The sequence below is a fragment of the Natator depressus genome, chromosome 27 (genome assembly GCF_965152275.1).
Source record: "Natator depressus isolate rNatDep1 chromosome 27, rNatDep2.hap1, whole genome shotgun sequence".
NCBI classification, from domain to species: Eukaryota; Metazoa; Chordata; order Testudines; family Cheloniidae; genus Natator; species Natator depressus.
Genome location: NC_134260.1, coordinates 6,043,148 through 6,185,242, shown reverse-complemented (window position 1 = coordinate 6,185,242; position 142,095 = coordinate 6,043,148). Strand labels below are relative to the sequence as shown.

The 142,095-nt window shown below is 53.1% G+C and overlaps 2 protein-coding genes and 1 long non-coding RNA gene across 4 annotated transcripts; 1 reads left to right on the top strand and 2 right to left on the bottom strand.

Annotated features, from left to right (window-relative positions):
• Positions 1 to 20,176: 20,176 nt before the first annotated feature.
• Positions 20,177 to 23,381, bottom strand: LOC141978576 (uncharacterized). Its single transcript, XR_012636396.1, has 3 exons — positions 23,271 to 23,381; positions 22,217 to 22,288; positions 20,177 to 20,220 (listed from the first exon to the last, which is right to left on the bottom strand). It is a non-coding gene; the product is annotated as an uncharacterized LOC141978576 (long non-coding RNA).
• A 48,460-nt stretch (positions 23,382 to 71,841) lies between these two features.
• On the bottom strand, positions 71,842 to 115,239 carry ITGB3 (integrin subunit beta 3). Of its 2 annotated transcripts, none has more exons than XM_074940463.1 (15): positions 114,955 to 115,239; positions 101,954 to 102,036; positions 94,799 to 94,991; positions 91,293 to 91,545; positions 88,378 to 88,540; positions 87,703 to 87,864; positions 87,028 to 87,123; positions 86,296 to 86,385; positions 85,453 to 85,587; positions 84,536 to 84,965; positions 81,657 to 81,879; positions 80,788 to 80,888; positions 79,680 to 79,796; positions 76,127 to 76,293; positions 71,842 to 73,971 (listed from the first exon to the last, which is right to left on the bottom strand). In XM_074940463.1, the coding sequence occupies exons 1-15, from the start codon at positions 115,016 to 115,018 to the stop codon at positions 73,903 to 73,905; spliced, it is 2,346 nt and encodes a 781-aa protein (XP_074796564.1). In that variant the 5' UTR covers positions 115,019 to 115,239; the 3' UTR covers positions 71,842 to 73,902. The 2 variants fall into 2 exon arrangements, with proteins under 2 accessions (XP_074796564.1, XP_074796565.1); XM_074940464.1 differs by lacking the exon at positions 114,955 to 115,239 and adding an exon at positions 107,696 to 107,714.
• A 15,938-nt stretch (positions 115,240 to 131,177) lies between these two features.
• Positions 131,178 to 131,513, top strand: RPRML (reprimo like). Its single transcript, XM_074940391.1, has one exon. The coding sequence runs from the start codon at positions 131,178 to 131,180 to the stop codon at positions 131,511 to 131,513; it is 336 nt and encodes a 111-aa protein (XP_074796492.1).
• The last annotated feature ends 10,582 nt before the right edge of the window (positions 131,514 to 142,095 follow it).

Genomic DNA, 142,095 nt, shown 5'->3' with positions numbered 1-142,095 from the left:
TTGTCAAAATCAAATCTAGAATATATAACAGGATGCATACAATTTGTATATATAAATATCACCATCTAGTGGCACGTAAGAAAAATAGAACCTGTTAAGTTTACAGGCTCAATAAAACTGTTAGTATGCACATCAAATAGCTGCCGGCAAGGAACTCGAACCGATCAGGACCTTGGATTTATGTCTTCTTTCAAAGGTGGCACTTCTGGCAGCACGGCAGCACCTGGCCCCTCCCCATCCGGCGCCACGGTAGGATATTGACTCAGAGGGTAGAGTGCCACCTAGGGTTGTCACCCATCCGGTTTTCACCTGGACAGTCTGGGTGTTGGCTTGCAGTGTCATTTGACAAGCCCTTATTGTGACATCCTGGCACTCTGTTATTCACCACCGTCATGTAATTAGGATATGTTTTGCATAAAGTATGTCTTGTGAGGTATCATTCTAAAAGTCTTGATCTGCTAGATATGAATATCTCATTGGATTGTATGTGCTATCGTCATACGTGAAGTTAGGAAGTTTCGCTATGTAGGTGTTACTGAAGCATGTTGTGAGGTTGAAAAGACACATAAGTAGCCTTTCAGGTACAACAGTAAAAAGGCCAAACAATGTTAACGGCTCATTGAGGAAATGCACACAAGCACCAGGATTACCCCAGGAACTGTGTGCAACAGAAACCTCTCAGAGATAGCGCCACACAGTGGGAACTGTTTGACCCAGGTCACAGCAAAAGCGCTTTCCAGCGAGTGGGAAGAAGATATAAAAGGGGGAAAATGACATCGTGATGGTACCTCACTTTCCCTACAACAACACACTGTAAACACCTGAGGAACAAAGACTGAACTGGGGGAAGTGATGGTGCCAGGCTAAAGGGAGTTTTAGCCTGTGTATGAAAACCTGGGAAACCGAACCTGCAAAGCAAAGGCAGCTTGTGCCTTAAAAATCTGCCAGTTTGTTTATCACTCAGGGTGAGAATTTGCTAATTCATATCCTACCTATCTAGTGTGTAAAGCTCAGTTTGCGTTTTTTGTTTATTTGCTAGTTAATCTGCTTTGATCCATTTGCTATCACTTATAGTCACTTAAAATTGACCTTTTGTAGTTAATAAACTTATTTTATGTTTTAATCCAAACCAGTGAGCTTTGACTGGAGTGCTTGGGGAAAATCTCTGCTTGGTTACCACAAGTGTGCATTGTTCTCTTCACACTGAGGGAGAGACGGACTGGGTGTTAAACCCATATACTGGCCAGATTTGACCAGGGCAGAATGGTACTGTTTTGGGGTCCAAGGCTGGAAAGCTGGCGGTTAGAGAGCCTGCGTGTAACTGCAGCTGAGTGTTTCCCTTCCTGTGTGAATGCTGGTGGAAGTGCAAGCTTGGAGGGCTTTGCAGCTTGTCAGAGCAGCACAGAGTGAGGGGGAGCCCAGGCTGGTGGGTCAGAGGGCTCAGTGGTACCCCAGTTCCAGGTGGCACCCCCGGGGCTGCCCGTCACACTGATATCTGGGTTTTTTGATCTGTGGAAAAGGTGTCAACCATAAATGGAAGGAAGGAGCCGCTGCTGCCTCTGGGGCCAGACTGCTTGTGTGGCTCACGGTGGCATGTGGCGTACAGGATTGGGGCCTTGGAGGAAGAGGCGGAGCAGGGGACAGGCCTTGGGGGAAGAGGTGGGGCAGGGGCCTTTGGGGTCCAGTTATCAGCTATTAGAAAGGTGGCAAGCCTAGTGCCACCTCTATTGAATCTTTGTGCCATCATGCAACTGATCCTCAGTCCGTGGGCCTGATCCTGTGAGATGTTGAATGCCATCAGCTGCCACTGAAGTCAAGCGAAGTTAAGGGTGCCCCACACCTTGCAGCACTGGCCAGGACTGTGAGAATTCACAATAAATATATCTGCAGCATGCTGTGTTTATCATGGTCCAGCCCTCTTTGACAGGAACTCCTCACTGCTCACCTTCACTGTGGGAGAATCTCCGGAGGGCTCTCACGCCCTGCAGAAATTTGCTCAGATACACCTTCCCGTCCACTGTGCAAGAAAGAGAGTTCAGGGTTAAAAGAGAGGAGATACAGGCCCTGTGGCTGGCATTTTAAAATAAGTGCTTCTAAACGGCACATGGAGAACCATTCAATTGTGCATGCAAATAAGGCATCTGCACCTGCATTTTGCCCTTGTTGCCAACAGATGGTGCTTAAGAGAGGCAGACCCATTGCATGTGCCAATCAGAGCTCAAAGGAGAAGTGGGCAAGGCTGGGGGTGTGCCCATTGACATAATGCCTCTCATTGCATTTTGAGTACTGCTGGTCTCAGAAGGGGGGTTACAGTGAAATATAACCCGCCCTCCACAAAACTTGAACAAAGTCAGATTAAGTCACAGACATTGTAGACCCATGACTGCAGCCCCAGCTCCTGGAGTCATGTGATTACATTAGACTCTCAGCTTCATTAAAAAAGTATGTTCCTAGCAAAAAAGTTAAGCAGAAAACCTCAAAAACGTGACCCAAGTGTAACCGATGCAGTGAAGTCTGCCTGAGTGTGTAGAGAGCCTGAAACAATGGCTCAGAGAGGTTTGAACTGCCCTAGTCATCTCTTTGGTGGGGCTGTGGGGTGCAGGCCTGTATCGTGGTGTGCCCAGAGGCCCAGATGGCCCTAAACCGGCTCTAAACCCGAGTCATGAGGCTGTGGGGGCTAGACTCTTAATCCCAAGACTCAGCTTGTCAAGCAAAACTTTGTTTATTCTGGGACTCCAAACTTTTTCTCGAGAAGCTTCTTGCAGGCTGAGAACTCCCCAGGGCACAGCTATGGGCCGGCAGCAGCACCCGCCCCCCCGCACATTCGAGCCCTGCAGCAGAAGCTCACTCCCAGTGTGCTCCCCGACTCTTAAAGGGGCAGCTCCCATTTTTCTCACATCACTTGTGTAGCTATTGACAAAAACAGCAAAAACAACAGATATTCAAAATTATTACTAACTATAAACAGGGTGGTGCTATTTCTCAACCCCCCATTCCTGTTCCAATCAGGTGTAATTCGCCTGCCTCTTGAGCTGCAGACTAGAATGGCCTGTGAGCACTTATCCCACTGCTCCAACTGACTTACCTAAATTTCCAGAGGACAGGTGCTGAGGACTGGAGAGGTGATTCCACCAGTTACATTTTAGGGGGTTGTTTTAAATGGATCACATATTTTCTTTCAACAATCTTGTGTATTCACCCACCCACCCACACACTCACACCCTACAGGAGCCCAGGGGCATCCCCAGAATTTTTCACCCCAGTATATACCATCAATCCCCATGGAGCCATCCTCACTGCAGCTGCTGACTCCAGGGCCTCACCCGCTCAGCCCCCACCTTCCAGCCTGGTCCATCCAAGTGCAGTCACTCCCCATCCCTAAGAGGGAACTCGGGCTGCTGGAAGTGGGATGATGCCAGGCAGGCCCCTGGTTGGGAACCCTGGTGCAGGAGCCAGGCCCATGGCCTGTAGTGAGGAGGAGCAGTACTGGGTGCCCCACAGACCACGCAGGTTTGGCCCCACCACCCCTCCATCATGAGCAAAATTGAGTGAGTGGCATTGTGACATGCTACACGGGGGCTGCTGTGCGCTCAGGTTTGGCCTTGCAGCTCCTCCATCATGATGGAGGGGCCCCGGGGCAGCCAGAACTGCTCTTCTTCACTGCTGCCAAAGGCATGCACGAGGCATAATGCACATACGGTTGCGGGCTCCCCCACAGGAGTTTGCATTGCACCAAAATACACAGCGTTTCCAATGCTCACCATCAACTGTAACGTTCTTCAGGGCCTCCTGCAGCTCCTCGTTCGTCAGGTAGATCCCCATGTTGTCCAGAATGGAGTCCAGGTTCCGGACATCAACTCTGTCCTCTTGAATAGGGGAAGGAAAGAAACAGTTTCTGTGACTATCATAGAACCATAGGGTCAGAAGGGACTGCAAGGGTCATCTACTCTAACTCCCTGCCACAATGCAGGATTTGTCCTGAAACCTTGGCTGGAAAACAGAGTTCTTTCTTCTGAAACACCACCTCACACAAGCTGCATGGGATTGTTCTGTCCTTTTCGGTGGATTGTTCCATTTTGCATCGCCCTATGAAGGTGCTGGATTTAATCCAATGGGCCCGATTATGACCTCAGGTACACCTGGTGTAGATAGGAGTAATGCTATAGGAGTATATGCAGTGACACCGGCATAAACGAGGGGAGAATCAGGCCCAAAACTTCTCTTCAAATAAAATCTGTTGGATATTGCTGCTGGCCCTGAAGCCATCCGACAGCCTGGTAACATGCAGAGAAGTGGCTTTGTTTGTGTAACAGGCCTGCCCCTTTAAGAGCAGGGCAGGCTGGGTATACAGCAAGAGAATTGGCAGAGATAAATCAAACTGGGGTAGACTCTGTAGAAGGAAATGCCTGCAAGCCTGGCACTTGGGGAACTGGCATGAAGAGACTGATTGGGCCAGATTTTCTTTTCCTTTGTGGCTAGTGAGCTGGGATTTGGCCTGGTAGCCCTTGAGTCTGTGCAATTTTTAATGCTCTGAGCTCAGGGATCCAGATCAGCCTGCATCGCACCAGTGAAGTCAAAGCAGGAGGAGAGTCAGTATTGTCCAGCAGTTGGACAATGAACTGGGACTCAGGAGACCCGAGTTCTGTTCTGTGCTCTCTCTGCACCTCTGTTTCTCCTACACTCTTTGTCTATTCAGATACTTTGCTGGCAGGGACCGTTTCTCACTATGCATCTGGATGGCACCCTCACTCTACAGCAGCCCTGATCGTGACTGCAGCCTCCGGGTAACACAAATAAATACAGAATCTTGAAAAAACACAGCTCCAACGCTGAGAGCACCACTTGAAATGCAGAGACGTGGCTCCATCTATCAGCTTCCACCCTCCAGACCCTCTCATTGGAAAACTTCTGAATATGTCAAAATTTCAACAGACGGCCTAAACAAATTCCCATCCCCCTTTTCTTGAACTTGTTCCCCCTGTTTTTCAACCAGCTCTAGCAGCTGTTCCGAAAATGTCCAAACTCTGATGAAAAACAAAAGCAAAAGCAAACCAACAAAAGCGGGGGAGGAAATTTCCCCCTGAAACGTGTTTTTCCAGCAGCTCTGTTTGCAGTAAAGTTTCTGCTGAGACTTTTGCTTTTTACACCACAACAGATTCATAGACTGGCCAGAAGGCACTAGTGTGACCATGTAGTCTGCCCCGTGTAGAACACAGGCCAGAGAACTGCCTCAGAATAAGGCCTAGAGCTCCAATACCATGAAGAAACCACAAAGGCATTGTTGGGTCTTTAATAACTGTGTTTCCTAACTGCACACAAACACACAAGACCTAGCTACACACATCTTGCTGTCCCAGCAGCATCACAGAACATGGCGAGCGCCACTAGAGGGCTCCCCATCTATTCTTCCTTATACCTGTACACTAAACTAGAGCCCTGTGCGGGTCTATTTTTTTCATCCTGCCTCTCAATACCCACTCCCACCTGCTCCCTCATCATTTCTTGCATTTGTAACCTGCTCACACCTTAGATCCCACAAATCCCGCATGAGAGACAGATTCCCCCGTGCTCGTTAGAAAAAAAAAGGCAGTTAACATAGTATACGCATATATATATAAATGAAATTCAGACACAATTTTTACCACTAAAAGAATAAAACAAATCTTGCTCAAACTACATAAAAAATACTTTAACTCCTGTTAGAACAGACATCAAATCTCTTTCTATTCCTCACTTAAATTTAAGTATTAAAATCTTTATTTAATAAAAAAAGAAAAACTTGCTTTGTGTTGCTGAAATTCTATTTAGGACAAACAGCCAAGAGATTTAATGTTTTCCCACAAATTCCCACAGGATTTTTTTTTATCCACCCAACAAAGTATGTTTTACGCGCTCCTGCTATTATGGCAGCGGGCCCTGTGGGATCCCAGGCCCGCTGCCGGGCTCTACTGTTCACTACAGTTTCCACTTACTTTCAGCTTGGGAAAATCGCCGGGTCTTGGTCAAACCCATCATGAAATCTTTCAAATTCACCTTCCCATCTTCTGCAATGAGATGATCCACGCCAGGGAGAAGGAAAAAATGATGAACAGATACGAAGTCAAAAAGGAGGGCGGGGGAAAGTCCAAAGCTGCCAAAGGGTTTTGGATGGAAAATTCTGGACAAATTGTTGAAAGTCCTAAAACTGTAGGACCAAATTAATCCCTGTGGTATCTTCATTGACCTTGACAGCATTACACCAAGGATAAGTTTAGCCCCTGAACACTAACAGAGTGAATAGTGAATATTTAGAGCTGGATTCACCATTGCATTACGCTGGTTTTATACCAGGATAGGTCCATTGTGATCAATGGAGTTGTGCCCACATCACCTTGGAGTAACACAGTGGTGAATCAGCTCTTTAGCGTTCAAACGTTCTCGGGGTTCCCCCCAGCCTGGAGCTCGGAGGGGCTGAGATACAGAAGGGCCTTTCTCCATGTCCAAAGCCCAGATTTGACCCTGAAGAAGACAAGGCCTCCTTCGGATGTGTCTGCAGGTCTGTTAAAATCCTCGAGCCAGGGACAGGACAACTGTGTCATAGACCAATAATTGCAGACTTTGTCTGACCACTAGAACGACGGGCATGAGGTCAAAGGTTAATGATCAGAGAAGGGATTTTGCTCATGACAGCACAGGAGTTGGTTTTAAACGGAATGAGTAGCCCCTACACACCCGAACCCCACCCCAGGTATCCTCACAAGTGTACAAACAGCACCTCCCCATCCCCGGAAAAAAGTACAGGCCTCACCAAAGAACAGGAGGCTGTTTGAAATGCTTACCCTCATAGATAACGTGCTTCAGCGCTTTCTGAATCTCCTCCGGGGTTAAATGAATCCCCATGTTGCGCATGATGGATTCCAGGTGATGAACGTCCACTGTGTCCTCTTTGATCACGCCAATGGCTTTCACGGCCCCTTCCATCTCTGCAAGCATGAAGAGAAGGTGTAGTGAGGCCTCCAGTCGGCAGAGTCAGCCCACTCCTGACAGGGGAGAGGAGGGGATTGGCTGGGAACGCTGCTTGGAGAAGAAGAAAATGTGACCCTAATTCTTAGCTTTGAAAGAGAACTCAATGGGAACTCTTAGCAGCACCGAAAGCTAGAGGTCTGATCCAAAGCCCAGCCAAGGCAATGGAAATACTTCCAGATGGACATTGGTTCAGGCCCTGGAGGCAGACCTGTCTACTTAAGTGTAACTGGAGTTCTGCCTCCTTTAGAGACGTCCCTAATGGAGACAGCCACATCCTGCATGGAGTTTATTTATGGCCCATTTTCAGCCCTTTGTTTCCTCTCTCTGTAACCCCTGTCTGCCCTCCCTGAAGAAGGAGTGGGGTGGTGAATAGATGGGTGAACTCTGGGATGTAGGAAAGCTCAGAGTAACTCAGCTCAATGGTAATATCCTGCTTTTCTCCTTCACTAAGTCTCTCTTCTCTGGGTCCCCTTCTCATGGAGAATGGGAAGAAGAGTCACAAGGGGAAATGAATTAAGGCCACCCTGCCTAATCAGAACATCCTGTTGTAGGTCTGTCCTAGCTGGTAAGTCTGGGTGATAATCTTCGCACGAAAAGGAGCTCCATGGAACAGCTCAGCCATGGACAGCTGGACTCATGCTGCTGGACAGAGAGCATCTCTTGGGTTAAGAAGGGCCCAGCACCAAGATCTTCCTGGCATTGATTGCTGTTACAATCTGTTGATGGTAGTCAGACACTGGGTGGCTCTGCCTACACTAGGTATTTGCAACGTGCTTCTGTGGGGGAGCGGAATTCACCGTAGGGCCAAATGCAAGCTATGGGAGAAAAGAGCTAGACATAAAACTAGGGATGAGACAGGACGCTCTGTATTCTCCCTCCCTGGTGCCAAGACCCAGTTGGAAGATCACAGTTTGGACTATTCTAAGAGTGTGGCACTGTCAGTCAAGCGATTCTTGTGTTTCATATCCTAAGCTCTTTGTCAGTCATGAAGCAAATACCATTTACCAGGAAGCCTCAGCTGTGTTGTACCACCAATGGGCCATAAACCAGCTGCACTGGCCACTTGAGGATCTACTGGGTACTGGAATCCGTGATTGGTCTCTCATCTGGCCCCAAATGATACAGACGATGATAGCTGGGCATGCCAAAGAGATGCCTAAAATGCCATAGAGAACTGTGGTACCCTTGCAAACACAGCCAGAATTCCACGATGCAAAGCATCTTCCATCCACCGCAGCTCCTCACTCACCTGAGGTTCTGGAAAAACGTTTGGTGCTGGTCAAACCCTTCAGAAATTCTTTAAAATTCACCTTCCCGTCTCCTGCAAGATAACGCACAGTTCAGATGTAGAGAGGAGGCAGAAAGGCAGAGCGCCCAGCTGTACCGTCGGTTACAGGGGTGGGAAAACAGAGGCTCGGGGAAGAGAAGGTCATTCTCTGACGCAGCGATTGACTTTGTGGGAGGCCGCCATCTGAGCCAAGATACCTGGGATCGAACCAGTCCGGAGACCTCCAGAGTGAAGTCTCAACTACTACAGCTTGAGCTAGAGAGCCATAAAGCCCTAGCTGGGGCTGTAACAGACTCAGATCCTCTGTGGATCGGCAACAGAGAAGATCCTGTGACACACCCTCACCTGCGGGTTCCACTTGGGGGGACTCAGTTCTGAGGAACCCCCCCCACAGAGTGCTGAGCTCGGAGGCGCCCTGGGCATTTAACACCTCTGAAACACACGCCCAAACTGTCTCAAGTCAGATGCCCGCAGCCCAATATCACTGGCCACCTTTGAAAGCATGGGCAAGTCACATGCAGCCAAGGTCCCGTGCCCTGGAATAACAGAACAGGGCTAGAAGGCAGGTGTCCTGGCTCCGAAGCCACCAGATCACCAGCTGACCTGCAATGCCCTTCGGGCTTGGCAGACTGCCCCATGAGTGCCATGGAGTTCAGTGGGAGTTGCGTGCACGTTCATGGCAGCAGCAGTGGACCCTAGGAATCAGGGCACAATTCTCCACTGGGTCTGGACACAGTGCGGGCACAGAGGGGCAGGCCATAGGTTGAGCGGGGCTCCCTGGTTCTCAGCCACCCACTGCTCCCTTTGATCCCTGGGCACATCCCCTCCCCGGCCGGCGTGAAAGTAAGTTAGAGGACTCACTGGTATGCCAGAGTCCTGATTTGGGGGTTTGGCCTCAACCAGAAGAGGCAGGACCTTAAATCCCCGGGCCCTTTAAATCTTGAGGGCCAGGACTCCAGCTGCGGTAGTGGCGGCTGGGAGCCCGGGGCCCTTTAAATCACCCCCGAGTTACCAGCCACAGAGGTGGCTGGGAACCCCGGGGCTTGGGGGTGATTTAAAGGGCCCAGGGCTCCAGCTGCCACTACCGCAGCGGAGCCCTGGACGCTTTAAATCACTGAGGAGCCCTGGGGGCTCCCGGCTGCCACTCCTACCCCGGGGCTCTGGGCTCTGGCAGAACTTTAAAGGGCCTGGGGCTCCGCTGTGGTAGCGGCTGCCGGAGCCCCGAGCCCTTTAAATCCTCGGCTGAGCCCTGCTGCCTGAGCCCTGGGGTAGTGGTGGCCGGGCTCCGTCAGGGATTTAAAGGGCCCCGGGGCTCCAGCCACCGCTACCGCCCTGACCCTTTCAATCCCCTCCGGAGCCCCGCCGTCTTCAGCAGCAGGGCTCCAGCGGGGATTTAAAGTCCTGGGGCGGTAGCGGTGGCTGGAGCTCCAGGGCCCTTTAAATCCCTGCCAGAGCCCCCCCAGCCCTACCCCAGAGCTCGGGCAGCAGGGCTCAGGCGGGGATTTAAAGGGCCCCGGGGGGGGGTAGCAGCGGCTGGAGCCCCGAGCCCTTTAAATCTCTGGCTGAGCCCTGCTGCACAAGCCCTGGAGTAGTGGCGGCCAGGCTCTGTCGGGGATTTAAAGGGCCGGGGCGGTAGCAGGGCCTGGAACTCCGGGGCCCTTTAAATACTCGCCAGAGCCCCGCCGCCGCTACCCCAGGGCTTTAAATTGCTCTTACCGGTAGGCCGTACCGGGGCGTACTGGCTTACTTTCACCTCTGCTCCCCGGCCACATCTATTGCTGCAGTGAGGGAGAGTCTGGGGCAGGAAGCAGCGACGGTGCGTGTGCAGGAGGGGGCGACGCTGCCTCTGCCAGCTGCGTGCCATCACAGGGTCACCCTGCATGAGGGGATTCTCTGGCACGTCGCTCCAGCCGCTTTACATTCACTGACCACTGTGTCAACAGCACAAAGTCAGCTTGGCCGAGAGGAGACACTTGGCCCCAGGCCAATGCTCCAAGTCCACATGGAGGGGCCGACCCGGCCACACGTAAGCAAGCAGAGCTATATTTGCACACATGACGAACACCCTGCTTGGCCAGGGCCATGGCCCTTCCTCCTCAGGGTGCCTAGCACCCCAGAACACAGTGACTGCATTAGGGAGAGGCCTCTGAGCTGGCCATACACGCAGGGGAGACTCTTTGTTCCTCTGCTCTCCCTACAGCTACAAAGGGTCCCTTCAGAACATGCCCCATGTGTTTCCAGATGCTGGGCGATACCTAGACCTGAACAGTTAAATTCCCCAGCCAAAGAGAAACTGCACCAGACCACTGGACAGAGCAAGGATCTCCCTTGCTGCTGTGGAAAATGTTGCATTAAAAGGATCACCTGCATTCGCCAGCATTGATGCTTGAGTATTCACCAACTCCACGTATTGTGCCATACACATGATTAGCCACCTATAAACAAATGTGGTGATGCACCCGCCCTGCTAAGGTTGCTTACCATCCACTGTAGCGTGCTTCAGTGCTTCCTCCAGCTCTCCCTTGGATAAAGTGATCCCTATGTTAGCCAGAGCCGACTCCAGGTGAGAAACAGCAATTTTGTCACCCTCAACCTTGCTGATGACATCCAAGGCCTCCTGCATGGCTGCAAATGTGCAGAGAATATAAAGCAAAGCATTAACTGGGTCATCTCTCTGCATCAGCGCAGGGTGGTGTCCTAACGTGCCAGTGAAAATGAGGGAGGATCAGAGGCTAAATAGGGAAAGAACGAGTTAAAAATTACTTAAACAAATTAGATGTCTTCAAGTCACCAGGGCTGTCTGTAAGCAAGGACTGGCCTGTCTCCCAAGATCTGTGAGAGTGATGGGTCGTCCTTCAGGATAGGTTGTAGATCCTTGGTGATGCGCTGGAGAGGTTTTAGTTGGGGGCTGAAGGTGATGGCTAGTGGCGTTCTGTTACTTTCTTTGTTGGGCCTGTCCTGTAGTAGGTGATTTCTGGGTACTCTTCTGGCTCTATCAATCTCTTTCTTCACTTCAGCAGGTGGGTATTGTAGTTGTAAGAATGCTCGATAGAGATCTTGTAGGTGTTTGTCTCTGTCTGAGGGGTTGGAGCAAATGCGGTTGTATCGTAGAGCTTGGCTGTAGACAATGGATTGTGTGGTGTGGTCTGGATGAAAGCTGGAGGCATGTAGGTAAGTACAGCAGTCAGTAGGTTTCCGGTATAGGGTGGTGTTTATGTGACCCATCACTCTCACAGATCTCGGGAGACAGGCCAGTCCTTGCTTACGGACAGCCCCCCAACCTGAAGCAAATACTCACCAGCAACCACACAACAAAAACACTAACCCAGGAACCTATCCTTGCAACAAAGCCAATTGCCAACTGTGCCCACATATCTATTCAGGGGACATCATCATAGGGCCTAATCACATCAGCCACACTATCAGAGGCTCGTTCATCTGCACGTCTACCAATGTGATATATGCCATCATGTGCCAGCAATGCCCCTCGGCCCTGTATATTGGCCAAACCGGACAGTCTCTACACAAAAGAATAAATGGACACAAATCAGACATCAAGAATTATAACACTCAAAAACCAGTCGGAGAACACTTCAACCTCTCTGGTCACTTGATTACAGACCTAAAAGTCGCAATATTACAACAAAAAAACTTCAAAAACGGACTCCAACGAGAGACTGCTGAATTGGAATTAATTTGCAAACTGGACACCATTAACTTAGGTTTGAATAAAGACTGGGAGTGGATGTGTCATTACACAAAGTAAAACTATTTCCCCATGTTTATTCCCCCCCATTGTTCCTCACACGTTCTTGTCAACTGCTGGAAATGGCCCACCTTGATTATCACTACAAAGGGGTTTTTTTTTTTTGGTTTGTTTGTTTCTTTTCCCTCTCCTGCTGGTAATAGCTCACCTTTCCTGATCACTCTCATTACAGTGTGTATGGTAACACCCGTTGTTTCATGTTCTCTGTGTATATAAAATTGTCCTACTGTATTTTCCACTGTATGCATCTGATGAAGTGGGCTGTAGCCCATGAAAACTTATGTGCAAATAAATGTGTTAGGCTCTAAGGTGCCACAAGTACTCCTGTTCATAAAACTTAGGCTTCAGCATTTGGTAGCTACAAACAGTACAGAGAATTTGGTCCATGGACTTCTGCTGAGATCAACTCTACCCTGTACTGCTCACCTGTAACCTGTATTGCTAACATTCTAAACAGGAGATGAAGCTAGAGAACAAGGTGAACAGTATCAACTTCCCATGAGATATAAAGGAAGCTGAAATGAACATCTGCTTGGATCACTGGAGCTAAATAATAAGTATATTTGGCACCAGATTCTCCTTTCATTTATATTGATATAAATCTAGATTATGTGCGTTGAAGTCTATAGAGTTAGTCTGGATTTAAACCCAAGTCATGAGACCAGAACCTGCCCTTTTGATTTCCACAAATGTGCCTAGGGAGATCTACTTTTGAAGGATACCTGTTCTCACTCACCTGAAGTTTCTGAGAAGTGCTGGGTGTCTATCAAATTCGTCAGAACTTCTTTGAAGTTCACCTTCCCAGCTTCTGCAAGGTAGAGGACACAGCAGACAGAATGGACATTGGGCAAAACACCCAGCGTGAAGACAGACCCTCTTGTTTAACTTAGAAAACGCCTTAAAGTTAACACCCAGTATGATGGATAGTCAGGACAGCAGATATGGCAGTAAATCTCCCTAGATGCAAGACTGTTGTGACTTTAAGAAAGTTTCTATAAATAAGGGATGAAAATGTGCCTATAAATAAATACATGGGATTGTGTAAAACACAAGAACCAGGTTACTGTGACACTGACACACACAAGCAGACATGTACAATTTCTGTACCAGCCGGCAAAAACGGTGCTAGATTTTGCAGGTGCATTTAGTGCACATGCGATACTGGCAGGATGCCATTGTGTCTTAAACATATCAGGCCAAATTCTGCTCTCTGCAACTCCACCGAAATTCTTTCCTCCCCCACCCAAACCTTATTAAGTTTTCAGCCCGTGGAGATTAGCATTAGCCAACAAGCGATGTTTGACCCAACCCACAAGCAAGGGACAAAGGCTCCTGGACAGGGTTGGGATACTGTTCTTTTAAGACTCTCCACCACAGATCTGCCACCACACAGACTCCACGTATTCTAACATGGACACAGCCCTTAACATGGCAACACAGACACAGGGCCAAATTTGTAGGGGAGTCTAAATGAATCAAGCAATGGCCAAGCTGGTGTAACTCACACCGTCTTCCAAGCTCCCTCTGTGTGTCAGCTCCCCAGGTGACTCATCAGGGAAGGTGGCACCCAGGGAAAACAGGCAGCTGGCGGTAATGCTCACCGTCCGGGGAAATCTTCTGCAAAGCCTCCTGCAGCTCCTCACTGGACACACTGATCCCCAAGCTGGCCAGAATGGAACCCATGTCCTGCAGATCAACTTTGTCTTCTTTGATCCTGCTGAAGGCCTTAATGGCGTCCTGCAGCACTGCCGGTCAAGATCAGACAGCTATGGGGGGCTCAATTCTCCACAGCCTTGCACACCTTGCATAGATATTTAGGGCTAGAACCTATGCAGGTGTAAATCAGAGCAGCTCCACTCAAGCCAATGCTGATTTACACTAGCAGAGGGTCCACCTTTTCTACCGATGCAAAGTGGGTATAAAATGCTATATGCTCACTTCTCTCAGGTGTAAGGGACAGCCCCGGTGTGTGGAAGGGCAGAACAAGGAGACTCGATGTGCTCGGGAATTTACTCGCTGAAGACAAGAATGAGTTAAAAAGGTCCCATGAAGCCCCTGTACCAGACACATGCCAGGGATTGTGCTGCTGCTTACACATGTACTTTCGGGGTGGAACACCACCGATTCTGATGGAGTCACTCCTGATTTACACCACCCTCAGAAAGACCAGGATCAGGCCCTGTGTTTGCATCCCGTGGAGGGAAAAATCGACCTAGAAATGGGCCACAGAATCTTTGTCTCTTATGGAAAATAATCTTCACAAGATGTGAGAGGAGAAACGGCCCCTGCAAAGGATTTGCCCGTGGGCTGGCAAGGACTGTCAGCACCACAAGCAGTTTACACGGAGGGTCAGATTTCCAAGTGCTCAGTGGCCTCAGTTGGGACCAGCTGTTCCAAAGGGCCCAGCAACCAACGTGCACCCGAGGGGCCGAGCTCATCTGAAAATCTTTCCTGTCATGGGGCAAGTTCTGCTCTCAGTGACACTGGGGTATGGTGGGGTGGGGGACGCTCCACGTAGGCCAATGGAATGAGCAAATTTGCCCTGTGCTGCCTCTTGCAAATACAATATAGAGCTGTGCTAATGGAGAGGTGTTAAAACTTCCCCCCTAGAGCTTGGCTTCCCTTCCAGTTTGCCAGTGCCTCCTTCTTCGTTCCGGCTTTTCCCTGCAGGAGGACCGCGTGTTAAGAGGGATGCTCAGGGCCTTGCTTGGGCAACGCAGGAGATTGCTTTGTGTGGGTGCTCTGTGGTGAGCTCAGATCCGGGGACAGTCCAAGGCTGGCAAGCGCGATCAGGATTTTCTAAGGGGCCCTCGCTCCTGTAACTGTGATTCGCTCACCCGCAGAGTCCGAGAAGTGCGGGATGCTGGTGAGAGCCATCAGGAACTCCTTCAGGTTCACGGTCCCGTGCTCTGCAAGGGACAGAACAGCTGAGATGGGCGGAGAGGGACGAGGGGACATGATAAGGGGGCGGGGGAGGGGGTTAGATAAAGGGAAGGGAGTCCCAGGGGCAAGTCATGGGACAGGGAGCAGGGGGTAGTTGGATGGGGTGGAGTCGGTCAGGGGACAGGGAATGGGGGGGTTGGATAGGCATGGGAGTCCCAGGGAGCCTGTCAGGGGCGAGGGGGTGGATAGGGGTCGGAGCAGTCAGGGGACAGGGAGTGGGGGTGGTTCCCAGGAGGGGGCAGTCATGGGACAAGGAGCAGGGCAGGTTGGATGGGTCAGGGGTTCTGAGGGGGGCAGAAAGTGGGAGGGGGCGGATAGGGGGTGGAGGCCAGGCTGTTTGGGGAGGCACAGCCTTCCCTACCCGGCCCTCCATACAGTTTCGCAACCCCGGTGTGGCCCTCGGGCCAAAAAGTTTACCCACCCCTGGTCTAGTGCCTAGGACTTGGGGCTTGTCTACACGGCGCAGTCCAGGCTGCGGGCGTGTGGAATGTGTTGCTCTCCAACAGGACTACATCAACGTGAACTTGGTACCTTTCAGTTCGTGCCAGCGGGGTTTTTATGGGGCAGGGACAGTGCAACAAGTCTGAGTGCTCTACAGTTCACGCCCCCCCGTAAACTGGACTGCAGCGCCATGTAGACAAGCCCCAGGACTGAAGAGAACTGGAGTCAACTTCCAGCTCAGCCACAGACTCCTGGTGTCTCCTTGGGCATGTCGCTTAGTCTACCCTGGGCCATAGGCGCCGACTCTGTAGGTGCTCCGGGGCTGGAGCACCCACGGCAAAAGAAAAGTGGGTGCTTAGCAGCCACCAACCGCAGCTGTTTGGCGGCACCCCCAATCAGCTGATTGGCCACTGTGGGAGGGGCTTGGGGGCGGGAAGAGGTGGCGTGAGGGCAGGGTCTCGGGGCAGAGTGGGGCTGGAGCACCTCTGGGGAAAAGAAAAAAACTCAGAGCCTATGCCCTGGGTCTCACTTCCCCTTCAGTAAAAGGGGAATGGTCCCTGCCTTGTTCACAGGGGTGCCGTGAGGACAAAAGGCCATGGCTGATTGTGAGGCACTCAGATACTACAGTGCCAAGGGCTGTGGAGTTGCTGAGACAGGTATTTATTTGTGCTGATGAAGGACCTCCCCACAGATGGTCTCAAAAGCCCTTTAGAAACATTAATTGAGGACGTTCCAGGACTCCACGGGGTGGCAAGTAAATATCATTCTCCCAGTTTTACAGAGAGACAGAGGCGAAGTGACAAGCCCCAGCTCATCAAGGGAGCTAGTGTCCGAGGCAGCAACAGAACCCAGGAGTCCTGACTCACACAGAAGTGCTCCATCCTTTAGCCCACGCGCCCTCCTTGTTGTATAATGAGTACCGGGCACCACGTCTGCAGCAATGCATGCGAACACCAACACCGGCTGCACCTGGTGTCTGCAGAGTGAGGATTACAATGCTCACCATCAACAGCAACGGCCTTCAGTGTCTCCTGGAGCTCCTCCTCCTTTAGCGAGATGCCCAGATTTTCCAGGGTGGATTTCAGGTCATCCACGTGAATCTTACCTCCTTGCATCCCGCTGACAACTTTGGTGGCATTCTGCAATGCTGAAAACACACAGGGAAGGGGCAGGGTGTTAGACGGGCCACGAGTCACCAGTTAAATAGCACTAAAGACAGGCTGACCAGATTACTGACCTCTAAGAAGACAAATTTACAAATCTTTTTCTCTAGAGATCTCTTAAATCCGCCTGGATTCTTAGGCAAAAATTGCCAAAGGCAATCCAGTGTTACCCGCAAATTATTCACGTGCTCCCATGGGACATGCAAACTTGGCTTTTTGCAGACACAAAGGTATGCTCGTGCATTAGCACACAACAGATAAAGCACGTGCTGGTGATTCATTTTCCATAGCAATAAAGAGCAGACTCTGGGAGCCACCGCATTGGGAGTGACAGATCTGAAGGACTTGTCAAAGCTGGGTGAGAATTTCAGTGCTACTGACATTAGAGACCTTGTGCTATTTGCTGAGTGATTCATTGTGGGTGAAATTCATCCCCATATATGGGATCCATGCACCACTTAAGTGCCATTTCAAGAACTTAAGTGGGATTTTAGTGGAGCACTGGCCTTGGCTTAGGGTGAATTTCACCAAACGGGCCTGATTTTTAAGAACAGGCTCCCATTTTGCTCCTGCAGCTGACCGTGGAGACAGTTTTGCCGGTGTACACTGCTGGTAGCAGATGGGTGATTGTGGAAGTTGTTCTTGGACAGAGCTAATGGACTGGATCATTTTCTATTTATACAATTTGCCTCTTTTATTTCCTTTCTTCTAAACCCCGCACTTACCTTCCAGCTCAGAGAAGTTCTGGGTATCACCCAAGGAGGTGAGAAAGTCTTTGAAATTCACCTTTCCATCCCCTGTAAAATACAAATTAAACATCAGTGGATGGATATTATTGTTGTTGTTAGAATACCTAGCTCTTATATAGTGCGTCTCATAGAGACTTACAGAAACACAGCATTTGTGGAAATTGGCATATGAGAGAGACAGTTTAATAATAGCTCCTTAGACAGTACTTTTCATGGGGAGATCTCCAAGAACTTTACAAAGGAGGTACATACAATTACCTCCAATTTACAGATGGGGAAACTGAGGCATATAGCTGATACGGGTCTGGACTTGCCCCTGGTCACTCAGCAGGCCAATTGCTCAAATAGGTTAAATCCCAGCTCTCCTGACTCCAAGTCTAGTGTGCTGCCCATTGGACCGTATTGCCTCTTTTCCCCACACATTAATTATAGAATTTCCCCCATGCTTTCCTCCTCATTTATTTATTTACAATTTTTGTCTGGGAGATGCATAGGAAGCATTTGAGAAAGCCCCAGGCAGACACTACTCCCTACTATTGCTGGGCAAATAAGTCATAGGTTATTTGCTGATTATTTTCTACAAGCAATTATTGATCTTCGTAAGTTAGTTGGGAATATCTGGCATCTGACTGTCACGCAGGTGTGACTGGATCTCTAGGTCACGTGGTATATTTCTGTTTCCTGACTGATTGATATTGGTGGGACTCATGCTCATGTGCTGAACATCAAGCACGTGCATAAGTGCTTTACTGGATCGGGGCCAGCGTGCTCGGCTTCTGGTAGGATCTAATGCACAGCAGAGAACACGGGCGCTGAGCGGCATACGAACGTGGAACCTCCAAGCCCACGTTCCGCTCCAGCAGAAGGGCCGATATGGGAGATGCTCACCATCAACAGTAGCAGTCTTTAACCCTTCCTGGAGTGACTCTTTGGTCAGATGAATGCCCATGCTGTTCAGGGTTTGCTCCAGCTGAGAAACAGGGACCTTATCCTCTTTGATCTTGCTGACGGTCTCCAAGGCATCCTGCAGTGCTGCAGACACACAGCCATGGTAAAAAGCAAGTTACAGAGAGGGGGTGGCTGATTAAAGCAATGGCTGCAGCCTCAGCAGTGCTGTCAAAAGGGGTCTGTTAATAGTGGAGGAAACAACAACAGACTTATAGGGCCATATGTATAAAACAGAGCCTTCAATCTTGACTAGATGAGCTACAGGTCCATAGAAATTCATATTTTGGTTTTGCCTAGAGATTCAGAGCCTCACGGCCCTGAGTAGTAAGCGAGTCCCTCCCCTGAGCAGCTTACACTCTAAAAGACAGGACAAAGGGGAAACTGAGGCACAGAGCAGGGCAGTGACTTGACTAAGGTCCCCCAGCAGGCCAGTGGCAGAGCTGGGAATAGAACCCCAGTCTCCGGAGTCCCACTCCAGTGCCCTATCCCCCGAATAACATATGTTGGCTTGCACATAAATATATCTCATATTAATAATATGTATTATCTGCACCATATATAAATATGAATCAAGCACCAATAACCTTAAGCATAAATATTGCATTAATGATAAAGCCTAGATTGGCCTATACCATAATCCTGTTCACTTATGCTAACTATCCCATAACTCCTTGCATTTGCATAAGGCATTAGGCATAATAAGCTTATAGGAAACATGTCAAAATACAGATACATTCATCCTATGTCTTAGTACAAGCTAGGGAAGGATTTTCAGGGAGCAGTACCTGGAATGCCGGTATTCAGAACAAAGAGAAGGCAGGAACAAAACAACAAATTAGGGAACTGGGACAAACCGGTGGGTTGGATTTCAGTGATGTGTAAGGAGATGTGTAACTTGTAAAATCATCAGATAACTAATACCAGCTGAAATGGGTCAGCTGGGGACACAGCTTCTGTGTAAAGTGAATGTAACATCGCTGCATGGGACGGCTCCTCGGCGACTAGTATTCCACAGAACCTTTTTCCTGTACCCCATTAATAAACCTGACTGACACTCGTTATTAATTTGGTCTCTTGAATATGTTCCATCATAACAAACCAAAGTGGGGTCAAGCAACTGACTATACAATCTATCAACACCCCAGCCCAAGCTGTTTCTCCGATTTCTCTGCTACTCACCTACATATTCAGAGAAGCGTGGGATGTTGGTCAAAACCTTCATGAATTCCTTCACATTCACCCTCCCCGATTCTGCAAGGCAGAGAATGGCTCAGAAAAGAAAGGCACGGCAAACAGACAACACCGGGCAAAGAGACTGACAGGCGGAAGGGCAAGTTCGGAGGTAAGTTACGCCGGTGGAAACCTGGAGTAACTGCAGTGACTTCGGGGGAGTTACTGCAGAAATGGCCTGGTGTTACAGGGGTGGGAATTGGGCCCAGAGCGTCTCAACTGCATATTTTCCCATGACCCCTTCCTCTAAGCATGGTCCTAACTCCCTTCCCCAAGCCTCCCACAGTCCTGCATTGATACCAGCCTGTCTCCAGCAAACCAGAGATGATGCACCACCCAGCTGCCTAACCCTCCCACTGGTTTTCCTCCTCCTCAGACGGTCCCAGGAACCCTAGCCCTCCCCCTGGCTGTTCCAGAAGAAGAGAGGATCCCACATCTTTCACCTCATACTCTCACACAGCCAGTAACCAATACGCCCAGGCCAGGCAGAACAAGAATACTTGCCCTGCCAAACCCCAAGAGACGAACCCTTCAGATACTCACCGTCAGCAGGGCAGGACGTTAGAGCTTCTTGCAACTCCTTGGGGGTTAAATGGATCCCCATGGCCTTCAGAGCCGACGGCAAGTTGCTCACCTCAATCTTGTCTCCGCTGATTTTGCTGAGCGCGTTGAAAGCATCCTGCAAAGCTGCAGGGACAGAGAGAGCAGAGAGGCAGCTAGTGCATCTCTGAGCCTGGCTCTCTGTTAAAGTAGCCAGGTGCAGTCGCTGCGGTACAGCAGGTGTGGAACGTCACTTGATCTGAAGGGCAGCTTGGCACAAGGTGCAAACGACTCCAAAAAGTACAGGGCAATGGAGAATTGAGCCCCTTCAGTCTGGAAGTCTCCTATCCACACTCCCATCACCAGATTAGAGGGGTATCACTTTAAGGGGAGCCCCAGAATCAAATAATGGACTGTTAACTGTGGATATAAGGTTGCTGTAGAAACGAAGTAATCAATTATGGAAGGGGAGCCCTGGTTTCTAAATGCAGAGGCAACAGTAAGGGTGTGTCTACATCTGAAACTTAATCTGGAATAAAGTAGGGTGTGATTTTAAAGCGGATTAACTATTCCTGATTAACTCCATGTGTGGGCGCTCTTATTCCAGAATATGGAGTTAATCCAGAATAGATATTCAGGAATCACTCCCTGCACAGACGAGCATTTGAGAAAACTAACAAGCCACTTGAGAACCTTCCTTGATGAGAGGTGTATGGATGAGAACATCAATTCCTCCATTAAACTGGATAACAGATTCTCAGCACTAAATCCCCTCCTGCTGCAGGGCAGAAGGCAGCCACTGGGTGAGTGGGCTAGGAAGGAACTTCCTGGATTATTTTCAAAAAGAAAAGGAGTACTTGTGGCACCTTAGAGACTAACCAATTTATTTGAGCATAAGCTTTCGTGAGCTACAGCTCACTTCATCGGATGCATACTGTGGAAAATACAGAAGATGTTTGTTTTTATACACACAAATCATGAAAAAATGGGTGTTTATCACTACAAAAGGTTTTCTCTCCCCCCACCCCACTCTCCTGCTGGTAATAGCTTATGTAAAGTGATCACTCTTTGTAACTCATGATGGGTTGTTCCCCCTGGCCCCCATCTCAATCTTTCTCTGAAGCATCAGATACTAGTTCCTGAAAGAGACAGGATACCGGGTTAGACGGACCCTTGGTTGAATCCAGTCCGGCAATTCCTCTGCTGTTACATCAACAGAGAGTGATTTGGGCCAGGCAACAGAACCGCTACGATTCCAAATACCTCCTTAAAGATGACTTCCCAGAGCTGTGGGCTGGACTATAGCCCATCCTCCTGGGAACTCTCCAGCACACAGAGAGCTTGGTTCTCTAGACCCGTGCTTGCAGCCAAAGGGCTCAGATAGCTTAGCTGGAAGAGCAGACTGCCTCCAGGGACAGCGGCTTGGCACAGCTGCCAGGCAGCTAAAGAGTGAGTATCATGTCGGAGAAGAGGTACCTCAGATTCACAGGAAGAGATGAATTCCTAGCAGCTGGAAATGGAGACGTTGCTCTCCTTTTGCCTCTTCTCCCCCTCCCTTCTCATTTCTTTACTTTTGTCTTTTTTTTTTCTGTTCTTCCCTTATTTTTTTTTTTAAAACGAGGCTCCACAACCAGCCACAGAGTCAGCGAAACCTGTCTCGTCACTGGGGGCCCTGATGGCTGCAAACCATGCCCGGTGCGTCTCTGCCACCGAGCTGAATGCATGCGGGAGCCGCCTCGCGCCAGGGCCACTGTGTCTGTTGTAGCCCAACCTAGGGGCTTTGTAGCAGCACATGGTTTTTCTGGCACCCCAGGGCTGTTGCGGTATTCTCTCATGCACCCCACCATCCTGACGGCGGAGGAGTTGGAGTGGGATTTGGACTCCCCATTTCCATGGGTTTCTAACGGGAACTGGGCACCAAAGTCCTCTAAGCGGCTTTGGAAATCCCAGCCTGGACTGAGGCCAGCACATGGCCGACAACCGGCCCACAAGGAAGAAATCTAATCTTGCTCAGACTAGTCGAGTGTGTGAAAAACACCAGCGCTCTCCCCAAGCTGGAGTTTCCCGGTGCTTCTCCAGGGAGCGTTCACAGCTCAGTGTTGACCTTCCATCCATTTTCAGCTACTGTAAAGCTCCCGCTCACCTTCAAACTCAGTGAACCGCCGGGTCCCGGTCATGCACATCATGACGTCTTTAAAGTTCACCGTCCCGTCTTCTGCAAGGCACAGAATAGTGCAGACATTATGGGGGGGGATGCAGAGACGTGTGGGTCGCACAGCGCTATCATCATCACAGCTAGTTTCATGGGGGAGGCCCTGCAAAAGGTCCAGATTCAGTGGGACACTTCTCTCTTAGAGCTCACTTCTCAGCGACATGAAGGTCCCTTTACCCCACTCTGGCAGTGCAAAGGGAGCTGAAAGTGCCAGTAAAATACCCTTCACTCCTGCCAGGGAGATCTAAAGGGACCTTCGTATCAATGAGACTCCGGCCCGATGAGTCGGTCCACTGAAAGCTCACTCTGGGCCCAATACTCCATCACCCAGCACCTTGCATGGTCACCTGCTCTGCTGAACACAGTGAGCACAGGGGGTGAATGAGGTGACGCAGACAGCCAGCGCTGGGGGTGTACAATGTTATCAGATCGGAATGGCCGCCTTTCGTACCGGTATAAATGTCGGCACAAGGCGAGAGGGAATCAGGTCCAGAATTCTGGCTGGTTTTATCTGTATGAATTTACAGTCACAGCTATGGTGAAGACCTCCGTAAGCAGGAGATGTGTACTGCCCGACCTTCAGAGAGAAGTTTGGGCTAATGGACAGAGCACAAGCTTGGGCCTCAGGAGAGCTGAGTGCTAGTCCCACCTCTGCTACTGACCTTAGGTAAGTCACTTTATCACTTTGTGCCACAGTTTTCCCATCTGTAACATGGGGATAATGCTACTGACTTCCCTTGTAAAGCACTCTAAAATCTATGGAGGAAAAGCGCTACAGAAGAGCTGGGTATTATTATTACAATCTCATATACTAGCGAATCGGGAATTCTAACTGCACAACAGAAGGCTTATGACAGATCAGATTTCTCTTTTACAGGCTGGCACGTGCTCTCGTACACACGGACATCTGGAAAGGCCCTACGTGCTCACTTCTGGCCTGCCTAAGCACACAGTTCACCAGTGGAAAGCAAGCTGGCATGCTCACCAGCAATCGTAACCGACGCCAGTAATTCACGTAGTTCCTCCTCCGTTAAAATGATTCCCATGCTCGCCAGGGTGGAGTCCAGCACGTCCACACAGATGTTATTGTCCTTGATGTTGCTCATTGCATCGAAGGTGTCCTTCAGTACTGCAACATGCGTGGGGAACACAAAGAGTTCTGTCCACACAAGAGCTTCAGTGCAAAATTTGTCTTGCTTAACTCTTGAGAGGATTGGGGAAGACAGGAGCCAAACAATCCCGTCCCTCCCCATTCCCCCACATGCACAGGTGCCCCCCCCCCAGAATTACAGCCCATATACTGCGCTGAATCCGAACTCACCTCCCCGTCCTGAGGTCTGGTTTTCGGGTGAGGTTTTCAAAAGAAACCAGTGATTTTTGGGGCCCCCATTTTGAGACACCCACAGAAGGGGAGTGATTTTCAGAGGGTGGGTGCGGGGCACTTTCTGAACATCAGGAACCTTTATGGTGTCTCCTGCAGGGCACTGGCCCCTTTTGAGAACCTCACCCAAAGAAACCAACCATAAAACAACAAAGGGCCTGATGTGAAGCCCATTGAAGCCAAGGGAAGGACTTCATGGCTTTGGGTCAGACCCATAAAGTTCTGCTCAAGCCTTCTCATCATGTTTGGCTGCTTCTAGGGTTCCTCCCAGAGGACTGCTCAGCCCATACCCTTGATCCTTTCCTTCCGCAGAGAGCCACTCCCACCTCCCTTATATCCGGGCGCTACCTGCCTCAGAGTAAGTTCTGCTTAACCCTTTCCCAGCAGGATCAACACCTGCTGACAGGGTAGATGGGAAAGTTCTGGGCAATCAACTGTTGCACTGTATAACCACACTGCTGTTGGTGGAATAACTCCAGATCTAGACTGGTGTCACAGAGCAGAATTTGGCCCCAAATGATTGAAATGAAATTCCACATCTGATCCCCCCGCTCCTTATTTCCTTGAAAGCTGCACTCACCAGTAACTTCAGGAAAATGAGGTAGCTGGGTTAAAACTGTTATGAATTCTCTGAAATCCACCTTCCCGTTGTCTGCAAGGTAAAGCAAAGTTCAGATGCGGAAAGAATGATGGACAGAAACTAGCAGACAGAAAGACAGACAAAACCTTTGTGCAGTATCTCGGGGTTCTCAGCCTGGACCCCCCGGTGATGGAGAGGAGTCAAGGGTTTGCAGTCACCCAGCTCTGCTCAGACTGGAAAATCACAGCTGCGTGAGAGGGGTGTTGTGATGGAAAAGGCTGAGAACCACAGCACCATGGTATCAATATTACAGCATGTCAACTGCTATTACAAATGCTGTTTTAGAATTTCCCTGCCCTTCCAAGGGACGCTCTGAATTAAAGAGGAATGTATCTGTGTCAAGGTTCCTTCCCCATTGTGAACGCTAGGGTACAGATATGGGGACGTGCATGAAAACCTCCTAAGCTTACTTTTACCAGCTTAGGTTAAAACTTCCCCAAGGTACAAACTATTTTACCTTTTGCCCTTGGACTTTCGCTGCCACCACCAAACGTCTAACCGGGTTTATTATTGGGAAAGAGTCGTTTGGAAACATCTTTCCCCCCAAAATCCTCACCAAAACCTTGCACCCCCCTTCCTGGGGAAGGTTTGATAAAAATCCTCACCAATTTGCATAGGTGACCACAGACCTAAACCCTTGGATCTTAAGAACAATGAAAAAAAGCATTCAGTTTCTTACAAGAAGAATTTTAATAGAAGAAAAAGTAAAAGAATCACCTCTGTAAAATCAGGATGGTAAATATCTTACAGGGTAATTAGATTCAAAACATAGAGAATCTCTCTAGGCAAAACCTTAAGTTACCAAAAGACACAAAGACAGGAATATCCATTCCATTCAGCACAGCTTATTTTCTCAGCCATTTAAAGAAATCAGAATCTAATGCATATCTAGCTAGATTACTTACTAAGTTCTAAGACTCCATTCCTGTTCTGTCCCTGCCAAAAGCATCACCCAGACAGACCCAGACCCTTTGTTTCTCCCCCACTCCAGTTTTGAAAGTATCTTGTCTCCTCATTGGTCATTTTGGTCAGGTGCCAGCGAGGTTATCCTAGCTTCTTAACCCTTTACAGGTGAAAGGGCTTTTCCTTTGGCCAGGAGGGATTTTAAAGGTGTTTACCCTTCCCTTTATATTTATGACAATCTGTATCAAGGTAGGCAATCAAAGGCTGCCATCGGGGATGCGTGTCCCAGGCACATAGAGCGCTATTATTAGTTGTGGATCCCTATTTACACAGCAGTAGCAGTCACGCTAGTTGCCCTACAGATGGGTAGGAAGGCAAGGTCCCTGTCCCAAAGAACTGCCCACAGAAACTGGAGCAATGGAGAGAGGGGAAAAGGGAGAACAAGGAGGGACGTTAAAGAGTGCGGGGGAGATTTTCCAACATACAAACGGGAGTTAGGTGTCTGGCTCCCATTCTCTTTCCAATAGAAATTGCACCCCTCACTGCTCCTGGTCCCTTTGAAAATATTCCCCTAAACTACACAGTCCTCTAGCCTTAAATTCAAGCTGGCCTGCAGGGTGGCTCCCACTGATTAACACTGAGTTCCTGAGATCAAAGACACTCTTCTTTCTGGAAGGATAAGGGCTCACTCAGGAAGCAGTGGGTGAAATTCTTCTCCAGCCTGTGTTACGCAGAAGGTCAGACTAGATGATCAAGGCAGTCCCTTCTGGCCTTAGCATCTATGAACGTTTGAGGAACACAGCTAGACCATCACAAACCAATGGGTTCAAACGGGCAGACCTCACAAGAGGACTTCTCCTGCTAGACGAGGCCAAACATGTACAGGGACGTAGGTATAGCTGAAATTCACCCCTGTACCATACATCCATTGCAGAGGTATGCCCCGCCTGAGCCCGTTCATGTGCACGCCAGCCCTAGGGGATAGGACAGAAGTCCACATACCTTTAAGCAAGACGTGCCCCACTGAAGCCCACGCGGAGGGTTGAAATGCTCACCGTCAGCACTGGCTGTCTTCATCACCTCCTTCAGTGTCTCCTTCGCTAGATGGAGCCCCATGCTGCTCAGGGTGGACTCAAGGTCGTGGAGGTCAATCTGGTCATCCTTGAGCTTGCTGATGGCCAGGCAGGTGAGCTGCAGCCCTGCGGGGACACAGCCAACGCATGGCAGGGCACCCATGAAACATAACTGCTATGGCATCAGGGACAGCAAAGAGAAGTGGGTGGCCAGACAGTCTTGGAGGCTGGTACGGCCAAAGCAATGGCAGAGGAAGCTTCCTATACACTGTCCTGAGAAAGTCTCTGCGCCTACACTGGGAGGACTACTTCGGGGTGGGGCGGTGGGGGGGACACGACTCAGACTCCATGATCGACCCAGTCCTTGACGTCATCAACACGGGGATACTGTGGAAGTGCTCAAGCAAAGTGCTTAAGCATGCATTCGAGTCCCGTGCTGAAAGCCAAGCACATGCCCAAGTGTGCTGCTAAATGGGGGCCAAGAGGGGATCTTGCTATTACAGGGTGAAATTCACCCTGTGCACAGGCCTCTGCACCATTGCCATTCCCTTTGGAGGACTTCAGTGGGACTTAAGTGATACACGGACCTCATGTTGGGCCCTCTGCACAGGACAGAATTTCCCCCATAGCCTCTGCCTCCCTGAAGTTGCTGGGAGTTTTGTAATTGGCTGGTTCACGATGCCTCTTCTTGATACTTCAACAGCACGTAACAGAGTACGTTTGCTCCCAAGGCTTAAAATTCGTCCAGAAACCTGTAGTTCAAACGTTATCACCCCATGGAAATCAATGCCAGCCCCAGGCCTCCCAGGGCTGCAGTGGGCCCAGCTAGAGCACATGACCCCCGTGCGCTTTCCCCTCACCACAGCTTGAGCCAGCTGCATTAAAAAGTCAATGGAAAGATTCCCACTGACTTCAACGAGTGCTGGATCAGGGCCTTAGATCAATGGCTGCTCAACAGTCAAAGGGGGAGAGAGGGTGGGATTGGGGCTGGCTCCATCTTTGCAGTGTTGCACCTGGAAAATGCTTTGCGCAGTAGAGAGATTTAGGAGCCTCAAAGGGAAAGATGCAGATTCAGGCCTCCAGGGGAGCAAAGGCTTTGCCACAGGATCAGAAGGCAGCTGTTCAGTCTGGTTCTGGAAACCCTGCCAAGCTCAGCCCGAATTACAAACATTCCTGAAGACCGCAGCAGGGCCTGCCTGCATGAACTCACCAGAAAGAGTGACAATTAGACGACACGTCAGCTGCAGTCTAGGGGCTAAATTCCCCAGTGTGCTCCAGCTGTTCTGGGTGACTGCTCCCATGCAAAGCAGCCGGGACCTTGGCTGGAGCAACTGCATGGCTGCTTTGCATTGCCAGAGCGCATCAGCGAACCTGTCCTCCTACCAAAGCTCCTTTCTCTGCCCAGCATAGCGCTCACTCACCCACAGATTCTGCAAAGCGCCTGGTGGAGGTCACTCCCCTGATGAAATCTTTCAGATCCACCTTCCCACTGTCTGCGGGATAAAGAACACGCATGGAGACTGTGATTAGTGACGAGCTAATGCTCTAATGTTACCATTTCTGCCTGCTGCAACACGCCTGCAGCCACAGCAGCTCGGAACGTCATAGCAACGACCGAAATCAGATGCTCCCTGTTGCCATAAGCCCAAAGCCTGGCCACTGGAACTACGGGAGAGTCTCCTTAGCAGTACAGAGTCTATGAAGCATTACAGAACAGCGCTGCTCCTCCCTGGAAGAAGGTGGCAGTGACCCCTACCCGCCAGCCAGGACATAACACTGGGGAAAGAGGAATGATAACATCAGGAAGCACACGGCATGGTGGGAGGTGATTGGCCACAGTGGCGGGATTATAGACTGTCAAGGATCTTCTGTTACACAGACCATGGATGCACGTCAGTGAGTAGAAACGGCGTCCCCCTGAGGTAAATGCTCACCGTCAACAGGACATAACTGGAGTGCATCGGAGAGCTCTTCGCTGGACAAACTGACGTCCAAGTTGCTCAGCACGGACTTCAGGTCTTGAACACCAATCTTCTCATCCTCCAGCTTGCTGATGATGCTAAAGGCCTCCTGCAGGGCTGTGGGGGCATAGACAACAGGCCGGATGCAGTCAGCAAGCGGCCAGGACTTACCTCTTGCAAACAAGGGCTACCGGGTTAGCTACAGGGAGAGCAGGAGGATGGGCCACAGATGCCATCCTGAAATTCTATGGTCAGCATTGGGCAGGAGGTCCGATTAGCTGGTCCCTTCTGGCCTGTCTCTGAATGCCAATGCACAGCAACGTAACTACAGAGAAATGGCTCTGGATACGTTCGTTACCAGCACTGAAGATGAAAAGCAGGTGGGACAGCTGAGGTAGCAGGATCGCTGAGCCCAAATGACCTAGTTGACGTGAGCAACGCAAGACTCACCCCAGACAGGACCCAAAGCTGCAGGGTATTGTGGGATGAGCTTCAGGCTCCTGTCTTTCTCTGCCTGGCATGCTGGATGTCTTGGGAGTCCTCACACTCATGGGGCAGCAAAGTGAAGAATTGTGGGGTATATTTGCACACGGAAAGAATGGGGCTGTTCCAAGGACACCCAAGGCCCATTTAGCCTCCCTGCCCATCATCCACCCTTCATTAGGAGACTGGCTCTTACCTGGCGATGTGATGAAATGCTGACTCCTGGACAGAGCTCTCACAAAATTGGTGAATTTGACCCTCCCGGCCTCTGCAAGGAGAAAGGCAGGACAGCTGGGAAGGGAACAGGCTCCCAACAAACATCAGATGCGACCCAGGAGTGCCCAGAATGCTGGCACATGTCTTCTCATCCTGCCTGGCAAGAGGAACTAGGGACCATTTGGAGTTATGGTATCTCAAGAGTGCACAGCGCGGGGAAGCTGGAATCGCCTCTGCTTTGAACTCACATCATTCTGAGTCCTATCGTGCCTCCCTAGGAACTTAATTTAGAACCTCACAGAAGTGGCTGCCAGCTGAAGAACCTTGGCTGAACCCTGGCAGCGTGGCAAACTAGCACTTAAGGTGGGTGTCTGGGGAGAAGGCATTGTCCTGCCTGGCCTTGCACAGAGCACCATGGCCCCTGATCTCAACACCGCTGGAGTCTGGGAAAGTTCGAATGCAGATCTGGATATAAAGCTGGGAGATTGGGCCCAGGGGATCAGCCAGAGAACAAGCCTGGGTGGTCTCTTACAATGTCCTGCCATCCAAAGTTATCCCATGAAGTCAAAGCCTTCCCCCAGGCAGCCCGTTTTATCTGCTTCACGCTGCTCTTCAGCAGGCAAACCCCATTTTTGTCTCTTGTGCTCTCTCATCTGGTAACACTTTCAGCCCCAACTCACACCACCAGAGGAAGTAACAAAATCCTAACCCATCTGACGCTCCCCCCACACATTCTAGGGGAACCCGTAACGGTAACACTCAGCTCTTCGGACATCTGGCGCGTAACACTTTATATACTGACTCTCTGTGGGGTCAGCCAATGTCATCACATCCATTTTACGGATAGAGAAGATGAGGCATAGAGAGATAAAGGCCTAGATTCTAAGGTATTTAGGTGCTTAATTCCCATTAATTTCAACTGGGAGCTAGGTGCCTAAATACCTTTGAGGATCTGGGGCTAAGTGAGTAGCCTGGGATCACACAAGAAGTCAGTGGGGAAACTAGAAACAGAACCCAGGAGTCCTAATCTGCAGTTCTGTCCTCAGAACATTCCCAATAACTGTGTCACAAGTAGCTAGGAAACATCTGGACATGTACAGTGCTCTTAATCGGATTCCTTTCCTGGTTTATATCCAAAAACTGGAACAATCCCCCCTTCCCCAAATTCATTCCCCCATTACTCTTCACATTTTGAAATTTAAAGCTGTCACTGAGAAGTGAAATCTGGTGTGAAGACGTCAGATATTCCTGATTCTGTTTACCCGATATCAGTCTATGACTCTACCAAACTGGCTGGCTGCCTTCATGCAGCAGCGGATTTGTCCTGGAAGGTGAGTTGGCAAATTTAGCAAAAGGAACATTCCATTTGGACTGCAAACAGCAAGAATTCAGAGAGGTTTTATTGGTGTGTCTTCAACTGAACTCCTGGAAGCATGGTGCAGCGGGAGGGTTGTTCAGTGTGAAAGAACAGGACTGGGAATCAGGACTCCTGGGTTCCAGGCCAAACTCTGCCACTGTCCCCTTGGGAACCCCCTCAGCTGTAATGCTGGGATGGTAACACTTGAGATTTGCAAACCACCGGAGCATTTCAGAGGTTTGCAAACCTTGAGAGGTGGTCTGTGCACACCAGCAAAGCATTAGTAAAGAGCATGCCGCACCCCGCTCTGCTTACCATTCACGTGAGCCGACTTCAGCACTTGCCCGATCACTTCATTGGCTAGGCGCAATCCGAAGGTGCTCAGGCTGGTTGCCAGCTGGCTCACCTCAACCTCGTCCTCTTTGACATGCTTGACGGCTCTGATGGCCTCCTGCACCGCTGCAGAGGGTCACAGAACGGGAGGCACGTGAGTGCTCATGTTCCAAAACCAGGGACTTCAGATCTAGGCCCCCTAGCTGGTGCCAGTCACACCTCCCGGGCTGCACTCCTATGTCCCGGAGCAAGATCTGCCCGGAGACCGGTACTGGCCACTTGTCCTCACCTTGCTGCTTTCGCCCCGGAAGGGCAGCCAGCAGCTGGGGATGGGGCTCTGAAGAAGCCTTCCTGGAGGATGCTGAATCAGCACATTCTCACAGCCATTCTGAGACCCATCCAGAGGGTCCCAGCGGATCACTGGGAACAGAGGTGGATTAGGGGGTTGTGGAGCCCTGGGCCAGAGCAAGTGGGGACCCCTCCCTACCCCTTCCGCCTGCAGTCCCCTCTCCCTGGCGTGCCTGCCGAGCAGCGGGGTTGAAGCACAGGGGGCTTCCCCCGCCTGTCTGGTGCTCCTGCCACGGAGCGGGGCTGGGGCATGGAGGGCTTACCATGCTCCCCGGCCGTCCCTTGGCCCAGTAAGTAATCCGCCACTGACCGGGAAGCACTCCCTGCCCCTGCAGGAGCAGACCTGTCCCCAGAAGTCAGAGGTGGGAGGGTAACACTTCAGGGGCCTTGGCCCAGCATGGCACCCTGCAGAGGGCAGGTCGCTGTGGGAGGAGATGCCCCATGGACATGGATATGGTCATGCACTCTGCCCCGAGATGGAGTCAGTCTCTAGCGCCCTGCGCACCTGCTCCAGAGCTCACACGTGAGCGTGGGGGAAGGGGTGGAGGACGGGCATGTCACAGGACGTGAGGCTGGATTCTGCCCCCAGACACACTGGGGTAGAGGAGATCGGACTCAGGCCAAGTGTGAGCCTCATCATGCCCCTGGGGGATGCCCCTCATTGGACTAGGTTCCCAAGGGCTCAGAACCCATAGCCTTTGGCTGTGGGTGCTGAGCATGTGCAAAAGTCCTCAGCCCTTACTGGGCAGTGCTTTCGGGGCTGCAGGACAGGAGTCCCCTGCATGCCCCGTCCTGCTCAATGGAGCTCAGCTGGTGCACAGACCCGAGCCAGATCCCAGCTGGTGAAAACCCCCAGAGGGCCATGGAAGTCAGCGTAGCTATGCCGATTTCCAGCTGTAGTGGCTGTGTGTGACACTCCGCACCCGTATGCCCCGCATGCCCAAAGCTCTGTGGGCATAAGTCCTTGCCCCACATGCATAAAGCTCTGTTTGATCCAAGGCAGCTCAGCCGTGACGGCTGGAGACGCCTTCCTGGCTGTGACTCGGCACTCGGCACGCCTTCCTGGCTGTGACTCGCCTTCCTGGCTGTGACTCGGCACACGAGGTGCCCGCCTTGGCTTGTTGGGCTCCAGCACCAAAGATGCCGACTTGCCTAGGGACGTGCCAGTGGGATAGCACACTCAGCGAGTGCCTTTCTGACACAAGGCACTGCACGGAAACATGGACGGCGGGGGCTGGGGAGAAGAGAAGAGCCCCTGCCTCCAAATCAGCACAGATCCAACAGGCCCCACACTTCCTCGCACGCCTCATTCCCGTTAACACTCAGGCTGCTTGGCACCTAGCTGGCAGTGCAAGAGGCCTTGGAGTGGGGGGTCAGTTACCCTCACTTTAAGGTCCCTTTGCTAACTTGCCAGAGGGGTGCAAAGGGCCTTAGTCTGTGCCGCAGTCCTGGGACCCACTTCGGGCCTGCTCCTTCCTTGTCCCGTCATGTACACTAGTGCAAAGCGAGTGTGGCCTTTGACCCCCCCATTTTGCACTGGTGTCAGTGGCCACCCAAGGGGCTGGCTAATGGAGAATCAGGCCCTACGTGTTCAATGCTCCTAATAACACAGAGATTAAACTGCACGCTAGGCTGTAGCTGGCATACAAAGACAACAAACGGGGACAGATTCTGATCTCTCACCAGCTTTGCTTTGGCTTCAATGCAGCTATTCCCAACTTACACTGGTGTAAGGGTCAGACAGGGTGAGGCCCGGGATACCACAACATCCCATAGCAACAGGTGAACTGCAGCATATAAACCCATATGAAAACAGAGAACCCAATCCCCTGGGTGGCCTTCCACACACCACTCTGCACTGGGAAGTTCTTACCTACGAAGTTGGAGAACCGCCTGGTACCCGTCAAGGCTGACATCAGTTCTTTAATATCCACGGTCCCGTCTTCTGCAGGGGAAAGCACAGTTCAGATGTTCAGAGAGAGGAGTGGCAACAGAGGGAAGACAAAGGGCCTGATTCTGACCTCTGACAGGAGTCAAGCCAGAGTAAATCTACTGGAGCCAATGGGGTTAATCTAGGGTTTACACCAGTGTTGGACCAGAATCAGGCCCAGAGTGATGAGTGACATCATCCAATCTGGTGTATGAATATGGGTTTGATCTTAGCAGGCTGCATCTCATGTCATGTAAAGTGGCTTGCTCCCAAAACCAAGCAGGCCTGGGTTACCCAAGGGGGTGGGGCACGAGCCAGGGTGATTTAAGCCTCAGAATTTTCTTCTGTGGCCTCCTCTGTTCTTCACATCAATTTCCATTCGTCTGGAGGAGAAGGAATCCCACAAGCAGCAGAGGTAGGCTTCAAGAACTCAGAGCATTTCCTACTCCAGCCGGCAAGGAAATTTAACCGGAGAAACACAAGGTCATAGCTAAAGGCACGGCAAGAGTTAAATGCTGCCTGTTCAGACATCTGTCTTTAAGGAGTCAGTTTGTCCTTCCCAACACATACGACTGCCCCTCAAAGAGCCAGCCCCCGTGTGTTCAGACAGCCAAATGCAGGGAAGCCGAAGCACATGCTGGGACTCACAGAACCCTCTGACTGAGGTCATTGAAATACTCACTGGAAACAGAAAGGGATTTGGCCACCTCCTCTATCTCCTCTTTGGTTAGGTGGACCCCCATGTGGCTCAGAAATGACTCCAGCTCCGAGATCTTCACCTGGTCCCCCTCGATCTGACCGAAGGCTTTGATGGCGTTGTTCAGGGCTGCGGACAGGGAGAGGTGGCGTTGGGATTGGGGCCTAGCGCCGGGGGTGCTTCTCCATTGCCTGATGCTGTACACAGCCAATTACCCCCGTGCCGAGGAAGCTCTGCACTGGTGTAAGGGGGCCAGTGACTCCGGCCCAGAGCGCTCACTTAGGAAGTCCTGCCTGCAGCCCTGATGCCAGATGAGAAGAGAGGGCTCCATTCTTTCCTCAGATTAGAACAGGATGGCTACAGCGGTACCCAGGGGAAGCAGAACAGGCTCATCCCTCTACAGAAAATAAAGGTAAGGTCCGGCCAGCAGGGGCGGGTAGAGCCGTGTTATATAGCCTGGAGCCATGTGTGTTAGCAAAATGGATTAGTCCATGCCCCCCCATCAACCTAGTGCCTGATCACCTGGCAATCTTTAATGTATTTACCCTTCCAGCCCCCCTATGGCACAGAGAGGTGAAGTGACATGACCATGGGCACACAGGAAGTTTGGGGCAGAGGAGGGAAGAGCCAGGTTCAATTCCAAGTCACAGTCTACGACCTTAACCACTGACCCACTGTCCGTCTGAGGCCAGCAGCTCTGTTACCTGAAAGTGAAGAAATGGAGCAGGCGAAGCTAGCCACAGAAGGCAGTCCCCACAGGGTGAACATGCTGGCTGCTCCAGCTGGTAGGAACCCAGCTTCGCTCCCCAAGAACAGGCCTCCTGGGGCAGATAGAGACCAAGCCTGCAGAACTCATGCGCTGCCAGCCCCGGAAAGTCGTGAGAAGAAGTAGGTTCCAGGTACAAAAGTCTGCCAGCATTTCAGCTGTGCAGGCATGGGGGGAGCCAGGGAAGGACCTTTCTGTGAAGCACAGGCTCAGTTATTGGCATTTCAGTGGCCTAGAGGCCCCACCTGAGATCGGGACCCCATCACGCTGGGCATTGAACAGACGCTCTTTGCCCTGAAGACCTGACAAGACAGACAGAGGGGAAACTGAGGCACACAGCAGGTCAGTGGCAGAGTTGGGACTAGAACCCAGATGTCCTGGCTGTCATGCACCCCCTATTCCCAGGCACCGTGGGACCCCCTATTCCCCAGCTCGATGTTCTCTCCCATCCAGGCCCTCACTCACCTCCTAGGTCAGAGAAGCGCTGCATCTTGGACATCAACGTCATGAACTGTTCCAACTTCACTCTCCCATCTTCTGCAAGGCAAAGGAGGTTCAGCTGTGGGGCAGATGTGGCCCTGGACACACGGGGACTGACTTCCAAAAACGGCCATACGTAGGGCACATTGGGGCTTCTGATTGGTGCTTACGAGGTCCCAGATGGGTAATTAGTCCCTTAAACTGATAAACACCCAGGGCTGTGACTTAGGGACCCCTCTGCCTCCAGAGTGCTGGTGGCAAGTGTGTCAGCACATGCAGCGGGGGGGTCAAGATGCTCCATGGCTCCGTGCTGCCTGGGGATGCGAGGCCGAGGAGCAGGAGCGTCTGGTTCCCCCAGGCAAAGAGGGCAGCCCCAGCAATGCTCACTGTCAACAGTCACAGACTCCAGCATCTCCCGGAACTCTGCCTTGCTTAAATGGATGCCCATGTTGGTCAGGGTTCTCTCCAGGTCCTGCACATCAATCAGATCCCCCCGAATCCGGCTCATGGCTTTAATGGTGTCCCGCATCACTGCAGACATGGAGAGAGCACACAGCAGCCGGGCCGTTTGTAGGAAACTAGCGCCCGTAGGAACGGGAGATAGAACATGGCAGCCAATCCAGGGTCAATACCCTAGTGGAACGCCCAGTGTCGGGTCCAGACCAGGGAACTCTGCACACTGAGCTGACTAGCTTGTGGGAAATTGACCAGTTTGTTCTCTGCTCTTATCTGACCCCTCGATACAGGCTTTACTGTCATCAGCTGCATTGCACTGGCCTTGTCTTGAATGAGGGAAAGAAGTTGTGGTTGGCATCATGTAAGCGACTGTGATTTTGCCTCTAGGGTAGACAGAGGTTAACACTTTTGAACACGTTTGCTAGGGGTGAGATGAGGTTGAAGTCACGGTAGATAATATAGAATCATAGAAGATTAGGGTTGGAAGGGACCTCAGGAGGTTGTCTAGTCCAACCCCCTGCTCAAAGCAGGACCAACACCCACTAAATCAGCCCAGCAAGGGCTTTGTCAAGCCAGGCCTTAAAAACCTCTAAGGAAGGAGATTCCACCACCTCCCTAGGTAACCCATTCCAGTGCTTCACCACCCTCCTAGTGAAATAGTGTTTCCTAATGTCCAACCTAGACCTCCCCCACTGCAACTTGAGACCATTACTCCTTGTTCTGTCATCTGCCAGCACTCAGAACAGCCGAGCTCCATCCTCTCTGGAACCCCTCTTCAGGTAGTTGAAGGCTGCTATCAAATCCCCCCTCACTCTTCTCTTCTGCAGACTAAATAAGCCCAGTTCCCTCAGCCTCTCCTCGTAAGTCATGTGCCCCAGCCCCCTGATAATTTTCGTTGCCCTCTGCTGGACTCTCTCCAATTTGAGTTAGCCAACATGACCGCCTTTGCTAGTCAAGAAAAGGACATCGAATTCCTGAGTGGGACTAGACGGAGAACTGAGAGCCGCCTGCTCCAACAGCACAAGCCTTGAACACTCCAGCAAAGAAGAATCTCTCTTGCTGCAACTGATATTAGACCCAGCCGCCTCTGTAGGCTGCAGCCGCTAGAGGGTGACATAATCAAACTCACACACACACACACACACCCACACTTGAGCAGCTCCGACATCCCATTGGGCAGAAGGTGAGTGACGACGTGTACACGACACATGCACACTGCAGTACCTCCCTCACCCTGGGAGCAGGTAGCTAGGAATGTTCAGAGACTGTTTTTATATTCGGATCAGAGCTCTCGGCTCGTCTTCAGTGACAAGTAAACGCATAACAGGTTCCTCTGACAAGCAAATCCACCTTTTTACCTTCCCTGCTTGGATATTTAATTGAAGAGCAATAAAAGTTTCCACCACATCATGCTCTTCGAAATCAAGGGCCTGATTGGGATTTCACACTGGCGTAAATCAGGGATAATTCTGTGAATGTCAGGCCTGGTTTGCAGCAGTGTGACTGAGAGCACAGTCTGGTCGATTATGTGCCTCTGCTCGCCCAATTCCCATTTCTTGTGCAGTCCCAGAGCCTTAAAATCCCTCTTGTCCTGCTGGGGGATTGCTGATCCGCAGGAAGAGTTTTGCTGGCTAACACTGAGTTTTTGCTAACAGACACCCCTTAACCGGCAAGAAAGGAGTCATTTTAAGACCCTAGGGGTCAGATGTAAATCATGCATAAATCAGTGTAGCTCTATTGACCTGACTAGAGCGACATCAATTTCCACCAGCTGGGGATCTGGCCCATTGACCTCAGTGGAGCTATGGCTGATTTACCCCAGCTGAGGATCTGGAATCAGGACTGTACATCCAGATTGCATGCAACAGCTTGAAAATCTACCTGGTTTTTACGGCCGAATTCAGCCCTGTTTCCCACCTCACTGCCTGGAGCGTACAGCAGGGGAAATTCAGGCCCCTTGTGTTAAAAGCACCTAATGGAGCTGGTTTCAAATGTCACCAAACACTGGAAATAGATTTGCTGAATCAAACGAGCATCCGAGCCCACTCAGAAAGAGCCCACGCCCATGTCATGCGTTCCTTCCCATCCGCCCGAGCTCCCACTCACCTAACAGCTCGGAGAACCGTGGGCTTTTGGTCAGGACTTCAATAAAATCTTTAATATACACCTTCCCGTTAGCTGCAATAGAGAGAAGAGCTCAGATTACGAATCAACAGCGCCTCCAAGGCGTTGGACCGACACAGGAGTAGCGGAAGCACCCTAAAAGTGGGGGGGCCACAGGTGCCCGAAACATGGCCCCGCCTGTCCCATCCCTGAACCCCCACACTGCCCATTCCCACCGAGACCCTGCTCTCACACTGCCCTTCTCCACAAGACCCGGCCCCCTGCTTGCTCCTCTCCCACCATCACTCGTCCTTACAGTCAGTAAAAAGCAAGGGGGGGCCTGGCCCCCCCCCTTTCCGGCACCCCTGGACCAACACACAGTGAGAGAGAGAGAGAGTCCCCTACAGTCTAGCGAAGGGTGGGAGGAGAAACAGAGGCAAAGGAGTGTCTCATGGAAGGCCACGTCGCAGGAGAGTGGCAGAGCTGGGAACAGAACCAGCCTGTACCACATCCTAGCCTAGTGCCGTCTCCTGGGCCAGGATGCCTCACTCAGGAGCTAGCAGGCAGAGCATCCCAGAAGTGGTATGAAGAGCGGCATGAGGAGTTTCAGTGCTTAGTACACTCCCGCTGGTACAGAACACTGAAGCATGTCTCCACAGCAACATAGGCTACCACCGACCAACACATCACTTCTGTCCTCGGCTTCCTACGCTGACTTTCCACAGAACAGCCGGTGAAACGCTAGGTGGTTTTAATTTCCTTTCTGGGTTCTAAGCCTCTAGGTTGCACTCAGGCCACATTTTCAAGCTTTTCCCTGCAACCGCGAGGGCTAGCAACTTACTTTTTTAAAGAACGAAAGCCAGGCTTCTCACATAATCACATGACTCAAGGAGGTGGGGCTTTAAGAAAGCCACTGAATATTGCGAGAGTTGCCAACACTGACTTGGGACTGTGGTCCTAAGTCAATTTCTTGTCTGACCCCAAGCACTCACCATCCACAGAAACCAGCTTCAACGCTTGCTGGAATTCTCTGTCGGATAAATGGATCCCCATGTTCTTCACATAGGACAGTACCTCACTCACAGCCACCTTGTCACCTTCGATCTTGCTGAGGGCGGCAATGGCGTCTTTCAGCACTGCGGACATGCAGGGGGAACAAGCGGCCCAGATGTTCAGGAGGGGCCTGGTTTTCCAGAGGTCTCAGCTCCCATTTAAGCATTTAAATGAGGCCCAGTTTTCTAGGGTACCTGATGTACCGAACTCTGCAAACTCTGGCCACTTGTTTGAGTGCCTAAATGGGAACTATGCCCTTCTGGGTGTGCAATGCAAGGGAAGCACTAGGGTAGTGTATACATTCTAACTGCAGGCGTATCTACGCTTAAAACGCTACAGTGACGCGGCTGCAGCGCTTCAGTGTAGACACCTCCCTGGGAGGCAGTAGCTAGCTCGAGGGCAGAATCTGACCTAACGCTGTCTACACTGGGACTTAGGGTAGGGACTGTCTCTTTGTTCCGTGTCTGTACAGCACCTGGCGCGATGGGGTCCCGGTCCATGACTACAAGGCGGATGATAAATAATACTCCAGCATCTGCACCCCTCACCTGAATTCAAGCATCCCAGTGGTGCGGTTTATGCACCGACAGGAGTGATTGCAAAATGCCCCGTTTCTTAGGGCCCAATGACAGGAGAAGCAAAGAGAGAACAGTCGTTTGCTGGAGCTATCCCTAAGCAGCTCCTCTTCCTCTGGGTTCCCACCGTCTCCTCCCCGCTCCAGCTTGTGCACCCTGCCGCCAGGCAATCAGCCGCCTGCTGCCAGTGAATCATTCCCCCGGGACTCCTCGCCCTGTTAGCAGAGTCCCTTCGCTATCCAGGCAGGGGGACTTAACCCATTCCCTGCCAGCACTTGCGTGTGGGGACCCTCCACTCTATACGGAGAGAATGAAAATCACATGGAACCAGATTCTCCATTACCCTGCATGGTGTCAAGGGCTGTGCCATTAAGGGCTGAGCTTCCCAGCCAGAGTCTGGGCAGGGCCCTGTGAAGATCTTGTTATGCACAGCCGGTTGGAACCAGACTCCGAATAAGGCAGAGCTCTTGCAAGCACTTTAAGTACTGAGTGATCGCCGACCCCCTGCACAGTGTGTCGTCATTTACACCAGTGCAAAGTGAATGTGAAACACACCCATTCTGAGCTGATGGACCCACTTTGCACCAGTGCGAGTGAGTGTACAAGGGGCAGGGCAGGGCTATGGAGCACAGCACAGTTTGACTCTCCATCTTCCCGCCCTATCAGGTCCTCACTCACCTGAAAATTCAGAGAAGCGCCGGGTGTTGGCCAAAGCCATCATAAAGCGATTGAAGTTCACCATCCCATCTTCTGCCGTGTACAGAACGGTTCAAAATGCAAGGTGATGGGGAAGACACAGAGACAGGAGGAGAGAGACAAACAGAGGGGTTGATTGTGGAACACACTGGAATCAGGCTAGCATCTGAAATAGACATTTTGGGCCAGATTCTCAGAAGCTGTAAATCAGTGTCACTGCATAGACTTCAGTGGAGCTATACTGATTTATGCCAGCAGAGGATCTGGCCTTTTATTGATTGTCTGACCATTTTCTCCAGCAGTTTTATTGTATGATCAACAGCAGGCACGTGCTCTAACGATGGACAGGATATACCTGTTTGGATCACCATACTGAATGGTGACCCAGCTGTATAAACTGGGTTGTTTGTTCAACTCAGCCATGTGCCTAGAAGCCAGATCTCTGGACCTGGATGCGTTCGCAAATTGGCATGAATCCGGAGTCACTCCACTGAAGTCGACAGAGTTACACTGGGATCAAAGTGCTGTGAGAGGAGAATTTAGGGCTGGTCTATCTCAGAAAACCTGCAGTGGGCTAGCTGCATTGATTTTAAAAACACATCTTGAATGCACTTAACCCAGTTTAAACCTATCTTGCATCAGTAAATTACTGAATTAAGCTAAACCAATTTAAACAAGCGTTAAACTGGATTAAGTGAGTCAACATTATAGGTTTGCAAGGTTTTACTAGACTGATTTAAAACCAATTTTGATAATAAAGTGCAACTTTTCACACGTGGACAAGGCCTCACCGTAACATACGGCAGCTCCTGATCAACACAAGCAAAGGGCAAACCCAGCAACGGGCCAGATGCTGAGCTGGTGTAAAGAGGTGTCGCTGCACTGACTTCAGTGGAGCTATTCCAATTTACACCAGCGGAGTCAACCCAGGTCATGATTGCCAGAGCTTAATTCCACTACATAGGACTTTTGCATTTCCGTCTGCTAAGGCATTCTGTCCACACGTGGAACATGTGTTATATAGAGACAATGTGTTAGTCTGGTCAAAGAGAGCAATGACAGCTTGCAGTGAATGGGCACTCTGGATCCTCTGCTTTGCAGTCCAGGGGGCCAGTCCTGCTCTCAGCAACCCTGGTGCAGATTTGGAGTAACTCAAGCTCCAGAACCAAAGGCTTTTCTTGTGGTAACAGCCTCCTTAGCTGTTATGGGGAGGAGGGAGTGGTGGAGGGGGAGTGGCAAGTGGCCCCTCTCCCTCCCTGTTGCTCCTGGATGCTCTGTCTTGGTGTTGATTGCTGGGGCACAGCAGGGGTTGGGCCCTGCTCCCTTGCCTTTGGAGAAACCTGGGGCACAATGCTGGAGAACCAGGCTGCTGGTGAGTTCCCCACCTTCCCAGGAGCGATTGGGCTCAGGCTTCCGACTTCAGCCTTGGAGTGGTGGGGCAGCAGGCTCTGGCCACAGGGCTTCGAGCTCCAGCCCCCCACTGCCCCCCCCATTGCTCCTGGCCCCTGCTGCCTCCCCCGACCCCTTCCCCCCCCAAATCCAGGGCTTAATTTGTCCCAAGGCTTGACAGGGCTGAGTAAGTCTGCTGTGAAAAGCAATACTTGTGTGTTTGTTAATATCACTTTTCACAACAGACTTACTAGCTAGCGATAAAAAAATTACAATGATTTGGACATGTATACGTGCATATTGATTTGTTTTTCCTAAAGCTAATTAAGTATTTTAGGAAAAAGTGTGAGAGCGGCCACCAACCCTCTGAAGCCACCAAAATATTTGTCCTGAAAACCCCTGCGGCTAGCCTGCACCCTGGTGTAACTGAGATTAGAATCCAGCCCTCGCACTTTATGTCAAAGGGGTCTCATGGTGGTTGGAACGGTTGCACGCACCAGCTGGCTGTATTCTGACCTGTGTGCACGCCTCCCCTCACACATGCTCTACTAAAACAGAAAGACAGACAGACAGCTCACTTTCCAGTTCCACTTTCTGCAGAGCTTCCTGGAACTCTTCGTCACTGAAAGGGATGCCCATGGTTTGCAGCGTGCAGCGCAGTTCACCAACCTCAATGTTATCCGCTTTGATCTTGCTGACAATCTCAAAGGCGTCCTGTAAGGCTGCAAGGCAGAGAACACACAGCAGGTTATTCAATCGCTGTTGTTATTTATTTATGTCCGTGCCCATGATACTAGCTGTTTCCTTGGCGGCTCAAAATTTTTCCATCTGTAAGCAGAGTCAGGATGAGCTCCACCCTGACATCTGGTGGTGAGGTGTGGCAAGTTGTGGAAAAGAACTTCAGGGGCCGATCTCATTTGCATAGGCACACCCACCCCGCCTAGAATGAGGCCATAGCTGCCCAAATGGTCACTTTGGCTGCTGTGGGATCTCCAGTGTCTCTGTGACTGGGGCAGGAAGAATAAATTGTTATGTAACCCTTCTGCCCATCAGAGTTGGCAGCAACAAGGGCCGGGTTCAATATCTAGGGGATTCATTCCAATAACACAATGCAAACCAGCTCGAGCCCCCACCCAGTGACCTGGGACAAATATATACCACCCCCGCTGGGCGCCTCCAAGAGGCAATACTTCCCCTCTCGCAAGCACCTAGTCTGAGTGTAGCAAAAAGCCTTTTAATAACAGAGAGAAACAATGTGGCATTATATTGGGGAAACACCACCAACAGGATTCATAACACAACCCATGAGCAAAAACCCACCCCAAGCAAATTGGGGCATGCTCTTCCCTTTGGTTCTTGAGTCCAGCAACCCCAAATGACCCAAAGTCCCAAAAGTCCAATGACCCAAAAGTCTCTGTCCCTGGTCAGGGCAGCCCCAGAGTTCAAAAGTTTATCTGCAGAGCTTTACCTCCCAACCTGGGTGGAGATGGGGGCAGGGGTAAAAGGCACCTTACATGATCTGAAGCTGACCACCCCACAGCTCCATAGGCCTTCGCTCCGCTCCGCTCCACCAGCCGCTCCACGAACTGGGTGTGCCTATAACTGTAATAACTGTAAGCTGTGTCAGGATGAGCTCCACCCTGACATCTGGTGGTGAGGTGTGGCAAGTTGTGGAAAAGAACTTCAGGGGCCAATCTCATTTGCATAGGCACACCCACCCCGCCTAGAATGAGGCCATAGCTGCCCAAATGGTCACTTTGGCTGCTGTGGGATCCCCAGTGTCTCTGTGATTGGGGCAGGAAGAATAAATTGTTATTACCCTGATTATGGGAACTGTGCTTGGAACTGTACTTGGCCTTTTGTTATGATGGAGGGACTCACCATCAACTAAGTAGCACTCACTAGGCAAGAGTTATGGGTTCCAAAACTCTGTGAATTGAGAGAGGCTGGGGACAAGTATTAATATTTGGTGGCATGGGCCCCTGGGTGAGGGCTTTACATGCTAATTGCACTTCCTCCTCTCTCCACTGTGGAATATCAGAGCTAATTTTGATTTCATTAGGAGTCTAGTTACAGGCTGCTGAGCTCCCTTTGGGCTAATGGTGTACCAACACTGAGGCTCCCCTACTACGAGCTGAATTCACCAAAGAGTTGAAATCACTGAGTGTTGTGTTAAGTAGTGGGGGAGCCTGAAGATATATTGTGGAGCAGTTTGCGGGATGGCCGGAGTGCCTTGTGGACAGGTTGGTAGAGCAGTTCATAGGATGGCGGGAGCTGCTGGTGGGACGCGGAGCAGTTCGTGGGACGGCGGGAGCTGCTTGTGGGCCGCGGAGCGGAGCGGAGCTGAGCAAAGCAGTTCGTGGAGCGGCTGGTGGAGCAGAGCGGAGCGAAGGCCTATGGAGCTGTGGGGCGGTCAGCTTCAGATCATGTAAGGTGCCTTTTACCCCCGCCCCGATCTCCACCCAGGTTGGGAGGTAAAGCTCTGCAGATAAACTTTTGAACTCTGGGGCTGCCCTGACCAGGGACAGAGACTTTTGGGTCATTGGACTTTTGGGACTTTGGGTCATTTGGGGTTGCTGGACTCAAGAACCAAAGGGAAAGGACACGCCCCAATTTGCTTGGGGTGGGTTTTTTGTTCATGGGTTGTGTTATGAATCCTGTTGGTGGTGTTTCCCCAACATAACGCCACATTGTTTCTCTCTGTTATTAAAAGGCTTTTTGCTACACTCAGACTAGGTGCTTGCGAGAGGGGAAGTATTGCCTCTTGGAGGCGCCCAGCGGGGGTGGTATATATTTGTCCCAGGTCACTGGGTGGGGGCTCGAGCCGGTTTTGCATTGTGTTATTGGAATGGATCCCCTAGATATTGAACCCGGCCCTTGTTGCTGCCAACTCTGACGGGCAGAAGGGTTACATAGCTAAACTGTTTTGTGACAGAAAAATCGGATTGTTGATTACATTGAATTTTTTCTGAAAAATGACTGTTTTCATCAAAAAGCCGAATATCCCCAAACCAAGTAATGTCTGCTCAGGTTTCAGAGTAGCAGCCGTGTTAGTCTGTATTCGCAAAAGAAAAGGTGCCCCAAGGACTCCTTTTCTTTTGCGAACGTCTACTCAGCTAGCCCACCTCAGTGCCTCTTGGGAGTTGTACTTCAGTTGTCTCATGCCCATAGTCTTGTCTATGGGCTAGACTACATCTCCCATGATACACCAAAGCCAGGGGCTCCCATGATGCACCGCCTCCCCTCAGCATGAGGGGAGACTGTGGTGCAACACAGGAGAGGTAGTCTGATCAAGGAGCCTGGACTATAAGAGGAGAATGAAGCTCCGGAACTACGGCTCCCATGAGGCATCATGGCTGGGTTTTGGAGTCAAAACGTTTGGGGTGAAATAGTTCAGCATTTTACTTTTTGCTGAGCAGTTGAAATTTTCCATGAGAACAAAACCCAGACATTTCCCTGTCGGCACTAGTTGGGTCCAGTGAAGTTACCAATTTCATTATTGAGTAATAATAAATTTATATTTATAGAGTCTTTTATCTTAGAGGATTTTTGTGTGTGTGTGTGTGTCTGCGTGAGAATAAATAAAACACATCATCCACCACTGAAATGGAGCATCTCTGGAGTGGAATGCAACAGCTGCATGACAGTGTACAGATACACTATGCAATGGTTCTGGACAGGAAGTGAAAAGCAGTGCTGTATTTAACTGAAACAGCAGGACGACTTTCAGGAGGCACCATACTGCTATGCCAGGGCACCAGGGTTCACTATGTGTCCTTTCAAATGCAGCAAAGGCAAAAGGTGTCTATCAAAATGCTCGTGCCCAATTCATCTCAGACTAAGTGTGTCTGATTCCTTGCATCTTGGGATGCCATTCACACCAATTTAGAATGAAACACAACTGTTCTGCACTGGTATCATGGCACCCCCTGTGCAGAGAAGTGAGCAACGACACCAGGTGCAGGGCAGGGGTGGGGGAATCAGGCTCAGCACTGGGGAAGCATGAAAAGCAATTAACAGGAGGGCATAAGCTAGTGCAGCCCCACACTGCATTTTCCCCCCATTTATCCCAGCACCAACCCCAGCACTCCTGGGGCCAAATCCTGCCATCATTTACTGCAGTGAATGGAGTTACCCTAGATTTACACCACTGTGAATGAGAGCGGACTTCGGTCCTTTGTCTATGGCATTTGCATCTGCTAACGCTTTGGCCCCAAGAGTCTCACTCGCTTTGTACACCCGGCGGAACTCAGGTTCAAGTCCTGGCAGAAGAAGTGAGTGAGGAAGGATGACCCGTGGCTAGGCAGCTTGCCTGGAACTTAGCAGACCCCAGTACAATTGCTGGCTCTGTCACAGGCTTGCTGTGTGACCTCGGACACGTCCCCTAGTCTCTGTGTGCCCCAGCTCCAATGGGGCTAATCACACAGGGTGGCAGTGAGGAGAAATCTGTTAAAAGAGCAGCAGATACTATGGTAAGAGAGCCAGAGTCGTACCCAAGAGACACCTTTGACTCTCCTCCCCTGGGTTCCCTCACAAGCTTTTAAACCAAGAGTTCCATGCGAGCCAGGCTGGGCAGGTCCTTCTCACCCTGAAGTTTAGGAGTCCTGCCAGTCGGGCTCGCTATCACACTCATGACCGTTTCCTCTTTGCGGCTGCCACGCTGAGCCGCTTTCGTGCCCTGCCACGCTTCTCCTGCGCCTTTTCCATCCTGAGCTGCTGGCCGGCTCGCTGCCATCAGAGGGGAGCACCCGGGGCCCTGAGACTGCTGCTGGTGCCGGCCGCGGGGGAGCCGCATTCCACGTGACAGCCCAGCATTCTGTTCTCACCATAGTGACCACTCTCCCTTGGAACACTCTGTGTGCGCTCGCCATTGCCCCGACGGGGCGCGAGCCCCCTACTCATGGCAGAGACGTGGCTGTGGATTTTCTGGCCTGTGTTTTGCAGGGGGCCAGGCTAGCGGATCAGCATGTTTCCTCCCGGCCTTTAAATCTGTGGGTTTGGCTACACTGCAGTGGAAGCCCAGGGTCAGTACAACTTGAGTGAGCAGGCCCTCGGTTTGTTGCCCTAGGGTTTGAGGGTCTACACTGGTTTGTAAACCCAGGTTAGGAATTACTGAACCCTGGCTCCAACCTAGTGCTCCAATGACCACACTGCATTATGCGAGCCCAAGTCCACCCATATCCCAGACTTCCTAGCGCCCTCCCAAAATGCTCTAGCCCTTTGTTCATGGTGCAATGTAGGAAAACTTGACTGTCCACCAAACTTGACTGTTCAGACGGTACTTTGCTCCTGGGATTGCGGGATACTTTTTGGTGGCCTCCCAGAGCACGAGTTCAGTGAGGCTTTTTAAGGTCAGGCTTGACAAAGCCCTGGCTGGGATGATTTAGTTGGGGATTGGTCCTGCTTTGAGCAGGGGGTTGGACTAGATGACTTCCTGAGGCATAGGTGCCAACTCCATGGGGTGCTTGAGCACCCACAGGGAAAAATTAGTGAGTGCTCTGCACCCTCTGGCAGCCAAGCTCCCCGCCCCACCACCTCACCTCACCTCTGCCTCCTCCCCGGAGCACGCCACGTCCCTGCTCCTCTGCCTACCTCCCAGCGCTTGCCGCCGCAAAACAGCTGTTTCGCGGCGTAACAAGCTCCGGGGGGGAAGGCGGAGGAGTGGGAATGTGACATGCTCATGGGAAGAGGCGGGGCCAGGGCGGGAATTTGGGGAAAGAGTCGAACAGGGGCAGGGAGGGAGCGGAGTTGGGGAGGGACTTTGGGGAAGGGGTTGGAATGGGGGCGGGACAGGGGCGGAAGAGGGCGGGACAGCATCGGGGACAAAGGGGGGTCGAGCACCCCCCGGCGCCAGCAGAAGTCGGCGCCTATGTCCTGAGGTCCCTTCCAACCCTGATATTCTATGATTCTATGAGGCTGCATCTACATTGCAAAGCAAGAGGGCTTGACTCAGGCTTGGAGGCTCCACTCCCGATCCTTCGGTTAATGCAATTTGTGTGTAGATGGACGGGAGTCAGGCTTGAGCCTGTGTTCAAACCCTGGGCTTGCATTGCAGTGTAGACTACGCTAGGATTGTGAGGCCATCTTGGACTTGTCAAACCTCTAGCAAAAGAGGAATCCTGGAGAAATCACAAAGCCGATGCCCACTGAGATGAGAGGTGGGATGGTGCAATGTGACACTGCCTGGGAGTCAGGAGACCTCAGCTCAGTTCCATGCTCTGCCTCAGACTCCCGCATGACGGCGGACTAGTCCCCGAACTTCTCTTCGCCTGAGACCCCTTGAGATCTGTACATGGGGTAATGGGCCTGCCCCGGAGGTGAAAGTGAGCCGGTACACCCCAGTACAGCGTACCGGTAAGAGCCGGTGCGCCATACCCGGACCAGCTTTCCCAGACGGCAATTTAAAGCCCTGGGGTAGCGGTGGCGGGGCTGCGGCAGGGATTTAAAGGGCCCCGGAGCTCCAGCCGCTGCTACCGCCCTGGCCCTTTAAATCTCCACCTGAGCCCTGCTGCTGAAGCCCTGGGGTAGCGGCGGCGGGGCTCTGGCGGGGATTTAAAGGGCCCCAGAGCTCCAGCCGCCGCTACCGCCCCGGGACTTTAAATCCCCGCCGGAGCCCTGCTGCGAAGCCCTAGGGTAGCGGTGGCGGCTGGGCTCCAGAGGGGATTTAAAGGGTCAGGGCGGTAGCGGCAGCTGGAGCCCCGGGGCCCTTTAAATCCCCGACGGAGCCCGGCCGCTGCTACCCCAGGGCTCAGGCAGCAGGGCTCAGCCGGGGATTTAAAGGGCTCGGGGCTCCGGCTGCCGCTACCACAGCGGAGCCCCAGGCCCTTTAAAGCTCTGCCAGAGCCCAAAGCCCCGGGTAGCGGTGGCAGCCGGGAGCCCCCAGGGCTCCTCAGTGATTTAAAGGGCCCAGGCTCTGCTGCGGTAGCGGCAGCTGGAGCCCTGGGCCCTTTAAATCGCCCCCGAACCGCGGGGTTTCCAGCCGCCTCTGCAGCTGGTAGCTCGGGGGTGATTTAAAGGGCCCCGGGCTCCCAGCCGCCACTACTGCAGCTGGAGCCCTGGCCCTTTAAATCTTGATTTAAAGGGCCCGGGGATTTAAGGCCCTGCCTCTTCCGGTTGAGGCCACGCCTCTTCCGGTTGAGGCCACGCCCCCTGCTCAGGACTCCGGCGTACCGGTAAGTCCTCTAACTTACTTTCACCCCTGGCCTGCCCTCCATCATAGACGTATTGCACGTAAATTAAAGATGGGATGTGCTCAGGTACTCCGGTCACCTAAATACTGAAGATAGCTAGATGGGTGTATGGAGGTATGCGTAGAGAGATTAGGCCAGATCCTCTGTCATGTCACAGGTGCTCAGGTTCTGATCTCCTACCTCCATCTAGGCAGGTGGCAGATTGGAGCCATCTAGCTGCACATTGGGTCATCACGACACCCACGTATGGAGCTCAGCAGTAGATCCCAATGCACTTGACAAAGGAGGTCACGATCATGATCCTCGTTGTACAGATGGGGAAACAGAGGCACGGAGCGGGGAAGTGACTTGCCCCAGGTCACCCAGCAGGCCAGTGGCAGAACTGGGAACAGAAACCAGGTCACCCACGGCCCAGTCCAGCGCTCTATCTCAGGCAACACGGCCATCTAGCAGTTAGACATTGCCATCAACTAGACAGTGTGTTTGAAATTAACTTCCTGGTGGGTGTAAAACTGCTCACATAAATTGGAGGCTGAGTTGAGGCCCCTTTAAAGAAATGCCCCCTCCCCACCCGTAGATTTAAATCGGATCCACGTGAATTCTCTCAGCCTTTGCTCCTTCAGTTACCTTCATAATCGCTGACACACTCGCCACCAGCAGAAGCCATCCCTGGCTCTTCCATCCCCGCTGGCCCTGCAGAGTAAAGAACAGGTCAGTTCTGGGGAGACCTGCGACTGCTCCCTCCCAGCCGAAATGCGGATGAAGTGACTGTGCGTACAACTAGGAGTGACAAAGGCATGCTGAGCAGAATGCATTCTGTGCCCTGTCCCGAAAGCCCGTCCCGCTGGCACAAAGCCAGGAGAAGGCGTCTGTTCCAGATGCACGGTCACGTACCAGCGCAGGGGATTGGAGTGAGAGGCAAATGGACTTGGAGGTGGAGTTGGATTGGAAGCTCTGTGGGGCAGGGGCCATCTCTTTGGCTGTGTTTGTACAGCCCCTAGCACAACGGGGTCCCTATCCAGGATAAGGGCTGGATGCAGTCCCTAGGACACGTATTGCAGGGAACTGTCAGGTCCTGGCAGGGAGACGGACGAGCCAATCCAGCAGGCGTTTCCAGCACTAACGCCAGAGGTGAACTGAATGGGATGCTCTGTTCCAAGCACGGGCCACAGGGAACATCCTTACGGGTCTCTTCCCTGTCTGCCTATAATTTTTGCCCAGCTGGGTACTATTTGTAAATAAACATCGTGCCTAGCCAAGCAGAAAGTGCGCGACCTTTACCAGGGCAGTTGGGATGGTTCCTGGCTCGCAAGCGCCCTCGGCCACGTCTAGGATTCTGTGCTGCCCCCCGCCAAACATGAATAGACCCCCTGACTTCACCGGCATGGCTCGCATGCTTAAAGTTATGCACATGCTTAAGCGTTCGGCCGGATTGGGGCCAGAGGGGTTTGAGATCCTGGGAGGTGGCTCACCCAAGTTCATGAAACAAGGCAGTAGCAGCGCTGGGAATGGTTCTCAGAAGCCCTGACTCCCGCTCTATGCCCTAACCACTAGGCAATTCTCCTTCCAAGCCAACCAGCTGGCTACTTTAGGGCTCACACACAATATTTTGTTTCCGAATAAGCTGACTTCGTTTCGCACTCGGACGCTCAAGCGGACGCCAGCCATGCACGTGGACACGCTTGTGCATGCCCGACTGCCCACCTGTGCTCTACCAGAGCACACTTGCTGAAAGGCTCACCCCTGGCTCCAGTGAATCGCAGTGACTTCTGGATCCTCTCCTGGCAGAAAGGGCTCTCCGCTTCTTCCAGAGATTCCTCTAGGTCTTCATCAATACTAGTGCTCCAAGCAGGCTTCTGTTGGGTCAAACGCCTCTTGGTGGTTTTAGGCGATTCCTCCAGCCTGTCTTCCACATCAAATCTAGTTGGGAGCTTTTCTTGGAAGGAAAGGAACCTTGGTCGCGGGGATGAAGGCTGCTTACCAGCCCTGGGTGGTTTCTGCTGATGAGCTAAGTAGGAATCCAGCTGAGACGCATCACCTTTCTGCAGGTACTTGACGTCAAAGGACAACCGCGTCCGCCTCCTAACCCTGGGCTTTGCATCAAAGTCAGATTCACGCCAAGACTTCCTGGGCTTCAAAGTGTTGTAAAGGCCTGGGGATTCTGTGGAGATACAGGGCAGGGGCACTCGCCTGAGTCCATCTGCATCACTGGCAAAGGGAGGACATTGCTTAAGGCCTAGCTATTTGAAGGGACCCCACGACAACAGGCGGGCCTCATCCACAGCACAGACACAGCTCCAGGAGGCTGGGGGACGGGAGTCAAAACACCGGAGAACACTCCGGACAGCTTGCTGATTGGCAGATGGCATTCTCCCACTGGGTCTTTGTGCGGGAGGGGAGGCCTTGGTTGGGGACTGGCAGGGAGGGAGTTTGAGACCTGAGCCAGGAGCATATGGAGTAGGACTGGTGAGGAAACTAAATCAACAGGCTGGTGTGAAATCCAGGCAGCATGAGCTTTGAAAGGGGGTCACGGTCACTCTACAGGGGCACAGGCAGGCAACTGCTTTGAGCCGGAGCTGCTGGGGGTCACGCCTGCCCCGGTTTGCTCTGAGTTTGATGCCTAAGTGCCACCGTGAAGCTGAGTGACAGCCAATGAGCCTCACTTGGGTCTGCACTGAAACCTCGTGGAAAGGTGCATCGAGCCCGGTGCTGTGGCATAAAATTGGTGCCTGGATTGGGTGAATCTGGACCTAGGTTTGACACCCGCAGCCAGGGCCAGTTGGCCTCGCAGGGACTTCGGCTCCGTGCGACGCCCCAGTCCCTCTCTGCGCCAGATCCATGGATGCCGAGAGTCGACGACAGTTCTGAGCTTGACAGCTCAGCTTGTAGCAGCTCAGGAGGTCCCAGGTTCAAGCCTCCAGATGGCAGCCACCCTATGTAGCGCTCCAGGGTTGGGCCAGCCTTGGCCTCTCACTCACCCACATCCTCGTAGTGATGCTCGAGGTCGCTCGTGGCCATGAGGAAATCCAAGATGTTCAGCTGCCTGTCCTCTGCAAGGAAAAGAGCCAGCCAGGCTTGGAGCCGGGATCTCTGCATGAGGGCCCCATCCACCTCCCTCCTGGGAGGTGACACTACACGGCAGAGGGGTAGCTAGCTCCGAAAGCATGGGCTGGGTGGTATATGGGGGCACAAGCATTAGAGTATTTCAGGCAGAGAAACCTAGAGCAGGAGTGAAAGGCAAATGGCTAGACCAGACAGCAAGTGTGAAAAATCAGGACGGAGGTGGGGGGTAATAGGCACCTGTATAAGACAAAGCCCCAAATATCGGGGCTGTCCCTATAAAATCAGGACATCTGGTCACCCTAACCGGACATGGCACGTTTACCAGACGCCTACCGGCCAGCGGCTCCTAAAAAAGATTGCAGATGAGGTCCAGGAGCCATACCTGGGTGGGGAGCTTTGCCAGTGCTCCAAGTGGTGTGTGGAGAGGGCGCAAGGGGTCACAGACCCTGCCAAAAATATATACTCACAAAAATGAAAACCCGAGCTGGGTGGCTGAGGGATGCCCGTCAGGCACTGTTTTACCACACCTGCTGCTCCCGGATTACAACAGGTCCCCACTCCCCCCACACTCAATTTTATCAGATCACTTTAAGCACTGGACTCTGGCTCCTCCCCAGCCACATCTGCTGGGAGCAGGGAGGGCCAAGATTCTGTCCTTTGGAGGTTACTTCCAGTCCCATCAGCCGCTGGGAAGGGGAAGGGGCATCTCCCTCCCATCCCAGAGCCTCCTACACACAGAGGACTTTATGTACCTGCTTCTTTTCTCGCTTACGCTGGTTTCAGACCAGGGCAGCGCCATGTTTTTCAGTGGAGTCATTCCCAGTTTGCACTGGTGTAAACCAGGTCAGGATTTAGCCCTGTAATGCTGTCTCCTTCCAGCAGCCTCCTAGCAACTCCATGTGCTTTGGGATTCTCTACCTCTGCAATGGGGCTATGAAAGCCACCCTGCCCACGCAGTGCGTGACTGCTCCCTGGAACAGGAACCATGCATGATTCCAGCTGCAGTGTGCATGCCTCACTCACCCCTCTAGCAGGTAGCACCAGGGATCATGAAAGCAGGACCTGTTGAGAGCACTAAGGGAAGATCTTGCTTTGCTACCTGCATGGGGTCAGGAGGCAAAAGGCTCTTCCAGCCCAAGGCAGGATTTGGCCTTAGGCGCTGGCATTTTACTTTAAAGGGATCACACGTTCTTCCACACGGGGACCGTGTCCACGCACCAGCAGGTGAGAGACTCACTGTTCACGTAAACGTGTTTCAGTGCCTCCTGCAGCGTCTCAAAGCTTAACCCAATGCCCATGCTGCTCAGAGCAGGCTGCAGGTCGTCGACGGCGATCAGGCCCTTCCTCATCTTGCTGAAGGCTTGGTAGGTGTTCTGGAAGGCTGCAGGCAATGCAGGGAACAACAGCAGCTTGCTGAGCCCCAGAGAGGTCCAGGAAGATGGTGCAGCAGCAGGACAAAACCGCCAGCTGCTCCTCTTCCCGAGGAGCTTGCTGAGCTGCGTCTAGTTTAGAGCGGGTCAGAAATTCTCTGAAGGAAAATGCCGAGCCGTCGAAAGCCAAATGGTTTGGGGATGTGTGTCAATTTTGACACGATTTGATTGAGAAAGAAAATCTGAACACTCTGCTTCCTTCAGGGATGAAGCGGTTCGATTTCCTGCTCCGAAAAGACTTTTTGTTTCCCTTTTTAAATGATATGTAATATGTCCAATTAAATCAAAATCAGAATCAGTACAAAACATTTCTATTTTAGCAAAACAAAACTTTTCGATTGGCCTGAAATGGATTTTTCTTTTCCAGAATTTCATTGCACAGGAAATGTTGAGAATGTTTGTTCTTGTTCAGAACATAAGAATGGCCCTACTGGGTCAGACCAAAGGTCCATCTAGCCCAGTCTCCTGTCTTTCAACAGTGGCCAGTGCCAGGTACCCCAGAGGGAATGCACAGACCAGGAAATCATCAAGTGATCCATCCCCTGTCGCTCATTCCCAGCTTCTGGCAAACAGAGGCTAGGGACACCATTCCTGCCCATCCTGGCTAATAGCCATTGATGGACCTATCCTCCATGAATTTATTTCATTCTTTTTTGAACCCTGTTATGGTCTTGGCCTTCACAACATCCTCTGGCTAGGAGTTCCACAGGTTGATTGTGCGTTCTGTGAAAAAATACTTCCTTTTATTTGTTTTCAACCTGCTGCCTATTAATTTCATGTGGTGACCCCTAGTTCTTGTGTTATGAGAAGGAGTAAACAACACTTCCTTATCTACTTTCTCTACACAAGTCATGATTTTATAGACCTCAAGCATATATCTCCTTAGCCGTCTCTTTTCCAAGCTGAAAAGTCCCAGTCTTATTAATTTCTCGTCATACGGAAGCCGTTCCATACCCCTCATCATTTTTGTTGCCCTTTTCTGATCCTTTTCCAATTCCAATATATCTTTTTTGAGATGGGGCAACCACATCTGCACACAGTATTCAAGATGTGGGCGTACCATCGATGTGTATAGAGGCAACATGATATTTTCTATCCTATTATCTATCCCTTTCTTAATGATTCCCAGCATTCTGTTCGCTTTTTTGACTGCTGCTGCTCATAGATTCATAGATATTAAGGTCAGAAGGGACCATTATGATCATCTAGTCTGACCTCCTGCACAACGCAGGCCACAGAATCTCACCCACCCATTCCTGCGATAAATCTCTCACCTATGTCTGAGCTATTGAAGTCCTCAAATCAGGGTTTAAAGACTTCAAGGAGCAGAGAATCCTTCAGCAAGTGACCCATGCCCCATGCTACAGAGGAAGGCAAAAAACTTCCAGGGCCTCTTCCAATCTACCCTGGAGGAAAATTCCTTCCTGACCCCAAATATAGCGATCAGCTGAACCCTGAGCATATGGGCAAGATTCACCAGCCAGTTACCCAGGAAAAAATTCTCTGTAGTAACTCAGATCCCACTCCATCTAACATCCCATCACAGGCCATTGGGCCTATTTACCATGAATATTTAAAGATCAATTAATTGCCAAAATCATGTTATCCCATCATACCATCTCCTCCATAAACTTATCGAGTTTAATCTTAAAGCCAGATAGGTCTTTTGCCCCCACTGCTTCCCTTGGAAGGCTATTCCAAAACTTCACTCCTCTGATGGTTAGAAACCTTCGTCTAATTTCAAGTCTAAACTTCCCGATGGCCAGTTTATATCCATTTGTTCTTGTGTCCACATTGGTACTGAGCTTAAATAATTCCTCTCCCTCTCCGGTATTTATCCCTCTGATATATTTATAGAGAGCAATCATATCTCCCCTCAACCTTCTTTTGGTTAGGCTAAACAAGCCAAGCTCCTTGAGTCTCCTTTCATAAGACAGATTTTCCATTCCTCGGATCATCCTAGTAGCCCTTCTCTGTACCTGTTCCAGTTTGAATTCATCCTTCTTAAACATGGGAGACCAGAACTGCCCACAGTATTCCAGGTGAGGTCTCACCAGTGCCTTGTAAAACGGTACTAAAACCTCCTTATCTCTACTGGAAATACCTCACCTGATGCATCCCAAGACTGCATTAACTTTTTTCACGGCCATATCACATTGGCCGCTCATAGTCATCCTGTGATCAACCAATACTCCAAGGTCCTTCTTCTCCTCCGTTACTTCTAATTGATGCGTCCCCAGCTTATAACTAAAATTCTTGTTATTAATCCCTAAATGCATGACCTTACACTTCTCACTATTAAATTTCATCCTATTGCTATTACTCCAGTTTACAAGGTCATCCAGATCTTCCTGTATGATTTCCCGGTCTCTCTCTAAATTGGCAATACCTCCCAGTTTTGTATCATCCGCAGACTTTATTAGCACACTCCCACCTTTTGTGTCAGTAATAAAAAGATTAAATAAGATTGGTCCCAAAACTGATCCCTGAGGAACTCCACTGGTAACCTCCCTCCAGCCTGACAGTTCACCTTTCAGTAGGACCCCTTGTAGTCTGCCCTTTAACCAATTCCTTATCCACCTTTCAGTTTTCATATTGATCCCCATCTTTTCTAATTTAACTAATAATTCCCCATGTGGCACCGTATCAAACGCCTTACTGAAATCTAGGTAAATTAGATCCACTGTGTTTCCTTTGTCTAAAAAATCTGTTACTTTCTCAAAGAAGGAGATCAGGTTGGTTTGGCACGATCTACCTTTTGTAAAACCATGTTGTATTTTGTCCCATTTACCATTGACCTCAATGTCCTTAACTACTTTCTCCTTCAAAATTTTTTCCATCCATTGAGTGGATGTTTTCAGAGAACTATCCAAGATGACTCCAAGATCTCTTTCTTGAGTGGTAACAGCTAATTTAGACCCCATCATTTTATATGTTTGTTCTGTTTCAGAATGGAAACAACATTTCAAAATTGTGCATTTTCCTGCAAAATAAAAAAATCCGGTATCTGCCCAGCTCTGGTCGAGTTACGTACCAGAGTAGTTTATTTTCACATACTGTGCATTTAAATTTCAGTGCAGACTGTTGGAAGGGCCATGTACACACTCATGCGTGCATGAGCACACACATATAATCACAGTGTGTTCTTTCATGGGACCTTCAAGGTGAACTCGAGTTCTTCCTCATTTGGTTCTGTTGGTTTGCAAGTCTCTTTGCTCTTTGTATCTGGAGAAACATCACCCAGGACACTGGCGCAGAGACCAGGGTAGAATCCAGCTGGTATCAACTGTATTCTCACCCTAATGAGGTCCGGGCCTTGTGCAGTGTTCAGATTACCCTAGGAAATATAACTAGGTGTATTGGGAAAAAAAAATCAATGACATTCAGCTAGGTTATTGTGGTGGATGGATGGATAATTACAGAGAAGCAATGCAATGCTCTGTCCCACTGCTTTCTCTCTATCTCTGGCCTCCCTATCTCCTCCTCCTTTCCCCTCACTCACCCTCAGTCTGGGCAAAGGGCGAGGTCTCATCCAAAGCTTCCAGGAAATCGGTGAAGCTTAGGTTCCCATTTGCTGCAACAGAGAAGAGCGGGTCAGAGGGGGAGGGGCTGGGAAAAGCCAGCGAGACACCAAGCGGGGCCACTCACCGTCGATGTCAATGGCCTTCAGCACGTTCCGCATCTCAGTGCTGGTCACGAGGATCCCCAGCGTGTGAAGGGTCAGGAGCAGGTCGTTGACGTGAATTCTCCCGTTTCGGATGGTGTTGAAGACGAAGCGGGCTTTCGGCAATCCTAGAGCAGGCAAGCCGGGGGATAGCGGGTCAGGGCATGCGCCCAAGGCAGAGGGCATCTTCCTGCTCTTGGCCAGAATGCAGGCTCTGGAGCTAGCCACAGGGACTCAGAATCTGCTCCCAGGAGCCTGGCAATGAGAAGGGCAGGCCATGGATCTGCACAAGGCTCGCTCTAGGAACCGATGTGCCTTACCAAGGAGGCTACAATCCAGGCCATCAGCAGAGATCATTAACACCACACTTCGAAATTCCAGACCAGATTCTGGGAACTGATTCCCTCTGGCCTCCCGTTTACGCCCAGCAGGTGCACGAGGCCACCAGATCTGACTGGTCACATTTCTCACCCGCTATGTACAGGGTGTGAATGATGGCACGAAGCACTATCCTTCAGGGAGCTGCCTGGGCCCTTTGATACAAAAGCCGGAGCCTCTACTGACTCACTGAGCTAACTCACTGACTATCGTTAGCCACTGAAAGTAGCAGCCTCATAAACCTCTAGCCACTAGATGGGGACAAAGAGCACACGGTGTTAGCAGGGGTCCCACCAGATGCAATGCAGAATCAACTCCTGATCTCATCAGCCAGGGTAAACGCAGACTCATGTTACTGATTTCTGTGGACTCAGACCCGAGATTCAAACCAGCCTGCAATGCCAAAAGACTCCCCAGCAGCATGCGAATAGGCTGTTCATACCAGAACCAAGGGGCTGCTTGGAAAAGCCAATGGGGAGAAGCGAGAGGGAAATCTTTACTTGTGAGTGATGATTCAGACTGCTGCAGAGACAAGCAAATACCCTGGGGCCCCATCCTGATGCAGAGTTCACTGCAGAGTCACCGTGAGTTCCCTCCACTCGAGTTCACTCCTCTGGCTTGAGTGACAGTGGCCACACTGAGAAATAACATTCACGCTGCAGAGCGGTTGTGGTAGCTGCTGACAAGTTGTGCTAAATCCAGCTGTAGCCTGTCCCCACGATGGGCCAGCCCCAGCAGTCCGCACTCCAGTTAAGGGTCTGTATGTGTGGACCCAAACTAATTCTGCAGTGAAGACAAGCCTGCGGCCCTGTGAACAGCCTGAACGAACCCAAGAAAACAGAGGGAACAGGAAAATGCCATCTCTTTGTTGTCCATAATTTACTTCAATTCACCCTTTTAGGAACACAGGAATGGCCAGATTGGGTCAGACCCAAGGCCCAGCTAACCCCGAATCCTGCACCCCACAATGGCCAGTGCCAGCTACTTCTGAGGAAGGTATAAGACCCCCTGCAACAGGAAGCTGTGGATACCTGTCCCCAGGTAAAGTCTCCTCCCGACCCCCCAACAGCTAATACCTGCCGCTTGCCTAGGGCCTGCTGGCTTTTCCTCTGTCCAGCTCCAAGAGCTTTACAAAGCCTTACATTTGATAGATGGGAAAACTGAGGCACCGAGCAGGGAAGTGACTTGCTCAAGTCACCCAGCAGACCAGGGAATGGAACCCAGGCCTCCATCTCCTAGGCCACCCGGCCTCCCCAGCTAGAGTGAACCATCCCTTCCAAAAATCGTGGGTTTTTCTTAAAGCATTTACTGTTCCCAATTACCCCGCCCCTCAGAAACTCGGACATGATTCAGATCATCTTCCTGAGCACACCTGAGTGCACGGACAGCCTGTGAACAGGGGACACAGATGTGTTACGATTTAAAATGGTGAAACCCCCCCACCCTCCTGCCCTCTCCACCCCCCACAAAAATTTAGTTTTTCAACAAATACCTGAAAAATTTCACCGCACATGAAAAACCCCGTTCATTTCTGTCGAGCATTTTTTTTGGTGGAAGGGACCAAAGAAATCATTTCCCAGCCAGCTGCAATCGGCCTCTCTGAACTGATTCAATTTCTGGGGTATGAGGGAGTACGCGTGCGACCCACAAGTCCAGGTTACCTTCAACTCTCTGCACTGCCCAGGGCTCGTCTTCCCCCACCTCCTCATACAGATTCATGTAGAGGTTATTTAAGACTTTACTCCTCCTGTCAAAGAAGCAGACGCACACGGAGTCTCGGCGTTGGGCCGGGTCACTGACCGCAAATGGTTCCGGGGACGCAGATCTCAGACCCCCTTGTCACTGTGAAAGGCTCACAGCCTGGTGGGGACAAGCCCAGCATGGGCAGCAGCATCACGCTGAGCCGCCCTCCTCCGTGCTCTGCCGGTGGCGACCGCTGCCAAAGGGGTCTGGCGGGAAGGAGACCGCCAGGAATTCCTGCTCCACGGCGCCCCTCAGACGACCCCGAACAGGGCCATGAGCAGGGAGATATGTGGATATCTGTCTGGACGGAGACTCACCAGCTGAGCAGAGAGGCCAGCAAACGGCCGTGGGGTCTCCCTGTCTCTGTCCCCCAGTACCACGGCAGCTGAGCTGGCTGGTTGCTAGACTGCCTTTGAACCACTGGCCCTGGGCAAAAGGCCACCTCTCATTTCCCCGAGCCACCCCCCTGATCTCGTACGGGACGCTCCGGCTCAGCCCACCCAGCCATTGAACGCTGAGGAACAGGCCGCGGGCCGGCCAGAGACGCTTCGCGCCAGGCACAGAGGGGGAGGGAGTGTCTCCTGCTCCCGGAGGGACACCGGACACCTGCCGTTCGGTACCTGGACGCCTGGGAGAAGCGCTGCTTGGGATAGCTGGGCGAGGGGGCCGTGCTCCTCCGTGGCCGAGTCCGGCCGTACCCCTTGTCCGCACTTTTCTTCCTCCTCCTGCTCGCTGCTCTCTGCTTCAGCATCGCCTCAAAGGAGGGGGTGATCTAGGGCCAACAACAGAGGTTCTGCACCAGTCAGCGGCTCATGCAGAGGCCCCTGGTGTGGAGCAGCTTCCCTGGGGAGTGGCTGGACCTATGATGCCAGCATAAAGGGGAAAAGTGCCCTAGACCAGCATAGCTAATGTGGGAATAAGCTAGACCAGCATGGCCCTTTAAGGGGAGTCAGGTCCAGCCTTGCCTTTGGTGGACCGGCTACCCTCCCAGCTGACCCCATCGGCTGGGGGGTTGGCTGGCCCGGTTCCATGATTAGGCCCAGCTGGGAAAGGGTCCTGGGCTGCCCTCCCAAAGGTGAGAGCGCTCCGTTAGCAGGAGCAGCTGCGGAGAGGCGGCTGGCTCCTCTGGCAGGCCCCGGAGAAGGGTAACGTCCAGGCCAATGGCCTGGAGGAGGTTCAGGAGGAGGGTAGAATGAACTGAGAGGGGCAAAGGGGAAAAGCCCCCGAGAACCAAGCGTTAGGAGAATAAAACTGGAAATAGGCTCTGGGTGTGGCAGGGAGCCCATCACGGGCCATAGGGACAGGCCAGCAGCTTGCACAGTACAACATTCACCGGTATAACTGCATCCACACGGGGGCTTGTACTGGTGTAAGGATCTCAGTAAAAAAACCAAAACAACCACCCCCCCCAACCTGCCATAGCAATCCCGGTACAAAACCAGCCCAGGGCTGTGGTGACAGGGGAGGTGGGGAGAGTCTAGCAGGGAAGGGAATACAAAGGGGGGAGCAACATGAGCAGGGTGGGACCCCTGAGCACCGTGAGGGAAAATCATTTCTAGCCTTTTGGGGGCCACGTTCATCGTGTGTGCACGCCTGGGCGCACGAATGCCTATCTGTCTGTGCATGGGGCCACATGGGAGCAGAGGTGTCATACGTGCTCACGGCAGTTTGTGCGTGCACGCCGATGTGAGCTGGGGGGGCGTGTCTGTGTGAGCATGCGTGCATCACTGTGTGAACGCGTGTGTGCCCCTGCGTCTCCGTCTGTGTACATGCAGGCGTGTGTTTTTGTGCGTGTGTGCACACGGACCAGCCGTGCTGGTTCTCACCTCAGTTGCTTTATCTGCCTTTGGTACACACTCCCTGCATCTCACGTGCCTCGTCGGCGTCGCCGGCGCGGAATCTCGCCTGAATTACCGAGAAACCCCAGGGATTAGGGCCGGGGCATTATTTTCTGCCTCTTTGTGTCTCCTTGTCTTTCAGGCCAGCTGCGTTTTACCTGAGAGGAGCCCATGCAGGGATGCTGGATCTGGCCTTGTCAAATCTTGGGCAAGTTTGGGTCCCTGCCAAGCTACCAGATCCTGGCTTGGGACTGAATGTACCATGGGCCGAACCACAACCCAACTCCAAAGAGCCTGAGCTGTGGGGAAACTTCACGAGGGATCCCGCTCTGGACCTGAACATTGCGGCCTGGGCTCAGCGAGCCATTCTCTGACCAGGCCAGGAGAACGCGCCTTCCTCCAGCTGCATCTTCACAGGGGAAGCTGTGGACTATCACGCAGGCAGAAACCCAAGCCCTCTAACTCACACTGGGGAAAAGCCAACGGGATCACCCTGAGCTAAGCGATGGCCGAATCGGGAGGCCAGACTGATCAAGAGTTGCAGCCGGACAATGTGGGACTCTGGCCTGCTGTGTATGTCCCATGGCGTCGGGCCTGTGGCTGCAGCAAGAGGGACCCATGCATTCGGCTTCGGGGTGCCCTGGTTCCCTCCCCACGGGTGGCCGGGATAGCTGTGCGGACGCAGTCCCGGTTCGCTGCACATCTCCGGAGAGAACGGCCATCACAGCCCCAGAGAGCCAGCGTCAGCCTGCCAGCACACGGGAGACCCGAAGGTGGGTGGGAAGCCCAGTTACCTCTGCTTGGGGCCTCCAGGCCTCAAGGACGGGAAAGCCCCCCTGGCTTCAATGGAAGGACAGGTCTGGCCATTCCCCTCCCAGGCCTGGAGTTTAACATTAAGGTCCCCGTGCTGGGGGCTCGGCTGCTGACAGCCACACATCACTGGGGCTGGGTGCAAGAGAAAGGACCCAGCACCAGGCACGACCCCAGGCCCCCGAAGGGATGGACCGAGGCCACAAGGCGCACCGTGCTGCTCCCGCTTACTTTGCTTTCGGGCGAGAGCCTCTGGGCTGCTGCCATGCCTCGGCAGCTGGGGAGAACGGCGGCTCGGCCTTCCCCTTGGCTGCTCCATGGCCGGAGTTGTGCTGCCAAGCCTGTACGACGGAGGAGCGGGGTGGCTGCGGCAGGGTCTGCTGGTCTGGCGGCTCCCAGAGCTCCATCTCCTCCTCGGCCCCTTTAAATCTGAGCAAAGGGGCAAGAACCAAACATCCCCTAACCATGGCCAGCCGCACTCCCACGTCAGCCCGACACACGGCAGCCTCAGTGAGGCCCAGGGCGAAGTGCCTCGATGGGGGATTCCCCAGGCAGCCTCCTCACCCACACACCCAGGGGAGGTCAGGCTGAGCCTGCCCTGGAGCTGATTAGCAGCCACCCAAGGGAGACAGGCTGATACAGGAGCCTCTGTATTCATGGACGGACACCTACAAATCTCCATTAGCTGACGGCAGGGTGCGGTCTATTGCTCGCAGCTGAGCTGTTCCAACTCCATCCTGTAGGGGCCAGTGGTGGCTTGTGTGCACACATATACATGCGTGTGCTCATGCCTGTGCATGCACACACGCACGCACTCCCCAGTGCATGGCAGTTCCGTGTTTAATGACCCTGCTTAGATCTCTGTTAATTGCAATTGGCGGAATTCATTCATTTCTCACATGTCACTTATGTTCCCGAACCCCCAGCTCCTCAGATGTGGGTTTCCACTCGCGACCTCAGGATGTGGCCCAGTGCAGAGCTTGGACTCCTCTGGTCACACTTAGCCCATGGGCTTCAGGCACCAGAGTCCCTTCTGTGACTGCTGAGTCTGGGCCAGAACTTTGGGAGACCCTGAGCTGCGACACTGGGCAACACAAGCTGAGCCAGAGAGTCAGTCTGTATCCAGGGTTCCCTCTCTAGAGCTGTTACAATCCACTCCTGTCTTCTCTCCAGGGAGGGGCTGGAGGCTGCTTGCAATGTCCTAGCCCAGGTGGGGGTCTGATAACCAGAGCCATGTCCTTGCTTTGCTAATTACACCTGTCCCCTGTTATGGCCGGAGCTGTCTCTGCCTAAGAGCGCCCCTGGCTCCATCCTTCTGCCTTGGACTTGGAGGGTTGACTCACCTCTGCTTGAAATCTGGCAAGCCTCCCCAAGTAGACTGACTGGAACTGGAGTGAGGCTTTTCCTCCAGGAGAAACCTGGAAGGGTTAAGGCGACACAAAGCCTGTTAGAACATCCAGGGAAAGCCAATGGCCTTCAGCACCCAGGGGCCACGGATTGATTTTTGGAGCAAGCTAGAAAATAAACGGTTAATTGACACTAGCAATCTGGAATTTCAGCCTGGGTTAAACAATAGCTCTGTGAGCAGGGGCTGGGCCAGCAAGGGTTAATGATGCAAAGGGGAGGGGGCGATCATTGTGAAAACAGGAAGGAATGTAATACAGCAATTGTCCTGCACCCTCTAGGTCACTCCTTTGTGTATGTGTTGGTGACTAACACGGAGGTAGGTATTCAGAGTGGCTTAGGACTTTAGATGCACATTTCCCATTAATTTCAACGGGAGATGCCTGCCTGAACCCGCTAGGAAGAGATATTGCAAGGCCAAGTCCAGCCCTGAGAACACTCACTCCCAGGTATAGGGCATGCAGGCTGCTCGCTACAGTGAGAACTACCCTGGGGAGTAAACGTTGGCAGGAGACGAGAGCCTGATCCGGCAATCAGTTGCAGGGGTTTGATTGCAGGGTTGGGTCCTTAAACTGCAAGCAGGGGCAGGGATCTCTGGGGCAGATCCTCAGCTGGGGAAAATGGTCACCTGGCCACCACTTGGATTTCTAGAGGCTGAGGTTTAAGACCCATGTTGAACTCCAGAACGTACATTTCCCCCTTGCTGTGATTAGGGCCCTTCTGCACCGAGACTTCTATATAGAAACTGCCCAGTTTCTGAAGTCAGTGGAGCTGGCAATTGACACAAATGGATGATCTGCCCCCACGTGTCTGGAAGGACCTGGCTGGCACACCCTCGGGAGACGAACAAGAACTGAGCAGGAATTTTCCGACCCAGCGGTTTTTCCATTGAAAAATGGTCATTTGTCAAAACAGAAACAGAGCCAGGTTTGATGAAATTCCCAACTTGAGAAATGTTGAAGGGGGGCGGGGGGGTTTCCAAAATTGTCCAAAGGTTTCATTTCCACATTTTCAAAAAAAAATCTGGATTTCTGGCTCGCTTTTTGTTTAGAAACCGAAGCTGATTAGACTGAGAGAAAGGTTTTAAAAAAAGAAAAGGTCAAAATTGGAACAAAACATTTCAAACGTATCAAAACCAAATGCTTTGATCGGCCCAACACAAAACAACAACTTGGTTTTCTGCTTCGCAATCAGACTTGGACATTTTGTCCCGATTTGAGATGGGGGGGAAAAGTGTGTCCCACTCTCGCAAATACAGACGGGACGGGAAATCTGGTTCCCACCCAGCCTCGGTGCAAACGCACCAATTCCCATTCGCCTCTGGGTTGCAATGACTCGGGGCTCTTTGTTCTGTGAGTCAGGCCAACGGGTGCTTGGAGCTGCAGTGCAGTCCTGACGCAGGGAGGAGGCTGTTCCCAAAGGGCTCCTCCACCAGCTAGTGTGACAAAGCAGAAGTCAGGCCACTGACAGCCAACCTCTTTGTGAAGCGCCATCCCTCAGCAATGTTGCAAAGGCCGCCATCCACCTGCCGGAATTCGCTCCCTGAACTGCAGCTAAGTAAAGGCTCCTGCTGGCTGGGTGCTTGAGGTGTAATGGCTCCATCTAGTGGCCAGCTGGAAAAGTCACAGCTCGTACCATAATGCTCTGCACGGGTGGACCCTTAAATCAGCGAGGTGCCACCTGCATAGATTATGTGGCCTAGGGGATAAAGCTCTGGACTGGCACTCAGGAGACCTGGTTTCCATGCCCAGCTTTGCCAATAGCTTCTGGGTGATGTTGGGCAATTCACATCCCCACTTTGTGCCTCAGTTTCCCCATCTGTAAAATGGGGACAATGATACTGCTCCTGTCCTGTGTAAAGCACGTTGAGATTGGCAAATGAAAGGCGCTAGATCGGAGCTAGGGGTTACTGCAATTAGTTTGCATTGTGGTAGCTTCTTGGGGCTTCAACCAAGCCTATAAAGTGATCTTTAAATTTGAGGAAACTTTTGTTTGGTTTAATTCCTGTGTGGCTTTAGGAGGGGCGTTCTGAAAAGGGTCCTGCAGCTTCAGGAATGTAGTAATAAACACCCCCGGGGGTGTGACAAGCTGTCCTGACCCAGCTGTTACTTCGCTGTAAATCTATGTTCCGTAGCACTTACCCCGGCACACACAGAGCTGGGACAGGGGTAAGCACACAGCGGTCAGAGTTCTTCATAATGAGCCCGAACCAATTGTAAGGATAATGGGCAACGTTTTCCAAAGAACCCCCCAGCGCCCAGGAGTTCAGCCCCACCGTCTCCCCACTGCTTCCCCTGGGGCTCTTCACACCCCTCTCCCAGCTCCAGGGGGCTGTACCGGGATGTCCCTTCTGGGCTGGGGGAGGCAGCTCCAGGGGCTCTTACCCCCAGTTCCCAGGCTGGGTGTTGCAGGGAGGGAAAGGAGCAGAGCTACCGTCCTGACCCCATTGCTCACAGGAGGGAGGGGGCCAGGATGCCCTGAGCTGCTGGGCTCCTTAGCTCCCCCATTCTGCTCCTGTGAGAGCGGCTTCCGGCTGCTGAGGGGAGGGAGATGGGGTGAGCGCTCTGCTGGCGGCAGGCTGCTCAACCCAAGGAAGCAGGCAGGTGGGGCAGGCGGCCAATCAGGGGGCTCATATGTGCTAGAGGGATGGAGCCCCCTGCTATCCCAGCCCCGGGCTCCCCACACCCAGCTCTGCCAATGCCCCTCAATCCCGACCCGCAGCCCCTTGCTACCCCAGCCCTGGTCTCCCCCCACCCAGCTCTGCCAGTGCCCCTCAATCCCGACCCGCAGCCCCTTGCTACCCCAGCCCTGGTCTCCCCCCACCCAGCTCCGCCAGTGCCCCTCAATCCCGACCCGCAGCCCCCTGCTACCCCAGCCCTGGTCTCCCCCCACCCAGCTCCGCCAGTGCCCCTCAATCCCGACCCGCAGCCCCCTGCTACCCCAGCCCTGGTCTCCCCCCACCCAGCTCTGCCAGTGCCCCTCAATCCCGACCCGCAGCCCCCTGCTATCCTAGCCCTGGGCTCCCCCCACCCAGCTCTGCCGGTGCCCCTCAATCTCGACCCGCAGCCCCCCGTTACCCCAGCCCTGGGCTCCCCACACCCAGCTCTGCTGGTGCCCCTCAATCCCGACCCGCTGCTCCCAAACTGTTCCAATTCAGAGTCGTCACGCATAGAATCATAGAATCATAGAATATCAGGGTTGGAAGGGACCCCAGAAGGTCATCTAGTCCAACCCCCTGCTCGAAGCAGGACCAATTCCCAGTTAAATCATCCCAGCCAGGGCTTTGTCAAGCCTGACCTTAAAAACCTCTAAGGAAGGAGATTCTACCACCTCCCTAGGTAACGCATTCCAGTGTTTCACCACCCTCTTAGTGAAAAAGTTTTTCCTAATATCCAATCTAAACCTCCCCCATTGCAACTTGAGACCATTACTCCTCGTTCTGTCATCTGCTACCATTGAGAACAGTCTAGAGCCATCCTCTTTGGAACCCCCTTTCAGGTAGTTGAAAGCAGCTATCAAATCCCCCCTCATTCTTCTCTTCTGCAGACTAAACAATCCCAGCTCCCTCAGCCTCTCTTCATAAGTCATGTGCTCTAGACCCCTAATCATTTTTGTTGCCCTTCGCTGGACTCTCTCCAATTTATCCACATCCTTCTTGTAGTGTGGGGCCCAAAACTGGACACAGTACTCCAGATGAGGCCTCACCAGTGTCGAATAGAGGGGAACGATCACATCCCTCGATCTGCTCGCTATGCCTCTACTTATACATCCCAAAATGCCATTGACCTTCTTGGCAACAAGGGCACACTGTTGACTCATATCCAGCTTCTCGTCCACTGTCACCCCTAGGTCCCTCATTCCTGATTGAACTGAGATCCTCAGCTCTCTGTGGGAGAATGGACAAGGCCCTGCCACCCAAATCCACAGGTCCACGTTAAACCTTTAGCGCTAAACTCACCCTGGGTTTACGAGCGAGAACCCAACTTACCTTCCAGGAGCTTCTTTGCCTGGCACTCACACTCCTGAGCAACAGCCTGCCTTAGGCTGGGTGGCTGAAAGCAGAATATTGGAGGGTGGCACTGGCCAGGTGGGGTGAGGGGGCACGGCTGGCACCGTGTGGCAGGGCTGGGCGGATGCCCCAAGCCCTACTCACCTGCCACAAGATCATGAAAAGGACATCAGCTTTGGCTCCGTGCAGGGGCCCTGGGGGCTCTGGACCAGGGCAGGGTCCAGAGGAGCCTTGTGACAGCCCCTCGTGAGCATGAGGGAGATGAATGTGCAGCCCCGAGCTCGCTCCTGGCTCCCTGATGTCACTGTTCCGGCCTGATGTCACAGTGTGCCGGGTGACAGAGAGAAGCTGGAGGGGCAGGTCCTGGTGCCTGGCCAGGTTGTATTCAGCAGGGCTCTAGGGCTCTGCCTTCTTCTCACTGGCCGGATCCTGGGAGCAATGGAGTGCAGCTTCAGGGCTGTCCTAGCTACACCTCGCTGCACCACGGCCCCCAGGGGCCTTTCCAACAGACAAGATCTGTTGGAAGTTGTGGCCACTCCCCCTCGTCCCCATGCTCACCCCAAAACACCCCATATGCCAGGGGCCGGGCTGGGCGCTAGCGCAGAGCCTTGTGTGTCATTCTTGGGGAGACGTCTGGAAGCTGGCCAGCTTTGCATGGCCAGGGTGCCCCAAAGCAGCCGGAGTGGGGCTCGGATCCGGCCTTGAGCTGCCAGGGCGATCATGGCGAACGCTTCCCGGCTCAGCAGCTCCCACTCAGTCTCCCCCAGCAGGCAATGAGGTATGTGACAGATCCATCCCCGCACAAGGAGCGAGGCGGGAGGCCCCCAGTAACAGGCCAACGAAAGGACCTGGGTGGTGCCCAGAAAGCGTTGAAAGGGGCAGCTCTCCTTTGTGGGACAAGGACGAGGGCTCATCATCTGTGGACGGGTGGGCGTCCCTCTCCCGCTCTGTCCTCCTGGCTATTCCCCCGGCCCCCTTCTGTGAACACACAGGACTCCCAGCAGGCCCAGAAACCTGATTACCCGCCCCCTGCCAGTCAAAACAACAGCTGTGACACCAGCAAGCCACATGCCCACTGATCACAGCGGCTGAAGGCTCTGTAGCTACTTCTATTGGCACTGGCAGATTATTGAACTCTGCTGGGGGCATTTCACAAGGTCCCACTCTCTTCCCCTGCAGACGGTATGCAGAGCCGCCCCCGCGCCAGCCAAAATGCCCTCTGCTTTCTTCCCTGGCCTCTGCTCCTTTGGGCTCTCCCCTCCTGGCCTTGAGATGCTGTTTCATAGTCACCGCTGCCTTTTCTGGCTAAGTCTTGGGGGCATTTATGATGCTGGGCCGCTGGAAATGTACAAACGGCTGCAGAAGAAAGTCCTCCACAGCGGAAACACCCCTGGGGAGCACCACCAGTCCCTTGCAGCTGGTTGCTCGAGTCAGTGTTATTATCCCTGCAAATGGTGGCAGGGTCTCACTGCTGCTTCCATGTTGCTAATTCTACATTGCCTGGAGCCGGGTTCAACTCCCTTTCGCCAGCACTGGGGCCTGACTTCTCTCGTTATGCAGAGCCCCAGCTAATCTCCCCGGCAGCACACCCTGGAGGGCATTTCACAGCTCCACCCTGATCTGAGACAGGCCACACAGGAATGCTGGGCTGTGGCATGCAAGACGCTTTGCACCTCTTCTAACCTGTTATCTTCTGGTTTGTGAGGGGGTGACACATGCCTCAGGTTTTACTGCCATGGCCCCTAAGGAAAATCAGAGAACAATTTTCCTTATCTAAAGTCTCATTTGCAAAACAATAGCGGCCCAATCTCTCGCTAGATTGCTGCCGCTCCTCATTCTCAGCATGAACCGCCTCCAGCTGTTGCAATTCTCAGGTTTTTCCTCAGTGCCAGTTTTGTAAAGGGACCAGGCAGCTCACCAAAGAGAAATCCACTCACAGGACTGCAGGCTGGGCACTGGCTGCTTTCTTTAACTGCAGCCCAACCGAGTGCGTATGTCTGAATGGGAAACTCCCACTGAGCAAACAGGAGCTAAGGGGGAGGGGGATGGTAACCCTATCATGACCATTCTGCTACATGGACTATGTTTCCGAAGCTGTGCAGTGTTCATTGAGGGTAAGCAGTCTTGCACGTTCCACACGTTTGCTATCAGAGAGTGGCCCAGCAGATCCTTGGGTGGAGAAGTTATAACTGTAACTGTTAAAGAGAGCACCTGTGGACCCAGTGGCTGATTGACATACTGCATAGTGTGAGTCCTAGTCCCTGTACTGCTTTGACACAGGCTACAGGTTTGTTTCACCAGCAACTGAGGAGACCAGTAAGCTGTTAACCCCCTGGCTGGGATGCTGCTCGCTTTGGGGGTCCCCTGGCTGGTTGATTTACTGACAAGCCTCTGCAGTGTTTGGAAAAACCAGAGAGAGGCTGCCCCTCTTCCCGGCTCTGAAAGGTCCCAGTGACACCCGCCTCCTGGCATGGCCCCACATGGAGACTGGGAACTCACCTCCAACAGAAGAGCCCAGGGGAATTGGTTTGCTAAAGCAGAGCTGGGGAAATGTTATGCTGAAACTTTGCACAGAGATTGGTCAGAGTAACACAGCGAGGCAGGCTGTGTAAAGACCAGTAGATTCCCTGCCCAGTAGCTGTTGTTTAACAGGGCTCTGGAAGGATTCCAAATGTGATTCACGACGTACTCTGTGTATATTGTGTGTTTGTGTCCTAAGTCCCTGTGCAGGACTCTTTCTGAAGCCGACTGGGGACTGTTAAAGCCTACGCTCGGGGTGTTCAGACAATTGCCCTGCGGTTTAACTCTGTGGTTTTCTGCCCAGGCCTGAGAAGGCAGAATCCTGGGTTAGTGCAAGAAGGGGAACTCAATACATAACGTTGTCTCAGCATCTACCCCTGTTTCACTCTTCTCTGTGCTCCACATCCTCTCCATCACTGGCTGCTTGTTGCAGAGAAACTCAGGGTCAATTTGGGTTCAGCCAGACCCTCACTGCCAGGGCTTGGCTTGGTCTGGCACCCGGCGGTGCAGCCTGGGGGCCCCTCTCGGCAGCTGCTGCTGTTTATCCTCCAGAATCTTAGCTTTTAAACGTCAACATTGCTCACGCCGGCATTACTCGTGCAGGAAAGGAGAGGGAGGGTTGCAGATCTCCCCAATCGAGCAGAAGGCTTTCCAAACTGCAGTCTTAAAACCTGCCCAGCATGGCCCTAAGTGGCCACTAGATGTCCCCATTGTTCTGGCCCATAACGTTCAGCCGAAATACCAGTTCCTGCAGGCCAGAGCATGGGCTGACCATCGCAGTGTGGATCTGCCCCAAAGTTTAGAGCATTTGAACCTGGAGTCGCACTCGTTAGAGGGGCCAGAAGCCAGCTGCAGCCTGGCACGGAAGGAGCAGGCAAATCCCCTCCCACCTTGCGCTTCCCTTCTCTTTGCACCTGGGGCTTTTCGTTCATCCGGCCCGGGTTCAGACGGAGCCTGATCTCTGACTGGGGCTTCCCCAGCCACTAATAAAGAGGCAAGCGGCTGCAGGAAGCAGAGTGCATCAGGGCTCTGACAAAAACAAACAAACCAAATCCCAATTTTTCAGTTCCAAATTTCCTTTAAATTAATTTAAAAAAAATAATTAAAAATGGCCCCAGTTGTTTTGATTTGATCGAAACAAAATCATCTTGTGCATCAGTCAGCCTCACCTCAGTCCCTGGAAAAATCATGGAGCAGGTCCTCAAGGAATCAATTCTGAAGCACTTAGAGGAGAGGAAAGTGATCAGGAACAGTCAGCATGGATTCACCAAGGGCAAGTCATGCCTGAATAATCTAATTGCCTTCTATGACGAGATAACTGGTTCTGTGGATGAAGGGAAATCAGTGGACATGTTGTTCCTTGACTTTAGCAGAGCTTTTGATATGGTCTCCCACAGTATTCTTGCCAACAAGTTAAAGAAGTATGGGCTGGATGAATGGACTATAAGGTGGATAGAAAGCTGGCTAGATTGTCGGGCTCAACGGGTAGTGATCAATGGCTCCATGTCTAGTTGGCAGCCGGTATCAAGCGGAGTGCCCCAAGGGTCGGTCCTGGGGCCGGTTTTGTTCAATATCTTCATAAATGATCTGGAGGATGGTGTGGATTGCACCTCAGCAAGTTTGCAGATGACACTAAACTGGGAGGAGTGGTAGATACGCTGGAGGGTAGGGATGGGATACAGAGGGATCTAGACAAATTAGAGGATTGGGCCAAAAGAAATCTGATGAGGTTCAACAAGGACAAGTGCAGAGTCCTACACTTAGGACAGAAGAATCCCATGCACCGCTACAGACTAGGGACCGAATGGCTCAGCAGCAGTTCTGCAGAAAAGGACCTAGGGATTACAGTGGACGAGAAGCTGAATATGAGTCAACAGTGTACCCTTGTTGCCAAGAAGGCCAATAGCATTTTGGGATGTATAAGTAGGGGCATTGCCAGCAGATCGAGGGACGTGATTGTTCCCCTCTATTCGACACTGGTGAGGCCTCATCTGGAGTACTGTGTCCAGTTTTGGGCCCCACGCTACAAGAAGGATGTGGAAAAATTGGAAAGAGTCCAGCGGAGGGCAACAAAAATGATTAGGGGACTGGAACACATGAGTTCTGAGGAGAGGCTGAGGGAACTGGGGATGTTTAGTCTGCGGAAGAGAAGAATGAGGGGGGATTTGATAGCTGCTTTCAACTACCTGAAAGGGGGTTCCAAAGAGGATGGCTCTAGACTGTTCTCAGTGGTAGCAGATGACAGAACAAGGAGTAATGGTCTCAAGTTGGAATGGGGGAGATTTAGGTTGGATATTAGGAAAAACTTTTTCACTAGGAGGGTGGTGAAACACTGGAATGCGTTATGTAGGGAGGTGGTGGAATCTCCTTCCTTAGAAGTTTTTAAGGTCAGGCTTGACAAAGCCCTGGCTGGGGTGATTTAATTGGGGATCGGTCCTGCTCTGAGCGGGGGTTTGGACTAGATGACCTCCTGAGGTCCCTTCCAACCCTGATATTCTATGATTCTAATGCAAACCCATTCCCCTCCCACTTTCCAATTTGCTGAAACTGTCAGCAGCCACCCGCAGGAGATACCAGCCATTACTGCTGTCGCCGGGCACTGCCCCCGCAGCCTGCAGCCAAAGACCAGACACGCTTGGAAGCTCTTGATAGTGCAAAACTTTTTTATTCGGTGCTGTATGCAAAGTCTGAGGTTGGGCCGATCTGAGTTGCGCCCTGGGCTCGTTTGTGATCAGTTCTGGAGTTCGCGCCATGTAGGAGACAGACCCAAACGCCCCTCCTCTCCCCAGCCCTCGGGATCTTACCCTTGTTCTTAAAGGGGCAGCCAGCTGGCATCAGAGCTCCACCCCCATGCCCCTGCAGGTGCCTCTGGGAGGTCAGGGGGGCACCTCGCGACTATCCTAGGTTGACGTAGTCTAGACGCCAAAGGGAGCAGACAGTAGCTAAAGTGGAGCTGGGCATGGGTGCCAGCCATCCCTGCCCTGTGCTGCAGGCTCTGGGGACCTGGGTTGCAGCTGCTCAGGAGGGAAGAGCTGTGGGGTAGCTCCTTGCCCGGGCAGGAGGGGGCAGTGCTGGTGCCCATCCAGGGCAGGGGGTAGCGTGTCTGACTCTGCTGCTGCTTGATCTGCAGAGTAGCCACCAAGAACTCGTGGGCAGCGCGGGCTCCAGGCACGGCCTGAAAACAGGCCTTGGCTGCTGTCCTGCAAGGAGGGGAATTTGCTCCCTAGCTCAGGCTTGGAAAGCTGACGACGTTCCCCCTTCCCTTGCCCCACAAAACTACTGGTGGGAGTGACAATCTCACGTATCCTGGCTGGAACATTGCCCAGCTGAGGATCTCAAAGCACTTTAACATTCACTCACAAAGCCCCGCAAGCCACCTGGGAGGTAGGTATGGGCCAGGAGACCCATTTTTGGCAGATGGGGAAACTGAGGCCTGGCATGGCACAGCCAAAGTCGTGCAGGGAGCTAGTGGCTGAAGCAGGAGGAGAACCTGGGAGCCCTGAGTCCACGTCTCTTACGCTAGCCCCTCAGCAGGAAGCACCCCCCAATCTTTGGCTGCTGTTCCAGAGAGAGAGATAAGAGGTTGTGTCCCAGAGGCCAATTCCCCAGTGTCCCACTTCCTTGCAGTGACACCTGGGGAGAATTTGGCCCCACACTAGTGGCTGGAGTGCCCCTTATTCGTTTCTTTGCATTACCACTATCTAGCACTTCCCAGCGCTTGATTGCAAAGGAGCATCAGCATCATGGTACAGAGGGGGAAACCGAGGCACGGGGTGGGGGGGACCTGAGTGGCCCTGTGTGACACACCAGGTCTGTTGGCTGCTTGCTGTGGGTTGGAAACCCTGGTGGATCTAGGCTGGGGTGGGGCAGGTCCGGGGAGAGCTGGTGTCACACTCCGTTGTGTTCCCCTGTGTCACAGGGGTGAGAACTGACACAGGGGCCTCGGCCCAGCACGCAGCCAACCTGCCCCCGGGGTCAGGGAGCCGCTGGGGCACTGGCAGAGCGGATGCTACAATCATCTGCTTTGTGTACAAACGCGAGGCGGTGCGGGGCGAGGAAGCAGCGCACGGCCTGGCCAGGGCGTTCTTGGGGGTTGCATGGTTTCTACCTTCCTAGGAAGCAGCCGGACCAGAGTCAGGAGCCTGTGACTGCAAAGAGCACTGGGCCAGTGGCCCACTGTGGGAGCAGGTCCGGCGTCCCTCCAGGGCAGCGCTTTCTGCTAGCGGGCCAGGAGGGGAGCAGCACTGCCCAGTCGGGGAGGCGGGTCCTGCACCCAGGCTGGGCTAGTCGTGTGCAGGATGTGCCCCACATGGGGAGGAAGGCCGTTCAGAGCTTTTCCTTCCGGGCTGGAGAAAGGCAGGGAGATGGGCTGAGGCCGCGCTGTTCTCCTCCATCAGACTCAGCCATGAACACTCCCATCTCGAACGGAGCTCCCAGTCCCTGCGGGTCGGCCCGCACGCACGCCGCAGCGAGGCCGACTTCTCCTTGTTCCATGTGCAGAAGGGCAGGCCTCCCCTGGGCACGCCGAGGTAATGATGGGACAGTGGCGTGGCTGGAGAGGCCCAGCCCTGTGATACAGTGAAGTGACATGGACGCCAAGTCCTTGGCCCCAGCCTGAGGGATCATCATTAAATTACACAGACACACCCACACCGGCTCTTCTGTAAACATGAAACGCTCCAGCACTGGAGCGGATCCCAGGGCCGGCGCCGGGGAAGGTGGGCCTCCTTACGAATTCCCGCGGTATGTGATGTTAGTGAAGGTGGAGGTGGCGCCTTTGTATAAGGGGTTGTTGGCCTGTAACAGAAACACAACGGATGTCGCGTCACACAGCCCTGCTCACCAGCAGGCCGCAAAGCACCAAGGGAAGGTAAATAGCATCATCTCCCCTTTATAAATGGGGAAACTGAGGCACAGAGCCATTTGCCCCAGGACACAGAGCGGGTCAGTAGCAGAGCTGGGACTAGAACCCTGGTCTCCAGGGTCCCATTCCAGTGCCCTCACTGCTAGAGCATGCTGGGTAATTTAAGAATTTCGGGGAGCAGAGTTAGGGTCCGTTCTGAGCGTGCCCGGCTGGGGCCTGATTTCCAGATGGGCTCAGCACCATCTGCTCCCATCCTGACACAGCCAGATTTGTGTGCAGAACCCTGGGCAATATCTCTGCCTACCCGGGCGCTGCGCTCGGTTGGAAATCTGACCCATAACCTCAGCCCCCTGGTCCCAAGCACTGGTAAGAAAGGGGCAGGGTAATTTCAAATGGAGGGGAGGACACAGGTTCCCTCTCACTCTCTGATGTCTCATTCTAGTGCCTGTGTGCCAACAGACAGGGGCCCAGACTGGAGCAGCCTCTCTCCACCAGTTCAAATCCTCCCTAGGGGTCAGCCAAAGAGAATGCCGAAGCCTCGCCCTCAGGGACATTTCTCCACTTCGCCACCCTGTTCAAACAGGACTGTGTCGGCCTGGAAGGGATCAAGGGCGGCATGCCAGGACTGAGGGGCACTGGCACTGCAGGCTGGCAGAGCTGGGTGTGGGGAGCCCGGGGCTGGGGTAACAGGAGGCTGCGGGTCGGGATTGAGGGGCAGTGGCAGAGCTGGGTGTGGGGAGCCCGGGGCTGGGGTAACAGGAGGCTGCGGGTCGGGATTGAGGGGCAGTGGCAGAGCTGGGTGTGGGGAGCCCGGGGCTGGGGTAGCAGGGGGCTGCGGGTCGGGATTGAGGGGCAGCGGCAGAGCTGGGTGTGGGGAGCCCGGGGCTGGGGTAGCAGGGGGCTGCGGGTCGGGATTGAGGGGCAGCGGCAGAGCTGGGTGTGGGGAGCCCGGGGCTGGGGTAGCAGGGGGCTGCGGGTCGGGATTGAGGGGCAGTGGCAGAGCTGGGTGTGGGGAGCCCGGGGCTGGGGTAGCAGGGGGCTGCGGGTCGGGATTGAGGGGCACTGGCAGAGCTGGGTGTGGGGAGCCCGGGGCTGGGGTAGCAGGGGGCTGCGGGTCGGGATTGAGGGGCAGCGGCAGAACTGGGTGTGGGGAGCCCGGGGCTGGGCTAGCAGGGGGCTGTGGGTCGGGATTGAGGGGCAGTGGCAGAGCTGGGTGTGGGGAGCCCGGGGCTGGGCTAGCAGGGGGCTGCGGGTCGGGATTGAGGGGCAGTGGCAGAGCTGGGTGTGGGGAGCCCGGGGCTGGGCTAGCAGGAGGCTGCGGGTCGGGATTGAGGGGCACTGGCAGAGCTGGATGTGGGGAGCCCGGGGCTGGGGTAGCAGGTCAGCGCTGTGTGCAGTGAGTTTTGCCCAGTGTCTGGCTCTAGCCAAGGAGGACAGGGTCATTGTTATCAGCACTGCTACATTTCAAAGAACGGGGCCTAAGAATTTCATCAGACGCTCGTGCCCTGCCGGGGGCCCCTGGAAAGGTGCAGTGCTGCCTCGAACCACGCAGTGGGGGGAGAATGGGGGGTGGGGAAACCTTCCACAGACCCAGCCGCCCCCCTCCCCCTTTGGTGCTGAATTCCCCGCACTCCACGTGTCTCAGCCTTTCCAGCCGTGCCGGGCCGCTCGCAGGGATGGAAAAGCAGGAGGAGAGTGAGTCAGAAGGACGTGCTGGGGACGAGCGCTCAGGGGACGGGGGAGGCCACTGGGACATTCTCTCCTGCACACGTGCAGCCCTGCTGACTGGCATGTGTCCGGAGGGCAGTGCCCTGTAGCCAGACTTGGGCTCTCCCTCCCCAAGGCTCTTGATCTTCCCCTCCCAGCACCCTTCCTGCAGAGTATCTCCTGGCTTCTCAGGACCTACCCCGGTCCCCTCTGACCCGCCAGGCCCAGACACCCAGGGCATCGGGGTTCCTGCCTGAATCCCCCATGTTGCCCCGGCTCACCCCGCCCCTGACAGAGGGGGGCGGGACACAGCAGCCGAGCACAGTCACCCCAACACACCGTGACGGAGGGAGGGGAGCGGGCTGCCCACCCGACTCTTACCGTGTCCCATTTCGCCCGTGCCCTCTCTTCCTCGAACCTGGCGAACTCCCGCCGGTCGTGGACGGTGATCAGGAGCTTCCAGATGAACAGGGCGGCCAGGCCGATGAGCAGGATGGCTCCCGCCACCACGAGCAGAACCATCAGGACGTCTGGCCCCTTGGGACAGTCTGGCAAGGGAAGGAGGGAATTAGTGCTCGGCCATTCCCTGCTTAACCCAGCGCATATCCTGCAGCTCCTCCACGCAGCTAAGCGACAGGAGAACGCCTTCGGCCAGCAGCAGTAGGAGGTCCCTTATCTTGTGCTACTAGAGGGCCGCATCGCTCGCCCACGTGCAGGGCCGGAGCCTCCTGCACTGAAGCACATGAGCATCCCCACTGCGTTATTCTTGGGCCGACAGGTGAGGTTTTCAAAGGGGCCTGAGCACCCAAATCCCCCTGCAATGCACCCTCGCTCCCTTTGGCTCCTTTGAACGCCCCAGCCGACGTGTCTGGGGGTGGGGGGGTGAGAGGAGGACACCGCCTTCAAAGGGCAGAGATTCCCAGTCAAGTGTCGTACGCTGGCTTCACATCACGCAGCTAGAAATGCAAGGAGCGCGGCCTGTGGCAGCGGGGACAGACCTGCAGGTCCCTGAGCCTCCCTGCCCAGACTGTAACAGGGATTCGTGCCCTGGCTCCTGGGGTGCTGGGAGGGCGACTGTGGTACAGACTGGGAGGTGCCCTGATGCTCTGAGAACGGTCGTACATCGGGCTGGGACCTCCCCTGTCCTCAAGCCAGCTGGTCCCCTCTCATTAACCTGCTTTCCTCCACACATCTGATGGGCGAATCCAGGGCTCCGGGGCTGGGAGCAGAGTAGCTGGCCTCTAGCACCCGCTGACGGGCCGCGGTTCTTGCGGCTTTGCTCGTGTTTCAATCTGTCTGAAGCTTCCTCCCCCGCACCGAGCAGGTTGGCTCTCCTCCGCACCCCTCCCCTGCGCTGAGCTGGCTGGCTGTGTGCCCTGCGGCATCCGCTAACACCTCTGGGCGTGTCCGTGTCTGACGGAGGAGGGGACACATCCGCTCCCCAGGCTCTGACGCAGCATGCAACCCAAACAAACCTGAGCCACCCTTGCCCTCCTGTCTGCCGGGCCCAGCCCAGCCCTCGGCAGCCTGACTGTAATTAGAGCTGGCGGCTGCTTTCCAAGGCCTTCGGGGAAAAGCTTGGGGTTGCTGGTGGCCCCCTACAATGGGACGCGCCAGGCAGTGGCTGCCTCCTGCTTGCGGATCTGCATGGGACCTGGTGTTATACCCCTTCTGTAGAGGGGACATGCCTCTGTCCATGCCCAGGCTGGGGCCGAAAGAGCCCTGAGGCTCCCCCAGATTACACTGCAGTGCAGAGGGGTCACTGCAAAGCTAGGGAGCCCCAGGTGTTCTCTGGACAGGGTAAGGTCTCTACCGAGCTCGGCTCCCTGACGTGCGCCCATAGTACTGAGCTGTGGAGACAAGGCAGGGCCGTGCAGGGGGGACGTCTGGTCTCTGCAGCCCACGCTGGCTGCAGGGACGTGCTGAGCAAAGCACAGGGAGATGGAGGCAGGAAGTATCTGTGCTGAATGGCGTGAAACAACAAGGAACAATCTAGTCACGTTCTCACTCAGCCCTCTCAGACGGCCAGGCCCCGCGTCTGAACCGCACCAGCCAGGACAGGCAAACGGCGGCTTTAAATCCTGCTCCCTGGTGTACGTTCGGGCAGCCCCCGCGGCTAGTCTAACATGCAGAGGCTCAGCCTGTCTGCTCCCCCAGTGCAGGGTGCTCCGGCCTGCTCCTGCCATGCCGTTCTCTTGGCCTAAGGCTGGTCAGCCAGGTATCCCCCAGGGGCTGGTTGCGCTGGCAGAGAGAGGCCGTAGCAGACCCCAAGGGGGACCAAAGCCTGAGAGGTGCCGAGGCTTTCCACCCGCCCCGGACATCTGGGGAAGCTGCCGGACCTGAACTCATTACACGGGGCCAGTCTGTATGAACAGGGCCTGGAGGAGGAAATGGATCGTGTCCACAGAGGTTCTTTGTTCTGTTCCTCATGTTTCGGTTGCATTTTCTGAACGCAAGGGGATGGGTCTCGCTCTCCCGGCAGCGTGAAGCGTGGAAGCTTACAGCTGTGTGACGGAGACCAGAGTCCACCTGGGCTCCAGCTACTTTGGCCCAAAGCCGCTCCTGAGCTGGGGCTGCCAGACACGAGGCAGAATCGTTTCAGTTCATCATATTCAGCCTCAGAAAACAGCCAGGGAAGCATCCGACAACAGAAGGGCCTGTAGCCCCAGGGCAAGGAAAGGCTATTTGCCACCCACGGGGCGGATGCTGGCATGCAGTGTGGGCTAATTGGTTGGTGCTAGTCCCTGAGATTTCCCAACAACGCCCAGCAGCATTAGGAATGTGAGCACGCTCATAGTTAGCATTGGGAAACAGCATGTTCTGGCAGTTCCCTCGGGGGGTGTGTGTGTGTGTGTGTGTGTGTGTGTGTGTGTGTGTAAACACAGACACACACCCCCTCTGTTAGGCACTACTGTCATATAAATAAGACTAGAACCGAGCTGTCCTGACCCCCTGGCTCTTGCTTTATTCATTAGAATGCCTGTTGCCTTTAGAAATTAAATTCACATCACCCAGCCATGGGGAGACTTCCTGTGCAGCCCCCATGTGTGCTGGACCCCACCTCCCTGGAGAACCCATTGGGGCCGATCGTCGGTTTGTTGGTGGCATCCTGAATTCAGATGTTGGCCAGTGGGCTGGATCTGGGCCTGTCTCCAACTCTGTCATGAGCCAGGGACCTGTGTCTCCTGGCCGAGGGTGAAGGGGGGGTGTCTCAGAAGTGGATTAGGATAAAGGGCAGATGCAGGACAGAGAATTAACCAAAAGGGGGAGAGGGCAGCAGGCGGGGAGAGGAGCCCCCAGAAGAGCTGGACAACCAACGGAGCAGCCACCGGGGCACCGGATGCCAACTCCTCCCCAATTCCCGGGTGAATTCCCACTGGCTGCACTGGGTGTTTCTCTAGAGACAGTGAATGGCAGGGGGATGGGTTCAAGGAAGAAAGGGGAGCATGAAACCTACACCCCAGCAGCTCAGGTCCTGTCCCTGCAGTGTGCCATAAACCTCCCACCACCGTATGGAATAGGCCTGGGCTGAAATTCACACCCTGCCTATTATCCCTGGCCAAGCTGCTGTCTACTCCTAGGGCATGTCCAGCCTGTGATCACCGGGCATGAAAGCAGCTTGGGTCCGGAGCTGTACAAACCCGCCCAGCACCCAGGGCTCTGCAGCTGGCGCAGCTTGACTGCTAGTGGGATTCAAACTCGGTCAGCTCAGGCTGCAGTCCCGCCCTGTGATTACAGGCTAGACACCCCCCACGGAGAGGAAGCAGCTGTCCAGGCTGGACAGAGCCAAGGGCAGCCGACCTGTCCTGCAGAGATCCCATCCAGAAGCTGGGCTCCTCAGGGACGCCTGGCTGCGTATCTCCGCTCCCAGGGGCAGGAGCAGGGCCAGCCCGGGGGCTAACCCTCCTGGGCTATCGCTCGCTCCCTGTCTCACCTGGCTCCTCGACATAAAGGATGGATTTCCCGCTGGAGTCCTCATAATACTGGAATCGCACCACACAGTCGTTCTCATCCTTGTAGGTGCAGTTCACCGCGTCTTTACCCGTGTCACCTGCGGGGGGCGAAGGAGAGGCCGTCAGCCCAAACTGTGCCCCCCGGGTGGGGTTAACAGATGCTGCCCAGCTGGGCAGACAGTGAAGCTGAGGCCAGGCCTGCGAGTTCCCCCGGAGGCTTTGTCTAAATGAGGAAGAAGGTCAAGCCTATGTTGGGCCAGGGCCCAGGCTAAAACAGGAGCTGAACCCTGCCTTGAGATCCCCAAGCCCCACCTCAGCACTGGGGTTATTACCGAGAGCCCCGGACCCGCTGCTCAGAGCGACCGCTGCTGCGTGGGCACCAGGATCCCGGCGCTGGCTGGGTGTGTCCGAGCAAGGTGTGAAATCCCAAGGGGCACCCACCACGTCCTGATGCTGCTCTTACGGATGGCAGGGCCCACCTCCCACAGAGCTCAACGGGAGTGGGATGGAGCCCCAGCTCTGTATTCGCTTTCCTGGCCAGTGCCCAGGGAAAGGAGGCTGGGGCTGGGCACGCCGGGGGGGTGGGGGGTGAGGATGATGCTCAGCAGGCAGGGCGCTGAGCTCCACCTGCATTAGGCAGGTGGCCGAGTGGAGGTCAGGTGCGTCGAACATTCGCTAGCGACTCTCAGTTCGCTGTCCGAGTGCCCAGTTCAGCTCGCCTGCCTGCAGGCTTACCAACCAGCTGGCACGCATTTGTACTTCACTGTGCGGGGCGTCTCTATACAGCCCCAGTGAGTCCCCCCAGGAACGAGCAGCCTTTAGCATCTCGTCTTGCAGGCCCTGCAGCGGGTGGCCTCTGCCTGGGGCATGCGGTTTGGATTCTGGCTCCAGTTTCCTGGCTCTGACTCAAAGGGAAAGCTCTGGCTCCCAGAGATCTCGCTGCCAGCCTCCAGCAGTTTACATCTGCTGTTCGTTTCTCTGCTGTATGTTGCCTCTCTCCCCGGCACTCGCGGTGACAAATGCTGACGATCCACCGCCCTGCCAGGCATCCAAGACTCCAGCTGACAGCCCAGCTCCTCCCTTGCTCACCGAGTTCCTGCACTTCCTGGATCTCGTCCCGGCAGGTGCGGCTGCAGGTTTGCTGCTCTGTCAGGGTCCCCCTCTCAAACTTCTTACACTCCACGCACTCCCTGGGGAGGAGGAGAAAAGTGACAAAGGACAGGAACATCAGCGGATGCTACAGTCAGCTCCAGGGCTCCCCGGGAAGCCTTTGGGTTTGGGGCTCAAAAATCAGACTCACAGCTGGGGGCTCCTGCAGGATCCCTGAAGCAGCTCTGCCAAATGGAGAAGGGGAGGGGAGAAGGGTCCCACCCCCATCTGCTTCACATTGTTCCCCTATCCTATGTCCCTGCTTCCCAGCACCTCCATTCCCAGTGGGGATCCCCTGTGCTCCCCGATGGGGCCTGGCCCCTGACACGGCCACTGGTCTTGACCCTGCCTCCTGCCAAACCCCTGAGTGCATGGGAGGCTTCCCGCAGGGATCCCAGGGAGGGGGACCCTGATTCTGACTCTCCCACAGAGGAGCGACCCTTTGCCCTGCATCCACCCTGATTTCACGCTGGAAGATCAGCTGCCTTTTGGCATCAGGGTCTCACAAACCTGCCTCCTCCCCGCCCCAGACTGCAGTCACAGCATCCCACAAAGTCTAGAGCTCAGCCTTCTTCTGGGGCAGACGCTTCCCATTGCGGTGCCACCGGGACCCATGCACTGAGCCCACGCCAGCTCCACCTGCTGAGATCCCTGCAGCCCGGACCCCAAGCGAGCACCACCAGGTGTGGGTGAAACTCTTGTCTGAGTTGGGTGCCGCTCGGGCCCTGCCCTGCCTGTCAGCAGCAGTGTTCCCCAGCTCTAACCCCCTGGAATTACAGCAGCACACTCCGCCCCCCAGCCCCACTCACTTCTTGATGGTGCAGGCATCAGGGCAGGTGGGGCACTTCTCGCAGGTGTCCCCGTAGGAGCCGGCCTGGGTGCACTCACATTTCCCGCACTGGCAGAGGCCGTGCCCGCTGCACACCAGACCGTTGCCGGACATGCAGGTGTCGGTGCGGGTAGTGCAGTTGCAGTAGTCCCCCATCCAGTCCGAGTCGCACAGGCAGTCCCCACAGCTGCACTGCCCGTGGCCTGCGGGCGAACGCAAGGGCGTCAGGAGTGACTGCAGCCCGCCCACCTAGGTTTCCCCCCCCCAGCAGCTTTGCCACCTTATCCTGGCCTGCAGCACCCCATGCTAGTCCTGACTTGGGCAGCCACACCTGTTGACGTCCCCTAACGTTGCGATGCATCTGTTAGCCTGGCCCTTTGTAAAACAAACCCCCCGCACTGGGATCTGAACTCTGCAGCTCATTGCAAAGCGGCTTGGGACTCTGCCCCAGTCTGGTTCCCCTGGGATGGCGGGAGGCAGCGGTCAGGGAGCACCGAGTTTGGGCCACGGGGGTTTTCTCTGTCAGTTTGGAATGAGCCTAGAAAGCGAAAGAGACACTTGGTTGGAAATCCTGACTCTTGCTCATTTCCTCCCCTGACCCCTAAGTCCTAGGGCCTCTCCTTGGGTAGGGCTGCTCCAGAAACAGACCCAGGTCCTCTGAACTGGGACTCGTGCTGCAAAACGGAGACCCAGGTTCAAATCCTCTCCGAGCCTGGGGCTGTGTGGCTCATGGGGTTTGGTTCTGGCCCCAAAGATCCCAGCAAACCTAGTTGGAGTGTTGGATCCACAGCAAAGCCAGCACAAGCCCTCCCGGCCCCGGCCCTCATTGGAGCCCTGGGAAATTCTGCTGGTCGCTGTGGTTGGGAGCAGGACCACAGCCCCTCAGTTAGGCTTTCCTTGGGAAAACTGTCCAGGGCTGCAGTTTCTGCTCAGCCCCGGGTGCAGCGTCGCTGCTGGACAGACTGAATGTGTCACTTTTTAGATAATGGGAAACTAGGGATGAGTCAGAGGAAAACTGGCCAGAAAGGCGTCAGGAGAGCTATGTGCAGGGAGCCCCAGGCTGGAAGAGCAGTGGGTCCTGTGGGTCAGGAAGGAGGGAGGACGGTTAAGCTGCGGGGGTGCAGACGTAGCCCGACAGGTGCCTGGGAGCTGGCACAAGGCATCCGGGAGAAGGATGTCGTTATAAACTTTCCTCTCGCACCCATTTTAATTTCACAACAGGCACCAAGAGAGTGGGGAAGGTGGAGCAGTGTGAGATACGGACCAGCCCCACCCATGAGCCTTTCAGCTGATCTCATTAACTTCTCGGCCCCTACTAGAGTGACTCCGGATTGACTCCAGATTCACAGCAGTGTGACTAAGAGCAGGCCCTCCATAGGCTGCCCCCCCGCCCACTGCCACCCTCTCCCCCGGAATGACAGACCCCTGTCTGGGTGATAAACTGCCCACTCACCTCCTTCCTCCCCATGGCTTGTTTGTTTGTTGGGTGTCATCAATTTGTCATCGTCCTGATAACCAGCTTGGCCCCCTGTCTCTGATAACCAGCTTGGCCCCCTGTCTCGGCCAAACATCCGGAGCCATTGCATTGCACAACAAGCAGGGAAGAGTGTGACAAACTGGCCCAGAGTGAATACAGTGGGGGGGCGGGGAGCCAGTCCTTCCAGCTGAGCACACTTATTGCTGTGAGTCACCGGGACACTCTCCCATTGCCCTGGAAGATCTGGAGGGCTCACTAGGGAAAAACAGGCCTGCCCCTCCCACCTGCATCGCAATAACTGCGGATAAGGAGGCCCGGAAGGGAGGGGGGGGGGTTAGGCAATGCTGTGGTCAGAGCAGAAAGCAACAGAGGTGCTGGGTGTGCTAGGGACAGGAGCCCAGTGGGGAATCCGCCTCGGGGGGGCTCAGTTCAGCAAGGGGGGTGGGCAAACACTGGGTTGGGAAGGGGCAGAGCCAGCTCTCCTGAGGCACTGTCTCCCCCACGCAGGGTGGTTCAGACACAGACCAGCCCCCAGGGACCTTATGGGAACCCCCAAGGTCTGCGCCCTAGGGCCCGGTGCCTGGGAAGGGGTAAGGCCTCTTGGGGGATCTGGGGACTTCCCTGAGTGCTGCTGGCTGCTGGGTCAAGTGGCTGCCCCCTCTCCTGCCACCTGGGCCCCCTGGGGATGTCATGGGTTTGAACCTGCTGATGGAATGGGCCAGGGCTCCTCTCGGCTGGGCGTGGTCGGGGGCTCTTTCTGGAGTGAGCTGTGTGTGCATCTCCCAGCGTTCAGGGAGCCTGCGCAGAGGGGAGCTGGGCAGGGGCTCGCTGGCCCCCTTTCAGGACATGCTGTTCTGAGGCAGGCCGTCCGCCTACTCCCTCCATGAACTCTGCTCAGCTTTGCTTGGCTGCTTCCGTGAGAAGCTCCAAGGGAAATAAACAGATGTGGTGTTAACCCAGCTGGCTCAAGAAGGGGGAGCAAGGCGACTGGGGCCAGCCTGCCCTGCTGCAAGGGGTCTCCTCAGGCCTGCCATCCTCCTGCCATCTGCTCAGGTTAAGCCACTGAAATGCAGCCACCTCTGGGGTGGGACCTGGCAGCTGCTACACAGCACTGTACAACAATAGACATCCTGCATCCAACTGCACCTGGAATTTTAGGCAGTCCGTGTGGAATGACACAAGCTGGAGTACAATCAGAGTGAACCCCCCTTTTCCTTAGGGGAGCTGCCGTCGGATCTTGGATGACTCCCGGCATCTTAGACCCAGCACCGGCTCGGTGCTAATACAGATGGGGAGAGCACAGCTGAGGGAACTCCCCACCCCTCCGAGCTCCCCTTAGCAGGCCAGGGCCAGGGGGCTGGTGCTGGGGCGGCGCCACTCACCCGAGCACATCTCGCCCTTGAAGCGGACGCAGGAGAAGTCGTCGCACTCGCAGTACTTGCCGGTCACCTTGCCGAAGTCGCTGGTGTGGCAGACGCACTGGCCGCAGAGGCACTCGCCCCGCTGGCTGCACAGGGGCTGCCCCGCGCCGGGGCTGCAGTTGTCCTGCTGCACGGGGCTGTACTCCTCCTCGGAGCACTCGCAGCGGGAGCCCAGCCGGCCCTGGTAGCAGCGGCAGACGCCGCACTCGAAGGTGCCATTGCCCTGGTTGCAGGCGGGGCTGTCGGGCTCGGCGTGCTGCTGGCAGGCACAGTCGCAGTCGAAGTTCACCACCACCGTCAGGCTGTCCTTGAAGCCCACGGGCTTGATAGTGAAGGATTTCTGCCGCTGCTGGGGGCAGCCCCGCACCTTGGCCTCGATGCTGAAGCTCACCTGGGGAGGGAAGCGCCGGGGTTCGATGGAGGCAGGGCTGCTCCAAGCACAGCAGGGGCCACCTGGCTGCAAGGCCTGAGACCCAGAGCCGTCAGCCAGTCCCTTCCAGGCACGTTTGACCCGACGCTGCCTGGTGACATCGGGCAGCACAGGCTGGCAGTGAGCCATTCGGAGAGAACCACAGGCTCAATGTAGCCTCCCCTTTTGTATTCGTCCCAGCAGAGCCCTGCCATGGAAGACATTACAAGCCTGTGACCTTCTCCCGCAGGGGCAGAGGCTGGGGAACGCGTCCAGGGCTGGGGCGTGGGATGATCCCAGAGTGCTGGGCCGGCTCCTGACAAAGCCCTGACTTGGATGATTTAGTTGGGGATTGGTCCTGCTTTGAGCAGGGGGTTGGACTAGATGACCTCCTGAGGTCCCTTCCAACCCTGATCTTCTATGACTCTATGATCTCCCTCCCAGCAGGCTGCCAGCTGGCAAGACTCACCGTGTCTCCTATCTTGAGTCCCATGCAGGACTTGAGTCCCTGAATGACCTCGTCGTTGAGGCAGGTGGCATTGAAGGAGAGGGACAGCTCCTCGGGCAGGTCTCGCACCTCCAGCTCCACCTTGGAGCGGATTTTCTGGAGGGAGGGAGGAACAGCGCACGCCCCGGATTTAGGAAAGGGCATCGAGAGGAGACAGCCGAGCCCAGGGAGTGGGGAGCTCTCCCCAGTACCCAGCGCAGAGATGCAGGCCTGTGGAGACGCAGAGAGGGCCAGCCGGCTCCATCTCTCAGGAGTCACCAAGAAGCTGTCACATGGTGACAACGTTTCTCAGCTACCGCCCTGGGCTGGATTGGAACCGGTGACCTGCTAGGGAGAGAGGGAGGCTCTCCTAGAGCAGCGAGCTCAGCGCATGTCCCCGGGGTGCACTTAGGGAAAGGCTTGCTAGCCAAAGGTCCTTCCTCTGCCGCCGAGACATCAACCAGAGGGCCGGCCTGTCTGCTGGGAGGAGGGGGAGAGACAGCTGCCAAGGGGAAGGGGACAAGGTGGGAAATGGAATGACCTCACTTCCTCTGTGCATCGCAAAGGCAGATGTTCACAGCTGGATCCGGGGAGCTCGGGGGGTGAGGCGGGGTTGCCAAAGTGCAGGTGCCTCTTTAAGGGCTGAGATCCTGTGGAAGCACCCCCCATTTTGCTCTGCTTCTGACATGGGGCTCCTCCCAAGTGAGGAGACTCCAGTAGGAACCCCCCAAAACTGCTGCAGGCAGCGGTCCTGGGAGATGCCCTAGGCTGCCCTGGGTTTGCCCAGGCGCCGTGGGCCATGGAGTCCCCGCTGCTCACACTCACCCCATAGGACTCCAGAATGAGCTGCAGGACGTTGCTGGAGTCTCTGGACAGGGTCCCCACAGTGGTGCCGGGAATCAGCTCGCTGTAGTTCTGGCAAGAAAACACACAGCATCCCGGATGTGCTAGGGAAGGGCAAGAGGGCGATGCCCACGGCGACCGTGGCATGCCAGGGCTTCAGTACCAAGGCCTGGCGCAAAGCTCAGATCACTAGCTTTATGGAGCGTCGCTGCTCTCCTGGGGCATCAAGACGGCAATTGCCATGTGGCTCAAAGCTGTGCACCGGGGCGGGGGTGGGTCAAACCTCGTGTTTGCAAACACAGGCAGTGTGAGGCCATGGCCAGAGCTCTGGCCTGGGAGCCAGGAGAGCCGGGCTCTGTTCCCGGCTCAGCCGCTGCCTTGCTGGGTGACTGGCCAGGCCATAAAACCTGAGACCAGAGCTGAGGGTCACTAAAGGCCCGGGAAGGGTTGCGAAAGGGTTTCTAGCCACTTGGGAACAGATTGTGGGCAGACGCAGTGTCTGCTTTCATCAGCCATGGGTGGCTCTAGGCAGCCTGGCCCTGGGGGCTGCCTGCAAATGTCCTAGAGGGTCGGCTTACAGCTCCAGCTGTCCCGTGGGGTGGCCCTGGGTGTCCTGAGCTCTTCAGGTGCTGGGGGGGGGAGGGAGCTGCCATTGGGGGCAGAGCTTCCTAGGCTGTGGGCGGGGCATCCAGGACGCCAGCACGGAGCAGTCACCTTGTAGAGGCCGACCACGGTCTCCGTCACGGCAAAGATCAAGTTGATGTTTTTCTGGGAGAGTTTCTCAGTCATCAGGCCCAGCGAGGGATAGTCCTGGGGGGAGAAACGAGTTGTCAGGCCTTGGGGGCTGGTCCTTCCGCAGGCGCATCAGCTGCTGAGACATCTAATCCCCCCAGCCCCACCGCACAACACGTCTCTCCAGGCCCTGCCGGCCCGGCTTGTACTTCCCTCCCTGCCCCGGAGGCCTGTGTGGAGGTGGGAGCTCTGTCTGCCCTCAGCAGCCTGCACCTCCTCTTTCTGCCATCCCATGCGGGTAGGGATGTCCCAATCCCACAGGCTGTTCCCCCAGGACATGGCTGGGGGAGCCCTGCAATCAGCACCCATCCTCCCTTTACTGTCTTACAGAGGTGCACACACATGGACCATGAACATCCACATGTGTACACACAACTACACACATACACTCCTGCATTTACACATAGCTATCTGCGTGCTCTCATGTGCAAGCCCCCCCCCCCCATCTTATTATTTTGTTTACCTGCCTGCCGAATTCCCCAGGAACTCCCGTCCCGAACCCGTGTCCAGGTTTGCATGGAGGACCCAGGAAGGTTTCCCATATTCCATAGGGACCCACTTCCCTCCCCGCCACCTGCAGGCAGGCCCTGCATTTACCAGTGTAGTTGAGGCCGAGTAAAGATTATCCTTGCCAATGTGGCACTGCCCGTCATTGGGCTGGACGATCCCCGCCAGCCTCCCGTCCAGAGCGATGTGGGTCTTGGCATCTGTCGTGAAGACCAGCAGGTGACTAGCATCATTCCTCCAGCCGATCTTCTCCTGCAGCAAAACACAGGAGCGGGTTCCCAGTCTTTTCTATACCTTAGCACAGCTGGACAACCACGGAGGCCATCGTTACTGTTCCTGCCTGAGCTCTGGTAGCTGGAGCTCCCAGGGGTGACCAACGCCATGGGCAAGCCAGCAAGGAAGTATGGGCTACTCCTAAATGTGGGATATGATTAGGAAGGATGCAAATTAATAAGGGGGACACCCTGATGCTTCAGGCCATGAGCAGCACTGACTGCCTTGGGGTCAGGAAGAATTTCCCCTGATGGGCAGGTTATTCCATGGTCCAAGCTGGGGTTCCATGCCCCTTCCTCTGAAGCATCTGGCACCGGTCCCAGAGACTGTTCTGTTCTGAGCCAGCCTGCCAATTCCTATGTTCAGCGTTCAACCCCCTGCACCTCACACCTGCTCTTGATGCATGTCCCACTGGCCTCACCGCACTGCGAGATGCCCAACCTACAGCATCCCGCCTGGTGACCCTTCTCTGCCCCAGGCCAGAGTGCTTACGTCACAGACGGTCGCTTGGATGATGGCATCGAACCCCCCTTCGGGCGCGTCGCGGTTCCGTGAGACACTCTGCTTGCGCACCTCCTCGTTGAAGCGGGTCACCTCGTCCGTGAGCGTCAGGACGTGTTTGTAGCCGAACATGGGCAGGCAAGTTTGGTGGATCCTGCGGGGAAGCAACCATGGAGAGGAGTCCTGTAGCTCCCCAACACAGGGGAAGGTCGAGAGCGTGGACAGCGCAGCGCCCCTGCTGCCTAGCACGCACAGCGTCTTGCAGTGTCCTTACTGGTACGGTGATTTTCAACCAATTCTGTATTCCCCCCCCATTCCATACTGGGACGCCTCTCCCAGCTAGCTGGGACTGCTCCCCTTTAGCAATAGGGGAACAGCAGGGTGTTAGAGACCCCCCCGGGGACACAGAGCAATCGAGCAGGGCAGCCGGCACAAGGCTGTGGAGGAAACTCCTGCAGGATCTTGGGACCAAACCTAATTGCGCTGCGCTCTGAGTGTAAGGCGCACTCTGCCTTTGCGAATATAAACACAGCACTTGTGATGTATTTAATCTACACAGAAAAATCCCCCTCGGTAGAGGAAAGGAGAAAGATCCAGCGACTGACAGATACCAGTCACATGGCTTAATAACTTCTGGAAGATGCTCAGATACCACGGCGATGGACACGGATATAAGAACCTGAAGAGAAAAACAACAGCTGAGCTCGTCTGAGAATCAGGCCTCCTTTGTGGGTGGAGAGTGCTTGAAAAGCTGGGCCTGAAAATTTTGGAAAATCTGGCACACACCATCTGCACGTTCGGCATCAACTCCCCATTGAGTGCATGCAGCTCCCTTTGGGGGATCTAAAACACCAGGATCGCCATGGTGTAACACAACGCCAGAGACATGGGCCCATCCCTGTAGGTTTTAAACACCCATTGGCCGTAACATTTAAAAAATAAATAAATCACTGCAGACTTCGTGACACTAAACCTTCATCTTCTTTTTAAATCTTCTGTCATTTAAAAAAGAAAATCAGACAAACCTCCCTGCCCCCCGCCATATATTTTTCCAGTAGGAAATTGGAGAAACAGTGAATTTCTTATACCTAAGTTACATAACTTATACCTAAGTTACATAACTCTAATAAATAGTAATGACACTTCACTCTTTTTTAGCCAGGCTGGATCAGATCAAAAGTCTATCTAGCCCAGGATCCTTCCACAGTGGCCAGAGCCAAATGCTTCAGAGGAAGTGGTAAGAACTGTAAAGTAGCAGATGCGGGATAATCTCTTCCCTACATTAGGTGTCATCTTGGGCCGTAATATAGATTTGCTTCAGCCTTGAAGCACGAGATCTAATATCCCTTCCAAAATGTTGGTGGTTGTTAATTACAACAACTCTGGATCTTGTTATCCATATGAATGTCCAGTCCCTTGTTCAGTCTTGTTAGGTTCTTGGCCTCCACAATTTCCTGTGGCAGAGAGTTCCACAGTCTATTAACACATAAGGTGAAAACGTCCTTTTTCCTGTCTTAAATTTCTCCTCTTCTCATTTCGCTGACTGTCCCCTTGTTCTTGTGTTAATTATCTTGCGGTCTCTCTTACTTAGCGCCTCAGCTGCTGTCACTTCTTGAGTCAGCTCCTGTATGCTACTTAAGACGAAGCCAAGACCAGCATCTCCTCTTGTGGGCTGTAGAGCTAGCTTTTCCAAGAAGACATCATTGAAAAGTGTCCAAAAACTTCTATTTCAAACTTTATCCTGTTGTGCTGCTTGACCAGTAATAATAATAACTGACTCTTATCTAGTACTTTTCATCAGTAGAGCTCCAAGTATTTTACAAAGGAGTTCAGCATTATTACCACCTTTTTAGAGATGGGAAACTGAGGCACAGGGAGGGGAAGGCAGGGCCCAAAATAGAGTCCCGGTTTTCTGAGTGTCAGTGCAGTACTCCATCCACTAGGCCACACATCAACCCTTCAATAACCCTCTGAGGTCGGCAATTTGGAAGAGTGGATAGAGCACTGGCTCGGGAGTCAGGACTCCTGGATTCTGTTCCTAGAGCTGTTAGTGACTCACTGTGTGGGTTTGTATAGTGCCCAGCACAAGAGAGCCCCATCTTGGCTGTGATCTCTAGACGTTACTAGACGAAAACAATACGTCACCACAAATACTGTTCTATAAAACGGCAGCTTACTCCTGTAAGGGTGCTTGACAATCTATAGGTGAGAAATGACGTTGAAGTGTTTTATCCTCCTCCTTTTGCAGATGGGGACATGAAGGCCAGAAAGATGTAACCTTTTGCCCATGGTCCCACAGCCAGGGAGCAGCAGAACCCAGGAGCTGAGCTGTGTGTATGGTTGACTTTTCGGTTCAGTGGCAGAACCAAATAAAAAGAAAAAAGGGTTTCGGTGAACCAAAAATGTTGACAAAATTTCAGTTCAGCTTGAACAAAAAGTTTTGTTTGGTTTGTGTGTGTTTCTTTTAAAATAAAATTGAAATAAAATTCGAAACAAAAACCTTTAGAGTTTTTCAGAATTCACCCCCCCAACTGAAATAACTTGCCGAATTTGCCACAAAGTCTTGAAGTATTTCAGTCAACCCCAATCTGCGTTTTCTGTTGATAAAATTTTTGCTCAAAAAGCTTCTCCCAGCACTTCCCAGGAGCCCTAGTTCCCTCTCTGCAACTATTAGACACAATGGGCCAGATCCTCAACAGGCATGAATCAGCGAAACTCCCTTGATTCAAACCAGCTGAGGCTCTGCTGGAATGTCTCCCACTGACATCCTTGTGCCATAAAGCCAATTGGCTTTGTGCACCTATGACCTCAATGCCCATTTGAAGTCAATGCAAAGACTCCCATTGACTCCAGTGGGGGCTGGCTCAGGCCACCAGGGCTGCTGCTTCCTCTGGGCTGGGACTTACTCGTAGCACGGGTTGTCGATGGCTTCTTGCGGGGAGATGTACATGTACGGCGAGATGGGCTTGTCCACAAAGGCCCCGAAGCCGATCCGCAGGTTGCTGGTCAGCTTGCGCATCTCAGTGGCTAGCTTGGTGCCCAGGCTCTGGATGTTGTGGAGATCGTCCTTCATGGAATTGGACAGGTCCATCAGGTAGTAGATGTCTACTGGATAGTCCTCCACCTGGCGCACCTGGACGGAGAAGTTCTGGGAGTCATCTGAAAGGGAACACGGCAGCGGGGTTAGGAGCAGGTGTAAGAGATCTCCCATGGATCCCAGTGGGATGGAAGGAGGTTGAGCTGTCCAGGGTGTCGCAGCTCACAGACCCAGATGGAAGCTATGTGTTTGTCTCATTGGACAGGAGTCTTCTGCCCCATGGAGGGTCTCAGCCTGCTCTGGTGAGACAGACAAGGGTAAACACAAATGGGGGTAATACTGCAGGGCACAGTGCTTGGGATCAAACAGGAATGAATTCTGGGAAGTCCCATGGCCTGTGTTGTACAGGAAGCCAGACTAGATTATCATAATCCCGTCTCATAATCTAAAATATATGCTGGTTTTATCCCATATGGGCAAAAGTGCAAGGAGCTTGCATGCATGGTCTAAGGCTCCCATGTGGATATTGCAAGAGGGTCCTTAGCTAGGCATGATCCTTGCAATCGACCTCAAATAATTTGATCCTTGGGTGATAACATCTATTATGGGCATGAGCAGGGATTGAACTGGGGACGAAAAGCATGTGCTTCTAACTGCGGTGACAGTGACAGTTTCCGTCAGGCATGCGATTCTGAATCTGAATGCAAAATGCGTGTCCGCCATGCGGCGTGACTGGTGCGCATGGTGTGTGCAAAGTCATGCTGTTCGGAGGATGGCATTTGGTTCGGGGGCAGACAGAACCATCCCCTGGGCACAAATGGTTGTGGGGCATGCACTGCATGTGCAGATAGCATGCCGCTCGCTTCTCTCAGCACAGAGCCTCTAGGTCTGAGCTGTGACTCACTCAGATCCTCACTGCTCCAGATAAAGAGCATTAGCCCCTGAGTTATCCCAGGGGTACAGGCAGAATGCAGACACAGCCTCTCTAACTCTGATGGAAATTTTGATGGGGAACTTTCCTCCCAGGAGGCATTCAGAAACCCCCAAGGTGAGAGAAAGAACAAACCACACACGACAGATGTTAGTCATGTCACTTAGCCCGTGACTGCGAAGCGCTCAGGTGACTATGGCGAGATACAAACCTGCATAGAATAGACGCAGCCTTTCCCCTTCCTGAGACCTAAACAGACCCTGACTGGACCCCTGCCAGCACTCAGTTCTTGATGGGCTCCTCCCAGCCGTTCAGAACCAGACTCCTGGCGGTAAGTGAGCAGACGGGTTCATCTTTCCCCGCAAAAGGAGAGGAGACACCATGTGATGTGCTGATGATTTTCAGGCTGGCAGGGGCGGGTCCCACAGCTCTGTGCCAGGTTGCGGCGCGAACTGCTTACCTACAGCAACGGCTCCTCAGCTCCGAACTCCTTCCCTATGGCGGCTAGCACTTGAGTTGAGCCTTTCACCCTCAGCTCAGTGCCCCAGGCTGTAGGGAGCCCTCAGACTCTCCTCTTGCCAAAGAAATATTCCTTCTCTCCCACCCTCGTGCACTTCCTGGCTTGGTAAAAGACACCCAGAATGCATCACTTAGCGGCCCCATGGATGGGCTACCAAAGGACCATAAGGAGTTTCCCAAGCATCTTCTCCCTGAAGCGGTGGGATGGGAGGGGTGCCAGGACTTTAGGAAGTTGGGGGTTAATTATAACATGGATAAGAGTATTCACGTTCGGGGACTCAACTCTTTTCCAGATACTTGGCCCAAGTCACCTATGGCCTGTTCCCCTGTCTCCTCCCTGCTGGGGTTGCCAATTTTGGTTGGATGTATTCCTGGAGGTTTCATCAAATGACATAATCATTAATTAAAGATTCATCTTTAATTCCTGGAGACTCCTGGACAATCCTGGAAGGTTGGCTACCATACTCCCTGCAGATTTTGGTGGAACAGGCGTAGCTTGCCAGCCCCCAAAGAAGTAGGATAGGAGACTACTTGGCTGCCCAAAGAGGACTAGGAAAAGGAAGAGGACGGCCAGGTTCACCTGATGGGAATGGGGATAAAAGGTGGCTGCCCCCCACACTGGGAAGGTGGCTCGAGGGAGTCCCAGGGGCTCTTGCAGGGAGTAGATCCAATGCGGAGTCGCACGGTGAGAACGGAGGTTTCAAAATGCCCATGTGGATAAGATTCTTAGTCATGGCTCAAAATAGTTCCCAGGTACTCAGAACCCCAGGCCCCACAATAAGCAACACACAAGAGCTCACGGACTTGGCTGCAGTCCAGGGTAAGCAAACCCAGGCCTCCAGAATAGCTTCTCATTAATAAGGGAGGGATCACAGGTACACAGGACATGGCCCAATGAGTCAGGAAACCTGGGCTGTCGTTCCAGTTCTTCCGCTGACCCTGTCGTGTGACCTTGGGCAAGTCCCTTCATGCCTGTTTCCTGGGCTGTCTCTGACGCTGCGTATTACGCGGTCTAGCACAAGGGGGCCCTGAGCTCAGCTGAGGTCTGCGTGGCGTGCGAGTTGGTTTCGAAGGCATTTCACCAGGGCTGCAATTAGCGTGCTGTATGTATGTTAGATACAGACCCCGTGCGTATGAAACACAAAACACAGCCCTACATTAGGCTGCTCTCCACCACATCAGGCGAGGGATAACATCTTCTAAAGCACCCTGTTGAATTAGGAGCCTACCAACTTTCAGTTCAATTGACCTGGGCAAGTCACGTCCCTGCTTTATACCTCAGTTTCCCCTTCTGTTAAATGGGGATAATGATACTGACATCCTTTGTCAAGCGCTTTGAGATGAAAAGTGCCATGCAGGTGCTAGGCTTTATTATGATGATGTCAGTTAGACTTAAGCCCCCAAGCACATAAGTGGCTTTTGAAATTGGGTCTTCGGCACCTAGGTCACTGAAGTGCTTTTGAAAATTGTATCCTGTAACTAGTCTGGCATCGAGTCACAGGTCCAGTCTCAAGGCCTTAACAGCTCACCTGGCCTACAGCATATCACCTGGCCTGCAGGGTTAATCCATTGATTTAATTGGGGATTGGTCCTGCTCTGAGCAGGGGGTTGGACTAGATGACCTCCTGAGGTCCCTTCCAACCCTGATATTCTATGATTCTATGATTAACATTGGGTTCCTGTAACAAAGACACCACCTTCCTGATGGTAAAGCTACAGGATTGGATGTTGCTCTATGTATGTAACCTACACTCACTCGTGTGTTACTCTGTCCCTCTCTCGTGGTGGCTGGGCCATGTACAGAGGCTGATGAAGCTACTACCAGCCAAGAGACCTGCTTCTGTTAGCCCAGACAGTAGAGGCTCATGGTTTGAGAGCCAGAGGTTTCAGGTTCACCCCCAACAGGGGTTTTTTTTGGCTCCTACCTGGCCGCAGGTGCAGTTCAATTTTCTGAGGGCTCATTTGGGTGGTGACGGTCTGTCCAGAGCCGGTGTTACTGAGTGGCTTGTCCTCTAGGATTTCCATGCTGCTGACCGGGTACTCGATGAAATCCTGAGTGCAGCCATTTTGGAGGAGGTTCTTTTTCAGGTCGCAGCGAGGGGTTCCCTGCCCCAAGCCCTGTGGGCAAGAAGGCGGAGATAGAAGCAAAGTCCCAATGCGGCTGACTGGGATTAGGCCAGAAATAGGGGCAGTGGATCAGGCGCTGTTGGGAACGGGGCTGTGGCTCTGAAACTCCTTAGCACAGAGCCTGGGACGAACCCGGGCTGGATGGCCAGCAGGATGCAATATAGGGGCCTCTCCTCACTGAGGACAGCAGGAGAAGAGGTGGGGAGCCAGTGACAGGATGGGAGCCTAGCAATACATAGACCCAGAGGTAACCAATCCCCCACTCCAGCTCAGCACCCGTTCAGGCTCGAGTTTCAGAGGTAACCAATAGACCCAGAGGTAACCAATCCCCCACTCCAGCTCAGCACCCGTTCAGGCACGCATTGAAGTGGCTCGAGTTTCAGAGGTGCTCAGCCTGGGGCAGGGCCCTTAGTAAGTGTAACTATTGCCCTGGCCTCTGGCTGGCCCCACAGCCAACAACAGCGTGCTCCTTGTGGGGTGCAAAGGGAGCAGCTCCTTTAGCTTGGGTGGTAAAGGCCAGTGCTTTTGATGCAGAAGATTCCCAGGTTCAAGCCCTACAGGTGCCCATGGGGTATGCAGGTGTGGAAACCTCTGGCTCCCGTGGGCTTGGGACAATAGCCTTTAGCTGCTGGCAAAGGTTTCCTGAGTGAATTTGACTCTGCTTTGCCCCTTAGGAATCACCAGAGCAGACCCAATGTCCATCGAGCCCAGATCCTGTCTTTCTCAGTGGCCAACAACACCAGTTGCTTCTGAGGAAGAAACTCTGTGGGAGGCAGTTACGGGCGAACACAGCCCTAGGGAAATTTGTTCCTGATCCCCAGTAATTAGAAGGCCTGGAGCAGGATGGTTTAAAACCCTTGTCACACCAGGGCTAAGATGGAAGGACCCAGGAGGGCTGCTGGCTCAGACCTTTCTCTGCAGACACTTTGCAAACAGCGGCTAGGTTTGCTGGGAGAGGGTGAGATGCAGCCCAGGCACTGACAGAAGGTGGGGACTGCGCAGCCAAATGGGATTCTGACCTTTCCATGCCCTGACTTCCCCGAGTCATGGGGGCAGCAGGGTGCAAAGCCTGGAGCTCTGCCTAAGGGAGGGTTTCCAAAGTTGCAGGGAAGTAACAGCCCCACTGCTAGAAATTCATCCCGAATAAGAAGCCAGCTGGTTGTGGGACAGCCTGTCACATTGACGAGGTTAATTCCTGGATAAGGAAACCACAGACTTATCTACTCACTCCAGCCTCCTGCAGGAGGAACAGAGCACCAAAAAAGGAGTAAAAGAACCGAAAGAGCGAGAGCTGAAACAGGAAGAGCTGGAGGAGATGCTGTCGGCCACCCTGCAGGGACCAGAAACTTAAATGGCAAAGTCACTGTGTATCGCCAGGCCCCTTGGGCATTTCTGAGAAACCTGCCTGGCCCTTTCCCCCGGGGCCAGTTTCTAATCTGCCTAGGGCTGGTGCTGCCAGCTTCCCCGACATGCTGTCTCTGGGGGGAGGTGGTTTCTCAGGTAGGCAAATATGTAATAATTGAACTCCTGCCCTCTGCTGTCCATGACTAGAGACAAAGGCCAAGATTTTCAAATTACATTGGCACCTAAACACCATCAGGGCTCTGTTGTGCTGGGGCGGTACAACTCTAGAGCATGGGCTTGTCTACACATGGAAATTAATTCAGAATAAGGTGTGGGGGGGTGTGACTTTAAAGCAGATTAACTATCCCTGATTAACGCCAGGTATGGACGCTCTTATTCCAAATTCGCTTAGTCTGCTTCCTGGAGTTAATCCAGAGTAGCTATTCTGGAATAACTCTGCATTGAATAAAGCCTAAGAGCCAATCCTGGCCACAAAGAATTTATGGTCTAAACAGGCAAAGGCTGGGAGAGAGAGCAAGAGGCGAAGTGACTGGCACAAAGTCACACAGCAGGTCTGTGGAGAGCCAGGAATAAAACCCAGGTCTCCCAGGTCCCAGTGCAGCACCTCTACCCACTGGGCAGCGCTGCCCCTCTTTCACCCCCCCCCCCCGCCCCCCTTCTGAAAATCAGAGCCTCTTTGATCACCGTGATGCTTGCAGGCATCCCATTATTCCTCGGCTTGTATATTATATAGAATCATAGACTATCAGGGTTGGAAGGGACCTCAGGAGGTCATCTAGTCCAACCACCTGCTCAAAGCAGGACCAATCCCCAACTAAATCATCCCAGCCAGGGCTTTGTCAAGCCTGACCTTAAAAACTTCTAAGGAAGGAGATTCCACCACCCCTCCCTTCCTTCCCCCAGCCCTTTGCTTTGTCTAGTTGGACTGTTGGCTCTCTGGCTCTATCAGACCAGGGCCCTCGCCTCAGCTGGGCCCTGGGGTGGTACCGTAATCCAAACCACAACATATGCAAACACAATGTCTGTTCCTGTATCATGCCCTCCTACCTCCTTGTGGGTTTATTCCCCTGCTGTGCATTGTCTAAGCCCCAGAGGGAGAACTCTCTGGGGCAGCCGCTTTTGTGTTATTTGTCTGGACCGTGCCTAGTCTTACTGAGACAGAGGTCAGTAACAGTCCTCACAGCATTATCCTAAAGCTACTGTGTGTGTCTCTCTCTGCTTCACAGTCATGCTTCCGCTAAGAATCTCCTCCAGCGTCCCTCTACCTGGCTTCCTGTTACACATTTAAAGGCATACGACATGGATCCCCCTAAATCCAAAGTCTCTAGTCCATCTGCATCTCCTGATTCCTCCTTCGCGCCAGCGTCTGGCTCCGCTGACGGATGGGGAGTGATGCTTGGTTTAAACTGGTGTCACAGAGATCAGAATCTGGCCCTGTGTTTCTAGAACAGGCAGAACCCAAACCGGAGCTCTGGGACACCTCAGCACTGGGGGGTTTCGAATGCCGAATCCAAAACCTTCCCGGAGCTGGAGGTGGTTAGAGTCAGCTCGTTACAAAGACAGATTCCAGCTGCGAAGTGGGATCTGAAAGGGCCCAGGAGAAGGGACTATCTTTTGTTTGGATCAAATGAGTGGAAGGATACAAATGGCGTTGTGAGGCAGGCCTCGCTGGCAGTGACTGCGCTACTGGCCTCGCTTCCCCCCCAGCAGGGCCGATAGCCGCGAAAGGCAGGAGCAGCGAGCTCCCTCCTTTGAGGGCTTCCATTTCTCAGCTCTCCGCTTAGGCTTCCTGCTGTCAGTCACTGGCCAGATGGCATCCGACTCTGCTCCATATTAGCGACTACATGGCCAGCCATGCCAGATGACCGGGGCTGCTGGGCCTTGATAACTTGTTGCCCGGCAGTGGGCTAGGAGTCCTGGGTTCTATTCCTGGCTTTGCCACCGACTTGCTGCGTAACCACAGGCAAGTCACCCGGCCCCTCCCTCTGCCTCCGTTTCCTCATCTGCAAAACAGGGATAGTATTTACCTCCTTCACTGGATGGCTGAGAGGCCCAGTCACTAACTTTGTACAGTGCTTTTGGGGTGGCTGCCATCTCGGCTGATGGACCGCGGTCCCCAAGAGCTCAACACCGGAGCTCCTACCTCTTGAGCCAAAGGTTGCCTGACTGGGGCTGTCCCAGCCTCAGCTCCTCTGCAGATCAGGGATGGAGGGGGAGAGGTAACATTCACTCCCTGGGATGGATCCTTGCTACAGGTGTCTGGATCCCATGCTGTGTTCCCCATCCTAGCCCGTCAAAACCAGAGCAAGCCCCTGGCTAGGGATATTCTGCAGTGACACTAATGCCGGACTTAATAACATTGCTGGCCAGACAACATGCGCTGGGCCTCCACAATTCCTATGGAGTTCACAGGGAATCGTTCAGCACCTGTCAGGATCAGAAGTTTTAGACACACTGCTCGAGAGGGGGTGCTCTTCCCCTGAGACAGCAAGTTAATGCCAAGCAGCCCTCCAACACCCCCTCCACAGGGCTCAGAAGAACCATCAGCTGGTAATTAGCTTTGGCTGCTAACGACCAGGGTTCGTTTTAGACTCATAGACTTTAAGGCCAGAAGGGACCCTCATGATCATCTAGTCTGACCTCGTACACGTTACAGGCCACAGAACCTCACCCGCGCACCCCTGTAAGAGACCCCTAACCTCCGGCAGTTACTGAAGCCCTCACATCATGATTTAAAGACTTCGAGTTAACCACCGTTTACCCTAGTTTAAACCTGCCAGTGACCTGTGTCCAAGAAGAAGATGAACCCCCCACCAGGATCTCTGCCCATCAGACCTGGGGGGAAATTCCTTCCCAATCCCAAATGTGGTGATTAGCTGGACTCTGAGCACATGGGCAAGATCCCCCAGCCAGACACCTGGGAAAGAATCTCTGTGGTAACTTGGAGCCCCCGTCCAGTGTCCTATCACCCGGCCATTGGACATATTTGCTGCTAGCAGTCCCGGTTTTGAACTGGCAAGCTAGCAAGGGAGAAATCAACATGCCACTGGGCTACCAAGCCCTCCCATCCCTGAGTCCTAATAACAAGCAGGGCTGCGTAGAGCCTTCCTTAGGTCTCTGCAGCCTCTGCCAGCCCACAGCTCGGGCACTTTGCTAATGCTTGTGACTAGGTTACGGACACGGTGCCAGGGGAAAGCAGCTGAATCCAGGCAAGCTGGGCTGCACAGGTCACGCTGTTCTGTAGCTGCAGAGCCATGGTGACTGGCTGGGACATCACTGCCTTCCGTAGTGCTCTGTGCTAATTGAAAGCCACATGTTCTTATGGGCAGGGCCCCAATTTGGGAGCCAGGAGGCTGAAGTGCAGATCCCAACTCAGCTACTGGGTGCACATGGGCATATTACTTCTCCTCTCTCTGCTTCAGTTTCCCCAATGAAGATAACGATTCAGAGCCACCTTCAGGGATATCTAGGGTGAAGGTACTAAGGACAACAATTTATTATTCATGCACTCATGGATGATGTTCAGACCCCCATGAAAATAGCATCCACTGCTGAGATCTCCGGGATAACACCGATGGATCATTTCCTCAGCCGTAGCAAATACTTAATGCCTCAGAGGCACCCTCCTTCCCTTATAATGCTCCTAGCCAGCTGTGGAATGGTGTGTGGGGAGGGAGGTTTCCTCCTGACTCCTACCAGAGACTATGCCCTGAAGCCTGAGGGTTTGGTCCCCTGGATCGCCACATGCAAAAGTTATGAATGGCCATCAAAATCATCCAGCCCCAGTCTGCAACTCCCCGACCTGCAGCAGCAGATGCCACAGGCTGGATGGGATGCAATGGAAAGCAGCGTTTCCCTCAATTGTTTCCTCATGTATGTCCCTGCCCTGTCATTGCAGTACCCACTCCCTGGTTTTCAGCTGGGTCCCATGCAGGGCCAAGACTGCCTGGATGGAGGGAGGGAGGGTTAGAAGAAACTGCAACATGCGAAATTCTAAATTTCTGTAACTCAAATTCTGCAACAACCAGATGCTTCCTCTGCCCTTAAGGAGACAGTCGCAGGGCTTGGCCCTGCAAACGTTACTCACGCAGAGGTGCGCGTACTCATGCTGAACGCAATGGGACTACTCACTATACTCTGTACTACTCAGTGTGAATAATGGAGGCAGAACTGGCCTGGTTCACAGCCAGGCCTGAGTAAGTGTGACTGGGGTCCGCTGTTTAGAATGGAAGCGGCTGGAATGCAAAGAATTCCTGCAGGAAGGAACCAAATAAATAAAGGTGCTGTCCCTTTAAATAAAGTGTGATGAAGTGGGGGGAGGGGGATCTGATTTGCTAAATTACGAAAATGTGGCCAGATGTGGGCAGCCACACAGTGGAGCGGCTTTGCGCAGCCCAGCACTCTGGGGGCCGGCTGCTGACAGTCACGTCTCTTTCCCAAATTGTCACGTCTCTGTAAATACGGCCCCCCCCAGCGAGTGCAGGGAATATTTCCTTGTTTGGAAATTCTGGCTGGATCCGGGGAAAGAACTCACAGCACGTCAAGCCGCCCCCGCGGCCTGAGAACAAGGGCGGGGAGGGGAAGGCTTGTGCTGGAGCCAGTTAGAAAAGCCCCATTTCCCCAGGCTGCCCCAGAGACAATTAGTGCAGTCCTGCCTGGAGGTTTGGCTGTCACACGCCAGAGAAACTCGGGGTAATCACAGCAAGCCTCTCCCTGAGTTGAGAACAGACCGGCCTTAGTTATCAGATGGGCAAACTAACAATGGCTCCCTTTCCTAGATAGACAGACAGACACACCCACCCCTCAGTGTCTCCCCGTCTCCCAGATTCACACACAGTCAGACACTCAAGCACACACAGGCGTGGATACAAATCCTGTCACATGCACATGCATTTCAACACACACACACACACACACTAACCCCGAGGACCTGGTCTATGCATAAAATTAGCCTGACCAAGTGGCAGATGCTCAGGGCTGTGAAAAATTTCCCCTGTGGAGATGCGGCTAGATCAACCACCTAATGACCACGCCTGGATTAACCACACGGATGGAAAAACCCCTTCGAGAAACCCCAACCCCCGAGACACCCCCTCACCCCATGTTTCAGAGCCTGGGCTCCAACCCAAACTGGAACGTCTACACTGCTATTTTTAGCCCAGGGGCCTGAGCCCCGCAAGCCTGAGTCAATTGACCTGGGCTCTGAGACTTGGCACCCTAACCGTCAGAGATTGGCTTAAACGCCGAAGCACAAGATTTAATATCCCCGCCAATGTTTTTATCCTCACTCATTGCTCCTTGCCGGATAACATCGTCACGTCAGCCGCCAGCAGCTCCCATTGTGACACTCCTGGGTACAAGTTTAAAAGCATCCAGCACTCAAGGGGCCACGATCTTGTTACAAACGATGGTTGAGCTCACAGAGTAGATAGGGCCAGAAGCACCCTGGACCCAGATGCAACTAACATGCAGCTAAAGGGCTGAATTCATTCATCATTAAGAACAGGGCTAAAGGCAGCAGCAGATAAGCAACAAAAGGCCGGGCAAAGGTATGAACCACACAGGCTGGCTGCATGTTGACCCCTTACCTCCTGGAAGCACCATGCACACAGCGGGCTCACGGCCAGACACTGCTTGCAGGAATTCACCCCGCGAGTGGTACAGATGTTACCTGAAAGAGAGAGACAGAGACCGATTAACACCTGTGCCGGCCCGGCCTGAAGCAAAGAGGCTCCTTCCAGATGCAAAGCAGGGTCACATTGTTCTTTGCTGATCAGGAAGGCTGGCTGGCGCCCAGCTCTCCTCGCACAAGGAAATGACAAGTCTCTGAAATTCATTGTTATTGTTGGTATGTCCGAGAGGTTGCAGCCAAGATCAGGGCCCCATTGTGCTAGGGGCTGTACGGACAATCCCTGCCCCAGAGAGCTTCCAGTCTACATAGACAAAGGGGAGGAGGGGAAGCAGAACCACAGAGAGGGGAAGCAACTTGCCCAGAGTCCGGTAGCAGGGCCAGAAGCCAGGTCGCCTGCATGCTAGTCTAGTACCATCTCCCCTCGGCCATACTGCCTCTGTCTTCTGTGCCACCCTGCCATGCTCTGATTACAGAGGAGGCCATTTGCCTCTTGTGGATGCCCGCAATCCGCAACTATCACACTGACTCTCCGATCGCCATGCCATGGGCCCCCAGTGAAGACAGTGAAGAATGAGAAGCCGCCAAGGAGACTTGGGCCTGATTTTCAGAAGGGAACACCTGCAATTCCCAGTGGCTTCAGTTCAGTGATGCTCACCCAGGCCGCCCATCGCACACAGACCCAAGAGGGGCACTGGCTGGCAGGAGCCCTTGGGTTTGGAGGAACAGCCCAGCAAATGCAGAAAAAGGTCCCACTCCTCTGTACTTGGGAAGGTTTGTGCCACCTCTGGTCCTGCCTTCCATGGTGCACGGGTCAATCATAGAATCATAGAATATCAGGGTTGGAAGGGACCTCAGGAGGTCATCTAGTCCAACCCCCTGCTCAAAGCAGGACCAATCCCCAATTAAATCATCCCAGCCAGGGCTTTGTCAAGCCTGATTTTAAAAACTTCCAAGGAAGGAGATTCTACCACCTCCCTAGGTAACGCATTCCAGTGTTTCACCACCCTCCTAGTGAAAAAGTTTTTCCTAATATCCAACCTAAACCTCCCCCACTGCAACTTGAGACCATTACTCCTTGTCCTGTCCTCTTCTACCACTGTGAATAGTCTAGAACCCTCCTCTTTGGAACCACCTCTCAGGTAGTTGAAAGCAGCTATCAAATCCCCCCTCATTCTTCTCTTCTGCAGACTAAACAATTCCAGTTCCCTTAGCCTCTCCTCATAAGTCATGTGTTCCAGACCCCTAATCATTTTTGTTGCCCTTCGCTGGACTCTCTCCAATTTATCCACATCCTTCTTGTAGTGCGGGGCCCAAAACTGGACACAGTACTCCAGATGAGGCCTCACCAACGTCGAATAGAGGGGAACGATCACGTCCCTCAATCTGCTGGCTATGCCCCTACTTATCCATCCCAAAATGCCATTGGCCTTCTTGGCAACAAGGGCACACTGTTGACTCATATCCAGCTTCTCGTCCACTGTCACCCCTAGGTCCTTTTCCACAGAACTGCTGCCTAGCCATTTGGTCCCTAGTCTGTAGCGGTGCATTGGATTCTTCCATCCTAAGTGCAGGACCCTGCACTTATCCTTGTTGAACCTCATCAGATTTCTTTTGGCCCAATCCTCCAATTTGTCTAGGCCCCTCTGTATCCTATCCCTGCCCTCCAGCGTATCTACCACTCCTCCTAGTTTAGTATCATCCGCAAATTTGCTGAGAGTGCAATCCACACCATCCTCCAGATCATTAATGAAGATATTGAACAAAACCGGCCCCAGGACTGACCCTTGGGGCACTCCACTTGATACCGGCTGCCAACTAGACATGGAGCCATTGATCACTACCCGTTGAGCCCGACAATCTAGCCAACTTTCTACCCACCTTATAGTGCATTCATCCAGCCCATACTTCTTTAACTTGCTGACAAGAATACTGTGGGAGACCGTGTCAAAAGCTTTGCTAAAGTCAAGAAACAATACATCCACCGCTTTCCCTTCATCCACAGAACCAGTAATCTCATCATAGAAGGCGATTAGATTAGTCAGGCATGACCTTCCCTTGGTGAATCCATACTGACTGTTCCTGATCACTTTCTTCTCGTGTAAGTGCTTCAGGATTGATTCCTTGAGGACTTGCTCCATGATTTTTCCGGGGACTGAGGTGAGACTGACTGGTCTGTAGTTCCCAGGATCCTCCTTCTTCCCTTTTTTAAAGATGGGCACTACATTAGCCTTTTTCCAGTCATCCAGGACTTCCCCCGTTCGCCACGAGTTTTCAAAGATAATGGCCAATGGCTCTGCAATCACAGCCGCCAATTCCTTTAGCACTCTTGGATGCAACGCGTCCGGCCCCATGGACTTGTGCATGTCCAGCTTTTCTAAATAGTCCCTAACCACCTCTATCTCCACAGAGGGCTGGCCACCTACTCCCCATGCTGTGATGCCCAGCGCAGCAGTCTGGGAGCTGACCTTGTTTGTGAAGACAGAGGCAAAAAAAGCATTGAGTACATTAGCTTTTTCCACATCCTCTGTCACTAGGTTGCCTCCCTCATTCAGTAAGGGGCCCACACTTTCCTTGGCTTTCTTCTTGTTGCCAACATACCTGAAGAAACCCTTCTTGTTACTCTTAACATCTCTTGCTAGCTGCAGCTCCAGGTGTGATTTGGCCCTCCTGATTTCATTCCTACATGCCCGAGCAATATTTTTATACTCTTCCCTGGTCATTTGTCCAATCTTCCACTTCTTGTAAGCTTCTTTTTTATGTTTAAGATCCGCAAGGATTTCCCCGTTAAGCCAAGCTGGTCGCCTGCCATATTTACTATTCTTTCGACACATCGGGATGGTTTGTCCCTGTAACCTCAATAGGGATTCCTTGAAATACAGCCAGCTCTCCTGGACTCCTTTCCCCTTCATGTTATTCCCCCAGGGGATCCTACCTATCAGTTCCCTGAGGGAGTCGAAGTCTGCTTTCCTGAAGTCCAGGGTCCGTATTCTGCTGCTTACCTTTCTTCCCTGTGTCACGATCCTGAACTTGACCATATCATGGTCACTGCCTCCCAGATTCCCATCCACTTTTGCTTCCCCCACTAATTCTTCCCGGTTTGTGAGCAGCAGGTCAAGAAAAGCTCCCCCCCTAGTTGGCTCCTCTAGCACTTGCACCAGGAAATTGTCCCCTACACTTTCCAAAAACTTCCTGGATTGTCTATTCACCGCTGTAGTGCTCTCCCAGCAAATATCAGGAAGATTAAAGTCGCCCATGAGAACCAGGGCATGTGATTTAGTAGCTTCTGCAAGTGCCGGAAGAAAGCCTCATCCACCTCATCCCCCTGGTCCCGTGGTCTATAGCAGACTCCCACCACGACATCACCCTTGTTGCTCATGCTTCTAAACTTAATCCAGAGACACTCAGGTTTTTCTGCAGTTTCATACCGGAGCTCTGAGCAGTCATACTGCTCCCTTACATACAGTGCTACTCCCCCACCTTTTCTGCCCTGCCTGTCCTTCCTGAACAGGTCCCCTCCGAGAAGGCTGCGGAAAGCAGGCCGGGGCAGTGCACAAAAAAGTCATGGTGGAATGGAGCAGGGAGAAGGGAGAAGAGGCGAGTGAACCGAGCTGGACTGGCTCTGCAGAGAACTGGAAGGGATGGAGGCAAAGCAAGTGCACCAAGGTTGTGAGTTGAGGGGAAAACTCCTACCAGCTGAAGGATCTCTGGGGTTCAGTGGAAGCCTGGACCAAGGGGTTTGGAGACAGCAAAGGAGTCGGGGGGCTTTGTCCTGCAGCGGGCAGGAGGAGGCTTTGGAGAGAGCAGTGAGCTGTGAGAGCAGTGAGAGCAGTGAGCTGATGTGGGTGGCTGCCCAAGGAGCAGGTGGGGGAGGATCAGGTTCTGTATCTGCACGCTAACGGGTGTAAAGTGGCCTCGCTACGGTGAAGTCAACGGAGTGGTGCTGACAGAACCCAGCTGGGAATCTGGGCTGATATTTGCACACACACGTGATGCAAGAGGAAGAGAAACAGAAAGATGATGACGACAGGTCTCACTAACTTGAGATAGGGATAGAAACCAGTGAACATGAGAAGTCAGGCTTCCCTGCCCTCCTCCCTCCCCCAGTCCCTGCCCCCAAAACGAGTGCCTGTTCCGGGTGGAAGCAGAACTGGCTCCTTCCCAGCTGAGCAGAGGGCCTGGCTACGTTCCAAGGAGTTTAATCCTAAAGTGAACGCACTTGCACATAGATTCAGGAATTCCTTCCCCGCTCTCAGCTGCTTCACATGCAGCTGGGGGCAGGAATTCCTGAGCATATGCAATATAAAGAACAATGCACAAAGCCTTCTCCGAGGCCAATCCTGGGAACCTAAGAACTGCCAGAGCAGCTTCAAATGCTGGCACATCTAGTCCAGGATCCTGCCTCTGGCAGGGTACATCTACACCGCAGAAATAGGTGTGTCCTTCGCTCGGCTTCAATTACCAGTGTGGACACAGCAACCCGGGCTAGCAGAGCAAGTTACAACTGATAGGAGAGCCTGGGGTTGAAGTCGCGCTGCTAACCCAAGTTAGAAGCCGTGTCTTCGCTGCTATTTGAACCCGAGTTAGCGAATCTGGCTTGCAAACACTCCTTTTTTGCAGTGTAGACGCACCTTCCATGACCAGAAGAGAAGGAAGACAAATCCTCCTGGGGCTCCGCTGTGTTGTCTGTCTAGTGGAGACATCAAAGTTTCGAGAGAGCTTTTCTCCTCTGCTCAGCCACAGACTTGGCCTGCTCTGGTGTAGCTGAATCCTTGACAAGCCCTAGCACAGACAGACCAAACTGCCACCAGCTGAACAGGCACATCCCAGCCCACTTTCAAGCCTTCTGAGGGGGATTCGGCTCCACGGGCATTAGCCATGCTGGGAGTTCCTGCAGGGACCGGCTGTCACCAGCTGTCAGGGCACTGTGCCAATCAGACCTTATCTCATCAGGGATAGAGGACATGGGGCATAAAATGCTGGCCACAGCCTATCTATGCTAGGGCTCCCAGCAGTGGAGCCAGATACATGTCAGCAGTGGTCGGAAACTTTCACAAAATTCCCCTGGTGTCGGCAGGACCCTGTGGTTGAGGCCTTTCGGCGTCAGCCCGGCTGCAATGTGGCCAACAACGGTTGTTACCAGCGGGAACGTGTGCTAGTGCAGACACAGCCAGTGCGTGTAATAAAACTCACTGCTCCAGAGCACCCCCTTGCAACATCAGGGGGCATCGCAGCAGCTTTGCCTCAGTTTCCCCAAAACTCCATCCAGCCTCCAATGCCTTCCAAGCTGCTCTGATGACTTAGCCCTCCAACTAAGCCACATTTAGCCCCACCCCTTCCAGTGTACCAGCGTCTCCAGGCCTTAGGTCAGTGGGAGCGACACGTCTATAGTTAGGTCGGTGTAAACTGCCTTGCATCGACCTAACTCTGTAGCATGGACCTGACCACAGATCTGCCAATTCTTCTTCCTCCCCTGTATCAGGGCTCCCACGTTCCTTCTTCCCCCTGACTGCAAGGGTCCCCTCCAGCCCTCTCATGAGGATCTGTAAAGAGTCCTCTTAGCTTAGCTTCAGGATCCTCAGGCTCATGAGGACTCCGTCCCCAGACCCTGGCCATCAGAGATCTAACAACTGCCCCTCTCTCCCCTTAGCTCCATCTAGTAGACTCCTCATACAGTCACACCACTACTACGCTCCCTTACCCTGCTCCAGAGGCTTTAAAAATCCCAGGAAAGTGCTTTCCCAATACTCTGAGTATCTTCTCTCACCTTCAAGTATCTAAATTCTCCCCATAGACCCTGCCCTTCCTGGGAACACGCCCTGCATTCGCATATCAGCTGATCAGCTGTTTCTTTAACCTGACCTGCCTTTCACAACCCATTGTTGTCTGGACTCAATAAAGATCAATGATTATTCAACCCACAGGGACTAGTCAACACTGCAAATGTGAGAACCTCACTGAGCCATGCAGAACTTTGCGGTGAGTCATGCATTTGCCTCTATTCTGGGGCTTTTTTTATAGCCTCTTCTTCCTCTCATCGGCCAATAATTCTTGTCATTCCTTTTTAAACTAACCTTTAAATCCCTGATTACTCAGTGGAATCTTTAGAGCAATTTCTCCATATATATATATATGCTTTTTCTCCACTCACTTATTTACTCCCCCTCCCAGCTCAGCTTTTTTCCTTTTAAGGCCCCACTCTGTGGAGGTATGGGGGGGCATGACTAATTGAACAGGGCTTTCAGCTGGCCCCAGGCCTCAAAGGGGCAGGCTGCCAGTCACAGGGTCCTGGGTGATGTTGCTGGCCTGCGATATGCAGGAGGTCCGACTAATCTAGTGGTCCCTTCTGGCCTTAAACTCTATGGTTCTCCAGTGTCACTGCCTTTTCCTGCACCTCAGTTTCCCCATGAAAACACAGAGCTGCACCGTCTTCACTAAGATGCTGAGCATTCGTGTAACTAGTGTCTGTAAAGTGCGTGGGGATCCTCCGTGCAATCGACGGATCGCTGCGGTTACCGCGGCGCACCTGGCTGGCAGCGGGTGTAACGCTGTGACTCTTTGGAAACCCTTTGCTGAAGGGCAGTTGTTGGTTCTGAAGCCTCTCCCTCCTGCATGGCCCGGCATCACCGCCTGGGACTAACAGAATCATTGGGTCGCACGGCCACTTGTGCACGTGCGCCGAGGCAGCAAAGCACGGGTGATAGCTGTCCCGCTGGGGACCGTGCCGGCGACCTCCAGCGCAAAACACCTGAGCTGCTATGGCGTGAGCCAGACCTCCCCAGCAAGGTCTGTAACAGCCTCATGCCCTCTGTGGATCAGCACAGATGGGGACACACTGCGCAGTGGGTTCCACTTGTACGTGTTTTCCTGGAAAAGAGGCTTCCATTACCAGAGCCCCTGCGGACTGACTGGTCCCTCTGATTTCAATCCATCCAGGGCTTCTTGGCATCCTGCCTCCACTGGAAGCACCCTTTAATGAGGGCCCCATGGATTTTATCAGTGCAGTGCCCACACCAGCCAGAGAGGGCGCTCTTTAGGTACATGGTAACCCACCTCTGCATGGTTTGTGAGTTCTCTCCCGGCGCCTAGCACAACCCAGCCTGGGGGTCTGCTAATTCAGCACCAACAATACTAAGGGGTCGGACTGGCCGCAGGAGCTGATGCTGCCTGTAAATGGGTCCTGTTGTGGGGAAGAAGGGAGCCAGAGGAGGCAGCTGGCTCGGGGGCGGGGGGAGACCCGCTGACTGATGACCTCTCTCCTGTTACTGAGGCCCCATGATGAGTCAGCGGGGTTTAAAGCACCAGGCCTCCTGCTCCAGCCCCATCGCTTGCCCCACTGCAGCGTATGTTGACGGGACAGAGGCTGGACTGAGAGGCGCCCGTCGCAAAACAAGACGGCCTGACTCCCTGCTCCGGGATGGCCCGGCTCTGTGCACTGCAGCTGCGGACGCGGGGGTGGAAGTCCCAGCGTTTGAGTGCTGTAGCTAAGGGGATGGGAGGAGGGGAAGGCGGGAAAATGAAAGCAGAACAGGAAGAGGAACCAGTGAAGCAACAGCGGCTGGTAGGAAATTGCTTAAAATAGCTGGGTGCCCAGACTGATTCTTTGCCCTTGCCTCAGAGCAATCGGAGCAGGAAGGGACACCCTCCCTGGGCTCGCTTGTATGCACGGCTTTTGGCCCTCACTGGGGCAGGACATAATGGGCCTGTCCTTAGCCAGGGCGGGGCACGCGGCCAGGCTTCCTGCTCCATCCTAAGCAGCAGCTCACATCAGTCATTTGCACAGGACAGGGTGCTGTAGGCAGGCCAATGCTCACTGTAAAACTCAGCCCCCACACTCTTTAGGGACCCATTTTTCTAAAGAGTGATGGGTGCTGGGGGCAGTTTAATGGAAAGGGGTCTGATTCCTCTCCCCGCCCCGAGCCTTGTATCTCCTACCAGGAGAGCCATATCACCCATGTACAGTGAGCGTCTGATTCTGCAGCATTGGGCATTCACTCTGCACTGGTGTCAGTGCCCATCCCCAGGGGTGAGGAAAAGGGCCATCAACACTGAGCTTTGCCCACATAATCCCTAGCTTTCATACAGCACTTTTCACCCATAGATCTCAAAGTGCTTTACAACCATTACCCCTATTATACAGATGGGGAAATCAAGGCACAGGGAGCAGAAGTAACTTGCCCAACATCACCAGGACTAGAACCTGGCTCTTTTGAGTCCCAGAGCAACACTCCTTCCATAAAACCACCAAAGACCCTTATTAAAGAAGATAATCTCTATTGACCACCCAAATTACACGTCACTAAGTGCCCGTCTATATTGAGGGCATTCATACCAGCGTAGCTACAATGATGTTACAGTCAGCGCCCTGCTGTGTAGATACACAGGTATGGATGGTTATCACCTGTCCTTTCCGTTCTCCTGCCCCCTTCAGTGTCAAATCTCCCCAGCCCTGCCAAGACCCTGCCAAGCTGCAGTCCGGGCACTATGAGCACGGGCACTGGATTTCTTTTGCTCATCAAAGCTGGAAGACAGCCACAAAGGGGCTCAGAGAGCGGCTTAGTGCTAGGGAAATCTCAGGAGAAGCATTAGCTTGGCAGCCCGCGGGAGAGGCACAAAGGGACCCTCAGTTGGCCATTGCGGGCGTTCAGGATTCTGCACTGGGTCTTGCAAACCACTGGAGCTCCTGATAGATACATAAGACACAGAGGGTACCTTTGAAAGCTAAGGGGGCTCAGGCCACAGGGGTGGGCAGTGTCTAGCCCCCCTCAGAACAAAACCTGTGAGGCAGCCCTCGCATGGCGTCCCGCAGGTTTGAACCAGTGCCACCACAGTCTCGCTGCTGGAGAGGGAGGGGAAGGTGCTCAGGTAGGCTCCCTGACCCCTCTGCAGCCCGAGAATTTCCTCCATTCCTCACCACTGTCTTCCTAAGAACCACATCCACCCGCTGACTCATGGGTTGCGGTCACCAGAGCGCAGTACTGAGCCCATGGTGCTTAGTTCTCCTTCGACAGCCAACCGGCAGAGCGTGCTTCCTATCAGACGGGTTTTCTCCCCTCCGTGTTCGGGGCCTGTTGACAGGTGTGGTCATTAGTCTCACCCTGGGCTAGCTGGGGCTCCTCCCTTGCCCCACACAGCTGTGTTAGGGATAGAGCTCTCCTAGGAATGAGTCAATGTGGGGTCTAAAGCTGGCGCTGCCACCGACTTCCTGCATGACCTTGGGCAAGTCACTTAGGCTGAGTGTGGCAGCACCTGTCATGGATGTGGACCTGAGCTAGAGCCCATCTGTTGGACACAAAGCACTAAATATCCTGGGCTAAAGAACACGAGGACAAATGGCTCCCCATCTGCGTGTTGCAGCCACACTGTGCAGCCGGGACCTGGTGTGGTAAGGTCTCCTCTGGAGGGTCCTGAGCTAGGAACTCCATGGAGCACGTCCAACAGAGGCTGAGCCGGTCGTGCCAGCACTTGGAGCTGAGAGGTCAGCTGTAGCTAAACTCTGAGGCCTCCTGAAATCCCCCCACCCCCCCGCCCTGGCGCTCTCAGGAAAGTCAAGCACCAGCGATGATGAATCCCAGCTCCGCTGCTTTCCAACCAGTGCTACCACTTAGCCCCCGTCTGCTGCATTACCATCCTGGCCACTTCCTTTTGATTCACTGCAGTAGCGAGAAGGGCCAAGGGGTTTTCAGGGCTGGCTACAGGCAGGTGGTGAGGGAGAAGCAGACCCAGCAATGCTGGTCCCAGAGGAATTGTGTTTCTGTATACGGAGTGCCAAGTTTTCTTCCTTGGTGCTGGTGTAACTGGCAGACAGTGGGGTGAAACTGCCACCAGTGAGATCTGAATCAGGGCCCTGGTGCTGTCTCTTTTTGGGCGGGGCTGGTTAAAGAAGCCGGAGGGGGATAGGTGCACAAATCCCATTGACATACAATGAAAGTCAGGCATCTAACTCCTTTAGGCTCCTGTGACCTTCCTGGATTTCACACAATTCCAAGCTCCTCTCTGAGGCCTCGATCCATGTCCCCTGTCCTGTGCAGACCCCTGCAGGGCATTGGCACTGCAGAGCCACCTATCTGCCTTCTCCCTGACTGGACGGGGGGCTCTGCTTGTTCATTGGTTCATGGTGCAGTCAGCGCTCTGGCTGCCCGCTGACAAACACAGCGGGCTGAGTCTCCATTGTCCGACCCCTTGTGTCCTCATTTACACCCGGGCAAAGAGGGCGTAAAACTCTCCCCGTGCAGGGAGCAGAGAATTCAGATTTGGCAGCGTTTTATCCCCGGGCAGACTGGCCAGCCACTGTCCCGGGCATGGGAGTCAGTATTGTATGCCAGTGTCTGTTACCTGCCCAAGAACATTAGTTGGAGGGGGGGCAGGGGTAAATTAGGTGGGATGCCAGCAGGAGAGAAGGAGTCCTATCCCCAGGCGGCCGCCTGGTTTTGCTGGGTACTATAGGGGTCATGATGAGCTGGGAGATTGTACCCTGGAGGTTCTGATGAACCATGGTAAGGGTGGAGCAAAGTCTGAGTGGTTTGAGATGTTAACAGACCCCCAGAGACGAGACTGAACACACGCTTTCCCCGACTGCATTACTAGCATAGTGCCCCAGCGCTGAGACAAGACTCTGCCGCAAGGAATGCAAAGGGGGGTTCTTTATAGCCTCTGCTGGACACAGACAGCCCCGGTCCTGTCGGGGCCTCTAGCTCCCGGCCTGTGCCGCCCCAGTTTCCGCACACGTGGTCTCCCCGAAGTCCCAATCCGCACAGAAGAGACTGCTAACTCTGCGACAGGCTATCCGCAAAGGGTAACCCTCCCCCCAGACCCTAACGATTCTCTGCGGCCATGCTCCTCGTGTCGCCATCTACCCCAGTGCCAAGCAGGTGGCAAACGCTGCCACTCGGCTCTCTGGGGGCAGGGACTGGCTTCCTGTGCTGTTTGTACAGCACCTACCACAGCACATGGAGTAAATAATACGGATGATTCTGGTTCACTCACTCAGCTCACCAAAGCCTCGTTGAAAAACCTGGCCAGCCAACACAGCGGAAAGCACAACCTGTGTCCCCCATCTAGACTTACCCCTAGGCTCCGGCTGTGGCATCACTGACACCAAGGGGGGTTTATTACAGCCAAATAATTAATGTGCAAGAGTTTTCTCACTGTAAAATCCTCAGTAGAGACATGGCCTGGATAGTTTTATTGCCTGGTAGCCAGGCAAGGCCAGCTGTAAACCCTCAGGGAAAACCAAAGTGCATCCAGCGGCCAGCGCCTGGGCGGTTGTTATCCCATGGTAAAAACACACCTATTTTGTCAGGCGGCGTGGACAGAAGTCAGAGGTGATGTGTCAGGTGCAGGTCTCACGGACTCACACCCACTCACCATCGTGTAACTAAGTCTCAGCTGGTGTGCGATACACACCCAGAGGGCTGGAAGGGGGCAGGCTGCATCACCATAGCCCTGCTCTCTGTGTCTGGCCCTGTGTAGCCCCCATGCACTCAGTCTTCCCCTGGCCCAGGAATGCTTGACAGGACCTCGCAGTGGGTGGGTCAGGAGCAAGAAACTCAGCACCAGCCCTCTCAGGGCTGTCAGACCTGGTCAGGATGGGGGGTAGCCTCAGGGGAGCAGCAGGAAGGGCTGAGATGGGGTGTGGGAATGGCCGAGGAGAGACCCGGCTGAGTCCTCCGCACACGGCTTTGCAGCGCAGGGATTTGGGACCCAGCTCTCGTGTGACGCTGGCTTGTTTCACCAGGAAAAACCCAAACTTGGCGAGGCTCTCTGCCACCTCTGCAGGAGGTGCCCTGTGCATGTCCCAGTACGCGTCTTTCCTGCACGGAGGCTGGGAATATTCCTGCTAGACAGAGACACACCCAGACATGTAAACCCACGCCCAGACACCAAACCAATCACAAGGGAAGTGCTCATCCACACTCATGCCGATGGTGCCGTGCCATTGCACAGCACCACACACCAAACACACCCACACAACACGGTGCAACCACACGTCACTAACCACACACTTCCACATGCGCGCCAAGGGGGCAGTCACACACCAACCCACAATAACACAAATGGTGCAATCACACATCACAAAACACTTCCACACACACGCACTAACACCAACGGTACAACCACGCATCACCAAACACACACTTCCACATGCACACTGAGGGTGCAGTCACACACCAGACACACACACACACACACACACACACACACAGGGACTCACAGATCCTAGAGTTCAGAGACAGAAATGACTTATGGGGTCCCCAGTCCATTTCAGGGGCCAGGGCAGGTTAGTCCCTACACACACCTCAGCTAGTTTTAAAAAGCCCAAACAAAGGGGCTCTGGTACTTCTGGCTCTGCCAACTCCAAGCCTTCAAAACTCAAACGATTGGCTTTAAAAACACGAGATTTTAAAAACACTCAGTTCTGGGGTTCTTTTTATTTCTCTTCCGGGCGTGGGGGGCGGGGGGCGTCTTTGGGGTCACCTTTCCCAGCTCTTCCCTGCCGCTGTGAGGCTTTTAAAAAGTGAGTCTCATGCAACCCCTTGAGTGCAGGGGCTTGAAGAAAAGCACCAGGCTATCGCAAGCCTCAGGCTAAAGTCACGAGCCGTTGCAACGCCTCGCTGCCCGGGGAGGACACCTCAACCTCCTGTAGCCCAGGGGCCATGCAGACTCCTGGGGCTTTCACCCAAGCAATGGCCAGCTCGGATCTGGAGACCTACCCAACTCCTAGCGCCCAGTGTGCGGAGCCTCGAAACGCACACACCCCGTAGGAGCTGAATACGCAGAAACACAGAGTCAGGTACCTACCCCCCCCAACGCACACCCATCCCCTCCGGCACAATCTCTGCATCGCTGGGAGCGGAGCAAACAGAGTCTGCAACCTTCCCCTCCGGGGCAATCCCGGGCACCGGCCACCCCCGTGCCCGAGGGTAACCCAGCGCGACCCCCGGAGGCCGGGGAACCTACCCTGGAGTCCCGCAGCGCACAGCGCCAGCACCAGGGTCCGGAGCGCCGGGCGGAGCCCCCGCATCTTCTCCGAGTCCGGACTTCAGGGCTGGGAAGGCGGCGAGGGCTGGAGCCCGGGGCTGGGACGGCTGCAGCTTTTGAGCCGCCCGGGGGGATGAATCATGAGGCTGAGGGCCTGAGCCGCACGGACGTGCTGAGCCAGAGCCCGGGCTGCCTGGAGGAAACTCCGCCGTCAGCTTTGAGTCAGCGACTGCCCCCGCCTGTCTGCCTGCAGCGCGGCGCTCCTGTCTCTCCGTCCGTCTCCTCCCAGGGCCTTATAAACCCAGCCTGGCTCCGTGACCGCCGGCCTAGCCCCCGGGCTGCAGCCACTCTGGGGCCAGAGCCTGCTTTTACACCCTGCACCCGCCCCAGGAGCGTCTCCCTGGGTTTCTTTTCTGCCTCTGCTCTAGCTAGAGATACAGCCTGGATCCAAACCCTTGGAGTCACCCCCAAATTCCAGGGGAGGTCAGATCCAGATGCAAAACACCCAACTCTCTTCTGGCTGACGCTGGTGTAAATCAGGAGTAACCCGCTGAAGTTAATGGAGTGATGCTGCTGTCAAGCTGGTGTAAGCACAGGGGGATCCGACTCAGGGTCTGAACAGACAGGGGCTTTGAGTTTGGATGCAGCCGTCCCAAAGGTGGAGGAAGTTTAAGATCTGGTTCCGAACTTTGGGCCTGCTTCGCCTCCTATCTGCACCGGTTTTACCTCGTTGACAAAAGTGGAGTCGCTCCAGATTTACACTGATGGGAGAGATGCTTTCTGTCTCAGACCCAGCTCTACTGTGGGGAAGTAGCCAAACTTTGGGGGGGCTTGTCTGATCTGGGGAAATCTCTGACCTTTTGGATCCGCCCAGAGTCCTACCTGTCCTCGGCGCATGGCTGGAAGGGGCCAGTGCCATAAGGAAATGAACCTCTAGTACTAAGATTGGAAACGCTCTAGAGCAGGGACTGAACACCCCTGCACAGTCCCAGGGTGCCCTGCCACTCCCCCAGCAGCTCCCTGGCACTGGCAGGTTCAGCCTTCCCTTGGAAGGATGCAGTCTGGGGCCAGTAGGGGCAGGGATAGCGGGTCTCTGCTCCCTCCCCTGCGTTGGGGAGCAGCCCCTGTGCACAGCCCCGGGATGTGCTCCATCACTCATGGTCTGTAACTCAAAGCCGGGTATCTTTCCAGAAGTTACCGTCCTGCTCAGTCAGCGCTGCTGGGCCGGGTGCAGGAGTCACTGGGCGAGGTGCTCCGGGCCCGTGCCATGCAGTGGGTGAGACTGGGTGATGCAAGTGATGAATCTGTATAGGACTGCTTGCCCACCCCACCTCCGCCCTGTGGTGTCCTTCCCTGGGGCACCGTTTACCTCTGTCTGTCTGTACCGCACCTAGCACAGGTAGCTGGATGCTACCCTAACAATAACAGGAGGCAGGGTGAAAGAGAAGGACACATCTGTTTTCCTCTTTCTCCAGCCCTTCCCCTTTCCAAGCTGCTGGAGCACTTGAGTGAGGATGAGCTGTCAGGCAGATATGCCTCATGCCAACTCAGCGCACGCGTGGCCGGAAAATCAGAGATCTTAGCCCTGCAACCACCTGCTTGCCACAGCCTCCGGAGTGATTTAACACCCGCTCTTTGGAAAAGGAGCCCAAATCGCCACCGCAGCTGGGCAAATGGACGGTCTGTGTCTTTATCAGCGTTTTTTATATTTCAGGAGCAGCTACAGACCAGTCAGGATCAGGGCCCTGTTGTGCTGGGTGACTGACACACACACTGACGCCCCCCCACACACCCACACCCCCCCCCTTAGCATGGGACACTGAAACTGAACTCAGCCCTGGGTCCAAGTGGCTGGGAGTGGGGACTGGAGAAAGAGTCAGAGAATGTTTGTAGGTGCAAGGACAAAATAGCTGGTGCACCAGATTAGGGGGGCGGGAACCCCTGATTCTATTCCAGGCTTTGCCACTGTCTGTTATGAGATGTTGGGCAAGTAACTTCACTTTCATCTACCTCTATTTTCGCTCTTCTCCTTTGTCTAGTTGGACAATAACTTCTTCAGGACAGAGACCGTCTCTCACTGTGTGTCCGTCCAGAACCCAGCATGCTCCAGGCCTGATCGCGACCTTTGGATTCTACTGTAATAAAAACACTTCCATACAAACGTGTGGTCAAAAAGTTCAGGTTGCAGAGTCCAGCACTTGGCAGTTAGGAAATGCCAGAACAAAGGCTGGACTTTCACTGGCCCCCTTTGTGCGTATGGATGCCAACGATGCAATCTTTAATGACCTGATCACATACTATTTTGTTTGCCGCTGGACCCTCCCTCACTGGCTCCGTGCACAGAATGGACAGCGCTCACAGAAGAGGCAGGTATTTGACATTTCTTTGTATCCTGCTCATTCAAAGGGCAGCCCAGGTCTTATTTAATGCACCCCCTCCAAAATCGGCACTCAATCCAGAATGATTAATTTCCCCCTGGATGCTTCTGTTGGGCGTTCACCAGAGTACCCGAGTGCTTCGCAGACATTCATGAATTTATCTTCACAACCTCTTCACACGAGGGGCTGCCGTTAGCCTCGTTTTTCTGATGGAGAACCTAAGCCCAGCGAGATTAAGGCCCAAAGTGTCCACTAATTTTGAGCGCCCAACTCAAGACAACTAGGGCCTGGCAATCTTCACAGGATTTAGCATTTTTACCGTGATATGCTCGGGGCACAGCTCCTTGTGTCTTCTGCTGCAACTGTGAGTGTCCAGCACTTCTGCACCTCAGACACCCCACCTGTCTCAAACTGGGCACCTAGACACAGAGGAATACACCATTAGTGATCACTGGTGAAACGCTTGATTTTAAGTGACTCGCCTGGTATCATCCAGGAATGCAGACAGGGATAGAATCCAGTTCTCCAGAGCAGCAGTCAGCTGCCTTAACATGAGACCATCCCTTCCCTTCCTGCGACCCCCTGCCTCCTTCACTACACACTTTCCAGCTTTTGCAACAAGTGAGGCAGGGGTCTTACCGACAACAGTCTCCCTCCCTGCACCGCACTGATTTGTCTCCAGGGCAGCTCCCGTCTGTGCACTGAATGAGGCAGGGGTCTGGTGGAGAAATGAGCGTGCAGTCATGTAATTAAAGATGGTGTCCTAATGCCTATGCACAAGGGAGCTGAATTAACCTTGCACATCGTTTTGTGTGTGTAATTTCTTATTTTAAAAAAGCAGAATGCAATTCCCAACAATTCCGTCGCGTGGACCCAGATTGGCACCCACATAGGTCAGGTCATCAGCATGGCCAGGCCCTTAAGCTCTGCCACTTGGGCTAACAGGGTAAGCGGTAGCAGTTGTAGGTTGTTCTCCTCTATGAATCATAGAATCATAGAATATCAGGGTTGGAAGGGACCTCAGGAGGTCATCTAGTCCAACCCCCTGCTCAAAGCAGGACCAATCCCCAATTAAATCATCCCAGCCAGGGCTTTGTCAAGCCTGACCTTAAAAACTTCTAAGGAAGGAGATTCTACCACCTCCCTAGGTAACGCATTCCAGTGTTTCACCAGCCTCCTAGTGAAAAAGTTTTTCCTAATATCCAACCTAAACCTCCCCCACTGCAACTTGAGACTATTACTCCTTGTCCTGTCATCTTCTACCACTGAGAATAGTCTAGAACCATCCTCTTTGGAACCACCTCTCAGGTAGTGGAAAGCAGCTATCAAATCCCCCCTCATTCTTCTGCAGATTAAACAATCCCAGTTCCCTCAGCCTCTCCTCATAAGTCATGTGTTCCAGACCCCTAATCATTTTTGTTGCCCTTCGCTGGACTCTCCAATTTTTCCACATCCTTCTTGTAGTGTGGGGCCCAAAACTGGACACAGTACTCCAGATGAGGCCTCACCAATGTCGAATAGAGGGGAACGATCACGTCCCTCGATCTGCTGGCAATGCCCCTACTTATCCATCCCAAAATGCCATTGGCCTTCTTGGCAACAAGGGCACACTGTTGACTCATATCCAGCTTCTCGTCCACTGTAACCCCTAGGTCCTTTTCCGCAGAACTGCTGCCGAGCTATTCGGTCCCTAGTCTGTAGCGGTGCATTAGATTCTTCCATCCTAAGTGCAGGACCCTGCACTTATCCTTGTTGAACCTCATCAGATTTCTTTTGGCCCAATCCTCCAATTTGTCTAGGTCCCTCTGTATCCTATCCCTACCCTCCAGCCTATCTACCACTCCTCCTAGTTTAGTATCATCCGCAAATTTGCTGAGAGTGCAATCCACACCATCCTCCAGATCATTTATGAAGATATTGAACAAAACCGGCCCCAGGACCGACCCTTGGGGCACTCCGCTTGATACCGGCTGCCAACTAGACATGGAGCCATTGATCACTACCCGTTGAGCCCGACAATCTAGCCAACTTTCTACCCACCTTATAGTGCATTCATCTGGCCCATACTTCTTTAACTTGCTGACAAGAATACTGTGGGAGACCGTGTCAAAAGTTTTGCTAAAGTCAAGAAACAATACATCCACCGCTTTCCCTTCATCCACAGAACCAGTAATCTCATCATAGAAGGTGATTAGATTAGTCAGGCATGACCTTCCCTTGGTGAATCTATGCTGACTGTTCCTGATCACTGTCCTCTCGTGTCAGTGCTTCAGGATTGATTCCTTGAGGACCTGCTCCTTGGTGGAGGATGAAACACATGCTTTGACAGTGGGTTTCACAGCTAATTGCTGGCAGCAGATGAACAAAGAGAGTCAGGAGGCCTGAGTTCAAGTGCAGGGTCTGGAAGGGAGTGTGGACTAGTGGTTATAGAAACCTTTCTGCCCTGTTCCCCCATGTGATTCCTGCTCCTATCCACCCCCACGTTCTAGCATGCACAGAACCCTGCAACAACTTGGGAGGATGCAAGCTAAGTGCACGGGCAGAGCTACCAAGGGGCCTGGGCCTGGGCCAGCAGGGAAGGGCGGCAGGCCACTAGTGTGTGAGCAGCCTGTGAGCGACTGACTCTGCCCGGCCTCCTCTCCAGGGGCACCACTTTTCAAAACACGCATCCTGAACCCTCATCTGTTCCCTCGGCTGCCCCGTGTCCTTTCCATGGTGTTCTGGTGCTGCCCCCTAGTGTCCTCAGGTGCACACTGCTGCTGAGCAGATGCAGAAAAAAGTCATGGGGCAAAGCGTCTGGCCTCACACCGGCTTTTTGTCCTGTTGATTATAACCCCTTAGTGCTGGTCTTACACGGCATTGCCGGTTAATTCCCTCACTTTAAGCACTAAAAGAAAAGTAGCAGGAATCCTGCAAGTGTCACGGTAACATTTACTACCCGCAATAGTAACACTGTAAAGACTTTAATAGTGTCAGCTGGCTGGTGTTTATGGAGATCGTCTTTAGGCAGAGACACCCCACTGAGGCCTTAAAGACCCCAACTCCCTCTGTTTGACGAACTGGGGGGGTGTCCTGAAAAGGGTGTCCTGGCCAATCTTTATTCAGCTTCCCAGTCCCCTCTGAGGTCACAGAATCATAGAAATATGGGGCTGGAAGGGATCTCGAGAAGTCATCAAGTCCAGCCCCCTGTGCTGAGGCAGGACCAATAAACCTAGCCCATCCCTGACAGGGATTTGTCCAGCCTGTTCTTAAAAACCTCCAGTGATGGGATTACGCAACCTGCCTTGGCGGCCTGTTCCAGAGCTCAACTATCCTGAGAGTTGGAAAGTTTTTCCTAATATCTCACCTAAATCTCCCTGGCTGCAGATTAAACCCATTACTTCTTGCCCTACCTTCAGTGGACATGGAGAACAATGGATTACCGTCCTCTTTGTAACAGCCCTTAACATATTCAAAGACTGTTATCAGGTTCCCCCTGGCTGTCTTCTTTACTCAAGACTCATGCCCAGTTTTTTTAACCTTTCCTCGGAGGTCAGATTTTCTAACCCTTTTATTATTTTTGTTGTTCTTTTCTGGACTCTCTTCAATTTGCCCACATCTTTCCTAGTGTGGCACCCAGAACTGGATGCAGTACTTCAGCTGAGGCCTCACCAATGCTGAGTAGAGCGGGACAATTACCTTCCGTGTCTTACATATGACACTTCTGTTAATACAGCCCAGAATGATATTAGCTTTTTTTGCAATGTATCACACTGTTGACTCATGTTCAATTTGTGATCTACTATAGCCCCCAAATCCTTTTCAGCGGGACTACCACCTAGCCACTTGTTACCCATTTTGTAGTTGTCCATTTGATTTTTCCTTCTTAAGTGAAGGTTTGCACTTGTTTTTACTAAATTTCATCTTGTTGAATTCAGACCAGTTCTCCAATTTGTCAAGGCTTTGTCAAGGTTTTGAATTCCAATTCTGTCCTCCAAAGTGCTTGCAACCCCTCCCAGCTTGGTGTCATCTTCAAATTTGATCAGCATGCGCTCCACTCCATCATCCAAATAATTAAATGAAAATATTTAATAGTACCGGACCCAGGACTGACCCCTGTGGGACCCCACTAGATCCACTTCCCAGTCTGACAGCAAAACATTGATAACTAGTCTCTGAGTACAGTCCTTCAACCAGTTGTGCACCCACCTCATAGTAACTGAATCTAGACCGCATTTCCATAATTTGCTTATGAGAATGTCATGTGGAACTATGTCAAAAACCTTATTAAAATCAAGATATATCATGTCTACAGCTTCCCCCCATCTGCTAGGCTAGAAACCTGTCAAAGAAGGAAATTAGGTTGGTTTGGCATGATTTGTTCTTGACTATTATAATCCTATTATCCTCTAGAGGCTCACAAATTGTTTAATAATTTGTTCCAGTATCTTTCCAGGTATCAGTCAGGACTGGTCTATAATTCTCTGGGTCTTCTTTGTTCCCCCTTTTAAAGAGAGGTCCTAGATTTGCCCTTCTCCAGTCCTCTGGGATCTCACCCATCCTCCAGGAGTTCTTGAAGATAACTGCTAATGGGTCCGAGATCGCTTCAGCTAGTTCCTTATGTACCTAGGGTGAATTTCATTGGTCCCTGCTGACTTGAATACATCTAACATATCTAAATAGTCTTTAGCCGGTTCTTTCCCTATTTTGGCTTGCGTTCCTTCCCCCTTGTTGTTAATATTCATTTTGTTGACTGTCGGGTCATCATTAACCTTTTTAGTGAAGACCGAAGCAAAATAGGCCTTAAACCCCTCAGCCATCTTGATGTCACCAGTTGTTAGCTCTCTTTCCCCATTAAGTAGAGGATCCACACTTTCCTTTATCTTTCTCTTGCTGCTCATGTAGTTATAGAACCTCTTCTTATTGACTTTATGTCCCTTGCTAGTGTAACTCATTTTGTGCCTTAGCCTTTCTGAGTTTGTCCCTATGTGCTTCTGCTGGGCTTTTGTGCTCCTCCTTAGCAATTCATCCATGTTTCCACTTTTTGTAGGATTCCTTTCTGATTTCCAGGTCATTAAAGAGCTCCGGATAGAGCCATACTGGCCTCTTCATATTCTTCCTATCTTTCCTTCGCTTGGGGATAGTTTGCACTTGTGCCTTTATATTGTCTCCTTGAGAAGCTGCCAGCTCTCCTGAACTCCCTTTTCCCTTAAATTTCCTTCCCATGGGACTTACCTGCAAGTTCTCAGAGCTTGCTAAAGTCTGTTTTTTGGAAGTCCTTTGGCCTTAGTCTGCTGATTTCACACCTTCCTTTCCGTAGACTCATGAAATCTATCATCATCAAATTGCCTTCCACCTTCAGAGTCACTACCGATTCCTCCGGTTGGTCAGAACCAAGTCTAAAATGGCCGCCCTCCTGGTGACTTCCTCCACTTTCTGAAACACAAAGCTGTCCCCGGTACGCTCCGAGAGCTTACTGGGACTTCTGTTTTGCTGTATAACTTTTCCAACAGATGCCTGGGCGGTCAAAGGCCCCCAGCGCTATGAGGACTCATGTTTTGGATCTTTCTGATGTTCGTTCTAGAAATGCCTCATCCCCCTCCTCTTCCTGATTTGGTCATGCTCCATCTTCCTGCCTGAAACCTGCCCTGGACCGGGTTACGATGCTGTGTCCCTATTTGACTAACTGGTGCAGAAATGGCTTTGGGATCCAGCAGCTCTGCACATCTGACAACTGCCCTCTTGGCTGGGACCCCAGGGACTGAACTGGGGACCTCCAGAGCTAAAAAGACTCGTAGGTCCAGGTTCGGCTAAAAAGCCAAGCCACCCCCTCCCCGTCACCCACTGGGGGCTGTAACAACTCCTGTGGCTCAGCCCAGAGGGGACACAGTGACACACACTCACCAGCTGGCTACACACGAACTTTGCACTGCACTTTGCGATCCTTCAGGAAGGAAGTTTCATCGAGGGCTTGGATTTTAAGGTCAGCAGGGGCCATTGTGCCAGAAACGCTCAGCCAGTGATTCGTGCATCCAGCCAGACGACCTGCGGTTGAACTAGAGCATGTCCATTAGAAAATCAATCCGGCCTTGCTCCAAGGACTCCAGAGACTGTAGCACACCCACGGTGCAGTGGGTCGCTTGGCACTTCCCCTCCTTATGCGGTGTTATTCATGCCGAGGTGTTACGGGGACATGTGCAGAGTGTGCCTTGGACAGCGGGATTGGCGTCCCTCTGCGTTTCCCTCACCCGTCCTGGAACCCGTGCAGCAGAGCCCCCAGTGCTCCTTAGCGCACACCTAGAAGAGGCAACGCAGGGGTGGCTTGAGGCCTTCCCCTGCCCTCAGGAGCTGCGCGGGACTTGGAGACGTCTCTTCCCCCCTGCCCCATTCAGACACAAGACTCCTACCCCACGGCACCAGGTCCCCCTGGCCTACAAAGCATCTGGCCAGACCTGGTGCCCCACAAAGCTGACCATAAACTCCCTGGCAGAGAGACAAGGACGGCTGTTGCCAGGCTGCAGCCACTAGAGGGGGCAAAAGCTTCTTGAATTGGGAGTGAAATGAATGGAGGGTTAGAGAGAGCTCCTGCGGCACTACCCGATCCTGTAGGGACAGCTCCTTCCACGCCCGCGATTTACCCCCCAGCGTGGCCTCTGAATTCTGATGGTGAGGTGGGCTTCGGACCAGGCTTTGCTAAGGGATCGCCACGCTGTGGTCGGGGGGTCTCAGCTCTGGGCTGCCCAGGGTGTCTGGGGGGGTGCAGGACACTATGTTGGAGGGAGGGGCGGGGGGCGGGGAGGGGATTCTCTGCCATCTGGTGCATGGCTCTGGCTGCAGTCAGGGGTCCTTACTCCATCACGAGGCTGGCAATAAGGGGCGGAGTCCTGACCACTCACAGGTTGTTGTGCACCAGTTGGGATGTACCTCATCTGTCTGAAGTTTGCTCTTCTTAGCCCCGTTGCACCAGCTCCTGATGCCCTGTCACAGGTGGGTTGCAGAAATGAGCAGGAACAGCTCCCAAGACCTCCCCTTCTGGGCAGAAGTCTGACCTAGTGATTGCAACGCAGGCATCGGCTCCAGAACCCAGGCGCTGTACAAACAGGTCACGAGAGACAGCTCCTGCCTCAGACAGCTTCCAATCGAAATAGACAAGAAGTGGGGAAACTGAGGCACAGGGAGTGAAGTGACTTGCCCACGGTCAGGCTGCAGGTCAGTGGCAGAGCCAGGAACAGAACTCAGGTCTCTTGACTCTTAAGCCAGTTCCCTTTCCTTAATCCAATTACTGAGACTGTCAGCTCTTTGGGGCAGCCACTAGCTTTTTGTTCTGTGTTTGTGCAGCCCCCAGCACAACTGGGTCTTGATCCACGGCTGGGGTCCAAGGTGCTACTGCAAGAGCTTGGGACGGCAGGTGCGGCAGGAGGGCAGTGTGCCATTAAATCTGGGCTGGTGCCATATACTAAACCTCTCTGGCCTCCTTCCCTTGTATTAGGGAAAGTAACTGTGGTTTTAGTGTCCCCGGCCAGCCAGGCTCAGAGCCTCTGGGTAGCAGCAATGCCTTGATAGGCGTCAATAAAAAGACCCTGAACAGCAAAAGACCAGGCCTTTGTGAGGGGGAAGGCTGGTCTTCTGGCTAAAGCACGGGCTGGTGAGTCAGGACTCCTAGGTTCTTTTCCCAGCTGTGCCAGTGACCCCCTGCATCCCCTTGGTGGGTCTCCTCATAATGGTCCCTTCTAATCTTGAGATCTATGAAGGGAACTTCCCAGAATTTGCCAGTCGCAGGGAGAGCCAGTGAGCTGGCAGGAACTCGATCCTTCCCCAGCTCCAGGGATCTGTGACAGAGGATTTTCATACCAGGTTAGCTTCTTGCAGGGAATGATCCCCGATAACCCCTGATCGTCGCACAGAAAATGCTGGAATGAACAAAACATCTGCTCAATGCAAGAAACCCCACCTTGTACATCCACCCTTCGCTCACCGTTGGAGGACTGGCTGGCCCGTGGGACTGGTACTAGTAGACAGGGTCAAAGCAGGCCTGTTGAGAGACATTTGGGGCCCCGCCCCCACCCATTTCACCCCAGTTACAGACATGTTAGGCCCCCCTGAGTTCAGGGCCCACGTACAATGTCTCCCCTCCCCATCAGCCCTGGGTCAAATGCTGCTCAGCGTGGCAGTGACCAGCAGCGCTTGGCATTTTGTGGTCTGGAATGAGCTGGTCTTAGTCAGATGCCTATGGGGATGGTGTTATGAGGCGCACCATCCCAGAGCACCCCCCACAGCAACACCCAGCACCGCAGCACTCCTGCCTCAGTTTCCCCACATCCATTTTCAGTCTCCTCCCGCTGGAGAGGTGCTTTGCTGCAGTGACTTAGGCCCTCCAGTTAAGTCATTACCAAAACTCCACCCCCCCACCCCCGCATCCTGGGGTATCCAAATACAAAGCAAGCAAAACACAAAGCCTTTGCCCCAGTAACCAATTGGGCCCAGCCCCATCCTTCCCCAGGGGTCTGTCCTCTTTTTGCTGATTCAAGCACTCTTCTGCCCACCCTCTGGGCTCAGCTTTCACCCTGCCCACGCTCCTTTCCCTCCCTGCCCTCAGCCCCTCCTGGGATGGGATCCTCTAGTTTGCTCCCTGCTCTTCCTGAGCCTTCCTGCCTGGAGCCTGCCACACACCCCTGCCTGCCTTTTGCACTTCTCTGGCCCTCTGCTCTCCTAGGCATCCTTCCTCTTAAGCCCAATACCCAGCCCAGGGCAGGACTGACTGGCCCCAGGCCTCCTGGCCCCTGTGGGGGAAGCCGCCTTGTTCCTGGCAGGCTTCCAGTTTGTGGAACATTTCCACTAGCACAGCAAGCCCAACGCGGAGGCCAAGGAATGGGTGGGTCATGAGGATGAGGAGGACTGAGGAGACACATTGGATGGGGCAGAGTGTGGTGATCTTGTGTTGCTGCTACTCACGCCATTCCTGGATGGGATAACTAGAGGCCTCCAGGCTCCCAGGCTGTCAAGCTGAAACTCGTCACAAACACATTTAAAAATAACAGCAATCATAACTAGCAACCCGATACCGGAGATGGGTGGAAACTGGCGTCAAGATGTCTCTATTGCCACCATGACCAATCAGTAGCAAGGATAGACCTCAGGTCTTCCTGCTCCGAAAGCCCAGTCCCCACCCAGTCCTGCTCCAAAAGTCACTTGAGCTAAAGTTGAATCTCCACTAAGTGTTAGCAATATAGGGCTTATGATATGCAGTTGAGCATTACTGATTCCATCCAGTAGGGGGCAGTGGTACACATACAATCTAGCCTGTTCACTACAAAATGTAATAATAACCAATGGCTGGTCTTTGCCCTTACAGTCCTGAAGCTTTCAACTCTCACCTGTCCTGTCAAGGTGTTTATTGGCCCTCAGGGTGAATCCCATGGAATAACAGTAGGACCCAGATCCTCACATCAGTGGAAGCGAGGTGATTAAATACCTTTCAGGATCTGAGCCTGGTTTCCTGCAAAGCCAGGGCCAGTTTATGCAGGAGCTGTCCCTGCTTTGGCTGCTCCAAAATCCTGATGTGGCGTATGGATGGGAGACTCTGCAGGATAGCACTTGACCTTGCTTCCCTTCTCTGAAGCCGGGGGATGTTTTGCACCATGGTAACAACCCCAGGCTTGCACACTCCTGTCATCGGATTGGATGCAATTAAGAAAACTTTGGATTCAACTTTCAGGGGCTGAAGCTCCTGCTTCCTTAGGGACTCTTTTTATTTTATTTTTTTTTAAAAAGGAAAGGTGAAAGGATACCAGCACAGGAAGCATTTCTTAGCCTAACATCAATGTATTAAAAAAGCCCCCAAAAGGTTCTCGCTCTGCATTGCTCACCAGGCTCTGAGATTAATCACTTTGCTGTGAACTTTAAAAAAACTTAGCACTTTAAAGGTGACCTGCAAAAAGGGTCTGTGCCTCTTTTTTGCTTCTTAACGATGGATGGAAGACTGGTTGGGATTTTTAAAAGATTTTATTTCTGTCTGGATGGCCAAGACTGGGTGTTCCTGCTTTGATTGGAGGTCTCCTTGGAAGACTCAGAGATGCGCAGCAGGAGCTTTCAGAGTTTATTTCCCCAACGTAGCTTTCCTCCCAAAGAGTTGGAATAAAAGGCCTAAATCCTACAAAGACTTAGGCATCTGCATTCGGTATGGCTGAGAGTAGCCCCAGTTAAGCGAATGGGACTTTGCTCCCATGTAAATGTAAATGTGTGCATAAACCCTGGAAAAGATACCAGCTTTTTAACTTCCCTGCATATGTGTTATATCCTAACTAGAGCTGGGAGCCACTCTTCATCTGAACCGTTTCTTCGCTGAAAAATGCATACCCGGGTTGACCGAAACGTTCTGTGAATTTGTGTTGAATTTGCCAAATTGTTTCAACAGGAAAAAAAAAACACTTAAAAAAATCAGAAAAAATCAAAATGTTTTGTTTCTACATTTTCACATCAAGACAACTTTTTCTTTAGAAATTTACCCCCCTGTTATTTAAAAGCTAAAACCCCTACAAACGACAAGAAACATTTTTGGCTGGGGTTGAACATCCAACTCCAAACCATGTGTTGGTTTGCTTTGGGATGGTCAGTGAATGGAAAAATCAGTTCTTTGCCCAGGGCTAGTCATAACCCTCCACATTCTCCGGCGGGCAGGTCTTCATGTAGACAAGGCCTGAATAGCTAATGTTGAAAAACAAGCAATTAAAAAATAATTTTTAAAACTTTCAGGACTTCTCTATCTGCCACAAAGAAGCAAAGACAGGCACGAGTCCCATACCTTTCCAGGTTACAAGTCACCATTAAAAGGAAAGGAAACCTCCCCACTTAATCCTGTCCCACCTTGCTGCCAAGTTACTGTTCACCCTCCCTCAGCCAGTAATCTTCAGTCCCTTCTCAACAACCCCCCACTGTTAAATCTCCATTAACCCTATTCTAAAGCCTTCTGCATTCCGCACACGGCAGAATCAGCCAATAATTATAGTAACAATAAGGAGAAAGGCTTGTCTGCCAACCCCAAGCAAATAAAAAATAAACCATGACAAAGCCAGCTCTGGAAGGATTCTCCCCTTTTATGGTGCCCCAGCGTGTTCACCGTGAGCTAATAGGCTAATGCTAACCAGCCAGCTGAGAGCAGACATCGAGGGGGAGCTGCCTGCGAACACGAAGTGTCACCTGGTTGGTAGAGAGAGGTCTGACAATGGGGAGTCCTGGATTCTAGTCCTAGGTCTACGGGGAAGTGTGCTTTTCAGGGTCAGAGCAGTGGTCAGGGAGCCAGGACTCCTGAGGCCTGATTCTCAGTTGTGCTTCACCTTGCGTAGTCATTGGCACCTGCGCCAAACGCTCTCAGTCTGATTGGGTAGCACTTTGTGCTGGTGTAAATGATAGCACCGGGTGCAGGGCAGTGGGAAATGGAGCCCCTGGTTTTTATTCTACTCACTGCATGGCCTTGGAGCCAGTTGCTTAGGCTGAAATTTTCCAAAGTGGGCAGTGATTTGGGGGTGGGTCTCTCCATTTTTGGGTGCCTGGATGGGGACCCCAAGGTGACCCAAGTTGGGTACCTAAAAAACAGAGACATCCCAAATCAGTGGCTGTATTTGACAATTTTGGCCTTAAGCTGCTCTGTGCCTTAGTGTACGTCTACACTGCAAAACCAAAACCGTGCCAGCGAGTCTCAGAACCTGGGTCAACTGACTCGAACTCGCAGGGCCTGTACTATGGGGCTGAAAATAGCAGTGTAGACGTTCTGGCTCAGGCTGGAGCCCGGGCTCTGAAACCCAGCACGGGGGGAGGGTCCCCGAGCCTGAATGGGAACGTCTACACCACTGTTTCTAGCCCAGTAGCGCAAGCCTGAGTGACCTAGTTGACCCAGGTTCTGAGACTCACTCCCGCGGGTCTTGTTTTGCAGGGTAGATTTCCGGCTGGTTTCCCTATCTATAAGACAGGGATAATAGCTCAGATCCTGAGAGGCGTCAGTCATGTTTGTAAAGGAATTCCCAAGGCTCAGCGGAAAGACGGGATGGAAGATCAAAGGGATGTAGGACACAAAGCACAGATGTGGAGATTAACCCTGCACCAGTGGGTCTGTCTCCTGGGGGACCGAGTTTACAGAGCGACTGTAACCAACCCCCCCCCCTCCCTAGGGGATGGATGTGACGCGCCAGCCCTAGGAAGGTTATAATAAATTCAGGCTATAGACAATGGGTGGTCCTGCTCTCACCTCTGCCCCCAGCATCTGCATCAGCTGCCTCTGGGTTTGGTCCCTACACGGATTTCAGGGGGTGGGGAGCTGGTCTGTCCCACCCACTCAGTCTCTCCTGGGGATGGTCAGACACAGGAGGCCCCTAACAAGAATGATGGAGCAGCAGAATCCAGCCAGTGGGCCAATGCATCCCCCAAAATAACAGACCGGAGCCCGAGTCCCCTCCGCTGGTGGCAGGACTATTGGGGGGGGAGGAAGGGGACCTCATGGGAATGGGGTCTGGAGATAGGGGGTAGCTACCCCCACTTCGAAGCTGCTTTCCTAGCCAGGGGAGTGAGGGAAGGGGTCTTGGCATTGCTAGGACCCACCTGCAAATTCTTATTCCATTCCCCACCTCTTCAGAACACCATCTGCTCTCCTTCATCCCCTTGTCAGCCCATTTCTTCCCTCTGCCTTCTGCTCTCCCCCTGCCCTGGCTGGTCTCTGCTCCCTGTCTTCCCAGTCCATCCTGGGAACTGGACAGGGCGAGGGTCCTGTGAACAAAGTAGCAAGTGGGCATGTGGTGGAGGCTGATATAATGCACATGCCCAAGGCAGCAGAGCTAAGGGTATGCGCATGAGGGGGCACGGCAACCTTCATTGTGCCCCCTCTAACTTCTGAGCGCTCAGCTTGGCAGCCTTAACATTCCTGGCAGGTTGTTTTTCAAAGCATGGGAGACCCAGTGCGGGAGACGTAGGGGGCACAGCCCTTGGCTGGGGGTCCAGAAATGGGTGGGATGGCACTGAACTGGGGGAGAAGGGATGTGAGGGAGGCAGCACTGACCTGGGGGAAGTCAGGAGTGGATGAGCGGGCAGCAGGGAGTGGGGATGGGGGTCAGGAGTGGGGAAAGCCATGTCAAGGGATGGGGGTTCAGGGGTGGGTGGGAGACAGCAGTACCCAGCACTAGGCATGTGTGTCAGGATTAGGCGGAGGCCAGCACGGTCTGGGCAGTCAGGAGTGGGAGAGGTTAGCAATGAGTGTGGATGGTGGGGGCTAGGAGTGGGTGGGGGGCATCACTGATCTGTAGGTGGGGTGTCGGAGGGGGAGGGGGGCAGCAGTCCTGGGGGACCAGAGAGGGTGGAGTTGACAAGTGATGATATTTTAGCACCACGTAGACTTTCGATTGGAACTTGCATTTGTTCAGTTCCCAGCCTGCAGGATTCAGCATCTTCTTTCTGTGTTAATTTCACGACTGGGAATGTGCATCTCTGCTTTGCTTTCCTAGAGCACTGGGGAGAGATTAGGGATTTTGCAGGACCAGGGACGGGGTAAATTGCAATCTCCTGCTTGTTTGCTTGTAGATTTCCCCTCCCTGTACCCCCCTTGCCTTCTCTCTCTGCTCTGTTTGGGGGCTCATGTTTATAATATCCTTGCACAGAGGAATCAGTGAGTGAGACATCTCTCAGCTATGCAAATTGGCTGCCTAGTTGCTTGCTGCCTAGAAGAAGTTTCTCCAGTACCTGACGCTTCACCGTGAGGAGAGTGAGGTAGTGACGAATCTACCCCAACCCCTGTCTTGGCTCCAAACCAAAAGTGGCTTTTCTCTCTCCCCTTGGGTGGAGATTCTGGATTAAAACAGCAAAATGAATGGGACCTTTTTCAACCAGACTGTCATGGAGCAAGGAATTTATTCCAACAGGACCCAGGACCTAGGCACTTTGATGGGTTGTTGCAATGGCACCAGCTCGGTGGTGGCCAGCGATGGTGGGTCCTCCGTCCTGCTGCCCGATGAGAGGAGCCTCTACATTACACGGGTGGTCCAGATTGCTGTGCTCTGCATCCTCTCCTTGACTGTGGTGTTCGGGATCTTCTTTTTGGGCTGCAACTTGCTCATCAAGTCGGAGAGCATGATTAACTTTTTGGTCAAGGACCGCAGACCGTCTAAGGACGTGGGAGCTGCCATCATGGGGCTGTACTGAGAGGATACCAGGAGTCAGTAGGCAAGTGAATGGTATGGAATTCCGGTCGAGAAGTGCAATCCCATGCACATGGGGGGCCGGGTGTGGAATCCGGATTTGTTGCAACATGCTGGTGTACAGGGTAAATCAACCCTTCTGTGCTGAATGAAAGACGTGCTGGCGAAAGGGACGGAGACATCTTTCTGGCCCTGTGTTAAGCACAATAATAAAATTGTCATCCTAATGTTGCATGCAGAAATGTGTTACGTTTTGCATGAAAACTTGCAAAAACAAAGTGAAGGTCTGGAATCTTTTTGGCTGTTACCTTGGATACTGTTACCCGATTCTTAAGGCTTTTTTTTTAAAAAAACAAAACAAAGCAAAAAAAGTGAACTGTGGTGTGCAAGCCAATTAAATGAAATGTTTGTGGGGGCAGGGAAAGTGGGGTGCTCTTTGAGTCTTAAAGCCAGGACTGCATGCTAATGAATGTGCCTGTCTGTTTCTATTTCGCACCTCAAGCATGGATCCTTTTGTAAATCAAGAATTTTGTAATTGGAAAAGCATGTTCTTTTTGTTGTTGTTTTTAAATGCCTGAGATCTCCTTGTCCATGAACTGGGAGTTTCTTTTATTTAATTAAATTTAATTATTTATTTACACTATATTGAAAGAAGAAAAGGGAAAAGAAACGAAAAAAAAGCATGGTTTTGTTCTGGGACCTTTTTTGAATGTGACATTGTTAAATCCTTGGGGGTTTTTTTTGTAGTTTTGAAAACCAGTGAAAGTTGAAAAAAACCCAAAAAATTGTTTCAAATGATTTTGCAGTTGTCTTCATTTTGTGTGTGTGTGGATTTTTTTTCAATGACAGCTCCAGAAGGTTAAATACCCCCCTCTTACTTTTGCAGTTGAACTCACATTTTAAAAAAATACGATTGAAACTCAAAATACCACTGTCTTGGGTCCCATTGACTAATACATTAACTGGGAACTGTTTTTTCAGGGTTGCTGCTAAATCGCTGCCAAGCATCGAAGCATAAAGGTTCAGCAAAGGCAGCTTGCAAAGCAAGATTCTGAGTTGAAATCTGCGTTCTCTGTGATTCTTGTAAAGCTGTCAAAATCCGGATATGTGAGTGAAAGGGAAGAGATGACAAAAAGGACTCCTGACCTTTTCACTACGGTGAAATGATTTCTCGGAGTGTGGGTGTAGGCCTCCAAATATGCTGGTTACTGTCTCCCTTTTGTGGTGGGGATGTGATACCGGTTAATGGGGAGTGGGATAAAATTAGGATCTGTTGCACCAATGTAAAACTGGAGTAACTCCACTCTGGATTCACCCAAGCTGTAACTGAGATCAGAATCTGGCTTATCATTACCTTTGATAGCACATTTCCCCCAGGGATTCCAAAGCATATTAGTGAAATACCCTAATGTGAAATACGACTAGCGCAGTGCTAAGTCTGTTGCTCTCCAGCCTGTGGGATGCAATGAGTTCGTGATGACCAAGAAACTATGGCAGAAGGACGGGGATGTCTGTCCTCTGACACCCCTCCACCCCACTGAAACTAGCTAACAACTAGGGGCCTCATCCCATTGCACTCTATGCAGCCTCAGGCCCTGCTGTTACGATCTGAGAGTGTTTTACAGCCGCTGTGCACAGAGGCAAGTGGCTACATGTGGTGCAGGGCAAGGTGAATCAGGCCTGGTAGGAATTTATCCTTCTCCCCTTGAAATCCATGGAAAGGTTCCCATTTGCCTCAGTTGTATGCAGGATCAGGCCCCAAGGCTATGTACTCTTCTGCTTTGCATCCTGCATTATCATTTACATCTGTGCAAAGCACTACCAAAATCAGCAAGGTCGCCGCTGTGTGCTGGTGGGCGTAGGCAGAGAATAATGTAATATATTACACCCACAGTGTCTATTGTTTGTGGTGGGAATGCGATCCTGGCTAATGGGCAGTGGGATAAGATTAAGGTCGATTATACCAGTGTAAATCCAGAGTAAACTCCACGCTGGAGTCACCTGATCTGTAACTGAGACAGACAGTCCTGGGCAATGGAGAATTAAACCCGATGCATATTAAAGCCCTGATTCTACAAACCCGTAGGCATTTGCTTCATTTCCCTACCGTGAGTATTCATGGGCCTATTTTTGGTAGCGAAGTGAAGCAAGTGCATCATGTTTGCAGGATTGAGCCCTATGGCTGCAACTGGGTTTCCATTTTAAACTGGATTTTGGCCCCTTTGCTAAAATCGATCAGCCTCACACCTGGAAGGTGACAGATGGTGCTGAGGTAGAAGTGGGAGTTAAAAACCCCTCTAGTATTAAGAAATGCAGGAAATGCTGAGCTGACATTGCGGTTCCCAAATAAGGCCCCTAAACCACCTTAACTCTCACCCGTAGCGATGCCGAGGAAATCAGAAACTCGTCACAAACTAGTTAGTTTCTCACTGGAGCTAAAATATTCCCCTTTTAGCTGGATGGTGCTGGTGCCTTTTTCTGGTGATACCCGGCACCCATCAGATCATTCCGCAAATCCCTGATTAGCCAAGCAGCACCTGGAAGGCAGCATTCCCAGTGCTCTGCTGAGGGCAGGTTTCTGAGACACACTGCGGACACCCAAGGATCGGGTCGTACGATTCCACATCTCAGCCAAAAGGAAAAGGAGTACTTGTGGCACCTTAGAGACTAACCAATTTATTTGAGCATAAGCTTTCGTGAGCTACATCCAATGAAGTGAGCTGTAGCTCACAAAAGCTTATGCTCAAATAAACTGGTACATCTCAGCCAATTATCCAAATGTCTTTAGACACCAGGTTAGCGTCTCTGTGTTTTTCAACCACCTATGCCCAGACCATGCACGGGGAGAGAGCGCACAGGAAAAGAGCAAGTGTCACTGCGGAGACCACTCATCACACATGTTGGAGTCACGTGTGTAACCATCGATAACCCAATGCTCTGCGAGGAATGTTTTCGATGCTCTGCATAGAGGAAGGCATTGCAGAGTTACAGTGATTTGAGTTTGCATTCCAACATATGTGGGGGGAGGGGGATTCCCTTTTAACTCTTAACTGGCAGGGAGGAGGACAGAAACCCCAGACATGTGCCTGCAGCTTAACAGGAAGTTTGTAGGGGAGCGTGGTTACAGGTTATTTATTTATACACAGGAGCAGCCAGAGTGACACTCAAGCTCCAGGAAGGATTGTTCCTGCCCCGGAGAGCTTGCAAGGTCTCATTGCACAGGGGATGAATGGAAACTAGAATTGCCTTAGCAGCTGTAGCCGGTGACAGTTCCCAAGCTGGGTGAGATCCTGATCTCCCCAACACTGGGGTCAGGGCTGTGGGACACCAATGGGCCTGATCCCCCTGCACTGCGCACCAACACTTCCCACTGGGCACCGGTTCTTCTCTCACTGACACTGGTTTATATCAGTGTATTACACTCCCCTGGGTTCAGCCTGGCCCAGCTTGCCGCAGGGCCTGAGCGGGGTGGCAAAGAGGGACCTGTGCTACGTGTGTGCCCCAGTTCTCACGGGGGCAGAGGGTCTGTTTGCTTTCCAGCACAAGTTCAAGCAGCCTTCTACCTTCAGGAGGCCATCCCAGGGATCACGCTTCCTGGCTATACCCACTCCCTCCAGATTCAACCCAGGGTGCGCGGAAGAATGAGTCCCAAAGGGCAAAGTGACTGGCCATCGCTACCATGTGAGCATGGCAGCATTTCATACCCGCTTGGGAGAGGTGCCAAGGCCTAAGCAGTCACTAAGGCGCCCGTCCGTGGTAGGCCAGGCCTGATGACTATAGGTGGGTCCATCAGTGTGAGTTTGGAGTCAGGACTGGCTGTTTGGGAAGCTGGAGGGAGTGGAGCCGGACTGCGCATGGCAGAAGCCTGCTGGGGGAATTTCGGGCCCTGCTGAGCTGCATTCGCTTCAGAAACAAGCCGCGGTGACTGTCCGACCGACGGTATCTCAGCCACTTCCGACAGCTTTCCGAACCCCATGCCCGGCACGCGACGAGCACCCGTGGCTGTGTGTGGCAGTAGATACACTAGTCACATTGTGATTAACACAGCTCCTTGTCACGGAGTGCCCGGGCGATGCTCTGGGACTGCTCCCTACGAAGCCAGTCCGGACTCTGGGGAAGTCTCCTTTCTGTGAGCAGCCTGTCTGCAGGGCAAACAGCTCACACGGCTTCCACCTTCCTGGGTCTGACCTCGGAGCATTCAGCATCCTCTGCCCCTCCGTGTGCTTCCCACAGCGAGTCTGCCCAGGCGGGGTCCTGGGGAAGCCAGAGGGTCCTGCCCCCAAACTCCGCAGTCAGACGTGACTCTCAGCCAGCCAGTAAAACAGAAGGTTTATTAGACGACAGGAACATGGTCTAACACAGAGCTTGTCGGTGCAGAGAACAGGACCCCTCAGCTGGGTCCATTTTGGGGGGCAGTGAGCCAGACAACCACGTCTGCACTTCACTCCTTGTCCCCAGCCAGCCCCAAACTGAAACGCTCTCCAGCCCCTCCTCCTCTGGGCTTTGTCCCTTTCCCGGGCCAGGAGGTCACCGGATTCCTTTGTTCTCCAACCCTTTAGCTCTCACCTTGCACAGGGGAAGGCCCAGGCCATCAGTTGCTAGGAAACAGGGTGTCGGCCATCCTCTGTGTCCAGACCCCTGCACACACCTGCCCGCTAAGGCTCTGCAACGATCATACATCCTTATCCCACCCCCTAGATACTTAAGAACTGCATAGGGGAAACTGAGGCACCCCCACAATATTCAGAGGAAACATTAAGAACAGTCCCGCTTCGTCACACTCCTGTAAACCAATAAACCAGGAAGCTCTGTGAGCTGGGAGACAAAATGGAGAATAACAGACAGGTAAGAACGATGGTAACGAACAGTCGTATAAACTGGCTGTTAGCAGCAGTACTATGGGGGTGTCCAGAGGCTCCACATGAGATCGGGGCCTCACTGTGCAAGGCGCTGTACATACACGTGTAAAATACCGTCGCTGCCTCAAAGAGTTCACAGTCTAGACCAGAGGTGGGCAAACTGTGGCCTGTGGGACCGTCCTGCCCGGCCCCTGAGCTCCTGGCCACGGAGGCTAGTCCGGCCCCTCGCCTGCTGTTCCCCCTCCCCCGCACCACGCCGCCGTGCTGCCAGTGCTCTGGGCGGCGGGGCTGTGCCCTTCTGCAGGGCACCGCGTCAGTGTGTCTGTCTCCAGCCGGGCAGCACGGCTGCCAGATATGCTGCTCTGAGAGGCATGGTAAGGGGGCCGGACCGGGGGTCGGATAAGGGGCAAGGGGGTCCCGGGGGGCCATCAGGGGACAGGGAGCAAGGGGAGGTTGGTTGGGGTGGAGGTTGGGGGGGGGGTCGGATAGGACAGAGGTTCTGGGAGGGGTGGGGGGGAATAGGGAGGGTTAGATAGGGGGTGGGGTCCCGGGGGTTGGTTAGGGGCAGGGGTCCCTGGAGGGGGTGGTCAGGGGACAAGGAGCAGGGGGGGTTGGATGGGTCGGGGGTTCTGAGGGGGGCAGTCAGGGGGTGGGAAGTGGGAGGGGGCGGATAGGGGGTGGGGGCCAGGCTGTTTGGGGAGGCACAGCCTTCCTTACCCAGCCCTCCATACAGTTTCGCACCCAGATGTGGCCCTCGGGCCAAAAAGTTTGTCCACCCCTGGTCTAGACAGACCCAGGGTAAGAGGGGGCACAGAGAGTATTTCTGTCTTCATTTCACAGGCAGGTAACTGAAGCCCTGAGAGCCAAGGGGTGAAATCTGGGCCCCTTTCAAGTCAATGGGAGCTTTGCCATTGACTTCACTCTAAGGGACTTGCCCGAAGTTGCACAAGGAGCGAGTGGCAGGGCTGAGGGCTGAGCCATATGACGGCCCTTCCTCTCCAATGGTGTCATAAATAAAACGAAGATGGGACCTTCCAGGTGACTCCCTATCTGCTGTTGTCTGAAGGTCCGTCCAGTCCTGCCCCTGTTGGCATCAGTAGGAGTTTTTCTGGTGACTCCCCTGGGACGAGGATTCGGCCTGAGTTTTCTCATCTGTCCAGATATCACAGTGGCAGCAGATCCCATTCCTGGCCTGCTAGACTCTGGGGTGTATTAAAACCACAGAGACTCAAGAGGTCATGCCCAGAGCAGATGTGTTAGTGCCAGGACAAAGCTTCTGCTAGCCTGCTCTCATCATCGCTGGTGCCTCTTGGCTTGTCACAAACATCCTGCCTGATCCTGGGAAGCGCTGAGCATTGAAATCAATGGGCGCTCAGCATCTCACAGGATCGGGGCCCTGAAATCCCAAGAGCTGGGCGGGGAGAGCTCAGAGCCATGCATGCTGGAGCCAGACATGAGGGCCATAAACTCGCTGGAGCGAGGTCGGCAGATGAGCCAGGCAGCTGGAAGTTGTCGCTTTGGACACAACGGAGGGATTGTGTGACACTCCCAGCTGCCAGCCTGGTGAGTGTGATTGAATGGGGATGATTCACTCCTGCTCGTAGCAGGGGTGTTGGAGTCCAGTACAGGCGTTATCTCATGGCTGAGATTGCTAATTTGCTTTTCTCCCCCAGCTCCTAGCAAGTCCTGGCTAGGGGTCAATCAGGGCTACTGTCCGCAGCGTGGCTCTTGGCAGAGAGGAGATGAACCCCGTTACACAGAGACAAGAAGATTCTTTATGGAGGCTGTGTAACCCTGTGGTTCTCTCTGGCTCCCAGCCTGGGCAGCCTCGCGTCACCACACCAGGTCTCCTTAAATCCTGGCCTGGCTAAACTCCACTCCCATCAGCCCGCAAGGGGAAGGGAAGCGGTATGGTTCACAGCATACAAACAGAGAGGGTAGATAAAAACACAAATCCTCTTGCTGCTTGGTTGCAGTGTAACTTGATGCTGCTTCTTAGAATCCAGAATGACAACACCCAAGGACCCTAGAACAGAGAGCGACAAAGCAGGCTGCTCCCTGAAACAGAACGGCACAGCTCACCCCACCCGGCTCTAGGCTGGCTCTCTGCAGACTGACTGCTGCAAGGCCCAGATTGCACTCTTCCCTACAGAGCCCCCTGGCCTGCAAGCAGGACAAGGAGAAACCCCCTGAAATTTAAAGGGACAGCTTCATACAGTTTGCAGTACACCGGTCACCCCAGAGTCTCGTCCCTACATCCTAGAGGCTCCATGATAGGACTGTGAAATGGATACCACTGCTTGGCTCCATATATGGGGCTGTGTGTGCTGCATGGGGTGGGGAGGTGGCAGCCCCCGTGCTCAAGAACCTCTAGGCTTTAGGGGAGTGCAGGTTGTCTGCCTGACCTCTGTGCTCTCCCTTCTCTTTGGCCTTTAATTATTGATCCCCCCCTGTGAGGTCCCATGGCGTGCGACTGGCACCGGGGGACCCCTGTGGTCTTGTTTTGCTCGTGGCAGATTTAAGACACAGACAGACAAAGCCCCGGCTCAGCACGAGCGAGGTTGACAATGAAAGATTAATCACCCCCTTTCCAGGAGAGCTATTTTTGGAAAAGGAGCTTGGCTGCAGGAACCGCGGGGGACAGGGGGTTGGCGGGACGGGTAACTGGCAGGGACGGGTTGCCTCTCCCCTGAGCTGCAGGAAGGAGCAGTGACCCCAGACGGCTAGCCTGGCAATGCGGGTTAGTCTCATGGGCCATTCCTTGGTATACAGACTCATCCAGGCCTTTATCTGACCTGATCCCCCCTGTAGCCCCAAAGCCAAGGGGGGCCGGAGGACTCTGCATTAGGGTGAGCTCTCCCTGGGTGACCCTGAGGGGAACATGAAGAGCTTCAAGGTGGGGGGTGGGAGGGGACCAGCACAGCTCTCTGCAGTGATCCCCTGTGCGAGGCTGCAGCTGGAGGTGCAGGTACCTGGCACGTCTGAGCACTGGGTTCCCAGGCCCCATTCAAAGTCACCCTGGTGCAAAGGGCTGGTAGTGCCGCTTGTATGCCCCTCCCCCGTGAGAGAGAGCCCTCTCCCTCCCCCTGGCCCAGGGGTCCTCTGCAGCAGCCCATCCCTGGTGCAGGCAGTGTTCTGGGGCAGGAGGAGCAAGGGGAGATGTCTGGGGCAGGAGGATGTGTGGCTGGGGTGTATTTATGCCTCAGGGCATCTGCCCCTCTGCAGTGGCCCTCAGGGATTCCATGGCCTTTGTGATGTGCCCCACTCCAGCCTGGCAGCGTTTTACCCCCGCCTTGCTCTGGCGTAAACAAGGACACCAGGTGCAGGGCAGCAGAGAACCAGGCCCACCATGGTTTCTATTCCCAGCTCTGCCATTGGCTTCTGGTGAGCCCTTGGGCAAGTCACTTATGCCCAGATCCTCAGAGGTGCCCAACTCCCATTGACATCACTGGATATATTTCAGTGGGAGTTGGGCACCTAAATACCCCCGAGGATCCTGGCCTTATTCTCCTGGCTCCTCTTCCTCCCTCTGTGCCACCCAGGGCTCGTAATACATTATTGACCAAGGGAGGAGGCTGAAATCCATGAGCATTGCTGTCCTGAGCTGTGAGAGACTCACGCGGGAGCTACCGGAGAAGGACGGTTCTAAATGGCTGTGTAGTGTTCAATAGCTGCCATGTTCCACCCCAGAGGGAGCTGCATTTCAGCCACGGGGGATGGGTGCAAGTAGCTTATCCAATAAGCATCCAGGCCAGACGCTGGTGGCTGTGGTGAGTAAATCTGCCACCAGTCGGCCGCAGCAGCCAGCTCTGGTGTCTCCAAGCTGACACAGCCTCTTATATAAAATATAGACACTAGGTCCCGTCAGATAAAGCCAGACCGGCGGCACTCGGTGAAGATCCCTGACTCCAATGAACAGAGGCCGCAGTAAGCTGCAGGTGCAGGTTTCCCGTAGGTTTTGCCTCAGCCCCATGGTTAATGACACAACAATAACCACCGCAGACACCTCAGGCTCGGGTCTCAGCTTCCAGTTCAATCAGGTCTCGGGGAATTACAGTACACGTTTAATTCTTAATCCCTCCTTTCCTTCCCTGCCGGCACCCAACCTGTGGCACTCGTGTGAAAATCTGGCCCCAGGCGAGGTTCTGAGCGTGTGTACGCTGCTGTGGGAGATTGGCTGCATTACACCTGTGTGGGGTGCGGGGGTTGGGGGGGGGGGGAGAGGGATACAGAAGGGCCTTGACGCTGGAGAGAGAATGGGCTTTGCTCCCACCTATCCTTCTGAACTGTTGGAAGCGCAGACGAGCTATTCAGCCAGAGATCTCTGGGACCCTGGAGCTCTGCTGAGTTCTCTCGTCTATGCTTCTTTACGGCTGTATGTGAGCTGGCCGGATCAGTGTGAACCTTTCAGCCAGCAAGAAAAGGGGGAGGGCTGAGGCTTGTGTGCTTTTTTTAAAAAAGCAAACACTATTCATTGCTAATTTGTTTTGCTCTATTTCCTTTTCTTGCAGCCAGCTTTCTCACCTTACACCCTGGTGTGCAATTCAAGCTCTGTTGCGGCTGGTAGTTTTCAAGAAATTTTTAGCCATTTTGTTTTTGCTTTTGTTTTTTTTAACCAGGCCAGTTGATTATTATTTTATTCATTTTAATTATTTGTCATATGATCTGGAAGCCCCGAGCTGAGACTCGAGTCCCATTGTGCTAGGTGCTTTACAAACACACGGTGAGAGACACATAGCTCATAGTTTAGGCAGAGCATGGGAGGGGAAACCGAGGCAAAGAGAAGTGAAGTGGCTGATCCAAGGTCAGTCTGCAGCAGAGCCAAGAACAGAACCCAGCTCTCGTAGGCCGTTTCCCTCCTGGGTCCTAGGAACAAAAACAACTGAGGAGCAGGGGAGGTGACAAAGGATGGCGACCGTGATTGTGAAATGCTCAGGGAGATTAGCGAGGCTACAAAAGCAGAAAATGCAATAACATGGGGGATTTCAATTATCCCCAGATTTACTGGGGACATCACCTCAGGACAGGATGCAGAGATAAAATTCTAGACACTATTAATGACGGTGTCTTGGAGAAGATAGTCCTGAAACCCACACGGGGAGAGGCAAGTCTTGATTTAGTGCTGTCATAAATATACAGCTAAGGGTAGCATAAAATCTCTCCTTTGCCTGTAAAGTCTTAAGAAGTTCAGATAACCTGGTTGGCACCTGACCAAAAGGACCAACAAGGGGAGAAGATTCTTCCCCCACAGATTTAAAAGTTTTTTGTTTTGTGCTTTCTGTCCCAGAGAGAAAACAAAGAGAGGGACCAGGGCAGGAAAAATATATCTCTTAAAGCCATACCTGAACTAAGCATCTAAGATTACAAATTGTAAGTAATAGGAACGAAATGTGTTAGATTATCTTTTGTTTTAGCTTGTGAATTTTCCCTAGGCTAAGAGGGAGGTTTATTCCTGGTTTTTTTGTAACTTTAAAGTTTTGCCTAGAGGGGAATCCTCTGTGTTTTGAATCTGATTACCCTGTAAAATTACCTTCCATCCTGATTTTACAGAGGTGCTTCTTTTACTTTTTTCTTTATTATAAAGTTCTGTTTTGTTAAGAACCTGATTGGTTTGTCTGGTCTGGTCTGTGCTCACCTTGTTTACTCTCAAGCCTCCCCAGGAAAGGGGGTGAAGAGGCTTGGGGGGATATTTTGGGGAAACAGGAACTCCAAGTGGTCCTTTTCCTA

Bases quoted from the DNA above. Each gene is read 5' to 3' on its own strand.
- RPRML (XM_074940391.1), top strand. From the start codon at position 131,178: ATGAATGGGACCTTTTTCAACCAGACTGTCATGGAGCAAGGAATTTAT.
- ITGB3 (XM_074940463.1), bottom strand. From the start codon at position 115,018: ATGCGGGGGCTCCGCCCGGCGCTCCGGACCCTGGTGCTGGCGCTGTGC. The intron at 87,865-88,377 runs GTAAGCACTCTG...GTTTTGCTGCAG, and splicing joins TCCAAGCGACCGTCTGTGAC to GAGAAGATCGGCTGGAGGAA. The intron at 84,966-85,452 runs GTGAGTCTTGCC...TTCCCTCCCCAG, and splicing joins GACTCAAGATAGGAGACACG to GTGAGCTTCAGCATCGAGGC.